Source organism: Ictidomys tridecemlineatus, chromosome 2 (assembly GCF_052094955.1).
Source record: "Ictidomys tridecemlineatus isolate mIctTri1 chromosome 2, mIctTri1.hap1, whole genome shotgun sequence".
NCBI classification, from domain to species: domain Eukaryota; kingdom Metazoa; phylum Chordata; class Mammalia; order Rodentia; family Sciuridae; genus Ictidomys; species Ictidomys tridecemlineatus.
Genome location: NC_135478.1, coordinates 7,149,959 through 7,294,137, shown reverse-complemented (window position 1 = coordinate 7,294,137; position 144,179 = coordinate 7,149,959). Strand labels below are relative to the sequence as shown.

At 38.4% G+C, this 144,179-nt stretch overlaps 4 protein-coding genes, 1 long non-coding RNA gene and 3 pseudogenes across 6 annotated transcripts; 5 read left to right on the top strand and 3 right to left on the bottom strand.

Annotated features, from left to right (window-relative positions):
* Positions 1-5,526: 5,526 nt before the first annotated feature.
* Positions 5,527-7,320, top strand: LOC101971990 (olfactory receptor 7D4). Its single transcript, XM_005342113.2, has one exon. It carries the CDS (start codon positions 5,714-5,716, stop codon positions 6,668-6,670), a length of 957 nt encoding a protein of 318 aa, XP_005342170.2. The 5' UTR covers positions 5,527-5,713; the 3' UTR covers positions 6,671-7,320.
* Positions 7,321-16,869: 9,549 nt separating this feature from the next.
* LOC101972282 (olfactory receptor 7D4) lies at positions 16,870-19,561 on the top strand. Its single transcript, XM_005342114.3, has one exon. The coding sequence runs from the start codon at positions 17,056-17,058 to the stop codon at positions 17,989-17,991; it is 936 nt and encodes a 311-aa protein (XP_005342171.2). The 5' UTR covers positions 16,870-17,055; the 3' UTR covers positions 17,992-19,561.
* Positions 19,562-29,170: 9,609 nt separating this feature from the next.
* LOC144370773 (olfactory receptor 7E24-like) lies at positions 29,171-36,574 on the top strand (annotated as a pseudogene).
* Positions 36,575-45,081: 8,507 nt separating this feature from the next.
* Positions 45,082-46,034, bottom strand: LOC101971695 (putative gustatory receptor clone PTE01 pseudogene; annotated as a pseudogene).
* Positions 46,035-52,482: 6,448 nt separating this feature from the next.
* LOC120891622 (uncharacterized) lies at positions 52,483-71,221 on the bottom strand. 2 transcript variants are annotated; one of them, XR_013428957.1, is made up of 4 exons: positions 70,255-71,221; positions 58,383-58,508; positions 54,981-55,294; positions 52,483-53,444 (listed from the first exon to the last, which is right to left on the bottom strand). It is a non-coding gene; the product is annotated as an uncharacterized LOC120891622 (long non-coding RNA). The 2 variants fall into 2 exon arrangements; XR_013428961.1 differs by lacking the exon at positions 58,383-58,508 and having other exon boundaries at positions 70,255-71,219.
* On the top strand, positions 70,456-89,331 carry LOC110597264 (uncharacterized). Its single transcript, XM_078028959.1, has 6 exons — positions 70,456-70,591; positions 72,925-72,977; positions 74,570-74,696; positions 83,383-83,493; positions 84,301-84,484; positions 85,395-89,331. The coding sequence occupies exons 2-6, from the start codon at positions 72,930-72,932 to the stop codon at positions 86,713-86,715; spliced, it is 1,791 nt and encodes a 596-aa protein (XP_077885085.1). The 5' UTR covers positions 70,456-70,591; positions 72,925-72,929; the 3' UTR covers positions 86,716-89,331.
* An 11,517-nt stretch (positions 89,332-100,848) lies between these two features.
* On the top strand, positions 100,849-107,898 carry LOC144369347 (olfactory receptor 7D4-like; annotated as a pseudogene).
* Positions 107,899-137,133: 29,235 nt separating this feature from the next.
* LOC101974825 (olfactory receptor 7D4) lies at positions 137,134-138,186 on the bottom strand. The gene has a single exon (XM_005342118.5). It carries the CDS (start codon positions 138,175-138,177, stop codon positions 137,239-137,241), a length of 939 nt encoding a protein of 312 aa, XP_005342175.3. The 5' UTR covers positions 138,178-138,186; the 3' UTR covers positions 137,134-137,238.
* Between the last annotated feature and the right edge of the window lie 5,993 nt (positions 138,187-144,179).

The following is a 144,179-nucleotide window of genomic DNA, read 5'->3' as shown; positions in this document are numbered from 1 at the left end:
TATAATATTCGTCTACTGGGTTATCTTAATTTTGACATTTCAAAACCATTCCAAGAAGAGGTGGTGTTAAAAGCTCAGGAAAATATTTTTGAGAGGTTATCACTACAAAATAATTACACACGGTTATTGAATCAAAATGGTGCTCACTGTTGTGTTGGGTGGTCTCAGAATCCATGGAGAGCTTTGGGCTTTCCTCAAGATCCACAAAGTCAGGGAGCTTTATGGGTCCTATAGATGAGAAGAACAAGTTTATGGATAGCTTTCAACTTCTTGTCCTTCTAACTCCCGTCTTGCTAAGCAGGAACTTTATTATTCTATGTACAATTAATCAATTATTTTCTTCCATCAATGGAGACCAATAAAGACCCAATCAATATATTTGACCTCCAAGGTCATAGCACCTTTGGGGGGTTCTTCAAGGTCCTCGATTTCATTGTTACAAAATTAAACATGATTATTTTGTCTTCCCTAAGATATTGCTTTTTAAATTATGGCCATATCTTGGAAAGTAATGCCGTCAATCTGTCGCCCTTGGAATTGTTCTGCCTTGCTGGTTCTCAACTGAGCTTAGTTTACCCAAAATGTTGGTGCCCTACTGTCTTCAATTTCTGTCTCCACCACAGACTTCTCTCCCAAGCTCCAGACTCCAGTGGAATCTCAAACTTACCTCTCCATTTGTCTTATTTTGGTAAAATATGTGTAGCTAATTTATAGCTTTTAAACCATGTTATGGTTTAAAAAGAGATTTTGGGGTATGACGCCCAAAGCATTGGTATCAAGAGCAGAAGTGGATTACATGGAGCTAAAATATTTGTAATCTATGAAGGAAACACTCCAAACAGTGAAGAGAAAACTACAGAATAGAATAAAATATTTGCAAATTATACATCCAATGAAGGTTAATACACCAAATACTCGAGGAAGTGTAACAACTCAACAGTAAGAAAACAGATCATCTGATTAAAAACTGGGAAAAACTCTGCATAGACATTTCTCATGAGAAGATCTACAGATGCACATGGTCCAAATAGGGTGGCTCAGCGTCAGTAAATATTAGGGAAATGAGCATCAAGACCACCTTGAGCCCTCACATCCCTCCGGTCACAATGGCTGTTATAAAAAAGGATAAAGGGGAGTGTTGGCAAGGACATGGAGGAAAGGGAGCCCCCCAAAACTGTTCCTGGGGGTGTGTGTTAGTGCAGCCCTGAGAATGTCAGTGAGGCTGGTATGGAAACCCATATGGAGGCACATTCAAAAAGTAGAAATAGAACTCCACAAGATCCTGCAATCCCAGGACTAGGTGTGTATCCAAAGAAAACGACATCTGCATGTGGAAGACCCCTGCACCCCCTTGTTTACTGACACACTATTCACAGGAGCCAATATTTGTTGACAATCTGAGCACATATCAATGGATCAATAACAAAAATGTGATGCACACACACACACACACACACACACACACACGGAATACTATCCAGGAATGAAAAAGGAAATCCTGTCATTTTGCACAACCCAGATGAACCTGGAGGATATAAGATCAAGTGAAATGAGCCAGGCACAGAAAATCAATAACAGGATTTCACATGTATGTGGAATCTAAAAATGTTGATCTCACAAAAACAAAGATCAGATTAGTGGTTAAACATCTGGGGTGGTTGAGGGTGGTGTTGGGAAATGTTCATTAAAGGAGAGAAGATTGCAATTAATTAGGTGGAAGTGATAGGAGAAACATAATTACAGTCTGGTGACTGTAGTTAGTGATGATATTGCTGTATTTGTGAAAGACTGGATGTAAGCGTTCTCACAACAAAAATGATAATTGGTTAGATCTAGGCATTCTGCTTTGTATATGTGCTTCTGAAACATGTTGAAATACACACAATTTTATTTGACAATTTTTACAAATGAACTTGAAAAATAAGCAGAAAACTTTAAAATAAATGGCTCCTTTCCTCCATAACACTGTGGACCCCAAGAGATCATGAAATCTGCAAAGAGTCTTCACAGATACACATCACAGAGAGATGCTCCTAGGACATGATCCTTGCTGAAATCAATCTTTCCTTAGGGGACACATTATGACTTTTAAATCAAGTCCAAGGAAAAAGTATTTCTCCTTGAGGAACTAAATTCATCAAGGCCTACCAACAGACACAAAATGGACTGTGAATTTCCACAATGCTGTATGCTTTCTCTCTCAAGGAAGATGGATTACCTGTAGAATGGACAGAGTAGCAAACAATTTATTTAATGAGCTCCTCTGAGAATTTGACCCTTGAGATTCGAGGAACTGTAAACATGCCCCTGTGGACCTCACCTGTATTTCTCTGATCCAGCCTCCATGACACCCAAGCAGACTTCCTGGGAACAGATTCTGGAGAAGAGAAAGCTTCTGTAGGGGACATCAGAGAGAGTCAGCGTGTCCTCACGAGGCTGGTGGAGCCAGAAGAGGAAGAGGAAAGAACATGGGTACTGGCCTTTGCCTCTAGAATATGGATACTGGGAAGGTCCCACGTCTTCAGTCTGTGAAGGGGAATCCCTGTTCTTTGATGAAACTCAGAGCCCACTGAGACCTGCCTTTCCCAGCTCCTGTTCTGTCTCCTCCTCTCACCCTTTGAGTCTAGATCCTCTCTCCAATAAGAGTTACTTCCTGGAGAGTCTCCAGTTTTCCCCCACTGGTTCCTATAAGCGGTCTGCTCCTGTTACATTTCCTACATGCAATTGTTTACTCAATAACTACACTCCAAAGGTCGGTTACACCTGAAATAGTGTTGATTTTGTTCCAAAATACATTTTCTTTTTTAATTTTATACCCTGTTTACTTTTAATGAAAACTTGACTTACTGAAAGCTCTTATTAAGTCAACAGGTTTTTTTTTTCTTCTTAAAATTTTTTTTGGTGCAGAAAAATTCTACATAACAGGAGGACTTGTTGTGACATCTCCACACACACACACACACACACACACACACACGCACAGAACATAATTTGATCAGTTCCATTTCTGCCTTTTCCGCTCCTCTTCCTCCTTCCTTGTCTGCTTCATTTACCTGACTGTTCTCACTTCTGTTTTCATGAGATCCTTTCCCATTTTTCTCTCTGGCTCCCACACATGAGAGAAAACATATGACCCTTGGGTTTCTGAGTCAGGCTTAACTTGCTTAACAGGATGCTCTCCAATACATCCATTCTCCTGCAAAAGATATAATCATTTCTGATATTCAACACTCAGTCCAATTGCCTTTCTTATATGACCAGTCCCTTCAAATATTCAGGAAATTGTCAAATGATGTTAGAGCAGACTTCCTTGGCATCTGCAAGAATTTAACACAAACACTCTAGTGCTTTCAAGTAACATCTCTTTTTGGCTGGTTTGAAAATGATCCTTTATTTTATTGAAAATTGTCTTTGTTTTCTTGGTTTATCCACATTTTTTTTGGTTCTATTAGCAGCAGTAATTATTGTTAAATTTTCTCTAATAGCCTTCTGTGTGGTGATTATGATTATAATTTATATCCACTCACCTATTTTTGTGAACAGTTATATTTACAAATATCATTATGGAAAACTGACTTTGATTCCCAGAACTGCTACGAATTGTTCATCATGAGTTGTTTTGTTTTATTTTGTGGTAATGCTGGGGATTGAGCCTGGGGCTTGGAGCATGCTAGCAACCTGCTGCTCTCCCATTGAACCACATCCCCAATACTTAAAAAAATAGGAATGCACCCTATTTAATTGTTATACTCTTGTTTTTAAATTTATGCTCAGAAATGTGAAGTTTGGGAAAGTCCTTTGTGACAAGGTTGAGAGTTTGGACTTGTGTTTTTTGTGCATCCAACATTTGTATCTGTGCAACACCTGCAGTGTGACAGTCATGTAGTCCTTGGGAAGGCAAAGGGTGAGAAAAAGCTGTCACAAGGTCAGGGCCACAAATGAACATGAAATTACCAGGGTAAAGGGACATTAGACCTGGCGCCCCTCCCCACTGCCCCTCACTCCTGCTGTCCATCTCAATGGCCTCCAATCCCTCCCACCCAGCCCACCAGCTGATGGACAGCTGCACACTCTGCTTTCTTGGCCTAGACTGTCTTCTTCTCCTTACTTCCTCTCTGAGCCCCACATTCCTATTTGAAAGAAGGTTCTTATAGTCACTTCCCATAAAAAATTGGTTCTTCGTGATGTTTTTGTTTTTAATAAAATATTTAATAAAATATTCTGATGATCATTTTTTTAATCATAAAAATGTTATCATTTTCAAGACTTACATATGTCTTTAAGATTTTAGATGGTTTGTATAGAACAACCTTGAATCATTGAAATGTAGGTCATTGAATATGTTTTGACAGTTAACTGCAATTTTGACACAATGCATATCACTCACCAGGTGGGCACACGGGCACACACAATCACACACTCCTTGCATGCGATTTCAGTGGCAGGTGCCTATGTTCTCTCCACTCATCTGTGTAGTCCCTGGAGGCATTTTTGTATGAAGGAAGGAGCCATAGGATCTTCATAACTAAAAATTCTCTGTGGAGGCCAAACGAGGTAAGAGACCTACTTACTGTGTTGATAGTGATCACAAGTCTGGGCTTGAGGGCTGCCACAGGTTAAGAGGGATATTGATGACACATTTATCATGAAGTAAACTGTGAAATCTCACATTTATAAAATGCTTTCTGTATGCCCCAGAAACTGTAGCAGAAAAATGATAATCCTTATCTTACTGAATTTTCTTCTTCAGCCACACTACTTAGTGCACATTTTCAATCCCTCCTGGAGAGGTGAAGTAATTTCAGCTAAGAGAGTTTAAAACCCTTTCTCAAGATCACACATATTATAAGCAGGTGAACTCAAACTCTTTTCCAAAGTGTTTGATTCAAGAAGCCGATTTTTTTTAAAAAAATATTTTTTAGCTATAGATGAATGCAATATCTTTATTTTGTTTACTCATTTTTATGTGGTGCTGAGGATCGAACCCAGTGCCTCACATGTGCGAGGTAAGTACTCTGACCACTGAGCCACAACCCCATTCCTCAAGAAGCCAATTTGTAAATCACAACTCTTCTATACCTTGTGGGGGGTTATCCAAAGTGTTTATCCTAGAGGAGGATTTTAAAAATGATCAGTAATAATTATATAAGTCACAACTTTGATTTATTGGAATTATACCATGAAAGAAAGCATTTTTGCATTCCATAATCAAAGAAGTGATGATAGTATTATATTTAAAAAGAATATAAATAAGGTACTGAGAACCAACTCATATTCCTAGAAAGTCTCAAGCCATATAAAAAGAGTGGATCTGAAAATTAATGTTCAATCCATATTATGGAGATAATAGAATGAACAGCATGGGATAATTAAGGCAATGGTCTAAAATGTCCTCATTTATTTTGGATGAGACTTATTGCAGAAGAAAATTACTTATGTTGATTAATTCAAAGAGTAGAGCTAAAATGATTGAGTGGATGATATAAGAGAGTTCTCTGCTAAATTGAATAAAGGCAGAACAATTATACACGTTTAACTTGGAAATGGGGTACCACTTGTTCCATCAATCACAAACATGGGCAGAACTCTGTAGGGTAAAGAACGTCCATCCAAGAATAATATTGTAAAGTGGTACCTACCAGAGATCCCAGGTGAGTGGTCTTTGAACGTTGCTTTTCCCCCTCCTCTATTACTCAGAAGATACAATAGCTACATGGAAGCAGAGAACCACACAGCCGTATCCCACTTCCTCCTCCTGGGCCTCTCAGAGGACCCAGACCTGCAGTCCACCCTGTTTGGACCGTTTCTGTCCATGTACCTGGTCACAGTGCTTGGGAACCTGCTCATCATCCTGGCTGTCAGCTCTGACCCCCACCTCCACACCCCCATGTACTTCTTCCTCTCCAACCTGTCCTTGGCTGACATCAGCTTCATCTCCACCACGGTCCCCAAGATGCTGGTGAACATCCAGGCACACAGCAAAGACATCTTCTACCGAGAATGCCTCTCTCAAATGTACTTTTATAATATTTTTCTTGGAGTGGATAAGTTTTTAGTGACTCTGATGGCCTTCGACCGCTTTGTGGCCATCTGTCACCCCCTAAACTACACTGTCATCATGAACCCCCGGCTCTGTGTCCTCCTGGTGCTGCTGTCTTGGCTCATCATGTTCTGGATCGCCCTGATTCAGAATCTATTGATGAAACGACTGACCTTCTCCATGGGCACTGAAATCCCACATTTCTTCTGTGAACTGGCTCAGCTTCTCAAGGTGGCCGGCTCTGATGCCCTCATCAATAACATCTTTACTTATGTGGCATGTGCCCTGCTGGGTGTGTTTCCTATGACTGGGATCCTCTTCTCCTACTCTCAGATTGTCTCTTCCTTATTGAGGATGTCCTCCATTGCTAGCAAGTACAAAGCCTTCTCCACCTGTGGGTCCCACCTCTGTGTGGTCTCCTTGTTCTATGGAACAGGAGTTGGGGTTTACCTCAGTTCTTCTGTGACCCACTCTTCCCAGGCAAGCTCCGTTGCCTCCGTGATGTACACTGTGGTCACCCCCATGCTGAACCCCTTCATCTACAGCCTGAGGAACAGGGATGTGAAGGGGGCCCTGGGGAGACTCCTCAGCAGAGCAGCCTCTTGTCTCTGTGGGATCACTGAGTTCTGAACGTAGATCCTCAGAACCAAGGGGAAGTTTCGAGCCCATGTCAGATGATGTGATTTTCAGTGTCCTCCCTAAAACACACACTCTAGTCCTTCCAGAGTGGGAAAGGCTTTTGTGTATATAGTATTTTATTTGTTTATCTTCAATAACTCCTTTAGAAATTCCTTTAAAATATTTCTTTTGTGTACATGATCCTTGAGGGTAAATTTTTTGGTAAGTTTGCTTATAAGTATCCCACATATTTCTAATTTCTACCACTGAGCTACATCCTTAGCCCTTCTTAATTTTCATTTTGAGGTAGGGTCTTGCTAAGGTGTAGCAGTCCTCAAACTTGCAATCCTCCTGCATCAGCCACTAGTGTAGCTGGGATTACAGGATTGTACCTCTTCTCACAGACCTAACTGGATGTTTAAAGCACTTAATGTGTCAAGGCTGACATGATTTCCTCAAAAATTATCCTCTTCATGATTTTCAATGTTCTAGCCACAAAAATAATGGATATTTGCTGTGGTGTATATGTTAATTACCCTGATTTGATGATTCTGCAATGTGTACTTGTATCAAAATATCCATCACATTTGGCCCCTAAATATGCACAACTAAGGGTCTATTAAAATAAAGTACTGTTTTAAAATTATCTTCTTGAATGTTAATATTGTTCACCTTAACTTGATTGTGTTCTTGTTTTCCTTGGTGGAAATGGAATGATAATTATACCAGCATCATGGCCAATTGGTTACCATATGAAAACCGTGCTTGTTGCTTTTAGACATGTAACTTCATTTATTCTTCCAAACATTTCTTTGAAATATTTCAATTGCCTCATTTCTGAGCAGGAGAGACTGTGCAATTAAGATTGATTATAACCTTTCAGTGTCCTTAGTTTTCATAAAAACATTGATTGGATTTTTGACATAACAGAATATACCTTGAACGTGGTTTGGCCATTTGGTTCATGGTGATAGCCAAAAGGAAGTCTCAGATATGAATACATCCATTTTGACTCCTGATGTTTTCTTTCTTTCCTTGTTCCTTCTTTCCTTTCTTGGTTTCTGTCTTTTCTCCCTCATTGCCTCCTTCCTCCTTTTGGACTGTTTCACTGGTTAAAGTTAATTTGAACCTTTTCTTCTTGTGGCTGAGTTATATTCTACTATATGTATATACAGAAGTTGCTCATTTATTCACCCATTGGTGTACACTTGGGTAATGTCCATCTGTTACATGTTTTAAATAATACTGCTATCAGCCCGCATGTACATTTATTTGTTTAACCATTTGTTTTTTTTTTCAATCCTTTGGAGAATATTCCTAGGAGTGAGATGACAGGATCCTGGGATATTTACAGTCGTATTTTTGAGAACTCACCAAAATGTTTTTAAGAGTGGCTGACATATTTTACATTCACTACAATATCTCAGGTTATAACATCAGGTTGCCAATATTTTTTTCCTAAAAATAAAGGGAGAGAAAGTTTCATCAAATCAGAGTAAATATCAGTAGAGGAGATGATGTCAATTGAGGAGGATGAAGAAAGGATGGGGAAAGGGAAGAACAGTGGAATGATTCTGACCCAACTTTTGTATGTGCAAGCATGGGTGTGGCATGGCGAGTCCTAGACCTGGGAACATCCACAGGTCACTAATTAAAAAGAAAAAAAAACAACAAGTATAAATGGATTGAAGAGGTGGAGTAGAGGCAGGGGAGTTGGGGGGCACTGAATTGGAGTGGGTTGTATTCATGCTTTTGTGATTCGATTAGGGTGTATCATTGTGTTTATATAACTAATAAGAATAGGATCACAATGATAATACTGCTTTATATTATCATTCTAATATTAAAATTAAACATAGGTAATGCTCATTTGTGTGTGTGTGGTGCTTTGAATTGAACCCAGGGCCTTACGCATGCGAGGCAAGCATGCTACCAACTGAGCTGTATTGCCCAATGCTCACATTTAAAAAAAAATGATGATTTCCAAAACATGATTACTCTTTATACGTAGTTATTACAATTTCTTCTGTAAAGCAAACACTGTCTGATGAAAACTAATAAAGGTTCTGTTTTGACAATAATGAAAAAATTATGATCATAGCCTCCTAGTGGCTGAGAAGTGGAGTATCGCTGTGCCTCTGATGTGAATTTCTCTGTGACCGATGGAGCACCTTTGCTTGTTGGAGACTGGTGGTCTTCCAAGGAGAAATAGCTTTTCAATCTTTTGCTATTCTGTAATTATGTAACTCATATTTTTGTTTTTGACTTGAATATATTTTGGATACTTGCCCCTTTTCGGTGTGTGTTTTGACAGCACTTGCCCCATTCTGTATGTTTTCTTTCCACTTTTTTTTTCATCAGGATTTGCAATATATTTTGTGAAGTTATTTCTCCTTTCTCCCAGAGATTTCATGTTCTTTACCAAGCCACCTAAGTCACCTCCTTGCAGCTTCTGCTACTCACCATTTCATTCTGTGCCTGCAAGTCCGCCTTATTAAGAGTCCACCTATGTGTGAGTTCATGCAGTGTTTGCCTTTCTATGTTTGACTCTTTTTCTAAACATGAAGTCCTCCAAGTTCCATGTTGTAGTAAAGCATGGAACTTCTGTTTTACTTTTTTGTGGATTCCACTGTGTATATAGACCACGTATTCTTTTTCTGATCATCTGATGATGAGCATTTGGGTTGATTTCATGTCTTGGATATTGTGAGTAATGGTGGGGCTGGGCATGTGTCTTGACATACTGATTCCATATCATTTGTATATAAATGCATTGGTGATGTTGTTGGATCATATGGTAATTCTATTTTTAATTTCTTGATGAATCTTCATACTGTTTCCCCTAATGGCTGTACTAATTTACTTTTCTGCCAATGGTGCTCAGTGAGTCCTCACCAACACCAGCTATTTTTGGTCTTCATAATGAGTAGCAATTCTAACTGGTGCAAGATGACTTCTCATTGTGGTTTTGTTGCATTACTTGGATGTTATCAATACTGAACATTTTTAAACAGCAGTTTTCCAATTTGTGTCTTCTTTATTATTGCATTGTAGTTATATATAATAGTGGAGTTCATTATAACACATTGACAAATACATAAAGCTCAGTTTGCTCCATTTTAACCTCCAGTGTGTTTTCTTTCTCTCACTTGCTCCTGTGTGTCTTGGTTTATTATTGCATTATAATTATATGTAATAATGGGTTCATTTGATGTGTTCATAAATGGAGGCTGTCTTTTTATATTTCATTTGCTTAACATATTACTGTTCCTAGTATGTTAATAGTTTAGTCTTTTAAATATCATACTAAAAATCTCTGTGATTTATATACCACTGTGGACAGTATTAGAATATTCTGAATTTGACTGTTTTACTCGTGAGTTTTATACACTTTCATATGTTTTTGTTTTACTCATTGTGGGCTCTTGTTCAGCTTGAATAACTCTCTTGAGCATTTCTTAAGGGACATCTGGTGATGATGAACTCCTTGACTCCTGTTTTGGGGTAAAGTCTCCTCCACTTCTGAAAGCCTGCTTTGTTGGCTAGAAGACCCCTAACTGGAAGGCACAACATATACAAAAATTAACTAAAAAATGTTCAATAGTTTTAGTGTAATGGTTAAAATCCTAAAAATTCTTAGAAGAAAGCAGAGTAATGTCTTCATTATCTTAGATTCTGCAATGGATTTTTACATCCTACACCAAAAAAATGAGAAATAAAGCAAAAAATAGTTATGTTGGAACTTATCAAAATCAGACTCTCTATGCCTCAAAAGTCATCAAAAAGAAAAGCATATTAGGAGCATAAAATGAAGAAACAGAGAAGAATGGAAATGTACAAAGATGCAAAACATAAGTCTATAAACATAACCACAGTTCAATTTGTGGTTAATTGATTTTGACAATTTGACATTAACACGCAGTGGGAAGAGATCATCTCTCCAGTCAGTTGTGCTAGGAATATTGGATTTCCATATGAGAAGAAGTACATCAGACTGTATGTCACACTATACATGCACACAAATCAAAATGAATGAAAGACATATGAAACTCTTAAAGTACTAAAAGGATTTATAGGATAAAGCTACATGATGCATTTGGGTAATGATTGTTTTATATAAGCAAACATTTTGACAGCAGAAGCAAAAATAATAAAATGAGGTTGCATCCCATCGAGCAATTTCCACAGAGCAAAAGAATCGACCCAGAGAGTGAAAACACAGTCTGCAGAATGGGAGAATATACTTGGAGATCATAACTAGATAAGAGATAAACAGAGAAAATAGGCAGAAATCAAACAACTCAATAGTGAGAAAACAAACAGCTTCTTTAAAAATGGGCTAAGGACCTGAATGGACATTTCTCAGAAGAAGACGTACATGCACACAGGAAGGTTTGGTCAATTCCGTCCCCGGTTCTTCCCTTTTCCAGCCCCGCCTGCCACTCCCTCACTGAATTTTACCTTTATGTATATCTATACTGCATTAATTTTAGGTGAAACTATTAAATAAATTAAAAATAAAACAGAAACCAATAGGTAGAGGAAAGGGAACAAAGGAAGGAATGAGAGGGGGGAAAAGAGAAGTACTGAGGACTGAATTGGGGGAAATCAGAGCTCATGCTTGTATGACGGTGTCCAAAAAAGTGCTAAAATTCATAAGAATGAAAGACCCAGAATTCCCCAAGCAATTCTGAGCAAAATGAGCAATGTTGGAGGTATCCCAATACCTGATTTCAAATTACATCGCAAGACTATCATGACAAAAGCAGCCAGGTCCTGGCCTACGAATATACACGCAGACCAAGGGAAGAGAAGACAGAAACAAACCCAGACAGACAAAGTCATCTGACCTTGACAAAGGCAAACAAAAGAGCCCTTGTAACAAAAGATGCTGGGAAAACTGGAAATCCGTACATAGAAGAATGAAACCGGATCCCTATCTCTCACCTGCATAAAAGTCAACTCAGAATGAATGGGAGATCTAGGAGTTAGACTAGAGACTTTGCAACTCCTAGAAGAAAACACAGGCTCAGTGCTCCAACATATGGGTTCATTAGAACCCTAAAAGAAATAATACCAACAATTAATAAACAGGATGTCATCAAATGAAAAAGCTTTTACACAGCAAGGGAAATAATTAAGAATGTGAAGAGAGAATCTTCAGAATGAGAGAAAATCTTTGCTACTCTACTACGTAATCTCACTCCTGTTAAAATGGCAATCACTAAGAATGCAAATAGCAATAGTCACTGGTTTGGAGGTAAGGAGAAAGGAACACTTGCACACTGTTGGTAGGAATATAAATTTTGCACAGCCACTGTAGAAATGACTACAGAGATTCAAAAAAAAAAAACTATGAATGGAACCACCATAGGACACAGCTATACCACATCTTGGAATTTATTTAAAAGAATTAAAATAAACCAATAAAAAATTCAAAAGAACTAAAATCAGCATATACAGTGATATGTACAGTGCAATAATTCATGGTAACCAAGTTATGAAATCATGTAGGTGTCTGTCCGTGGATAAATGGATAAAGAAAATGTAATGTAGGTGCATGATGGAGTTTTATTCAGTCATAAAGAGGAATGAGATAGAGCCATTTTAAGGGACTTGAATGGAACTGAAGAGCATCATGTTAAGTGAAATATGCCAGATTTGGAAAGTCAAGGATTATATGTTTTTCAATCATATATAGAAGCTAGGGAGGGAAAAAAAGTGGAAGGGAGCTCTTTTGGAAATGGGAGGGGTTGAGAAAAGGGATTAGTGGGAAGAGGAAGTTAAGGCAAGAGGAGGTACTGCGGAATGAAGTCTATGAAATCTACATTGTAAATGATAATGATAGCCTAAAAGACCAAAAACCGCACGACCATTTTTAATAGAGGTAAATGCATTTGACGAAATTCACATGCATAAGGATGTAAACCCCCCAAAATGAGATACAGAAGGAATGCACCTCAAAGCAAGAAATGCAATATAGAGGAACCGTAGTAAGTAATACATATTTGAACAGGAGGAGGTGAAAGCTTTTTCTGTCATTTCTAGACCAATACATGGATACCCACACTTGCCACCACCACTGAACACACCTCCAAAAGGAAGTAAAGACAAAGAAAGAAAATCCATTAAAATTCGGGGGGAGGGATGATAAATTATCCTGTGTGCAGATGACAAGATTTTATGTGCAGAAAGCTCAAGAGATCCACTGAAAGAATGAATATATGAATCCAGTCAAGTTACAGAATACAAGGCTAATATCCACCAATTGGTAGCATTTCTATACAGTAGCAGTAAAGTGCCTGGAAAGAAACCAAGAAAAAAATAACTATAAAATAATAAGTACAAATGGTCTCTAGGAAAGGGGAAAGATCTCTGTCTTGAAAAGCATAAAACATGGATGAAAAACACGGAAGTGAAAAACTAAATAGAGAAATGCTATGTTCTTGGATTAGAAGAATTAATATTGTTAAAGTGTCCCTAATATCTAAAGTGATTTGCAAGTTTAATGCAATCCCCATCAAAATCCAGATTATATTTTTCAATTCCATAGAAAAATATTTAAATGCTCTTAAAAATCACAATCACTAAAGCAACCTGGGGCCAAAGGAATGAAATTGGAAGTCTAATCACATCACTTGATTTCAACACATAATACAAAGCCTTGGTAACTTTTAAAATGTAGTATGCTACTGAATAAAAATAGATGCACGGACCAATGGAACAGAGCAGAGGACCCAGAAACAAATCCAGCCATTTAAGGCCAACTGATTATTGATAAAGGTGCTTAGAGTACACAATGAAAACAGAACAGTATTCAAAAGCTGGTGCTGGGAAAACTGGATCTCACAGGAAGAAGAACAAATCTAGACTTGTATACTATAGAGAAAACATCAAACCAAGTGGAGTGAAAACCTGAATTTAAGAACTGAAAGCACAAAGCTCCTACAATAAAACAGGGGGAAGGCTTTGTGGTATCCGTTTGTCCTGAGTTTTAAAACATGACCTGAAAAGCAGAGGCCACAAAAGTGAAAGGAGACCAGTGGGACTATAACAAAATGAAAACTGCAACACCCCCAAAGGAAATCAACAGATCAAGGAGATGACTTAGAGAATGTGAGGGGTCCTTTGCAAATCATGAATCTGATAAAGGGTTAATATCCCAAATCTATAAGAAATGAAAGCAACTCAATGGCTAGAAAACAAACAACCCAATTTAAAAATAGAAAAAGACCTCAGTGGACTTTGCTTAAAAGAAGACACGAAAATGCCAATATCACCAGGCATCCAGGCAATGCAAATCAAAACCAGTATGAGACAGCTGTGCCTCACACCTGTGACAATGGCTTCAGCAAAGGGTGGAAGATAACTGTTGATGGAGATGTGGAGAAAAGGAAAGCCCTGCAGGATGTTGGTGGGGTTATAAATCAGTACAACCAACAACCAAAGTAGCTAGGAACGCAGAGGTCCCTCAGAAAGTTAAACACAGAATTGCTGAATGATGCAGCAACCTCACCATGGGATATTTGTCCACTGGACATAAATTTAAACATGTCAAAAACACATGTGCTTTCCCATGTTTACTGAGGCACAATTCATGATATCCAAGATTGGGAATCAACCTAAGAGTCCATCTATGTATACATACAGGATGAAGAATATGTGCTGTGTGTGTGCAGACAGACAGACAGACACACACACACACACAGACACATATAGGAGGGTATCTCTCTCTCTCTCTCTCTCTCTCTCACACACACACACACACACACACACACGATGGTGTTTAGGCATAAAAAAGAAAATCCTGTCATTTATGAGAACGTGGATGAATCTGGAGGATATTATATTAAGAAAGATAAACCAGGGACAGGTAGGTCACTACTCATGGAATTTTAAAAACTTGACCTCAGTACAAAACTAGAGCAGTTGAGGGTGGTGTTGGGGGAGAAATACTGGTCACAGGAGACAAAAGTCCAGTTAGACAGGAAGACTAAGCTCAAGAGAAGTGCTCTTGTGTGGTGACTCTTGCGAATGATTTGTGTTCTTGAAAAATTCGGAGTGGATATTAAATGACTCACCACAAAATGACACCAATATGAGGTAATGTATATGTTAATTTCTTAGATTTAACTGTTTTTCAGTGTGTGATGCTTCTAAACAGAAGGTCATACACAATAAACACCATCCTGTCCATTAAAAATTATGAAATTTAAAACAACAAAAATAATTAAGAAAAAGGAAAGGATGGAATTCTTTCCACTCATAACATTGTGGACCCCAACGATCCACTCAATCTCCAAAGACAAGTTAAGGGAGATGTCATAGGAAGTTCCTAGGATTGTGTCCTTGTAGAAATTCCTCCTTCCTTAGGGGATACCTTGTGACTTTCAAACCTGACCAAAATCAGTGAGTTTGTCCTTGGAGGAAATCATTTCTTAACTGATTGGGCATAGTTAACACAAAATTGACTAAAATTTTCCATTCTGCTATCTCCTTCATACTCCAAGGGAGCAGAATTATTTGGATCTGGAGAGACAATAGAACAATCTAGTTAATTAGGAGCTCTGAGAATTGCACACTTGAGAGGACAGAAACCTCAAACATGGCCCTGTTGGCCTTCACCTGTGATTCTCAGATGCAGCCTCCTTGAAAACCCAAGTGGGCTTCCCTGGGAGAGAGAGGGTGGAGAAGAGAAAGCATCAGTCTTAGCCCTCAGAGCTGGTGGGTCACAGTGAGGCTGGGGGGCAAGGAGGTGGCATGGGGAGGACCTGGATCCTGGGCTCTGCTCCAGAATCAGGATACTGGGATGTCCCAGACTTACCTACTCCTTGAAGCTGTAGTCTCTGCACCTTGAAAAAATTGCAGCCATTACCTGAGCTATTTTATCACAAAACATACCTACCCAAGAGCAGAAAGAGCAAGAACACTCTCACACATGCATTGTGTTTGAGTTTAATTGCGCTACAGTATTATTTTCTCCTCCTATCTATGTGGTCCACATTCTTATTCCTCACGTTGGAAGAGTTCACCAGGCAGGCACTCTCTGAAAGTAGGAGCCATGAGGATCTCCATTAATTGGGAATGCTGTACAGTGATCCTAAGGTAATAACTATTATATTTTGGGGGGGTGTGTATTTATATTTTTAAATTTTGTTGCATTTTAATTAATTAATTAATTAATTTTTGTTTTCGGGGACACTTAACCACTGAGCCACACCTCCAGCCCTTGTATTTTTTTATTTTGAGAAAGGGTCTCACTAAGCTGCTCAGGGCCTTGCTAAGCTGCTGGGGCTGGCTTCGAACCTGTGATCCTCCTGCCTCAGCTGCCTGAACTACTGGCATGACAGGTGTGTGCCACTGTGCCCAGCAGATTTGTTATATTTATGATGATCATAATTTTATCCTGATTGCTGCCTGACTTAAGGGGATGTTGCTAAATGATATCCATGCAGGAAAAATGTATTGTGATGTTAAGAACAGAAGTTCACACTTAAGTGTTCATCAAATGTCTCAGGAACCACAATAGAACAATTATATCATCATGTCATTACATTTCTTTATTGGTCCTATCATATAGGAAATATTTATTACAACTACTGGAGAGATAAAGCATTCATAACTAATAGAATTTAGATGACTTTCTCAAGGTCATACATAATAAGATGGGTAGGCAAAAATCTACTCCAGGAAGTCCAAATCAAGAACTCAAGAATTTTGCAGATCAAGCTCTATTCTGCTTGTTGGGAGAGCTACTTATCCAAAACAATTATCATAAAGTAGAATAATAAAAATAATAACGACAGGTATCACTTATTCTGAATTCCACTGTATAGGAATTTTTAAATTTAAAAACAAGTAATAATAATAATAATAATAATATCTCTAGTTTAAAATAGGTAGTGACTTAGCAATCACACTATTAGGAATTACTAAGTCATAGAATAAATGTTGTTATTACTTCTAAGTCCATGCTTTATTATTGTTATAGAGCTATTTCAATTAAGGAAATGTGGGGATTATCAAGGAAAATATGAAATTTGTTCAAATATTCTGGATGGGTCATAACAAAACAAAATTATCTCATTTTAAGTTATTTCATTTTAAATTTTAAAAAGGGAATTAAAATAGGTGAGTAGACATAAAATGAGAGATTTCTGCTGAATTAAAGAAAGTATGGGTTGTTATAGACATGCAAAAGTGAAGTGAGTTACCATTTAGCCACATGAATCACTATGGGAAGGAATCCGGCATGCCAAAGGACACCCGCCTGAGGGTGACATTGTGAAGGGAGGATTACTTGATATCCAGTTGTATTGTTTTTATTTGATTGACTTTTTAACTTTGCTTGTTTGTTTTTAACTTTTGTTGATTTCTCAAGGGGAATAGACAGCTTCATGGAAGTGGAGAACCACACAGTTCTATCACAGTTCCTCCTCCTGGGACTGTCAGAGGATCCAGACCTGCAGCCCATCCTGTTTGGCCTCTTCCTGTGCATGTACCTGGTCACGGTGCTTGGGAACCTGCTCATCATCCTGGCCATCTTCTGTGACTCCCACCTCCACACCCCCATGTACTTCTTCCTCTCCAACCTGTCCTTTGTGGACATCTGTTTCACCTCCACCACGGTCCCCAAGATGCTGGTGAACATCCAGGCACAGAGGAAAGACATCTCTTACACAGAGTGCCTCACTCAGGTGTATTTTTTTATGTTTTTTGCTGGAATGGATAATTTCCTACTGACTGTGATGGCCTATGACCGCTTTGTGGCCATCTGCCACCCCCTGAACTACACGGTCATCATGAACCCTCACTTCTGTGTCTTCCTGGTGCTGCTGTGTTGGCTCACCATCTTCTGCAGTTCCCTGCTTCACATTCTACTGATGAAGAGGCTGAGCTTCTCTGTAGGCACTGAAATCCCACATTTCTTCTGTGAATTGGCACAGGTTCTCAAGGTGGCCAGCTCTGACACCCTCATCAATAACATCGTCTTGCTTGTAGCAACAGCACTCCTCTGCGTGGTTCCCGTCACTGGGATCCTCTTCTCCTACTCTCAGATCGTCTCCTCCTTACTGAAGATGTCCTCCTCTGTGGGCAAGTCTAAGGCATTCTCCACCTGTGGGTCCCACCTCTGTGTGGTCACCTTGTTCTATGGAACGGCACTTGGGGTTTACCTCAGTTCTGCTGTGACCCATTCTTCCAAGAGCACAGTCATTTCAGTGATGTACACTGTGGTCACCCCCATGCTGAACCCCTTCATCTACAGCCTGAGGAACAAGGATGTGAAGGGGGCCTTGGGGAGACTCCTCAGCAGAGCAGCCTCTGGTCCTTGAGGGACATTGATCTCAGAACTAGGTGGATGCTTGGGTCTCTGAGGCAAAGACTGTGAGTTTACATAGCATGACTCCTTTCTCCCCTGAAAAACACGCTTCTTCCTATTTCCATTCCAGAAACACCTTTGACTTTGCTTGTATAAAAGTTTGAATGGGTTTCTCCTCAACCACTTCATCAGTGCATCCTTTGTAAGTTTTCTCCCCCCAGATGTCTTTAATCTATGGGGTCCTTAATCTAAGGATGCCTTCTACTTGGGTCAGTTTTTGTCCTGAGCATTCTAATCTGATATTTAAAGCCCTTATCATGGCACATGCTGACACTCATTGCCCCCACATTTTCCTTTTGAATGTGAAGCTTCTTCACCTTAAAGTGCTTAACCTCTTCTTCCTGAAGGAACTGGTATGAAGTCATACACGTCAAAGGAAAACGATTATCATTTCACGACCGTGGTTGTCACTTGACCTGTGTGACTTTATTCATTCTGAAAAGATTTCTTTGAGACATTTTCTGTCTTTCACATAGTTTCTGAATGAAAGAGACTTGGATTAGAATGGGGTATGATGGGACCCTGAAACTGAGTACAGACTACTGACTTTGTTGTGCTACCTTTTGTAACAACAGTGATTAGATTTTGGACAAGGAACCTGGAATCTGGGAATCTTTGAAAGCTGCCTGGGTCCTGAATCATGATGATAAAATGCCTAGGAGAACGCTGAGACATTGCTTCATTCTTTGTGATACCCCATTGTTTCCCTTCTTCCATATTTCCTTCCTTCCCACATTGCTTCCTTTCTTCATTCCTTTTGGCCGTTTTACCGATTAATATTAATTATCTCTTCTTCCTTTTCACGACTAATATTTCAGTGTAAATATGCACCACAATGTTTATCCATGTATCCAATGATGACCATTGGGATAAATTCCTTGGTTCATTTCTTAAGAATAGGGATCCCATGGATAGCATGCATACTTATTTGTTTGAATACACGTAAGTGCTGCATAATGACATTTCAGATAATGACAGACCCCATATATGTATGATGGTGGTCCCATTGCATGATATCACCCCAAAGTTTTGTATCCATCTGAGTTTTTTTGAGAACACCTGATGTTTGTACAAAAGATAAATGTCCTTATAATGTCTTTCTCAGATCTATCCTCATTGTTAAGTTAAGCCATACGTGATTCTATTGTTTTTAAATAATTTGGTCACTATATATACAAGTAGGACCATGGGGTCACATGATAATTGAGTATTTAACTTTTTGAGGAATTCTCAAACTATTTTTAATATTACCTGGTACATTTTATATTCTAATGTTTAAAGATCCAGATTTCATTATATCCTTGCCCACACCTGTTATTTTCATCCTATAAACCAAATAGCTCCCAATGTGTTCTCAACTGCTGTCTCATTCTACCTTCAATTTCCATTTCCCTGTCATGTATTAGCATCTCTCTAGAAGTTTGTTGGAAGTTTAAATATTGTCAGTGGAAAAACTTCTTTTCAAGTCTTCTCATTTGGTAATTATATAGTTTGTGCTTGTGTTTCTGACCTATAATTTTTTTCTGGACACTTGATCTGGATAAGTGTTTTATGATTTTTCCCCATTGTTTTTTGGGGGAATTTCAATATCCATCTTTTGATATATGATAAATAAAACCAGACAAAAATAATGGGTTTTTGAGTACAAATATCAATAGTCATGATCTATATAATATTTATACAATATGTTGCACAGAAAATTGTACCATGTTTTCTACTGCAATTTAAAAAAATATAAAACACTGTTGAGAGGAACTAAACAACCCTTAAACAGGAGATTTGATGAGAAATAAGGGCATATATATATTATAGGTATAGAATATTGCCTAGCCTTTGGTAATAACAAATGGTAACTTATTTTAGTATTTACAAATAAAATTCTTTTGTATGTTTAATGTTTTTTATTAGAATACTATAGTTACACATCATAGTGAATTTTATTCCAACATACAGGCATGGAATATAAATAGCTCCCATTCAGTTCCCAGTACTTCCTTTTCGATCCACTCCCCCCTCTCCCTCTTCCACTTCCTCTACTCCTGGTCTTTCTTCTCTTTATTCATTGTTTTCTGAATTGGTGCTTCATAGATAAACATAAAGGTTGAATTCAATGTGATGTATTCATCTGTATATATATATATATATATATATATATATATATATATATATATATATATATATACATACATACACATATGTATGCACACACGCACACACACACACACACACACACACACACAGCATAACATGGTCAATTTTATTCCACTTCCTCCCTTTTCCCATCCTTCCTCTCTCCCTCTCAAAGCCCTTCCTCTACTCCACTGATCTTTCTATTTTTATGGGATTCCCCTTTTTTCTTTATCGTATTCTAACTTCCACATATGAAAGAAAGCATTCAACATTGATTGTCTGAGCCTGGCTTACTTTACTTACCATGATGTTCTCCATTTCCATCCACTTACCAACAAATGTCATAATTTCATTATTCTTCAGGGCTGATTAGAACGCCATTGTGTATGTATACTGCAATTTCTTTATCCACCCATCTGTGGGTAGCTACCTGGACTGGCTCCATAACTTGGTTACTGGGAATTGTGATGCTCTAAACACTGATGTGGCTGTGTCCCTATAGTTTGCTGATTTTAGGATCTTTGGGATATATGCCAAAGTTTGAAACAGCTGGGTATGTTGTTTCATTCCCAGTTGTGTGAGGAATCTCCATACTGCTTTCCAGAGTGGCTGTACTAATTTCCAGCCCCACCAACAATGTGTGAGTGTACTTTTTCTACAAATCTTTGCCAGCCTTTGTTATTATTTATGTTTTGGGTGACTGCCAGTCTAACTGGAATGGCATGCAATCTGTGTAGTTTTCATTTGTATTTTCCTGACTGCTAGGGATATTGAACATCTTTGCACACATTTTTTTTTGGTCTTTTGTCTTTCTTATTTTGTGATGTGTCTGTTCTTTTGCCAATTTTAATTAGTTTATGGTGTATTTTTTGGTGTTAAGTTGTTTGAATTCTTTATATATTCAAGTTATTAATCCCTAGTCAGAGAAATCCTGGCAAAGAGTTTATCCTCTATGTAGGCTATTTCTTCACACTCCTAATTGTTTCCTTAGCTGAGCAAAAAACTTTTTAACTTGATGCCATTCCACTTAATCATTCCTAGTTTTATTTCTTGGGTTCTAGGGGTCTTGCCCGGGATGGTCAATGCCTGTGGCATTATGTTGGAATGTTGACCCTATGTTTTCTTCCAGTAGTTGCAGAGTTTCTTGTCTAATACCTAGGTCTTTTGTTACTTTGATGTTACTTTTGTGCAAGGTGAAAGATAGGGATCTGGTTCCATTCTTCTACATATGCATATCCAAGTTCCTAGCACCATATTTTAAAAAGGCTATCTTTTTAAAAAATTTATATATGATAGCAGAATGCATTACAATTCTTATTACACATATAGAGCACAATTTTTCATATCTCTGGTTGTATACAAAGTATATTCACACTAATTCATGTCTTTAAACATGTCCTTTGGATAATAATGATCATCACTTTCCACCATCATTTCTAACCCGATGCCCCCTCCCTTCCCCTCCAACCCCTCTGCCTAGAGTTCATCTATTCCTCCTATGCTCCCTCTTCCTATCCCATTATAAATCCACCTCCTTATATCAGAGAAAACATTCGGCATTTGGTTATTTTAGATTGGCTAACTTCACTTAGCATTATCTTCTCTAACTACACCCATCTACCTGAAAATGTCATGATTTTATTCTCTTTTATTGCTGAGTAATATTCCATTGTGTATATATGCCACATTGTTTTTATCCATTCATCTACTGAAGGGCATCTAAGTTGGTTCCACAGTTTAGCTATTGTGAACTGTGCTACTATAAACATTGATGTGGCTGTATCCCTGTAGTATGCTGTTTTTAAGTCCTTTGTGTATAGATCTATGAGAGGGATAACTGGGTTAAATGGTGATTCTATTCCTAATTTTCCAAGAAATCTCCATACTACTTTCCATATTGGCTGTACCAGCTTGCAGTCCATGAGTTGTGTATGAGTGTGCCTTTTCTCCACATCTTTGCCAACACTTACTGTTGTTTGTATGCATAATAGTTACTGTTCTGACTGGAGTGAGATGAAATCTTAGAGTGGTTTTGATTTATATTTCTCTAACTGCTTACAATAATGAACATTAAAAAGGCAATCTTTTAAACATGTGTTTTGACACCTTTCTCAAGTATCAGATAACCTGTATATATGTATCTTCTATTCTATTCCGTGGGTCTTTATGTCTGTTTTTTGCTACTTTTATGCTATTTTTCTTACTAAAACTCTGTAGTATAATTTGAGATCAGGTATTGTGATGCCTTCAGCATCATCTTCTTGGTCAATATTGCTTTGTCTATTCTGTATGATGGTTTCCATTTTTTTGAAGTATATAACTTATTGATATTAACTATACTCATCATGACGTACAATATAACTTTTGTGGGTATTTTGGGGTTTGTTAGTTTGTTTTAGTATTGGAGATTTAACCTAGTATGTGTTCCTCTATGCCTGGCTCATTTCTCTTATCATAAGACCACACATGTTCACCCAAGTGGAAGGTAATGACAGGTTTTCCGTCTTCTTATTCCTGGTTCATGTACGTTTGTGATGATGAATGCTTAGGTTGAGTGTACACCTTGCTTATTGTGAATAATACTGTCATGATAATGGGATTGGACACGTATTTTGAACATTGAATTTGGCTCATTTGGATATGTACACAGTAGGGAAATTGCTAGATCATATGGCAGTACTGTAATATTTTGGGGAAACCTCCGTACATTTTTCTATTTTCTCCAACAGTGTTCAGCAGTATCCCTCTTCTCTATACACTCATCATCACTTCTTCTGTGTTTATAATAAGACAAATTCTAACAGGTGAGAAGTGATAGCTCATTGTGATTTTAAATTAATTACCCTGGTGATGAAAGAAAATGAACATTTTTTTTTCACATACTTGTTGGCTATTGCCTTCTTTTGAGAAATGTCTATTCAAGTCCTTTGTCCATTTTTAATAAAGTTATTTATTCTCTTATTAGTATGTTCCACATAACTTGAATATTCACCTATTGTCCAATAAATAGCCTCCAAATAAATTCTCCTATTCCATAGGTTGTTTCCTCACTTGTTGGATTATTTCTTTGCTGTATAAAACCACTGTATTGGTTTCTCACACATTAGAATGGTTGTGATTAAATTGTTAAAGATAAGAGATAATTATTGAGGAGGACATGGGGGATGGAAATGCTTGTATATCATGGGTTGGGATATTAATTAGTAAAATTATAAATTAGTACAACTATAAATTACTACAACTACTACAGAAAACAATAAAAATTTCCTTCAAAAAAGTAAAAATAGAACTGTCATATGATCTACTGATCCCAGGACAAAGTATATGTCTGAAGAAATAAAATCAGCATCTTTTGGTATTTTCACACCATGTTTTGATCCAATAACAACAGCCAAGCTGTAAAATCCACATGAATATCCATCAACAGATGAGGGGATGAAGAAAATGTGGCATGCATATGTAATGAAATACTATCCCAGTATGAATTAAAAGAAATTTTATGGGGCTGGGGCTATACCTCAGTGGTAGTGCACTTGCCTCACATGTGTGAGGCACTGGTTCAATCCTCAGCACCACATAAAAATAAATAAATTAATTAATTAAGGCATTGTGTCTAACTTCAATTGAAAAATAAATATTTTAAAAATATATGCACACTTTAAACATATACAATTTAATCTATCATTTTAGAAATAAATAAATCTGAAAATAATTAGGAAAAGTAATCACCAAGAAAGGACTTCTTTGCCTCCACAACATGGTGCACACAAAATGGTCCATGAAACCTCCAGTACATGTTTCACGAGAGGCAAGTCACAGAGAGATGGTTCCTGGTGCTACCAGCTCAAGGAATCCCTAGAGGATCCTAGTTCCAGGTTCTTGATGTGAGCAAAGAATTGAGTGAAGTGTGAGAGGTTGGCAGGGAGACAGGGGTTACTGAGAGCAAAGAACACTGTGGGAGAGCTGGGGCTGAGCTGCCAGGGAACTCCAGGCCCAGGCCACACAGTGGAGCTGCTTTTGTTGGGCTGTAGTAGTAGTAGTAGTAGTAGTACCAGGGGTGGAACCCAGAGTTGCTTAACCACTGATACATGTCTCCAGCCTGTTTTATGTTTTATTTAGAGACAGGGTCTCACTAAGTTGCCTAGGGCCTTCCTAAGTTGCCTTCCTGAGGCTGACTTTGAACTTTGTGATCCTCCTGCCCCAACCTTCCAAGTCTCTGGAATTATAGGTGCCCACCACCACACTGACTGGCACCTTATTCGAACTGTTTAGTTAAGTTACATTTTCCTGAAACTGTGTTAGGTTTTACCAGCCCAGTACAAGTACTAAGGCAAAGCTTTGTGCTTACTACCCTGTTCTACCCCCAGAGGATGGGGGTCTTACACCACATTATGCTTCCTAAAATTGAGGTTATGTTGGTGGAGTCAGTGTCTTGGCCAACTAGGCTGATGCTAAACTGGGTCACACTTCAGTCTCATGGCTACAGAGACCTGTACAGCATTGGTAGGAGGGCAGGTATGCCCCAGACCAATCCAAGGGTGAAAATGATTTTGCTGAGACTTGAGTCTGTCCACTGGTTCACTTATGTCTGCCTGATACTGGGTCCAGTTCAGAGGCTCCGGGAGGTCTAGCCTGTGTACAGGGTCTTCTGTTTTTACTGGATGCCAGGTATCACCATAGCTGACCTCCAAGAAAGAGCCCTGTGCCAACTTCTGTGCCTGGCTCCCCAGTGTATGGACCCCTGCTCCCTTCTGTCACCTGAGCTGGGTGGAACAGTGTTGATGGAAGTCTCTTTGCCAACTGGTCCATGAATTTCAGCAGCTCACTCCATGTTTGTTGGCATGATGGTAAGTGAAGCAGGGATCTTCCTAGCCCTGGATGTCCCATGGCAAGGCTGGAACTGAATTTCAAGTCTAAGTCATCTACTCTCCCTCCCTCCCCGATGGGATACATTTCTGTATGCACTGGGCTGCTTGGGATAGAGAGAGGGATGACATAGGCAGCTAGTTCCCTCCTCACTTCTTCCATATGTCTTTTCATTTTTTTATACTAAAAGTAGGCACTAAGCATTCTCACTTGATTTCCCCAGCTCTTAGGAATGTAATATGCTGTGTGAATATCTATGCAACTGGTTGTGTCTATAGGGAGATGAAAGCTGGTGAATCTCATTCAACCAATGAACGTCTTGCTCTGCCTCCTATGCCTACTTCTGAGATTAGGTAAGATCATACTGTATGTGGAAAGGTGTAAGAATTCCCTAGAGTGAGGGCAAGAGAATTCTACACTGACCTAGTATCTATTCATTCTGTGATTTTTTTGCCTGTAATCCCAGATGTCCTTAATACAGTTGATGCAATCGGTGCCAAACACAGAGCATCTCTGTGGTTAACCCAGAGATTCCCAAAGGGAAGATCACATGATTATCAGATCACAATCATTAGCAGGTCTCTTCCTAGAGTGATGGGGGAGGAAGTGGTTATCAAGGAGACAAACCACTAAGATTCTCTTGGAAAGATGTGCCATGTCTCTAATCAGACAGGCTGAAAAAAAAAACATGTCTTCCCTGCTCACTGCATAATGACCTGGTACAAATTACATAAAAACATCATGCTCCTTATTTTGCTGTAAAATAGCAATGACATAGGTGCTCATGATATGGGAAAGAATGTACATATGAAATGATGCAGACTACTTAGAAAATAGCTCAGGCCCAGGCACCAGGAAGGTCTTAATTATGTTTTGTGATGCTACAGTTACTATCATTCTCATCATCTTCAGCATGACCTTCAGTATTATTTTGGAAGTTAAGAGATCAATTTAGAGGGACTGAGTTTATATTATGTTAACATAAATGAGATGTCTTTGGGAGGAAGAATCCATGGAGGGGAATCAAAACTTTGAATGAGATTTTTGATACTTCCTCCAAGATTATAGGTTTCACTGTCCTCATACCTGAAATTATGCAAATCAGTAACATACCATCTTGCTACCCAAACTGCAATGTTTGCCCTGATGAAGAGTACCCAAAATTAACACCCATAAATCAAATGCATTCCCATGTATCAGTGATGAATCCGCTGAAAGAGAAATCAGGAAAACCACCTCATTCACAGTAGCCTCAAAAAAATAAAATACTTGGGAGTCAATCTAACAAAAGTGGTGAAAGACCTCTGCAATGGAAACTATAGATCACTAGAGAAAGAAACTGAGGAAGATGTTAGAAGATGGAAAGATCACCCATGCTCTTGGATAGGCAGAATTAACATTGTAAAAATGGTCATGCTACCAGAAGAGTTACACAGATATAATGAAATTCCTATTAAAATCCCATTGACATTCTTCATAGAAGTAGAAAAAGCAATCATGAAACTCATTTGAAAAAATACAAGACTCAGAATAGCCAAAACAATCCTTAGCAAGAAAGGTGAAGCAGGAGGCCTTTAACCAGAACTTAAATTTTACTACAGAGCCACAGTAACAAAAATGTCATAGTATTGACACCAAAACTGATATGTAGACCAATGGTACAGAATAGAAGACAGAGACAAACCCACATAAATACAGTTTTCTCATACTAGAAAAAGGCACCAAAACACACATTGGAGAAAAGATGGCTTCTTTAACAAATGGTTCTGGAAAACCTGGAAATCCACATGTAGCAAAATGAAATTAAATCCTTATCTCTCACCCTGTACAAAACTCAACTCAAAGTGGATCAAGACTTAGGCAATAGAACAAAGACCCTATGCCTAATAGAAGAAAAATAGGCCCAAATCTTCACCATGTGGGCTTAGAAACTGACTTTCTTAACAACACTCCTAAAAGTGTAAGAAGTAAAATCAAGAATCAAGCCCGATGCAGTGGCCCATGCCTGTAATCCATCCCAGTGGCTTAGGAGGCCAAGGCAGGAATGTCTCTAGTTCAAAGCCAGCCTCAGTAAAAGTGGGGTGTTAAGCAATTCAGTGAGACCCTGTCTCTAAATAAAATACAAAATAGGGCTGGGGATGTGGCTCAGTGGCTGAGTGCCCCTGAAATCAATCCCCAGTATCACAAAAAACAAAAACAAACAAAAAAGCAAACAAACAAAAAACCCAATCAACAAATGGGATCAAACTAAAAAGTTTCTTCACAGAAAAGGAAGCAATAACACGAACAGGGAGCCTATTGAATGGGAGAAAATCTTTACTACATGCACCTCAGATACAACAGTAATCTCTTAAGACCAAAAAAAAAATGACCCAATAAAAAAATGGGCTAAGGAACTAAACATACATTTCACTGAAATATATGAAAAAAATGCTCCACATCTCTAGCAATTAGAGAAATGCATGTCAAAACTACACTAAGATTCCATCTCACTCCAGTCAGAATGACAATCATCAAGAATACAAGCAACAATAAGTATTGGTGAGGATGTGGGGCAAAAGGCACTCATACATTGCTGCTGGAACTGCCAGTTGGTGAAACCACTCTGGAAAGCAGTATGGAGATTCTTTAAAAAACTTGAAATGGAATAACCATTTGACCCAGTTATCCCTCTCCTCAGTTTATACCCAAAGTACTTAAAATCAGCCTACTACAATGACACAGCCACATCAATGTTCATGGAGGCTCAAGTTATGATAGCTAAATCATGGAATCAACCTAGGTGCTCTTCAACAGATGAATGGATAAAGAATATTTGGTATATACACAACGTAATATTACTCAGCCTTAAAGAAGAATAAAATGATGGCATGTGCTGGTAAATGGATGGAGCTGGAGAATATCAAGCAAAATGAAATAAGCGAATCCCAAAGAACCAAAGGCCAAATGTTTTCTCCTATATGCAGATGCTAATTCCCAATAAGGGAGACACTAGGGAAGAACAGAGGTACTTTGGATTAGACAGAGAGGAGGAGTGAAGGGAGAGGAGGGAGTATATGGGTAGAAATGATAGTAGAATGAACCAGACATTATTACCCTATGTGCCTATATGATTACACAACTGGTATAACTCTACATCATATACAACTGGAAGAATGAGAACTTATACTCCATACATGTATAATTTGTCAAAATTCATTATACTGTCATGTATAACTAATTAGAACAAAATTTTAGAGTTAAAAAAAAGCACTAAGCAAGTTTGATTGTCCTTCCTCCATTGAGCATCTCCCACCACACTTACTGAGTTTCATTGCATAACTTCTGAGTCATTATTAAGGAGTGTAGACCCAACACCACCTCCTTCCTAGTTGTCCAATGAAGGCACAGGCACCATGTTCAGGATTGATATGAATACAGTGTTAGATAAGAGTTTCTGAATGTGGACAACCTTGGAATGAGGATGTGCAAGTATGGAGCCCAGTACTCTTGGAACCACCAGTGAACAGCTGGAGGCATAGGCAGACTAATGACTACCCCTCACCTGAAGACTCTGTGCACAGAGCTTATAACTCACCAAATTGTTCCAAGTTATCCCGTCCTCTCAGGACTGCCTAGTGGAGGAATAAGAAGAGAGAATAAAATGTCCACAAAAGGTTTTGGGCTCTTCCTCTTCTCATGAGGAAGTTCATGTGGACTGCGTGCTATTTTAATTTCTTTCATCTTTTTTTAAAAAGGGACCACGTGTATTCCATTTCCATTGTTTACAATGGAACAACCATTGTTTTAATTATTAATAAAACAGTTCAGTTTTATTAATTGCATTCACATTATTGTACAACAACCACCATCATCCACTTCCAGACACTTTTTTCCAATTCCTAAATTGAAAATTTTCACACATTTGTAAAACTTCCCAATATTCCTTCCCCCAATTCTGGCTACCACTCTTCTATGATAAAACGTAATGACGGATTAAGACCACCGAACTACAAGAGTAATGGTGATTTTAAACCTTTTATATTCTGTCTTCCAAGTGAATGCTGTGATTTTGAGATTAAATAGTCTTCCTGGGCAGCCTCCACAGGGCACTTTTAATGTCCCTGTTCCTCAGGCTCTAGATGAAGTGGTTCAGCATGGGGGTGACCACAGTGTACATCACAGAGGCCACTGCACTCTTCCTAGGAGAATGTGGTGCAGCTGATCCAAGGTACCCTGCAAGGCCTGTCCCATAAAATAGACAAACAACTGACAGGTGAGACCCGCAGGTGGAGAAGGCTTTGTCCTTCCCCCCTAAGGATGGGATCCTCAGAATGGAGGAAACACTTTTATAGTAAGAGAAAAGGATCCCTGAGATGGGACAAAATCTAGAAATGGCAAAACACATGATTTTATTACTGGTGAAAGTATCAGAAATGGCCATATTGAGGAGCTGAGAAGGGTCACAGAAGAAATTAGGAATTTCCCATACTTGAAGTAGGGAAAATTTAAGATGGTCATACTGTGCAGGTGGCAGTCCAAAAGGCTAATCAGAAAAGACATTAATATTAAGAAGCCACAGAGGTAAGGGTGCATGATTACTGGGTTATGCAGTGGGACACAGAGGACCACAAATGGGTCATAAGCCATCACAGTCAGAAGCATACCATCCATACCTCCAAAAAGAATAAACAGGGACTTCTGAGTCAGGTAGAGGACATCTGAGTCAGGCATCCCACATAGGAGATGTGAATTTGTATGTTCACAATCATCTTTGGGACCGTGGTGGAGATGAAACTGATGTCAGCCAAGGACAGGTTGGAGAGGAAGAAGTACATGGGGGTGTGGAGGTGGGGGTCATCCAACCAAGATGATGAGCAGGTTCCCAAGCACTGTGACCAGGTACATGGTCAGCAACAGTTTGGAGAAGATAGGCTGCATTTTGTCATCTTTTTGAGACCTAGGAGATGGAAGTATTACATCCATGTTTCTATCTTGTGATTCTGTATTTCTCAGATACCTTTTGTTATTTGTTCTTTTTAGATATTCATGACAGTAGAGTGTATTTTGACATATTACACACACATGGAGTAGAACTTATTCTAATTAGGATTATATTCTAGTGCTTGTACATGATGTGGACTTTCACTGATGGTATATTCATATGTGAACATAGGAAAGTTACGTCTGATTCACTCCACTGTCTTTTCTACTCCCGTTTCCCTCCCTTCCCTTCATTCCCCTTTGTCTAATCCACTGAACTTCGATTCTTCCCTCCCCCTTGTCGTATGTTAGCATCTCTTCAACAGATCAATGGATAAAGAAAATTTGGTATATATATACCATGAGGAATTACTTGGATATTGTTTTAAGAAGAAAAGTGTTGAAAAAGAAACAAACGGGTTCTCAGCACTGTGTGTTAGTCAGCCTTCTACCACTGTGACAAAACTCCTGAGGAAAACTACGTAAAATGAAGAAAGATTTATTGTGTCTCATGTTTCAGAGGTTACAATTCATGGTCTCTTTGTGCTGCTATTTGGGGCCTATGGTGAGGCAGAATGTGGCAGAGAGGGTTGTGTGGGGGGAGTTGCTGGCCTTTTATTAGCTGGAGAGAGAGAGAGAGAGAGAGAGAGAGAGAGAGAGAGAGAGAGAGAGAGAGAGAGAGAGAGAGAGAGAGAGGAGAGAGAAAGTGACCAAGAATATCTTATGCCCTTCAAATACAACTCACTCCCAGTGACCTACTTCCTTCAGCTAGGTTCCACCTCCTAAATTCTTCACCACCTTCCAGAGCGTCACCTTTGGGGACAAAGCCTTTGGGGGACATTTCAGATCTAACCTATAGCTATAACTGTAATTACAACTAAAGTTAGAAATATGTGTGTGTATGTATACATACACACATATTAATGTCTACTTCTACACACACATACATGTATATGTGTGTATATAAATATACACACACATGCTTTTTGATGAACTTGTGTTGATTGCACATATTGATGGGTTTCCCTGTGACTTTTCCACACATCCATATGTGGTGTGTGGATCCACCTTCCCATCTAACCTTTCCCATTCTCCCTTCCCTCTCTTGCCTCCTGTTCATTAGTCCAGTCCCTGATAGTCGTTCTCCTCTTAGGTCATTTTTAAGTTTCCACAGATGACAGAAAACAGACAATGCTTGTCTTTCTGTATATGACTTCTTTCTGTTAATGTGATAACTTCCCATTCCACCCGGTTTCCTACAAATTTCAGAATTTCATTTTTGGGGGGTGGGTGCGGCTGAGTACTACTACTACTACTACTACTACTACTACTACTACAGACCATGTTTTCTCCATCAATTCATCTGTTGTTGTGGGTGTGTAAGCTGTCCAGAATTAGCTACTATGAACAGTGCCAGAATGAACACAGGTGTGCAGGTGCCTCTTTTGTACACTGACACACACTGTGGACACACACCCACTAGTAATATAGGTGTATCATATGATAGTTCCATTTTTAGTCTTATGAGAAACTTCTTACTGTTTTCTGTGATGGCTATACTAGTTTACAGTTCCACCAATGATGCATAAGGGCTTCGTACCCACATCCTTGCCAGCATTGGTTACTTTTTTGCTTGCTTCATTGCTTTTGATAATAGCCATTCCAAGGTGTAATCATGTTTCAATTTCAATTTGCATTTTCTTGATGGCCAAAGATATTGGGCATTCCCCATATATTCACTGGCTGTTTGTATTCCTTTTGAGAAATGTCTCTTTAGGTTATTTGCCCATTTTTTATTAGTTTACATATTTTTATTGTTAATATTTTCAGTTTTTTATATATTCTGGATATTAATCCTATTTCAGATGAGTAATAATTTATTATTTTAACTAACAGGATTACAAATTACAAAAATTACAAAATTACAAAAGATAAGAGAACAGAATTTTTATTAAACTTATGCTAGGCTTTTAGCTTGTAAACTCTGAGTTTATGTTGGAATTGAGCTGTCTGGTTATGGAACAGGGACTCGGGGAAGGAGAATCCTCTCAGGTTGTGCCCTTGAGTTAACCATCATTTAACTTGCCTGTTACTCCAGCATGAGACCTGCCCCTCAGGGTGCACTTACATTTGGGGGTATCTGGTAAGTCACAGAACAGATCAGCAGGTGTCACCAGAAACTTTATGGGAACAATGACCGAGGTCATAGGAAAAGATCATAGAAAGAAAAGACACATCATCATTCAGCACAGACTGCTCTCTTTCCCACTCCAGGATGAACTTGCAGCTGTCCACAGCTTCCTGCATTCTTAAAGTCAGACCACTTAACCTATAAAGGAGTCTTTGAGTCAGGTGTTGGCTTCATTATTACTCAGAAAAATGGAAAGAGTTGAAATAGGTACCAGATGTGGGCCTCTGATGAAGACCTCTGTACCTCTGCTAAAAACTCCCAGATGGTCCTGAAACAATGAAAAAGATTAGTTCATGTTACCCAGAGCTTGGAACTTAATTTTACATCCTTTTGCATGAAAAAGAAGGTTGTAAGACTCTCAGTTTATTTATAGTTGAGACAACTGTGTTGAGTAAGGATCAAGCAGATAATTGATGCTCCTTGTGTGTTTAATATGTACTAAATGCATAAAATTGGGAAAAATAAAACTTGCATGCTATTATTGGTAGTAATGATAAGGTTAAGTCATCACACCACTTAAGTAAATGATTCTGTGACCTGATGGTACAGATTTCCTATTTTTGTAACAAGACTTTTTTTCTTGTGTAACTATATGCAGACATCTATAGAGGAATGATTGATCTGATTTCCATTTCCCCAGAACCTATACCTTGTTTAGCACAAAAGGGGACATAAAAAGGGAAAAGTCTCTGTTAAAGAGGCCCTTTTCTGGTCCACAGTACTTGGCCTACTCCGTGTGGATCCAGTGTTCTTGTATTTCCCTTCCTGCCCTTTCATCTCTTTTAAGAATGTGCCACAGAACTAGAGACAGGTCACAATAGCTATTGTCTGTGTCTGTGCCATGGTCACCTGTGCCCTGGGATTCCATTTAGGTGCATTGACATTTATTGGGCAAATTTATTCTGTGAGCATGTACAAATATGCAACAACAAATCCCATAAATATGTACAACTGTAATGCACCAATAAAAAAATCTTTGGCAGAGATTTTTCATGCAATAAAATAAGAAAAATATGCATAAATATTAGTGGCCAGGTGAGCCTTCGGTCTTGGGGTGAGACCTATGTTGGAGTTTTGCATCATTCCAAAGATTCAGTAACTTTGACAGTTGTATTTACCCACAAATTCACTGTTTAATTGTTGAATTCTTCATTTTATAACAGAACCCATGATGATTAAATACGTATTAGTTTCCAAACTTAGATATGTAGCATGAGTGTTTTGGAGATGAGTGTTATTCTTCATACCGAGCAAAGAGGTGTGGAGAAAGTTACCCTCTTTCTTCACATAGTAGCAGGTCAGTGATGAGGGACTGAGTGTTGACTCTCTACCTCCCACCCCATGGCAATGTCCCTCGTATTGGAGCCAAATGGGAATATTATCACCCATGCAGGATGAAATTTCTCTTTGATTTATCTTGGAAGAATTGTTACTAGATGGAAGTCAGGAATTAAAAAAATAGACCCAGACAGGTATGATCAATTCATTTTCAGGGATGGTACCAAGTAAATTCAATAAAGAAAAGACTTTTTTTTCCTTTGCATTTAATGCTTCTGGAACAAATGAATAAATGTGTAGGAAAATGAACTTCAAACCTTACTTTAAAACATATATAAATTTAAACTGACATGGATTAAAAAATACAATAATAAATTTTAAAGAGGAAAAGATAAGAATATTTTTGTGGACTACACTAAGATTTTATTCACAGTTGTATAAAGTGGAGGTTCATTTTGATGTAGTTACACAAGCACAGGATATAGCTTGTTCCAATATTTCCCCTTATCTCCCCTCTTCCCTTTCTATACTTCTCCTTCAACTATTGGTTCTTCTTCCAACTGCGTATAGTTTTTTTTTTGAAATTTCATGCAATATGGATATACATCAAGGTGAACTTCACAGTGGTATATTCATATATGGGCATAAGAAAGTTTGCTCAGGTTCATTCCACTGTTCTTCCCTTTCCTATCCTTCCTCCCTCCCCGTCAACCCCCTTCTCCTATTCCACCTACCTCTCTTCCCTTTTCATGGGGAATTCAGGAGTATTTTTGATGGTGCATATTAAGAATAAGGGTATGCATTGTATAATGACTGATAATTTGGAGGGGTAACAACTGTAGGTGATTAATAGTAAAAGTGAGTATATATCTCTGCTTGGAATTCAATTATCCTCCATTCACATTGTTTGGGGGAATTCTAACTTGTGTAATAAGGAAAAAGGCACAGAATTTTGAAAGAATTATCCTAAGAATAAAAGGACAAGTTAAATGACGTCCTTCCCTTGGGTCATGCTGTGTGTCTTCTAACCCATCTGAAGTAGAGGTATGCACTTCACAGAGAGATTGGAATCCAGGTGTTGATATAAGCTAGTGAATTTTAAAAGTATAAATAGCCTTGAGTGGTCTTAATAGCAGATGAACTACTGAGTTTATAGGAAGTTAACAAAAGTAAACTAAAATTAAAAATAAAATTAAGAAGAAATAAAATAATTAAAAAGCATTTCTTCAAATTTCATTATTTTTTGATCCTTGACTGGTATAGTGCCACACTAAGATCATATTTGGTCAGCAACATCATAAGATTATATGAATTTAACCAAACACTATTTATGTATAGTTGAAGTTCATTACCATCAGAGATAAGACTTTTACATTAAATATTTCTCAAAAGTCTATCAAAATTTGAGTGAGCACTTGAATAAAGGAAGTAAATCAGAAACTAACAAAGAAGAAAACCTTCTGGGAGTTATTGGCACATAACTATGTATTCTGATTTCCAACTGTCAACTCTAATAGCATTATAATAATGCAGTCTAACTCTTGTGGATTTTTTAATATTGTGCATTTCAAGTACATAGATACTGCACTTTGGTTTAAGGTAAGATTAAGGTAAATTTGAATGCTTCTTAAATTCCTTTACAGTGATGTTGGTTTCTGTTTGTTTTTCTGGAAGTGGGAACTCTTACTTTTTCTCCATTATTTTCTCAAAAGAATGGGTCATATTGCAAAGTGAGCTTGGAGTTGTTATCACTGATGTTCTTGGTTTTCAGGGTTCAACTTAAGTCTCTCCAAAGTAGGTGTGCAAAAAAGAAAGTGAATAACACAGAAACCATGAATAGGGATAGTTGGAAGTTTGGGTTTGTCCCAACTGAGAAACATTACTGAGGGTTTACAGAACTGAAGTGTGAACACTTAAATTGTGAATATGTGAGTTCAAAATATATGTGGAGTACTGAGTGCCTGTTAACTTACTTCCCTTTTCACCAACAATTTTACATTTTTTTCTTTTTGCAAAAGATGCCCAAGAAATACGGAACCACAAAATTTAACACAGATATCAGAATTCCATCTCATAGGACTCTCAGAGGATCCAGACCTTCAGCCTGTCCTCCTTGGCCTGTTTCTGTCCATGTACCTACTCACAGTGCTTGGGAACCTGCTCATCATCCTGGCTGTCAGCTCTGACCCCCACCTCCACACCCCCATGTACTTCTTCCTCTCCAACCTGTCCTTGGCTGACATTGGCTTCATCTCCACCACGGTCCCAAAGATGCTGGTGAACATTCAAACTCACAGCAGAGCCATCTCCTATGTGAGCTGCCTGACACAGATGTCTTGCGTTATCATTTTTGGATGTATGGATGATCTGCTTCTGACTGTAATGGCCTATGACTGTTTTGTGGCTATGTGTCACCCCCTGCAATACCCCATTATCATGAACCCTCGCCTCTGTGGCTTCTTGGTTTTTGTGTCTTTTTTTATTTAGCCTTTTGGACTCCCAGTTGCACAATTTAATTGTCTTACAATTTGCTTACTTCAAGCATGTGGAAATTTATAATTTCTGCTGTGAACCTGCTCAAATCCTTAATCTTGACTGTTCTGAACCCTTTGTCTAAAACCTAGTCACATGTTTTGTTGGTGCCATATTTGGTTTTTTCCCATCTCAGTAATACTCTTCTCTTACTACAAAATTGTTTCCTCCGTTCTGCGAATCCCATCCTCAGGGGGGAAGTACAAAGCCTTCTCCACCTGTGGGTCTCACCTCTCAGATGTTGTCTTATTTTATGGAACAAGTGTTGGGGTGTACCTTGGATCAGCTGTTTCACATTCTCCCAGAAAGGGTGTGGCCTCCTCAGTGATGTACACCATTGTCACCCCCATGTTGAATCCCTTCATCTACAGCCTGAGGAACAGGGACATTAAAAATGCCCTAAGGAGGTTCCACAGTGGAAAAGTCTATGTCAGGACCTGAGCTGCTCCGTTGGAATGTATGTGGGAGAATCCATGAGTAGTAACACCTAGACCTAGGAATTCTACCTCGTGGGCACATCATTTTTCAGATTGTTGGCTCTGACACCTCATCACGTTTCAGAGGGTTATGAGGCTGGAGTTACAGGGTGTGCTCACTCCCTTCCCACTCCTGAGCCCTCAGTGATTGACAGGCTCCTTCAGTTACTGTCTCTGTGACTCAGTGTCCCCTTTTGGCCTTTGTCCTGTAGTAACTATCCAGCTTATTGCCCATATGCAATTTACTCCATTATAATAACTATATTTATTTCTATTTTCAAGTGAACACTGAGTGATTGTAACAGGGGGAAAAATGTATGTTGAGATTTGTCAACAGTTGTAACATTTCAAAATGTGCTGAAGAAATAAAGCTTGTTTTAAATATATGTCGTTGTTCAGGACATCCCTGTGAGATGTGGTAAGTGGCATCATATTTCAGGTTTCCTATAAAAGAATACGATTGGCCCCTCTTCATTTTCTGGCGTCCTGCCTTGCCATGGGTTCTCTGCCTCACAGGTGTTTGCACAATTGTAATCTCATTTGTCCTTAGGCTCTCAGTACAGCCAGTGCCAGACTGTTTAGAGGTTCAGTCTTCAAAACTGTGAGCTAAATAAACCTTCTTTTCTGTATAGGTTACTCTGCCTAAGATATTTTGTTATAGAAACAGAAAACAGGCCAATATGGGGAAGGGGCAATGTGCTTTACTTGGTCTATGGACTAAAAGGATAAACTCAACTAAAATAATTAGACACTTACAGACACATATACCCAGGATGATGTTTGATCAAAAATCTAGACATCAATAGCCCACCAATTTTATACATAAAATTAGCCATCACTATATCCTATTAAAATAATAAATATTTATATTTTATAGACATGCATCCAGTATTTCAATTCCTCCCTAGATTGATTGACTTTCTATAGTATGCTCCATAAACTTTTGAGAGAAGAAATGTGAGCTTATTTGTTTTTAATACGATGAAGAATGGAATGATTTCCTCCCAAGATTAAGAGTTATAGAATAAAATATAGGTTTTAAACAGTTCTACAAAAGTAAATGTATACAATAATGAAGACATGCTTTTTTTAAAAAAATTGGAGATGTCTAATAAAGAATGCAAGAAGTTCTGGTTTTCATTTTTCTTCAGGTACTCATCATAGGAGGAGAATTGGGATAAGAGCAAATTACATGCTACCCTCAGTTTTAACATGTCACGTATTGTAAATTTTTCCTTGACTGTGGTGTGAGTGTCCTGTCCATGTCACCCTCTATGAAATGACTTCAAGTGAAAAACAGCATTCTTTTGTCCTATAGCACAGTCATTCTAAATGCCTTAGGCTGTAGATGAAGGGGTTCAGCATGGGGATCACCACAGTGCACATCATGGACAACACAGCAATCTTTCTAGGAGAGTCTGATACAGTTGAAGCAAGGTACACTCCAATGGCAGTTCCATAAAATAAGCCAACAACTGCCAGGTGAGACCCACAGGTGGAGAAGGCTTTGTACTTCCCACCTGAGGATGGAATTCACAGAATGGAGGAAACAATTTTATAATAAGAGAAAAAAGATCCCTAAGACAGGAAGAAAGTCATAGATGGCACCAACAGTATACATGATGATATTTTTGGTAAATGTATCAAAACAGATAAGACTAAGGGTCTGAGAAGGTTGACAGAAGAAATTAGCAATTTCCACATCTTTGAAGAAGGTAAAGTATAAGGCAATCAAATTGTGGAGCTGGGATTCCAAAAGGCTAAGCAAAAGAGACACCAGAACTAAAAAGCCACAGAGGCGAGGGTTCATGATGACTTGGTAATGCAGGGAGTGACAGATGGCCACAAAGGGGTCATAGGCCATCACAGTCAGAAGCATGTCATCCATGCACGTGAAAATGAGAAAAAAAGACATCTGTGTCAGGCAGCCTTCATAGGAGATGGCTCTGCTCTGAGTCTGGATGCCCACAATCATGTTTGGGACCGTGGTGGAGATGAAGCCAATGTCAGCCAAGGACAGGTTGGAGAGGAAGAAGTACATGGGGGTGTGGAGGTGGGGGTCAGAGCTGACAGCCAGCATGATGAGCAGGTTCCCAAGCATGGGACCAGGTACATGGACAGGAACAGTCCAAAGAGGACGTGCTGCAGTTCTGGGTCCTCTGAGAGTGCCATGAGATGGAATTCTGAGGCAAGTGTTAGATTTTTCATATCAGTTTTGCTTGGGCACCTTTTGAAAAAGAAAAATGTGTTGGAAAAAGGAAACCAATAAATACATGCAAGCATCAACACAATGTTACCCATTACATTAGCCTAGAATATTTAAACACCACGCATATGTTTGTCCTGTGGATATAAGTAAAAGTGAGATTCAGGGTGGTATATTCCCATATGCAGGAAGGAGAGTTCCGTCTGGCTCAGTCCCTGGCTCCTCCTTTTCCCACTCCTTCCTTTCTCTCCCTCAATCCCTTCCTCTACTCTCTGATACCTCTTCTATTTTCATGGAATTCCTTCCCTCCACCTTTTCTTTCTTTTTTCACTTATTTTGGTACACTAAATTTGATCATTTACATCAGAAAGCATTATGCACTACTTATTTCCCCTGAATTTTTCTGCTTCTCATGCATTCTATTTCCCCTCCTCTGTGAATGAAGTCCTCACTCAAATTTTGTATGTATTTCAACACTAATGTAATAGATAGCTTGAATAATTATTGGTGTTGGACTCTAATTTTGATTAATATGTTTAAGATGAATGTACATACCCAATATTATCAGCCTTAAGGCACATTGCCCCATCAATGATTCACTGCTAATGAAATATTAGTGCTTTTGAATTTTCTTGTTGTGTATATGTTTATTTTGTCAACTCTATATGTCTTCCCTCAATATCTACTAAAGAAATCTACTCCTTGCTTTCTAAAAACTTTATAATGGCTTAGGTACACTGCTTCTTTGTTCTTCTGATCATACCCTTTTACATATGTTTGAGGACTTTAGCATTAGGGAACACACAGAACCGAAGTTTGGGATATGATACTTCTAATACCATTTAGTAGATTTTCATATCAATATTTCCTGGTAAATGGATTATAATTCTCCTACATCAGCTACTTGAAGGCAGCTCAGGTTCATTCCTTTGTCAAGTTACACTGTCATTTAATTGGGAAAAATGCAACAGAAAACTGTAGGAAATTATTTAAACACATCTAGACCATTTAGTTACATCTAAACTGGGTAAAATAATTTACTAGCTTATGTGTTATTTTTGAAATGCTTTAAAATATTTTTTTAAATCACATGAAGTAGCAGTTTTTGGTCTCATTTATAATATTTACTAGTGAACATTTTGAAATACCAAGATGCCCTGGTACTGGATTAAAATCAGTTTGATTATAATATAAGCTAGTGAAGATCTTGGTCATCCTGTCTTATACCAGGGTTGAGAATCACAGCCTTAGAATATTTGCTGGCATTCTGAAAATGCTCTATTGAGTGTGATTTTCTGTGACTATTAACAATAACTACTGCCCATATTAAAAATAAACATTTAGTAATATGTGCTTCACAATCAATATTTTAAAAGGATTTAAATTATTACATATGAAATGTGGTTCTTAATATCTCTGCATGATTCCATTTTCTGTATACCTATTCCACCAAAGAAACTGTTCCCATAAATTCAGTGTGCATATCTTTGTCAATATTTTCATGTTAGTTTTGATTTCAATATCCATTTGCATTTTTCTTTAAGACTTACTTGGAAAAAACCCAATGTTCATTCAAGCCATCTACAACACATCACTTATTGCCCCTGAAATTTAGTAGTTTAGATCAACATGTGAAGCACCTTCCTTAACCTCAAAAGTCTTAGCTGATGCACACCATTACCTGAGGGATAACAATTCATTTGTCAACTTATTTTTATGACCAGCTTTCCAAAATCTGGTGCCTGAGTCCATATTATACAAATGAAGATTTCCACATAATGTGTGGGTGGCAGACAGTTTTTTTGAATTCTAGTAGTTGATGTGCATTCCAGGTGTTCTATTAATCAGGAACATTTTTTGGTTAAATAAAAACTTGTCCTCAACAAACAACTTATTGTTGTTAAGATGTATTGTCAAAAATATTTCCAAGGTATGTCTAGTATGAGCCTCTGCATAATTACTATGATATTTCCTCTTGTATAGGAGAGATATTTCCAGTGGGCTCCAGTAGAGAATACAGCGGTTTTGGGATAAGAGTTAGAAAATCCACACTTTAGTTCCATATCATTAACCTTTGCCTGTGAACTCAGCCATCCTGTCTATAATGGAGGCAGCTGGGGCCAACCACTGCTGACCTGGGTAATCCACCAGGAACCTTAATTCAATGAGCACAGTGAGTATCAGGGATTTTTCTTGGTATTTGAAATAGCTGTGTGGGTTGTTATAAGGAAAACCTTTCAAGAGTATTCTGGGTAAATGCTTGTTGTCTGTGATACTTAGCTCAGTTCAATCATGGCTTCATTATTTTATATCTAAACACAAATTATGAAGTTAAATAAAAATGCTGTCTTTTCATTTTGGTAAAATAATAATGTTGGTGGAGCTTCTGAGTTGCAGAAGACTGTGTACATGAAATGAAACATGCTACACCAAACATAGAGAGTAGAGACTCCATTTTGGGAAACTGTCAGTATCAGTTCATGATATGATTATTGCCAATCTCTTCCCCTCATCACCTTCATAAACCATTGGAAATGCTTAGGAAAAAGTTCACAGGACCCAATTTCTACTTCCACACATAGAACCGGTGTGCAAGGAAATCAAAACTTGGAATGAGATTTTTTGGTGCCTCCCCCACTGTCAGGTACATAAACTTCAAAGTTAAAGTAGCTGATATTCTGCATATTTTTTATTTTCATATCTGTCTACCTCACACTGTCATGTTGTCTTAATGATGGGGAAAGATCACTCCAGAGAGTCCTTCCTCCATCCATCCTCTCCCCCAGCACTTACTGGGTAGTGCTGAGTCTATGCTGAGTCATGACAAAGAGAATCCAATGCCCCTCCTCTGCCTGGTACCCAGTGGAGGCCTCAGGCTCCGTGCTCAGGATTGATATGAATACGGTGATAAATACGAGCTTCCTGGTGCAGAAAACCCTGGAGGATCAGACCCAGGTATGAAGCCAACTGGACTGGAGCCATTGAACTGAAGAACTGAAGACATAGGGTGACTATTACTATTTATTATATGATCTTAGGGCTCCATGCACAGGGCTCATAATTAGTCAAATTATTCCATGTTTTCCAAATCTCCAAGGACTTCTTAATACAAGTAAGAAACAGAAGATAAAATGAACGTCCACAAATATTTTGGGCATCTTCCTAGGAGAAGGATGTTTCCTATTTACATGCTTTATTTCTTTTACTATGATTCATCTACTTTTATTTAAATTATATTGTGGTAAATATGCATAACAAAAACTTACCATTTTAATCATTGCTAAATGCACAGTTAAATGGCATTAATTACATTCATAACATTAAAAGACCATAGCAATCATTCATTTCCAGAATTTTGCATTTTTCTAAACTGAAACTTTATACCCATTTAAAAACTCTTCACTCCTCATACCTCATGTCTCTGGTAACCACCATTTTACTATGAAATATGATAAGGAAGAAAAGCCATAAAATATTTAAAAAATAATGGTCCAAGTAGACAGAATTTACATGTTTAAATTCATCCCTGCTGTGTTTTCTAGCTTACATTCCAAATTAATGCACCAGTCCTGAGATTAGACCATCCTGCTGTGCATCCAGGCACTTTAAATGTCCCTATTTCTCAGGCTGTAGATGAAGGGTTTCAGCATGGGTGTGACCACTGTGTATATCATTAAGGTCACCTCAGCCTTTCTGGGAAGAACATAATACAGCTAAATCAAAGTATACTCCAAGGCCTGTTCCATAAAATAAAAAAAGAGAACAATGGAGAATTGAGACCTTCAGGGTTTTTTTCCCCTCTGTTCTGATGATGGTATCATATGAATGGAGGAAAAGTTTTAGAGAAGGGAAAAGTATTCTGGACGTGGGAAGATATTCAGAGACGGCATCAAAATAAACACACGACAGAGTTATCACTAAAGATGTCAAAACTGGAAAGATTGAAAGTTGAGAAGGGTTGTGGAAGAAATTAGAAATTTCCACATGTTAAAAGCAGGGAGATTACAATGCAATTCATTCATGCTGCTTAAAATAAGTGAACCTAAAATTAAGAAAACACAGAGGCATGAATTCATAGTAGGCTGGAAATGCAGTTGGCCACACTGAGCAAAGGCCATTACAGTCAGAATGCATCCAAAATGATAAAAAGAGACATCTGGAGATGGCTCTTCTGTAAGTTTGTATGCCCACAATTATATTGGAACTATGGTGGAGATGAAGCAGATGTGAGCCAAGGACAGGTTGGAGAGGAAGAAGTACATAGGGGTGTGGAGGTGGGAGTCAGAGCTGACAGCCAGGGTGATGAGCAGGTTCCCAAGCACTGTGACCAGGTACATGGACAGGAACAGTCCAAAGAGGAGCGGCTGCAGGTCTGGGACCTCTGAGAGGCCCAGGAGGAGGAATTCTGAGCCACCTGTTAGATTTTGTGTTTCTTCATAGTTCTGACAACTAATTCTCAAACTCTGCACTTGATGCACTAAACTTTTTCATTGCTTTCAACCATCAACATTTTAAAGCTAAGATCCAAAATTCTAAATCACAGGTAAGTACAGTGAGAAGTTCTGAATTCTAAATTCCAGTTTTGAGTAGGAATGTTGTAAATATCCTGCCTATAATGTCTTTGTTTGATATTGATTGGGCTGCTGTAAGAATGGAGGGGTATGTGGGCCACAGTGAGGTTGTCCTGGAGTAGCAGAAAGAGCAATGAGTGCTGCTCACTGCTTATCTTCTCTGTCTGTGGTCGTAGCCTGGAATCTATTTCTGTCATTGCTATAGTTGACTCAGAAGGTACCAACCACTTCTGTCCCTTTTGGTGTACCAGTAATCCCAAAAAGGAAGGACACAATGAGAAAGGGACTATTTATTTATTTATTTATTCATTTATTTATTTATTATGGAGAAAGAGGCAAGTGAAATTGCTGGTTGGGCTGTCCAGTGGGCAACATTCCAGTATTCTCCTGTCAAGATGCCCTGTATCTATAATCAGACACACCAAATGGCTTTTCTATTTTCTAGCAGACTACTACTTCTTTCTTTCATGGATGCTGCTGCTGCTGCTGCTGCTGATGATGATGATGATGATGATGATGGTGTTGATGGTTATAATATAACATAGGAGCTGAAATGTTAGATTATGCAGATGAAATGACGCAAGATACAAAGAACACATTTCTGATACTGACATTTAGGTATCCCTCAATATTTATCCATAGTATTGTGGGCACTCTTCTCTTTCTCCTTGGCCTCATTTTCATAATCTTTTACAGTAATTGGGAAACAGTTTACAGAAACCCATACTCTGCCATCATGGATGATGTTCCAAGTGTGGAAGGAAATGGAAACATTGAATGAGATTCTTAGGATCCCCAACACAACCAAATACTCATATTCACACAACTCATAACAGCTGAGTATTGCATATTGATGTCTTCCCATTTCAATGCCTAAACTTCATGTTAATCTTCATGACTAAAACAATGGTTCTGATCGCCTTTCTCCATTCATCATCAACTGGGCACTGAATGAGTTGTGATTCTTCTTTGCTGGGCCATGAATATGAACTCTGGTTCTGACATCCACCCCATGACAGGTGCCTAATGAAGGCTCAGCCTCCATCCTAACAATTGACTTGAATATAGGGACAGACAGGAGCTTTCTGATACAAAAAACTATGGTTGAAGAGACACAGGTATGGAGTGCAATCGACTGAAATCTTCAAACCACAAGGAAGCAGGCAAAGCTACCTTTTTACTATCATATGAGCTTGGGGGCTCAGGAACTCACAGTCTGTTAAATTGAACCACAATATTGAAATGTATAAAGGACTTTCTCATCATAGTGGAGGGGAGAAATAAACATGTACAATAGATTTGGGGCTCTTCCTATACTCAAGAGTATACTTGTGTGTACTTTCCACTGTTTATTGCGTTGATTTTAAAAATGATTAGAGCATAATAATTACACAGAGTAGTTGAATTCATTTTGACAAAATCTTTCATGCATGGAATCTGTTTGCTCCATTTCAGTTCCTGTCCTAGACTTTTCCCTCCCCTCTTCTCCCTTATTATCCTTCCTGTATTTTACTGATTTTCCTTTCACTCATGTTGAATTGCAGAGTTGGGGGGCATTAATTGCATCCACTCTTTCATGCAAACATCACCATCAACAATCTGCAGACATTTTTCATCTTCCCAAACTGAAACTTTGTACCCATTTATAAAAAACTTCCTCCTTCTCCTAGCCCAGGAAAACACCATTCTACTAAGAAACATGATGAAGAAATAAAATCATCAAACTACAAAAATAATGTTATCACAACGAGGCATAAGTTACATGGAAATCTAGATGTTTAGCATTGCTGCTTTTTCCAACACGTTCCAAATGAAATCTGAATGCCTGAAATTACACTGTCCTGCTGTGCACCCTCCACAGAGCATTATTAATGTCCCTGTTCCTCAGGCTGTAGATAAAAGGATTCAGCATAGGAACGACCACAGCATACATCAGTGAGAACACAGAAATCTTTCTGGGTGATTGTGATACAGTAGAAGCAAGGTACACTCCAACTGCTGTTCCATAAAATAAACAAACAACTGCCAGGTGAGACCCACAGGTGGAGAAGGCTTTGTACTTCCCACTTGATGATGGGATTCTAAGAACAGAGGAAACAATTTTGTAGTATGAGTAAAAGATGCCTGAGAGAGGAAGGAATCCTGAGATGGCACCAACAAAATACATGATTGCATTTTTGGTAAAGGTATCAGAACAAGAAAGATTCAGTACTTGAGAAGCCTCACAAAAGAAATTAGAAATTTCCACATCTTTAAAGTAGGCAAAGTGTAAGACAATAAAATTGTGGAGCTGGGCTTCCAAAAGGCTAAACAAAACAGACACCATAACTAAAAAGCCACAGAGACGAGGGTTCACAATGATGAGTATTGCAGGGGGTGACAGATGGCCACAAACCAGTCATAGGCCATCATGTCCAGAAGCATGTCATCCATACATCCAAAAATGATAAAAATGGACATCTGTGTCAAGCAGCCCACATAGGAGATGGCTCTGCTGTGAGTTTGGATGTTCATGAGCATCTTTGGGACCGTGGTGGAGATGAAGCAGATGTCAGCCAAGGACAGGTTGGAGAGGAAGAAGTACATGGGGGTGCAGAGGCGATAGTCAGAGCTGACAGCCAGGATGATGAGCAGGTTCCTGAGCCCCCCAACCAGGTACATGCACAGGAACAAGGCAAAGAGGATGGGCTGCAGGTTTGGGTCCTCTGAGAGTGTCATGAGATGAAATTCTGATACAGATGTTAGGTTTTTCAGTTTAATTTTGCTTGGGCACTTTTTTAAAAAAATTTTTTATTTTTTTTATTGTTGGTTGTTCAAAACATTACATAGTTCTTGATATATCATATTTCACATTTTGATTCAAGTGGGTTATGAACTCCCATTTTACCCCGTATACAGCTTGCAGAATCACATCAGTTACACTTCCATTGATTTACATATTGACATACTCATGTCTGTTATATTCTGCTGCCTTTCCTATCCTCTACTATCCCCCCTCCCCTCCCCTCCCCTCTTCCCTCTCTACCCCCTCTACTGTAATTCATTCCTCCCCCTTATATTATTTTTCCCTTTCCCCTCACTTCCTCTTGTATGTAATTTTGTATAACCCTGAGGGTCTCCTTCCATTTCCATGCAATTTCCCTTCTCTCTCCCTTTCCCTCCCACCTCTCATCCTTGTTTAATGTTGGTCTTCTTCTCGTGCTCTTCTTCCCTAGTCTGTTCTTAGTTACTCTCCTTATATCAAAGAAGACATTTGGCATTTGTTTTTTAGGGCTTGGCTAGCTTCGCTTAGCATAATCTGCTCTAATGCCATCCATTTCCCTCCAAATTATATGATTTTTTCATTTTTTAATGCAGAGTAATACTCCATTGTGTATAAATGTCACATTTTTTTTACCCATTCATCTAATGAAGGGCATCTAGGTTGGTTCCACAGTCTTGCTATTGTGAATCGTGCTGCTATGAACATCGATGTAGCAGTGTCCCTGTAGCATGCTCTTTTTAGGTCTTTAGGGAATAGACCAAGAAGGGGAATAGCTGGGTCAAACGGTAGTTCCATTCCCAGCTTTTCAAGAAATCTCCATACTGCTTTCCAAATTGGCCTCACCATTTTGCAGTCCCACCAACAATGTACAAGTGTACCCTTTTCCCCACATCCTTGCCAGCACTTGTTGTTGTTTGACTTCATGATGGCTGCCAATCTTACTGGAGTGAGATGGTATCTTAGGGTGGTTTTGATTTGCATTTCTCTGACTGCTAGAGATGGTGAGCATTTTTCCATGTACTTGTTGATTGATTGTATATCCTCCTCTGAGAAGTGTCTGTTCAGGTCCTTGGCCCATTTGTTGATTGGGTTATTTGTTATCTTATTGTCTAATTTTTTGAGTTTTTTATATACTCTGGATATTAGGGCTCTATCTGAAGTGTGAGGAGTAAAGATTTGTTCCCAGGATGTAGGCTCCCTATTTACCTCTCTTATTGTTTCTTTTGCTGAGAAAAAACTTTTTAGTTTGAGTAAGTCCCATTTGTTGATTCTAGATGTTAACTCTTGTGTTATGGGTGTCCTATTGAGGAATTTGGAGCCCGACCCCACAGTATGTAGGTCGTAGCCAACTTTTTCTTCTATCAGATGCCGTGTCTCTGATTTAATATCAAGCTCCTTGATCCATTTTGATATCAAGCTCCTTGATCCATTTTGAGTTAACTTTTGTGCATGGTGAAAGAAAGGGATTCAGTTTAATTTTGTTGCATATGGATTTCCAGTTTTCCCAGCACCATTTGTTGAAGATGCTATCCTTCCTCCATTGCATGCTTTTAGCCCCTTTATCAAATATAAGAAAGTTGTAGTTTTGTGGGTTGGTTTTTGTGTCCTCTATTCTGTACTAGTGGTCCACCCGCCTGTTTTGGTACCAGTACCATGCTGTTTTTGTTACTATTGCTCTGTAGTATAGTTTGAAATCTGGTATCACTATACCACCTGATTCACACTTCCTGCTTATTATTGTTTTTGCTATTCTGGGTCTTTTATTTTTCCATATGAATTTCATGATTGCTTTCTCTATTTCTACAAGAAATGCCGTTGGGATTTTGCTTGTCACTGAATTAAAACTATAGAGAACTTTTGGTAATATCGCCATTTTGATGATGTTAGTTCTGCCTATCCATGAACAGGGTATATTTTTCCATCTTCTAAGATCTTCTTCAATTTCTCTCTCTAGGGTTCTATAGTTTTCATTGTATAAGTCTTTCACCTCTTTTGTTAGGTTGATTCCCAAGTATTTTATTATTTTTGAGGATATTGTGAACGGAGTGGTTGTCCTCATTTCTATTTCAGAGGATTTGTCTCTGATATACAGGAATGCCTTTGATTTATGCGTGTTGATTTTATATCCTGCCACTTTGCTGAATTCATTTATTAGCTCTAATAGTTTCTTTGTAGACCCTTTTGGGTCTGCTAGGTATAGCATCATGTCAGCTGCAAATAGTGGTAATTTAAGTTTTTCTTTTCCTATTTTTATGCCTTTAATTTCTTTCGTCTGTCTAATTGCTCTGGCCAGTGTTTTGAGAACTATGTTGAACAGAAGTGGTGAGAGAGGGCATCCCTGTCTTGTTCCAGATTTTAGAGGGAATGCCTTCAATTTTTCTCTATTCAGAATGATTCTAGCCTGAGGCTTAGCATAGATAGCTTTTACAATGTTGAGGTATGTTCCTGTTATCCCTAGTTTTTCGAGAGTTTTGAACATAAAGGGATACTGTACTTTGTCGAATGCTTTTTCTGCATCTATCGAGATGATCATATGGTTCTTATTTTTAAGTCTATTGATGTGGTGAATAACATTTATTGATTTCCGTATATTGAACCAGCCTTGCATACCAGGGATGAATCCTACTTGATCATGGTGCACAATTTTTTTGATATGTTTTTGTATCTGATTCGCCAGAATTTTGTTGAGGATTTTTGCATCTAGGTTTATTAGAGATATTGGTCTGTAGTTTTCTTTCTTTGAAGTGTCTTTGTCTGGTTTAGGAATCAGGGTGATGTTGGCCTCGTAGAATGAATTTGGAAGTTCTCCCTCTTTTTCTATTTCCTGAAATAGCTTGAAAAGTATTGGTATTAGTTCCTCTTTAAAGGTTTTGTAAAACTCTGCTGTATACCCGTCCGGTCCTGGGCTTTTCTTAGATGGTAATCTTTTGATGGTTTCTTCTATTTCCTCAATTGATATTGGTCTGTTTAGGTTGTCTATATCCTCCTGACTCAATCTGGGCAGATTATATGACTTAAGAAATTTATCGATGCCTTCACTATCTTCTATTTTATTGGAGTATAAGAATTCAAAATAATTTCTGATTATCTTCTGTATTTCTGAAGTGTCTGTTGTGATATTGCCTTTTTCATCCCGTATGCTAGTAATCTGAGTTCTCCCTCTTCTCTTCGTTAGCATGGCTAAGGGTCTGTCAATTTTATTTATTTTTTCAAAGAACCAACTTTTAGTTTTGTCAATTTTTTCAATTGTTTCTTTTGTTTCGATTTTATTAATTTCAGCTCTGATTTTAATTATTTCTTGCCTTCTACTTCTTTTGCTGTTGTTTTGCTCTTCTTTTTTCTAGGATTTTGAGATGAAGTATGAGATCATTTATTTGTTGGTTTTTTCTTTTTTTAAGGAATGAACTCCAAACAATGAATTTTCCTCTTAGAACTGCTTTCAATGTGTCCCATAGATTCCAATATGTTGTGTCTGTGTTTTCATTTAACTCTAAGAATTTTTTAATTTCCTCCTTGATGTCTTCTAAAACCCATTGATCATTCAGTAACCTATTGTTCATTCTCCAAGTGATGCATGATTTTTCCTTCCTTCTTTTATCGTTGATTTTCAGTTTCATTCCATTATGATCAGGTAAGATGCATGGTATTATCTCTACTCCTTTATATTGTCTAAGAGTTGCCCTGTGACATAATATATGATCTATTTTTGAGAAGGATCCATGTGCTGCTGAGAAAAAAGTGTAACTGCTTGATGTTGGGTGGTATATTCTATATATGTCAATTAAGTCTAGGTTGTTAATTGTGTTATTGAGTTCTATAGTTTCCTTATTCAACTTTTGTTTGGAAGATCTGTCCAGTGGTGAGAGAGGTGTGTTGAAGTCTCCCATGATTATTGTATGGTGGTCTATTAGACTCTTGAACTTGAGAAGAGTTTGCTTGATGAACATAGCAGCACCGTTGTTTGGGGCATATATATTTATGATTGTTATGTCTTGTTGGTGTATGGTTCCCTTGAGCAGTATGTAGTGTCCCTCTTTATCCCTTTTGATTAACTTTGGTTTGAAATCTATTTTATTTGATATGAGTATGGACACTCCTGCTTGTTTCCGCAGTCCATAGAAGTGATATGATTTTTCCCAATCTTTCACCTTCAGCCTATGTATATCTTTTCCTATCAAATGTGTCTCCTGTAGGCAGCATATTGTTGGGTCTTGTTTTGTGATCCATTCAACTAGCCTGTGTCTCTTAATTGGTGAGTTTAAGCCATTAACATTTAGGGTTATTATTGAGATATGGTTTGTTCTTCCAGCCATATTTGTTTATTAATGTTACTAAACCTGATTTGTTTTCCTCTTTGATTATTTTCCCCCCTTTACTGTCCTACCTCCCACTGTTGGTTTTCATTGTTGTTTTCCATTTCCTCTTCCTGTAATGTTTTGCCAAGGATTTTTTGAAGAGATGGTTTTCTAGCTGCAAATTCTTTTAACTTTTGTTTATCGTGGAAGGTTTTAATTTCATCTTCCATCCTGAAGCTTAATTTTGCCGGATACACGATTCTTGGTTGGAACCCATTTTCTTTCAGTGTTTGAAATATGTTATTCCAGGATCTTCTGGCTTTCAGAGTCTGTGTTGAAAGATCAGCTGTTATCCTGATTGGTTTACCCCTAAATGTAATCTGCTTCCTTTCTCTTATAGCTTTTAAAATTCTCTCCTTATTCTGTATGTTGGGCATCTTCATTATAATGTGTCTAGGTGTGGATCTCTTATGGTTTTGCACATTCGGCGTCCTGTAGCCTTCTAGGATTTGGGATTCTGTGTCATTCTTCAAGTCTGGGAAGTTTTCTCGTATTATTTCATTGAATAGATTGTTTAAAAATATGGAATGCTTCACGAATTTGCGTGTCATCCTTGCGCATTGGCCTTTTGAAAAAGGTGCTTGGGCACCTTTTGAAAAAGAAAAGAGTATTGGACAAAGAAACTAGATAAGCAGAGACACCAAGTAATCAAACAATAATACAAATTCCTTTAGCTTATAATATTTAAAACATTAGATAAGGGATAGGATGGCATTATCTCACCACTCAGCTAAAGCTGATAGTTCATATCAGAAAGCAGTCATGTAGCCAACGACCATGAAGACAGCATTTGTGAGCACTGCATCTATCAATGACGACACTGTACCAATATGCTAAGAAGCACTTTCAAAATTTTTATTTTATGCAGGTTGATTTGTATCAACCCCACACAATTACAGTAACGTGTCTAGCATAGAGTGTCAGTTCCTTTATTTCCCCTCCCCTGCTGTGGCCTGGGAATATGAATTCATTTCCTTTCCTGAATCTCTCATAGATACAGTTGAAGACTATAAAATCAGGGAAGAACCTGAAATCCAAGTTTGATTCCAGCCCTTTTAAAAATGTCATTTAATAGATTTTTACATCAATATTTTCTGGTACCTGGAATTTAATACCTGGATTCCAATTCTCTTAACTGAGCTACTTGAATATAATTTAGTGTTCTTATGTTTTCAGATCATACTGATTTAACTTGGAAAATAAATGAAAAAGAAAAAAAATTCTTGAAATAACATAAGCATACCTGGGCCATCAATTCCTCATCTGTAGAATGATAAAATAATTACTTTTCTAATAAGTGCTATTGTAAAAATACTTAAGGTGTTTTTAAATACCAAATACTAGTGGTCCTCAGTCTGATTTGTGATACAACTGGCCTGTGAATATTTAAAAATATTAGGATCCCTGACATTGGATTAAAATAAAATTTAGTTAAAATACCTGCATTTGAAATTAGTGTGATCCTTTTTTACATCAATTTGGGAACCACTGCCTATAACATTTTCTGACACTTAGAAATCGCCATCAATATTCTTCATTTTTATCATCAATAATAAGCACTACCCATGTTAGAATATTAAACATTTAGCAACATGTGCTTTAGAACTAATATTTTATAGGGGATTGAATTACTACTTATGAAATTTGTACTTGATTATCTCTGCATAATTCCATTTTCCTGCATATCTGCCACCCAAAGGAAAGTGCTATCAGGATTAAGTGGTCTTATTTTTATGTCAATATACAATGTCCATATATATTTGTGTTTCCATAGGCAGTTCTCTTCAGCGTTCACCTCAACAGTACCTGAATCTTATCTAGGTAGTGTACAATACAACATCCATGGTCCCTCAAATGTACAGTGTACCTCTATATGTACACTTAAGTCTCTCTGTGAAGTATGTTTTCACTAATGCTACTGCATTACCTAAAGGAGAATCATAATTTAATACACAAATTGGGGCAATCTTTTCAAAATCCTGTGTCTCATGCAAATAAGAAATTCTACATAGTATGTGTGCATGAATTGGTAACTTGAATTTCAGTAATTGATACATGTTGTACTTTACTTTAATAACATATGTTGGTTGTCTCAATAAAAAATGAGTCCTAATTGAGCCACTTGTCAAAAGAAACTTTATTTTTAGAACACACACACCGCACCACACAGTTCCTCAGGAAAACCCTCAGAGCCCAACTGCCACCACTGGCTTCCCACAAGCCTCTCAACCTCCCCCACTCCTCCTGCTCTTGAGGCCCATTGGATGGGTCGTGTGGGCGGAGCCAAAAATGTCCCCCAATGAGCAGCTCCATGGTCTGAAAGGGCAGGGAAACAGCCTAATGAGCACCACCGCAGAGGAGCCAATCAGTTGGCAGCTAGAACTTTGCTGGGGCCGCTGTGAGCCAATCATCAGCTGGCAGCTGGAAGTTTGCTGGGGCCTCTTGGGCTGTGGCTCTCAACATATTACAACAACCTATTACAGTTAAATGTGTACTGTCAGAAATGTTGCTATCTAGTGATAGCCCTTGCATGATTATTGGCTAAGAAATTTCCTCTTGCGTAGGTAGTAATATTTCCATTTGACTCCAGCAGAGGGGACAGTGACCTGGGATAGGAGTAAGGAATTGGGACAATCTTTTCAAAATCCTATTATATGCAGAATGTGTACAAACCTCCCCATCTCTCAGAGCACAGACTGATTATTGAAAACAAGTACAAAACACCCATGTATAAATCCTGTAAGGGAAATTTGGAACCTAATTAATATTTGGTCATTGTATTTTTCTTTCCTAATAAAATTTTTTCATTTTAATGGAAACAGCGGGTTTATTGATGAAGACAATTGTCAAAAGTCAGTGACTCCAAAATGTGAATCAGTTCAGACATAAAGATTGTTTGTCCATTTCTCTTTCTTCTTTTTTTTAATACCCACAAATATCCCCCAAATTACATTTGAAACATTGAATAATGTAGACGCTGGTAAATAACAATTTAAATTTCATGTGTTCAAGATACAGGCACAAAGAAGAGCTGTAGTTCTTGGTTTTCTCTCAGAGTTATTCTGTTGGACATTCCTGAAAGGAAAGAAAGTGCAGACAGGAAATCACCAGGAGTGTTGATGACATATTGTGACCAATTTTTGTGAACCAAGGAAGAGTCTAGTAAATGTTTAACATAGTTTCACCTTGATTGATGATTTCTTTGTGGAAAACAAGGTGTTTTATACTGTAGAATGAAAGGGAATTGGCATACCTCTCCAAACAACATGGCTTATATTTGTACAAGGACAAAACGACATGTCTTGTTTCAGAAACAGGGAAATAGTCACTACAAATAACAGGATATTATACTTGAATGATATGCAGATTAACCCTATCATTAAAAAGTAACAATATCTAAATTGTACATTCTTATTTGTACATTTATCAAATAACAATCATCCAAGGCACACCCACATCTGTTTAATCATTCTTCAGTGTGTCAATGGTGAGTTTCAGAGATGATAAGTACCTGTCCTGTTCTGCACTGGAGGATCCAATACAAGGGGGACTGACAGATTCAAACATGAATTGCTGGGCTCTGGGTCTGATACACGGAACTTTTCATTGTTTACCAGACATTGTAAAGTTTCAAGCAGATATCCAGAGATCTAAACCATAGGAGTCCCTGTGGTATATTTTTAAACTCTGGTCAATTTCCTGAGTAGGAAGAAAATCAACAGTAAACTCTATGAAAGCTTTTGAGATGGAGTGGATAGATTACAAGATGGCAGAAAGATTTGGACAGCTGCAAGGATATCCCAGAGAGGAGCGAGAGGAAAATCTGTGCTGCTTGGTCATGTGCTGTTCTTTCTGTGATCTTTGTCTGTGATCCTGACCTGTCCTTCCCATACTTGATGGACCTGGGTGGATGTCCCCTACTGCTGTCCTCTGTGACTGATCAGGAACCCCCAAAGGGAAAGGCACAGAGAACAAGGGGTGTCTTCCTGAAGTGAGAGGAAAGAGGAAGGTCCTCTTAGGTTGTTAAGGGGGAAATCCTCCCAGAAGATCCTAGCATTAATGCCCTGGTCTGTGTTCAGGCAGACCAATCCAACCCTCTCCCTTCTTTTCTAACAATCTGAGAGTTGTTACCTCACAATGCTGTATCCTGGTGCTGTATGTAACTAAAAAAATAAATTTTAAAATGCTGTCATTCCTCTTTCTGTGGAAATAGTGTGTGTACTTATGGCTTGGGGCCAACTATGCAGCTGACATGAAATGGAAAGAGCTGCCCAAAGTTAGCTCAGAGCCTAACACTCAGCAAGCCCTCCAGCATGGTGTGTGGCATGTTTCACAGCCATTCTTCTTGCCACCTTCCCCTTTGTAATCATGCTGTGTACATAGATCACAGTACAGAGGGAACCACTGATGGTGGGAAGTTCACAGCCAGAGTTACAAATGTGAGAGGAGAGCTGGACTGTGGATGAGGTGTCTGGGCTCCAACACACGTCAGAACATCAGCCTCACACTCCTCCTCCCATCTGTCTGCACAAACTCACTCTTAGACCTAAAGAAGGGGAAACAGCATTTCCAACAGGCCCTCCTCCATCCACCATCACCCTCAGCACTTACTGGTTTAAGCTGCTTCTCTGCTCGTTCATGACTAAGGAAGGAAGATCCAATGCTGCTGGCCTCTCTTGTGCCCAGTGAAGAAGGCTCTGTCTGTGTCTTCAGGCTTGATATGAGCACAGTGTCACATATGAGCTTCCTGATCCCAAACAACCACGGGAGGAGGAGACACAGGTATGGAGCACATTCAGCTGGAGCCACCAAGTGGAAGGGCTGGAGGTGCAGGCAATTATTTATCGTAGCAAAACAATGGAGCTTCAATGCACAGAGGTCATAATTAGCAAAATTTGCCCATGTTGCCCAATATCTAAAGACTTCTTTATATTAGTGGAGAAAACGATAAAAGAAGAAGAAGAGAAGGAGGAGGAGGAGAAGGAAGGGGAGGGGGATGAAGAAGAAGAGAAAATGAATGCCCACCAAAATTGTTATCTTATACTTTCTATTCAAAAGGAAGTTATATGGGCTGTTTGTTGGATTTTACTTTTTATTCATTTTTTACTTTTATTTTATTTATTTATTTTTGTGGCCCTGGGGATTGAACCCAGGGCCTTGTGCATGTGAGGCAGGCACTCTGCCCAATCAGCTATATCCCTAGCCTTATTTGTTTTTAAAAGAGCTATCTGTATTTTTTATGTTGTTGTTCATTGTGGAAAGAGATATCTATCAAAACTGTAACATTTCATGTGAACTATGTATTCAACCCATTAACCTTGTTGTGCAGCTATAATCAACACCCATTTTTCGAAATATTTTAACTTCCAAAACCAAAACTTTGTACATTGAAAAAATTTCACTCTTCTGTATTCCAACACTGGCAATGACCATTTTACTATTAAATACAATGAAAAATTAAGTCAAAAATCAACAAAAATTGATATAAGGAATGAGGAATGGCTAATAGGTCTACTTGTTTAGTTTTGCTGCCAACTCCAACCTACATTCAAAATGGATGTCAAAGGTTGTGAGATTAGACCATCCTGCTGTGGATCCTTCTCAAGGCACCATAATGTCTTTTTTTCTCAGGCTGTAGATGAAGGGATTCAACAGGGGGTGACCACAGTATATAACACTGAGGCCCACCATACCCTTTCTGGGAGAATGTGAGGTAGCAGAATCAAGACACACTTTAATGGCTGTTCCATAAAATAAGCCACCAACTGCCAGGTGAGAACCACAGGTGGAGGAGGCTTTGTACTCTCCACCTGCAGAGGGATTTCTAAGAATGGATGAAACAATTTTATAGTAAGAAAAATGATCCCTGAGATGGGGAAAAATTTAAACATGACTCCAATAAAATACATGACTCTGTTGTTGGTAAATTTATCAGAACAAGCAAGACTAAGGAGTTGAGAAGGGTCACAAAAGAAATTTGAAATGTCCACATCTTTTATTTTTACCGTTTAAAGTGTAACTTTTATTCACTGAACAATAGGTTTGGGGGCTATTCCCAAGTTGATGGACATCTGAATCATGTTAATCACTCTACAGTATTTTTTTTATTAGTTGCTCAAAACATTACAATGATCTTGAAGTAGGAAAATTGTAAGATGATCAAGTGGTGGAGCTGGGATTCCAAAAGGCTAAACAAAACAGACACGAAAACTAAAAAGCCACAGAGGTGAGGGTTCATGATGATTAAATGATGCAAGGGGTGACAGATGGCCACAATCTAGTCATAAGCCATCATACTCAGAAGCATATTATCCATGTTTATGAAAAAGATAAAAAAGGACATCTTTGTCAGGCAGTCTACATAAGATGACTGTGATCTGAGTTTGATGTCCACAATCATTTCTGGGACTGTGGTGCAGATAAAGCAAATATCAGCCAAAGAGAAATGGGGAAGGAAGAAGTACTTGGGGGGATGGGGGTGGGAGTCAGAGCTGATGGCCAGGATGGTGAGCAGGTTTCCAAGCACTGTGACCAGGTACATAAACAGGAACAGTCCAAACAGGATGGGCTGCTAGTTTGGGTCCTCTGAAAGTGCCATGAGAAGGAATTCTGAGACATGTTAGATTCAATGCTTCCATATTGCTCGGACATCTTTTGAAATAGGAAAAACTGTTTGGAAAAGTGATTCAAATAAACAGACATACAATACTCTGTACATAGTTTTAATTCAAATATTGACATGTATTCACATTTGGTTTCCATAAACTTCAACAATATTTATCATTTGTAATCAACACAAATTTGTTATCACTCTTTCCTTGTTTATTTTTGGTTTTCATATCTTTCTATGCATTCTTACTTTATTACTATTTAGATATTATTTCAGTGATATTAGAAAACCAAGAATATCAGAGGTAAATATTTCATAAACAGTAAAAAAACAAAGTATTCCTTAGATAAATAGCTACTAAATATTCTTACTTGCTTAAGGAAAAAATTCCAATTAAAGGCAATTCAAACAATTGAATACACCTTATTTTTCTAAGGTAGTAGTACTTCCCTTAAATCAGCATATTTAATGTTTATAAACATTTTTCTATGATCTAGGATAACATTATCTAAACAATTTATCTATGTTGATAGTTCATAATCAGGAAACATTATTAGATACCAGTTTTCTCCTAGAAGTTTTTCTTCATTATTGTTTTCTGATTACCTTCCTTTGTGGGTGTAATTTGTCACTTATTCATATTTTGTTTTTGTTTCTTAAAAATCATTTAATATGGTGCTGGGGTGGTGACTCCGTGGTAGAGCACTTGCCTAGCTTTTGTGAGACCCTGGGCTTGATCGCTACCACATAAAACGAAATAAACAAAACAAAGCATTGTGTCCATCTGCAACTAAATATATTTTTAAAAAAATTTAACATATGTCCCTTTTTTTACATTGGTGGACATCAACATTTCAAAAAAATGGCTTGGTTAAATGCATATCTGACATCTATTAAGACAAAGGTGACTTTAGTGTACAGTGCACCTACCAGTGAATACAAAATACTAAAGTATGAAGAAACATAGCAAGGATATATGCTTGCTTTTCTCCTTTATTCTGTGTTCAATAATGGCCTGTTCACACAGGGAAGTGGTTTCTGAAAGCTTCACCCAACTTTTAAAAGTGGAGGTCTTTAGTGGCAGTGAAGATCACAAAGTGCATTTTGAGTCCCAACCTTATGATGAGTCTATGCATTTCTGGCCAGTTCTTCCTGATACATGGTTTGCAATTCTTTCACTTCAACTACCCTTAGGTTTATTATTTTATCCAATCAGACTATGACTTAAAAGGAAAAAGTTGAAAAAAATTCAGGAACTATGAAAATATGCTGACAGCTTCTTCATCTGTATAACAGGGAAAATAATTACCTCCTTAGAGATTTGTTGTAAAAAATATATTTTATTTAATTCTTTTAATTTGCATAGAGTCTTGGTCCTCAGCCCCATTTATCATCATATCTACCTGTGGGTATCTATAAATGCCCAGACATCTGGCCACAAGTGAACATATTCAGTCAGAGTGTCTGTGTGGTGAAGTTCTTTATGGTCATTTCTTCTTCTCCTTCTTCTCCTCCTCCTCTTCCTCCTCCTGGGGGTGGGAGGAATTAGGGAATGAACTCAGGTGCACTCAACCACTGAACCACATCCCGAGCCCTATTTTGTATTTTATTTAAAGACAGGATATCACTGTTTGCTTAGGGCCTCACTTTTTGCTGAGTCTGGCTTTGAATTTTTGATCCTCCTGTCTCAACCTCCTAAGCCATTGTGATTACAGGTGTGCGCCACTGTACCCAGCTCCCGATGGTCATTTCTTACACCACAATTAACAACAGCTGCCTTTGAGTATTCCCTGGCATTAAAACAATGGTCCATTAATATTAGTCACCATTGATAATACCACTACTTCCAAGAACATACAAAACTTTAATATTTTTATAAAACTCCTACTTTGTGGAGATTCGAATTATCCTCTAGACATTTGAGTTCTTGGTATTTCTTCATGGTTCCATTCTCTTGTATATCTGTCCCCCAGAAGCAACTGCCATCATAAATTTGGTTCATTTATTTTCCTCTCAATGTTATACCATAGAAGTATTGGTTTAGGTATCTATGGACATTTTTCTTTCAAACTTACCTTAAAGTTTCTAAAGTTAATCTAAGTAGTAACACCTATTGTCCCTCAAATACACTAGCGTCCCTTGACATGTGGTTATATTTCTTCTTGTGTAATACATACATTGACCTCAAAAGCTTTGTATTTTACAAAGCATTACCCAGGAAAAGGACATTATTTAGTATGTCAGTTTATTGTGGCAACAATCCTTTAAACTTCCTGTGACTCTGTCTGTATAACACAAGTTAGAATTTCTATGTGCCATATTTATGGGAGAGATAGTTGTTTGACCTCCAATAATTGATGCATGTTCAATTTTAATATTAATTATCTACATGTGATACTCTGATCAAATTGGTTATTATCAATTACATTATTGTATTCTTCAGTTATACTATCAAAAATATCCCTGCATTCTGTTTTGTGATAATCCTTCCACAAGAACTCATGAAGACATTTCATAATGCATTGGGAATAATATTTCCATTTTTCACCAGTAGTGGAGATAGGAGACTGGAGCACAAGTTAGAAAATGAAAATTTTAGTTCTGTATCTTGGAGTTGCCATTATATACAGAACATGTGTAAAATATCTGTAAAATTGCACACGCTAGGCAACTGAGCTACAACCCCAGCCACTCTGATAATTTTTTATACTTCCTCTATGGCATGCAAGGTAGAATAGAGAATCAGAGGTGAAGAGAGCTAGTCATTCTTGTCCAAATATCTAGCATATGATTATCAAATATAACTATTGCCTCAAAACAGAAATTGGAGAATGGTAACTTCAGGCAACAGCATATTTTGGTTGAATGGTAGGAGATTACCTTATAATTAATAATTAGTATAAATAATAATATCTCAATTTTATTTTGCATTATTTAATACATTCATCACATGATAATCACATGGGAGCATCCATTATCTCTTTATTACTAATTCAATGCAGTTGTATCACCAGTAGATCAACTCAGATGACAACGTTGTCTTAGAAATACTAACAACCTTCCCCTCTGAGAAGAAATAACAAATTCAATAGATAGTGATCAAAATTAAATAGTCAAGGGGAAGACAGAGCCCCCATAGAATGGGAGAAAAATCTTTGTCATCTTCTCTTCTGACAGAATATTAATATCCAGAATACATAAATAACTCAAAAATTTAACATCCAAATTCCTCAAATATCCCAATAAATAAATGGACAAATAAACTAAATACACATTTCTAAAAACAAAAAAACCAAATACAGATGGCCAACAAATATGTGAAAAAAAAATGCTCCACTTCCTTAGCAATCAGGGAAATGCCAATAAAAACTACATTGAGATTTCACCTCCCTCCAGTTAGAATAGTAATTATTAAGAGCACAAATAATAACCAAGGCTGGAGAGAAGGCAGGAATTGCAAGTTAGAACATCGACCATGGAAACAGCGTGGAGATTTTCCAAAAGAGTAGGATTGGAAACACCATGTAACCCAGCAATCCCATTCCTTGGTATTTTACACAAAAGAACTAAAATCAGCATATGATAGGGACACAGGCACATCAGTGTTGGTACCAGTGAGATTTGCAATGGCCACGTTATGGAACCAGACAGGGTGTCCATCGATAGATGAATGGATAAAGAAAATGTGGTAAATACACACAATGGAGGTTTATTCAGTCATACAAAGAAAGAAATTATGTAATTTTCTGGTAAATGGGTGAAACAAGAACTTCATGCTACATGAAATAAGAGACTTGAAAAGCCAAGGATCAAATGTCTTTTCTCATATATGGAAGCTGGAGAAAAAAATAAATAAATAAAAATGGGCCTCAGGAAAACACAGGTGAGGACAGTGGAATAGAGGAAAGGGCTCAAAGGTGGCAGAGGAAGGAGGGAAAGCAGAATCCTGGGGAATGAAACTGACCAACTGATGCTAAGTGCATGTACAAATGCACCCCAGTGAATCCCACTTTGGGGTAGAATTAAAATGCACCAATTAAAAAAATAGTAATAAGACCACTAAAGTAAAAAATAGAATCAGGGGGAAGGAGAAAGAAAGAAAGAGGAGAGGTCCCGGGGAAAGAAATGGACCAAATTTTGTTTTGCACATGCATGAATAGTCACAGAGTATTCCACTATTATGTATAACTATAATACTAGCTATAGTATAACCATAATAATGCAAAAAAATTCAGAAGTCATTGTCTGGGTGTGATGCAGTAATCTTGTCTCTTATTTCCCAATTATCAGAAAGTTTCAAGCAGAGGTCCAAGACCCTGACCACCAGTACATCTGGAGAACCCTTTAAAACTCTCCAGTTTCTTGTGTAGGAATGAAACCAAGAGGTGGCATTGACTCCTTTGAGACCGAGTGGGCCAGCAGCAAGGAGGATAGAGAGGGCTTCAGAGTGTCCTGCAGTGGGGAGAGGTCTGTGCCCCTGTTTCCTGTGATCTCTGCCCTTGATCTATTCTTCCCATGTTGGATGTTGCTTTTATGCCAACTGCTCTCTCTTTGATCTTCTGGGAACATCCACAATGAAAAGCAGAGTGAGCAAAGGGTCACTTCTGGAGTGACAGGAGTGGAAATGGCAGATTAGGTTGTCAAGGGATCAGCCTGCTGGGGTTCCTCGGCCCAGAAGCCTGGTGTCCATATTTAGACCACCTCAGTCAAACAGATTTACTCATCTCTGCCTAACAACCTGGCAAAATTTTCATAAATATAATATTTTTTTATTTTCTATATAATAATGTGAACACATGTACTAAAGAAAGGCTCTGCAGAGACTCTGAGATGAGCCAAGCTGCATGAAACACAGCTCTGAACCTGGCATTTAGGAAGCCCTTGGCGATGCATCACAAAGCTATGTGTGCTGCTATTTTCCTCTTAAACATCATGATCACCTTCATACTCCTCTTGGATTGCTGAGGAAAGAGTTTGGGAGGCCCGCTTTCTGCTAGACTGGATGAGGTGCCTTTGGGAAGTACAGATAGTGGAGGTGAGCTGGAGTTGGAAGTCTCACCCTCAAAACAACCAAGAATATAAAAACCAGATCTCACAACTCTTTGTTTTGCACACTGATATCCTTTCATTTGTCCACCCAGACTATCATATTTGTCCTGATGACGTAGAAACAATATTTCTGACAGCCCTTTTCCTATTCAATGTCTCCCTCAGACATACTGGTTAAGTTTCTTCCCTGCTGGCTCATGAACAAACATTGAGGATCCAAAGTTACACCCTAATCAGGTGCCTGTGAAGGCTCAGAGTCACTCCTCAGGACTGATAGGCACACAGGGTCAGGTAGGAGCTTCCTGCTATAGACAACCCTGGGAGGAGGAGACCATGTATGGAGCCCCCTGAGCTACCAAAATCAAGTGCTAGAGACACAGGCTGATTCATTTTAATAAACTTGAAGGATCCATGCACAGAGATTGTAATTAGCCAAGTTGCTCTGTTATCCTAATCTCCAAGGACTTCCTCACATGGGTAGAGGTAGAAAAAGAAGAAGAGAAAATAAATATCCACATGGTTATGGTCTCTTCCTCTACTCAAGGAAGCTCTGGGGTATTGTTCACTCAATTTGTTTCTTTTCCTTGTTTTGAATGACCCATTTGTGCCTAATTCTATTTCTTGTGATAAAATATACAGGAAACAGCAACTTCCATTTTTATCTATTTTATGTGCATAGTTCAGTAGTATCAATTATATTCCCTTTGTTGTTTAACCATTACCATTGTCCATTTCCAGAAAATTTTCATCTTGCTAAACTGAAAATTTGTACCCATTGGCACAACTACATACTTATTCTGATTCTGACCCTGGCTAATGCAACACTATTACCAAACATCAGAGCATATATGTGGTCTACAAAAATAATGTAAAGAGGGAGAAGGAATACATTTGTAAAGGCTAGCTTTTGCTGCAGTTTTTCTAGCCTACCTTCTAACTATATGCTGCAGGTCCTGAGATTGGACTGTTCTGCTCTGTGTCCTCAGGACCCAGCATGGAGATGAATGCAGAGCATGTCACTGAGGTCTGGAGTTTTGGCGGAATGGGATACCAACGTGTACTCCAAATCTAGTTCCATAAAATATACAACACCTTACAGGTGAGGCAACAGATGGAGAAGGCTTGATAGCCCAACTCTTGATTTGACCCTCACAATGAAGAAACAATTTTATAGTAACAGAATAAGCTCCCTGAGATAGGAAGAAATTCAGAGGTAACACCAACACCATGCATGACTGCGGGCGTGGTGACACACATCTGTGATCCCAACAGCTCTGGAGGCTGAGGCAGGACGATGGGAAGTTCAAAGCCAGCCTTGGGAATTTAGTGAAGCCCTGAGCAACCTAGTGAGACCCTGTCTCAATATAAAAAAAATAAAAAGGGCTGGGGGTGTGGATCCATGAATTAGCACCCCTGGGTTCAATCCCTGGTATCCAGAAAATTAGTGAAATGATAACAAATATATTTACATTTTATGTTGTAGATAATGAATAAGTGCTATGTGGATCCCTCCTCCCATCCTGTCTCCATCAGCACATTCTTGGTTGCGCTGACTACCTGCTTGGTCATGACTAAGGACTGCAGATGTGAGAAGCTTCCCCTGCTGGGGGCACAATCAAGGCTCTGACTTGCTACTGAGGACTGATATGAACACAATAACCAGGAGTGTCCTGGTTTAGAATCCACACTCCAAGAAAAGATGAAACAAAGAAAAATTAGACCATCCTGCTGTGCAGCCTCCTCAGGGCACTCTTAATGTCCCTGTTCCTCAGGCTGTAGATGAAGGGGTTCAGCATGGTGCTGACCACAGTGTACATCACTGAGGCCACTGCACCCTTCCTGGAAGAATGTGAGACAGCTGTGCCAAGGTACCCTAAATTACCTGTTCCATAAAATAGACAAACAACTGCCAGGTGACACCCACAGGTGGAGAAGGCTTTGTACTTCCCTGCTTAGGATGGGATCCTCAGAATGGAGGAAACAATTGTATAATACGAGAAAAGGATCCCTGAGATGGGAAGAAAGCCAAATATGCCAATTATAATATAAATGACTATGTTATTGGTAAAAGTATCAGAACAGGCAAGATTGAGGAGTTGAGAAGGGCCACAGAAGAAGTTAGAAATTTCCACATCTTTGAAGTAGGCAAACTGTAGTATAATCAAACTGTGCAACAGGGAGTTGAAAAGGCTAATTATTAAAGACACCATGACTAAGAAACCACAGAGATGAGGGTTCATAATGACTGGATATCACAGGGGGTGACAGATGGCCACAAACCGGTCATAGGCCATCACAGTCAGAAGCATGTGTTACATACAGACAAAATTGGCAAAAAGAGACATCTGTGTCAGGCAGCCTATTTAGGAGATGGCTCTGCTGTGAGTTTGGATGTTTACAATCATCTTGGGGACAGTAGTGGAGATGAAACAGATGTCTGTCAAGGACAGGTTGGAGAGGAAGAAGTACATGGGGGTGTGGAGGTGGGGGTCAGAGCTGACCACCAGGATGATGAGCAGGTTCCCAAGGACAGTGACCAGGTACATGGACAGGAACAGTCCAAAGAGGATGGGCTGCATGTCTGGATCCTCTGAGAGCCTAGGAGGAGGAATTCTGAGACACGTGTTAGATTAGGTTCTTCTATATTACTCGGACACCTTTGGGAATAAAAGTGTTAGAATAAGGAAACAACAGGTGTTCAGCACAAGCAAGTACTCACACTTGAATTCCATGCACCTTCAGAAATATTTTCTGGACAAACTGAGTCTTCTCTGAACTCTTGCTTTACTGGTATCTGTGTTTCATACCCTTCTCTGCTCATATGTAATGAGCAGTGCCAGAGACCAAGATCATTACACATAACAAGTCTATGATCACAGTGAAATATAGTCCATTTTGACAATTTTTATGGGTGTATATTACTTATATAGAAGAGTAGGTTTTATCGTGGTCTATTTGTACATGCATTTAACATTTGATCAGTTTTATTTCCTAGCACCTACCGCTTCCTTCCTCACCTTCCCCAAGCTCCTACCACTTCCTTAATGTCCTCCCTCTTATTTTGATGAGTACCATTTCCCCCCTCTTTTCTCTCTAACTTCCACATTGGAGAGAAAACCTGTGCTCCTGAGTCTGGCTTGTTTTGTACAGTCTACTTTTCTAATAAAATAGCAGAACCAGCATTCCTTTTGGGCTCCATCCCCAGCACTATAAAAAAATAATAATAAAAGAGAAGAAGAAGAACTATTGTTCCCATTTGAAAATTATTGTCATTAAAAGAAATCAAGAAGCTGTCAAATATAACTTACCTTAAGGCAATGAAAAAAAATCCTGGCATTAAAATGACTATAAACACTATGTCAGAGAAATTCCTGTCTCTGGCTTTGGTGATCTTCATATTTTGATGTATAGTTTAAATGCACATAAATCGCATAACATCAGTTAGCACAAAGGTGATATTAGTGTACAGTGTACCTGTCAGTCACTGTTTGAAGAATAATGTAGTAACAAGACACCCTTATGAAATTTTTAAATTTTTTGGCATTATATTTTTGTTCAACCCCATGCCATCATAGAAAGGTATCTGTTAGGAAGACAGATTTTTTGTTTTTTATTTTCTCTTGATAATTCATTTAATGATGGCCTGCCAATGCTGCTTGACTGTTGTTCTAATCATAAACTTTTATTTTCATTTGATGATTTTAGCACCTAGCATATGACCGAGGGTAACAAATCCTTCTCTATTTTTTTCTTTGGGTATTACGGATTAAACCCAGGGGCACTTAAACATTGGCCACAACCCCAACCCATTAAAATATTTTATTTAGAGACAGTGACTTGCTGAATTGCTTAGGATCTCACTAAATTGCTGAGGATTGAACTTCAATCCTCCTGCCTCAGTCTCCTGAGCTGCTGGGATTACAGGCATGCACCCCATGAGCCAGCTTTTTCTATTCATTACCTTCTGGTTGTGCTCACTGGGTCCACATTGATCAAGAAAAGAACCTATTACATTAGGTTATAATTCAGAGTGCCCCAACCAAGTCTGCCCACTATATTTATTTGTTTATTTATATTTAGCTGAAGAAAGGAAGTGAAATGCAGAAACATCCTGATTGGCTGCAGTTAGCATTTGCCTTATATGCACTTGGTTGTTGAAGCATCTGCTTCACATGAGCATGGGCTGATCAGGTGGCAGCCTGTGGCTGGCTGAAACTTGATTACTGTGATTTGCTGACACTCCGTTGCTAAGGTTAGATCCAAATTGCTTACACATCAAGCTACAGTCCACTTCACAGGGGCTCTTTGAGGCCAAACTTAATTTAACAATATCTAATCAGCTTCTTAGCTTTTAACATCCTGGTGATGTATGATCACTTTGGCCTTTGTTTAGCAAGAAATCTGTTAGGTTAGTTGAACCAAAATTCCCCTTTTATCTGTGATAGTTTCCTCTTAGTATATTCCATTTCTAACTTCCCCTCCACACAACCAAGGGATAAGGAGATAAGATGATACCTGAGATAAGATCTTTCTGGAAATTGATGTATTCTTTGGCTTTCCTGTCTTTGCAGGAGAAGATTTCAAGCAAGATGTGTAACTTAGTAAAAGAATAGCAGGATTTATTAGAAGAGAAAGAAGGGGAAAATACCCTCACAGGAGAGAGTGCTTTCTCTCAGGAGAGTGACAACTCACTTCTTCCTGAACTCAGTTTTTATTAGGACAGAAGGGAAGGTTTCTAGAGAATCCCACCTAAGTGTTCAACCACAATGCAAAGAAAAGACCATCAACTCCAATTTAAATCAAATTAAAGCAAGCTTGTAATTCTGACAGGCCAAAACCTGTGGGAATAGTAGACAGCCTTCCAGCTCTCTAGGAGTGTAGCTTTACAGCACAGAAAGTTGCAAAAAGGGGAGGTGTCTTGAGAACTTACAGATAACAGGTTTTTTACAAGCATAACACAAAGGCAGGTAGTAAATTTAATGGTCCAGCACTTAGGGAGTAAATTTAGATCCTAACACCAGAATTTATGATGTGCCATTAAAGCTTCGAAGAGGGTCATTATCTGGCCAGGGAAAGCCAGAATTTATGAAGCACCACTAAATTTTCAGAGAGGGTTGCTCTGGTCAGGGAAATCCAGGCATGGGTGAGTTCAAGACATGGGCAGGCATTCCAAGCAAGTTTAGAAATCACAGTAATTTATAGTAAAGCCAAAATGGGCTCACAAAATAAAATGTGACGAGATGGTTCCCAGTCTTAAGAGGAAATTAGGCTGGGTTTATCACTAAGCACAACCTCTTTTGACTGATGGTAGGATTGTATCATATTTTTTGGTCCCTACTGTTCATGTTTCTACTGAACAGAAACTTTAGGTCATTTTGGTTTGTGTAAAGTCAAAGATCCTCTTTCATCCAGATCCATCCCAGATCAGTGTAACTTGTGCTTTTTTCTTTGATTTCCTTTTCTTTTTCTAATTAGTAAAGGAGTTTTGGGGCCTGTGCTCTTCAGCCCTAGATAAAAGAATGTGACAGTGGTCCATGTCATGTTTTGAATATATCCCTTGTTGCTTTTCCAATGAGGCTTATTTTAAAGCTGACTTTCTTTTTTTCTCTTCTCCCTTTTCCCTTTCCTAACTTCTGGGGAAACAGGTTTACCCTTTTTCTATCCTAGGCCCAGTTATCTGTCCTTGAGCACACATCAATCACAGGAATGAAGTAAATGGATCTCTGGGGATGGAACCAGAAGATTTAAGAAATGTTTATCTCTCAAATTAACAAATGAATTACATCAGGGTAAATGTGGACAGTAGCCTTTGAATCACCTCTTTAAAAACCCTCTGTTCCCTGGATAGGCAGAATCATAGCCTATCAGGACAAGCACCAGAACATCCTGAAAACAATAAGCTCCTTAGTCAAGGATTGTAAATACTGCTATCTTTTTATTAACAGATTGTATTTTTCATGTTTATTTTTATGCGGGGCTAAGAATTGAACCCAGTGCCTCACACATGCTAGGCAAGAGCTTTACCACTGAGCCACAACCCCAGCCCAAATACTCTTATTATTTTTAAAACACAGCTGAGTTAGAATGGCCTCCTGTGAATTGTTTCAAAGAAAGACATGCTGAGAGTTAGCATGTAGGCTCATGTAAGCAAAAATAACTGAAAACAGGAGTGGACCTCAGCTCAGCAAGCTGTCTTTATTAAGCAGTAGTGGAATGGCACATTTTCAGGGGAGAAAATGGTGACTGGTTAAAAGAGAGGTCTGTTTTTTATAGATCTTAATGAGAGTTAATCATAGCAGAAGATTTTGTGTGACTTAATCATGAGAGACTTGGGACATGTTGGCTGGACAGTCAGGAAACTAGTTGTGCAGGTTAAACATCTAACTCAGGAAAACATTTGTAAAAGGTTGAAACTCATTGTTACTGTGATAATAATCCAGAGCCCAGAGCCCATTTGTTTGCCTTCCCCTCCAGAATACTGGGAAAGGAGGAAAGACCAGAGAGAGCACAAGGCACTTTGTTTGCCTTTTCTCTCCCAGGACCCATTGTCCTCCCTCAGCCCTGGGGGTTGTCATTTCCCTTTTCTAGGGACATGTTGTTTTCCATATTCTTCACTTATACATAGAATTAATCCTTTAGAGACCCTGTTCCCACTGCTCATGTCTACCTAGAAACACCACCATGTTCCTTGGCTTATAAATTTCCACTTATCTGTGCTGTATTCAGAATTGAGTCCAGTTCTATACTGAGGTCTCTACTTCCCTACTGCAATTGCCCTAAATAAAATTTGTTCTGGGGCTAGGGGTATAGCTTAGAGGTAGAACACTTGCCTAGCATGTGCAACACATTGGTCTGATCCCTAGCATTGAAAAAAAAAATCTTTACTGCTTTGTAAGGGTGAAGCAGACCAGTTACCCCCATCCAAAAGACCCTTGCCATAATTAAGCTTCTTTTCTTGTCAGAAAGAATTTTACAAAGGGCGTCAATAGGATATCAGGAAAAATTTCTGAGGTTTGTAACTTTCTCTTTCTTATAAATGCCAGGTTTGCAGACAAAATTTGTGAAACCTCTGTCTAGCCTAAAAATGTGGGACAAAGAGTAAGTATTATGTACCCACCCAGTGACATATAACCACCCCACTGAGTATAAATCTAAAAGAATTTTCAGATTCAGGGTCCAAAGCTTTTTAGGCGTTAGCATCCTCTGGACTGCTGAAGCTAAAATCAATCTGATTTCTGGTGTCCAGCCATATCTGTCCTATATCAAGGGGACAGACAGACTTAGATGTAAGGTGTAAGGGGACAAATAGATGAAGATGGTGGGAACACAAGATGAAGAGAATAATTCTATAAAATGAGTTCACTGTATTGATTCTCCACATGCTTTCTTTGCTAAAAAGCAATCTGCCTTCAGCTCTACCTGGCCTCGGGGGAAAGGAAAATCACATTCCTTTCTTTTTTTTGGCTATATCTTTTATTTCTTAATCTATTCTTTAGGTTTGGACAGGAGAGTCTGTTTCTTACAGACATGACATCATAAGTCAAGTTGGAGTAAACTATTATGAACTTAATAGTTTCATACACATTGTATAATATTTATCAAAACTACTGATAAAAATGTCTTAACAAAGCAGATTCCAAACAGGACTTGATAAAAGCCACAAAAAACAGCTAACATGGGAACCTTGGTGATTATTATTAACCAAGACATGAATACCTTATTTCTTATCTGACTTATAGTTAGGAGTCCCTGCACAAAGAAGAAAAATAAACGACTTATGAATATTATAATAACAAAAATGCACAGGAAATATTATTTATATTTAAGTCCAAAATAACGAACTTACAGATATTAAAGTTCAGCAAGGTTTCCAGATAGAAGGACCTAATTAAATACTTTTCAATAGCTTTCCTCTAGCAGAGCAATAGTCAATAAAACAATGAAAGGGAAAAGTAAAGACCTAAAGGACTGAATCAATGGAAAAGAGTTTATCGCACAGGTTGGTAGACTCAGAGTTTTAAGTATGATTTCCTGTGGACAGCGCTCTAGCTAGGGTATTAATGCATTTGATGAGCATCCTACTCCTGGGCCTCAGGGAACCTGTGTGACAGGCTCTAACCTTAGCCCCGCCTCTAGGCATTTCCAGGGGTCTCCATTGGCAACCAGGTCCCATCTTAGACCCAACCTCTGGAATATTAAAAGCCACGACCCTTGATCTGGTCTCACCTGAGTCCACTCGGCGGGCTAGCCTGGTCCCTCCCCAGCTTCGTCCATGGTTCTGGTTCTTTTCTTACCTACAACCCCAGGGAAAATTAGCACGTTCCGTGTGGCGACGGACTGAGCGGGCCGCTCCACGCCACGCCCAGCTCCCGAAGCTCCGCCCCTTACGCAGTTTGTTTCTCAGAATGGGGAGGGGGGTAGCGGCGGCAGAAGAGCTACCGCGCATGCGCAACGTAGCTCATTGTGTGCCTGTGGCCGCCATGACACTTTACGCTGCAGCCTGTATCTGAGATATATTCTTGCCTCAGTCCGCATCCTATCCTTCCGGGCTGGAACCATCCAGGTATGGGCCGCGGGAGGCGGAAGGCTGGCTTCTGATCTCCTGCAGTCCCGGTGCCCCCTTCAGCCGCGCAGCCCAAAGCCCAGTCGGCTCCGCGGGCGCCGCGCTCGTCCCCGTGACCGCAGCGGGGACTCCGGGCTGCGCCAGCGGCGGGCCCGTCTCGTGCAGGCGGGAGCTGGGGAGCCCTGCGGCCTCTCCCTGCCGAGAGCAGAGGCCTCGCCTGCGTCGGGGTCCGGGTCCGGAGCCTGTGCGGGTCCGCTGGTCTGCACACACCCGGCGTGGGGTGAGCTCGGCCCGCTGCCCCTGGGCCTCGCGCACTGCCCAGCGCGGGTCTGAGAGTCCCCCGGGACCTGGGGCCTGTTTGACACATTGCATTCAGATACACAAGAGGAAGCTGATTTTAAACTACTGTTAACCCGCCTCCTGGGCAAGTGCATTTCATCCTTAATAAAGTGATGCATTTTAGCCTGGCGCGGTGGTGTACGCCTGTAATCCCAGCTACTCGGGGCTGAGGTAGAACTTGATCCCAAGTTCAAGGGCAGCCTGAGCAATATAGGCAGGCCCTATCTCTACACAAAAAATTAGAAGGACCAGGGGTGTACTTCAGTGGTAGAGTGCCCCTGGCTTAAATCCCTAGAACTGCAAAATGCAGGGAGAGAAAAAAAAAAAAAAAAAGCTTGGTCATTTATTTATAGATTCTTTAAATTTTGCACAGAAAATCTGCCAGTTTGAATTTTTTTTCTCCTCAATCTTTGTGTTTTCCATTTTTTTTGTTTCGAATTACTGCACTTGCCAGGACTCCCAGCTGAATGGAGATTAGCATATAATTTTCATTCTTGCCTTGTTCCTGATTTCAGAGAAAATTAATCAGTATTTCACTATTAAATAGAATGTTTGCATTTTTTAACGTATAAAATCTAATCCTTTCTAATGGCCTAAGTTATTATTAGCAATGTACACGGAATAGATGAGTCATTGCTTTGTGTCTAAGGGAATATGTCAAATAACCTTTTTATGAATACTGTGAATTTCATTAATCAGTGATTCAATTTTTGTTTATTTTATTCTTGTGGTGTTGGGATTGAATCCAAGACTCAACGCAAGTAAGGCACGGGTACCACTGAGTCTCAGTGATTCAGTTTTATTCTTTTTTTGTTTTCTTTTTTTAGTGATTCAGTTTTTAAGCATCCGTCATTCCTAGGATGAAATGAACTTTAATTGTGATTTATACTTATTGTTCATTTCTCAACTGTTACCAATGCTTTTGTATTATTTGTACTTTGTCTGTGATCTGGCATACTTTTTAGTTGTACCCTTCTGGTGTTGAAAGTAGGAAATTACCTTCCCTCTACACTGGAATTATGAATTTCCTACTAATTTTGTGAAACTTTCTGTAAAACAATTTGCAACTTCTGTTTCCTTGTGCATGTTTTAAATATGATTCTTTTAATGACTGGATTCAATGAAATTTTCTTCTTCCTCCTCCTCCTCTTCTACCACTACCATCACCACCCACCACCACCACCACCTCCATTACTTCTTCCTTTTCCTCTTTCTCATCTCTTCTAGATTCTACCTCTTGTAGTTCCTGTTACCTCCCAGCAGTCCATTCAAACTCTTAATCCATAAAATGGATTAATCCACTGATGAAGTCAGACCTCTTATAATCCAATCGCTTCCCCCAAGCCCAAACTCTGAACACTGCAGCACTGGAGACCAAGCCTTCAATACAGGACGCTTTGAAAGACATCCCAGATTCAAACCATAACAAATAGGTTGATTCTCTTTCTCAGAAATTAGGTTTTGTGGATCCCATTGGGTGGGTTTGGGATGACAGCAGTGTTCAGGGCTTTGTAGTAATGCCTATTATCCTGTAAAATGGTAAACAAGTAAAAATGTTGGTCAAGGAGTCCCTAGAAGCCTAGTGTTTAAATAAATTAGTGCTTTCTTAGATATGAGTCAGGGTGTATATATTCTTAGGGTTGAAGGCACCACTTGATACATTTTATGCTTTTTGTTATGGGGAAATGGACAGCCAGATGTTCTTAACACTTGAGTTAATTTACTAATAAAATGTTACTATTAACCTCTTTTGTATTATTGACAAGGAGAAGAGTGTTGTTTTGTATCTCTAGGGAAGAAAGGATTGTTCCAGTTTCACACAAGTTCAGTTTGTATTTACTTGGGAGTCATGATATGTGTTTTGAGTTGTCACTGGTAATTGATGTGCTACAATATCCAGGCTCATGAGTATGGGAATTCTCTGGAGGATTGGATTCCCATGTCAGCTTCTGTCTTACCTATAACTTCTCAATGTCTTACTTTTCTTTATGAAGGTGACATGGAGGAAGAAAGAATAAGTGTTGGGTTACAGAAAAGTATGATGCAGGTAAGTAAAAGGTATAATGCTCTAAAAGAATATTTCTATTTTATTTGATATCCTGCTGCTATTTTAGAGCACAGGTTAGCAATCTGCTGCTTCTTTTTTTTTTTGGATCACATGGTAAGTAGTTTAGGTTTTGAAGTTCATAGAATTTCTATTATAAGGAAATTGTCATTTAATACAAAAAATATTCATAGAGGAACATAAGCAAATGTTTTATTGTATTGCAATAAAACTTTACTTACATAAGTATGTGATAGGCTAGAGTAAGTGCATGTGCTATAGTTTGGTGAGCCCAGGCCACAATAGTATAAAACAGAGCCAGTTTTGGGGCTAACTTGAAAGATGTGCAGGCTCTTGGGCCTCTCAGGATTGTGAGGGGGGAAAAAAGGAAAAGTTCCCATTCACTTTCTGTGTTTTCTTTCATTAAATCCTCATCCAGATTTAAACCTGAGTTTGATGTTTTGCTCAATGCCTTAATAGGAATGAAGTAGCAGGTGAAGTTATTCTTGAATAAGGAAGGATTTCTGAATAAGGAATAATATGATACTGTACAATATGTGGTCTTGGTCCCATATCCTGGCGTAGAGTCCCTAAAACCCTTCAAATGTTTCTGGAGTGATAAGAGTAGCTTTGTATGATGACTGGTGACCAGGACAGATAGCCTCAGGATGACTGCTAGTCCAGAAGAACTAAAGTATGCTTGACTCCTCAGCCCTATCCACTAACCTTGAAGTTGAGAGGTACTGAAGGTTAAATTGATTATTTAAATTGCTAATTTAAATCAGTCATGCTTTCTAATAAAGCCTCTGTGAGAACCCAAAAAGAATAAATTTAGGGAGCTTCTGTATAGCTGAATTTGTAAAGGTTCCTGGTACAAGACACCCCAGTTGGCATGGAATTTCTGCAGCTTTTCCTACCCTGCTATGCCATATATATTTCTTTATCTGGATACTTCTCTGTATTTATAACAAACCATAAGCACAATGAAGTGTTTGCTTAGATTCTGTAAGCCATCTCAGCATATTACCCAACTCAAGGAGGGTTCAGTGGGGTCCCTGAGATGTAGCCATTTGGTCAGAAGTATAAATGACAATGTACTAGTTGTTATGCTGCATGAAGTATGGGGAAGTTTTGTGGGACTGAGCCCTCAACCTGTGGGATGAAGCTGTCCATGTAGATAGTGTAAGAATGTTATTGAATAATAGGAAACCTAGCTAGTGTCTGTTGGAGAATTGCTTGATGTGTATGGAAAATTACCCACATACCTAATATCCAGTGTTCTGTGCAGGTTCGAAGGAAAATAACTTTGATTTTTTTTTTTTCTTATTTCATTACCATCAACTGCAAAGAGACTAATGTAGTAGTTTAGAAGTATTTTGGCTTTTAGACAAGATTTGTTCACTCATTAAGTATGTGTGGGTATAAAGGGAAAGAGATCTGCTGACGGAGTTCTGCCATAGACTTGGGAAGACCACAGAATCTTCTGAACCTCCCCTGAATTGATTCTCAGGTCCCCAGTGCTATCAGCCTCACCCATCATCTCGCACACAGTGGAGGAATTGTCCTTTCTGAACAGAATTTGTGGCATCTTTTAGGACTCGGTGACCTTTGAGGATGTGGCTGTGGATTTTACCCAGCAGGAGTGGGCTTTGCTGGATCTTGCTCAGAGGAGACTCTACAGAGATGTGATGCTGGAAACCTTCCAGAACCTGGTCTCACTAGGTAAGATTGGCAGTGTTGGTTCATGTAGTGGTTTAGAGAACAATTTTATCTACTAGTTGACCTTGTTCCAGGATCTGTGCTGAGGAGTGGGAGTACTTGGTAAATAAGACAAACGTGGTCACTAACCACAGGGTGCTTATGATCTGGAGGCTTCTTCATGAAAATGGATATGGGCATATTAAACTTGTTTTTTCTTTTTCCTTTTGTGGTTGAAAGCCTTGAGGCTTATTAAGTGTTGAATGTGTGAGGATTGAGGGGCTTCTCTGGGGCACAGGGAGAGTTTGTGATTTGAGTGAAGAGTCTACTGCTGTGAATGCCCTTTACCCATTGACCACCAGGAGCACACCTGTAAGTTAAACAAGCAGGGTTATTTTGCAGTCATGGGAGAACATACCCATGGGGAGTTGAGGGGCGTCTTAGTAAGAGGGTGTTAGAAAGTATCTATTAGAGAATTTGTGCTTTTTGGATGATTTAAAGATGAGTCTATGGGGTAGATTATATTGGTTTCTTAGGCTCTCTATGAACAAGTACCATAAACTCTTGGGTAAAAAGTATAGAAATTTTTATTCTTTCATGTTTCTGGCATCTGGGAGTTGAAACAAGGTGTCACCAGAGCTATATTCTTTCTAAAGGCTCTAAGGAAAAAGTCCCTCCCTGTCTCTTTCTAGCTTCTGGTGGTTGCTGGCAGTCCATTTTGTTTATAGATGTATCATTCCAGTCTCTGCCTCCACCATTACCTTCCCTGTGTACCTGTTTCTAATCTCTGTCCATATATGGACATCAGTCATTGGATTTAGGGTCCATCTTAATCCAGAATAACCCCATCTTAACTTTAGTATATTGACAAAGACCTTTTTTCCATATAAGGCAACATTCTGAGTATGGGTGAACATTTTCAAAATAGGCTTTAAAAAAATATATGTGTGTATGTACATTTGTACATATTCACGTATGTATGTATGTATGTGTGTGTATTTTTATATGGTACTGAGAATTTAACCTAGGGGCTCTCTTCCACTGAGCTAAATCCCCAGCTCTTTTTTATTTTGAGAAAAGGTCTTGCTAAGTTGCCCAAATTGGCTTCAAATTTGGGATCTTCCTTCCTCAGCCTCCTGAATAGCTGGAGGTATAGGTGTGCACCACCATGCCCCAGAGTAACAGGCTTTAATTTTTAGAGCATTTTCAGTATCAAAGCAAAATTAAGTGCAAGGTAGAGAGATTTCTAACAACTACTATCCTCACAACACAGACAGCCTTTTTCACTATGAACATCTTCCACCAGAATGGTCCATGTTTAATTTACAAATGATGAATGTACATTGACACATCTTCATCATTAACTAGAATCCATAGCCTATATTAAGGTTCATTTGTGGTGTTGTACATTGTATGGCTTTGGGCAAATGTACAATGACATGTACCATCATAGTAATATATAGAGTAGTATTATTCCCCTAAAAATTTTCTGTGCTCTCACTTTTTAATCCCTTACTCTCTCTTAACTCTTTGGCAGCCATTGTTCATTATATCATCTGTATATTTTTTATCTTTTTTTGGAATGTCATAAAATTGGAATTTATATAGTATGTAGCTTGTTGAGATTGGCCTATTTCACTCGGTAATGTGCATTTAAGTTTCGTTCATATCTTTTTATGATTTTCCTTTTACTGTTGAATAACATTATGTAGTATAGATGTGCCACAGTTTATTTATCATCCCGTTTACTAAAAGGCATCTAGGATGCTTTCAGGTTTTGACAAGTATGAAGTATGCTCTTGTAAACATGTGTAGCCTTTTGTGTGCAGTTTTGACTCCTTGGATGAATGCCAAGGGACACAATTTAATTGCTGGATCATATGGTAAGAGTTTTTTTTTTTTAATATTTAGTTTTTAGATTGAGACAATATCTTTATTTATTTATTTTTATTTGGTTCTGAGGATTGAACTCAGCGCCTCACCTGTGCTAGGCGAGCACTAGCTCCAGCCCTATGGTAAGGTATTTTTAATTTTATAGGAAACCACATATTGTCTTCCTAAGTAGCTATACCATTTTGCATTCCTGTCAAGAATTAATGAGAGTTCCAGTTTCTCTACATTTTTGCCAATATTCAGCATTGTCAATTTTCTGGAATTTGGCTTGTCAAAAAGGCCTGTAGAGGTGTGTCACTGTTTTGTTTTTCCTGGGTGATTTTAGGATGTGGAGCGTACTTTTACTTTTTTTACTTGCCATTTGTCTGTATTTGTTTAAGTGTTTGTTTAGGTCTTTGGCTATATTTTTATGGAATTTTTTTTTGTTCTCTTATTACTGATCTTTAAGAATTCTTTGTATAACGCAGCAAAAGAAATGTATAAGAGACAGCCTTCAGGATGAGAGAAAATCTTTTCCACCTACTTATCTGACAGGGGATTAACATCCAGAATATATAAGGAACAAAAAAATTCAACAACAGAACAAAACAAACAAACAAAAAAATCCAAAGCAAACAAAAACCAAATAATCCAGTCAAGAAATGGGCAAAGGGACTAAACAGATTTTTCAAAAGAAGAAATGTGGGCTGGGATTGTGGTTCAGCAGTAGAGAGCTCACCTAGCAAGTGCAAGGCCCTGGTTTCGATCCTCAGCACCACATAAAAATAAATAAATAAAATAAATATATTAAAAAAAAGATTATTTGTTAAAAAAAAAGAAGAAATGCAAATTGTTGATTGATTGTATTTCTTCTTCTGTGAAGTGTCTATTCAGTTCCTTAGCCCATTTATTGATTGGGTTATTTGTTATTTGGTGTCAAGTTTTTTAGTTCTTTATATATTATAGAGATTAATGCTTTGTTGGAGTTGCATGTGGTAAAGATTTTCTCCCAATCTGTAGGCTCTCTACGTTATTAATTGTTTCCTTTGAGAGAAGAAGCTTTTTAATTTGAATCCATCCCATTCATTGATTATTTTGACTTTGCTTCTTGCATTTTAGGAGTCTTGTTAAGGAAGTTTGATCCTAATCCATTGTGATGAATATTTGGGCCTATTTTTTTCTTCTATTAGCCATAGGGTCTCTGTTCTAGTGCCTAAGTTTTTTATCTACTTTGAGTTGATTTTTGCGCAGGGTGAGAGATAGAGGTTTAATTTCATTTTCTACATATGGATTTCTAGTGTTGCTGTACCCTTTGTTGAATAGGCTATCTTTTCTCCAGTGATTGTTTTTGGCATTCTTGTCTAGTAGGAGATAACTGTATTTATGTGGGTTTGTCTCTGTGTCCTCTATTCTGTATCATTGGTCTACAAGTCCATTTTGGTGCCAATACCCTGCTGTTTTTTGTTACTATAGCTGTGTAGTATAGTTTAAGATCTGCTATTGTGATGCCTCCTGCTTCACTTTTCTTGCTAATGATTGCTTTAGCTATTCTGGATCTCTTATTTTTCGAAATAAATTTCATGAATGCTTTTTCTATTTCTATGAAGAATGTCATTGGGATTTTAATAGGAATTTCACTGAATCTGAATAATTCTTTTGGTAGTAAAGCCATTTTGACAATATTAATTCTGCCTGTCTAGGAGCATGGGAGATCTTTTCATCTGCTGAACTTTTCTTCAGTTTCTTTCTTTAGTGTTCTATGGTTTTCATGGTAGAGGTCTTTTTGTTAGATTGATTCCCAGTTTTTTTTTTTTTTGGGGGGGGGGTGCTATTGTGAATAGGTTAATTTTCCTAATTTCTCTTTCAGTGGATTTATTGATGATGTATAGGAATGTGTTTGACTTATGGGTGTTGATTTTATATCCTGCTGCTTTGCTGAATTCACTTATTCTAGAATTTTTCTAGTAAATTTCTTTGAACTTCTAGATATAGAATCATGTCATCAACAAATAGTGACAGTTCTTCTATATCTATTTGTATTTCTTTAATTTCTTTCTTTTATCTAATTGCTCTGGGTAGAGTTTCAAGGATGATGTTGAATAGAAGTGGTGAAAGAGGACATCCTTGTCTTGTTCCAGTTTTTAGTGGGAATGCTTTTAATTTTTCTCCATTTTGAATGATGCTGGTCTTGGGTTTAGCATATATAGCTTTTTGAGCATGAAAATGTGCTGTATTTTGTCAAATGCTTTTTCTGCATCTATTGAGATGACCATATGATTCTTGTTTTTAAGTATATTAATATAATGAATTACATTTATTGATTTCTCTATATGGAACAAACCTTGCATCTCTCGGATGAATCCCATTTGATCGTGGTGCACTATCTTTTAAATATGTTTTTGTATGTGATTTGCCAGAATTTTATTGAGAACTTTTGCATCTATGTTCATCAGGGATATTGGTCTCAAGTTTTCTTTCTGTGATGTGGCTTTGTCTGGTTTTGGTATCAGGGTGATATTGGCCTCATAGAATGAGTTTGGAAAGGTTCCCTCCTTATTTATTTCATGGAATACTTTGAAGAGTATTAGTATTCATTCTTCTTTGAAAGTCTTGTAGAACTCAGTTGAGAGTCCATCTGGTCTGGGCTTTTCTTGGTTAGTAGGCTTTTGATGGTGTTTTCTATTTTATTACTTGAAATTGATCTATTTAAAGCATGTATGACCTCATCATTCAGTTTGGGTAGGTCACATATCTTTAGAAATTTGTTGATATCTTTAATATCTTCTATTTTATTAGAGTATAAATTTTCAAAATAGTTTCTAATTATCTTCTTATTTCAGATGTGTCCATTGTGATATTTCCTTCTTCATCTTGTACTTTAGTAATTTGGAGTTTTCTCTTTGGTAACATGGCCAGGGGTTTATCTATTGTATTTATTTTTTCAAAGAACCAACTTTATGTTTTGTCAGTTTTTCCAATTGTTTCAATTTCATTAATTGCAGCTCTGATTTTAATTATTTCCTGTCTTCTACTGCTTTTGGTGTTCTTTTGTTTTTTCTTTTCTTAGGGCTTTGAGATGTAGTGTTAGGTAATTTATTTATTGACTTTTTATTTTTTAATGAATGCACTCGATGCAATAAACTTTCCTCTGAGTACTGTCTTCATAGTGTTACAGAGATTTTGATATGATTATCAGTGTTCTCATTTACCTCTAAGAATTTTTTATTTCATTCTTGATTTCTTCTACTATACATCATCATTCAATTGTGTATTATTTAGTCTCCATTTGTTACTTCTATTTTTATTTTATTGTTGATTTCTAATTTCATTCCATGTGGTCTCATAGAATGCAAGATATTATCTCTGTTTTTTTTTTTTGTATTTACTAAGATTTGCTTTGTAGCATAAGCTATAGTCTGTTTTAGAGAAGGAGCCATATGCTGCTGAGAAGAAAGTATATTTGCTCGTTGATGGATGAAATATTCTATATATGTCTGTTAAGTCTAAATTATTGATTGTGTTATTTATTTCTATAGTTTCCTTATTTAGTTTTTGTTTTGGAAGATCTGTCCCATAGTGAGAGAGGTATGTTAAGGTCACCCAGTATTACTGTATTGTGGTCTATTTGACTCTTGAAATTGAGAAGCATTTGTTTGATGTACATAGATGCTCCATTGTTTGGGGCATGAATATTTGTAATTGTTGTATCCTTCTTATATATACTTTCCTTAAGAGGTATGAAATGTCCTCTTAAGGGAAGTATATATAATCTCTTCTGATTAACTTTGGTTTGAAGTCTACTTATCTGAGATGAGAATGGAAACCTCTGCTTGTTTATACAATCCATTTGAGTGATAAGTGATACATCCTTTCACCTTCCGCCTGTGGATGTCTTTGCTCATGAGGTGAGTCTCTTGAAGACAGCATATTGTTGGATCTTGCTATTTAATAAAATCTGCCACTCTATGATAGACGAGTTTAGGCCATTAACATTGAAGGTTATTATTGTTACATGATTTTTGTATTCCCTATCATTTTGATTTTTTTCTCGTTTTTCATTTGTCTTAGTTTAGTTTCTCACTTGGTTGAGGGTTGTTTTAGTGTAGATCCTCCCTTTGCTGGTTTGCACTTTTTTTTTTTTTCCCACTTCATCCTCATGGAATATTTTGTTGAGAATGTGCTGTAATATAGACTTTCTAAGTGTGAATTCTTTTAATTTTTGTTTATTATGGAAGTTTTAATTTCATCTTCAAATCTGAAACTTAATTTTGCTGGATATAAAACTATTGGTTGGCATCCATTTTCTTTAATGGCTTGAAATATATTATTCCAGGACCTCCTAGCTTTGAGGTTCTGGGCTGAAAAATCAGTTGAGATCTGAATTGGTTTCCCTCTATTTGTAATTTGAGTTTTTTCTCTCATACCTTTAAGGTTTTATCTTTATTCTCTGTGTTAGTCATTCTAGTATAATGTGTCTTGGTGTGGGTCTGCTGTAATTTTGTACATTTGGGGGTCCTACAAGCCTCTTGTATTTGATTTTTCTGTTCCATTCTTTAGATTGAGGAAATTTTTTACTATTATATCATTTAAAAATTATGCATTCCTTTGGTTTGTATCTCTGATCCGTTATCTATTCCAATAACTCTTAAATCTGATCTTTTCATGTTATCCATAATTCTTGGATGTTCTGTTCATAGTTTCTTACCATCTTCTCTTCATGGGCAACTCTACTTTTAAGATTATGTATTTTTTCTTTATTGTCTGAGGTTCTGTCTTCCAAGTAATCTACTCTGTTGGTGATGCTTTTTATTGAATTTATAATTTGGTTTACTGATTCCTTCATTTTAAGGATTTCTGCTTGTTTTTTTTTGTTTTGTTTTGTTTTTCATGATCTCTAACTCTTTATTGAAGTAGTCTTTCATTTCCTATATGTTCTTTGATTTCACTCCTCATACTGCCCTTTATTTCACATATCAATTTAACTATATGCAATCTGAACTCCTTCTTGGAAATTTTTTTTACTGTGTTATCAGCGGCTTCTGTTGTTGAAGCATCTTGGTTTGTTTGGGGCTTTTTATTTCCTTGTTTTTTCATGTTGTTAGTGTGTTTTCCCATCTAGAAGTATGGATCTAAGGCAGCATAAAATCTACCCTGTAGACTTATAGTGTCTAGGTGTGTGAAGGTTTCCAGAGCCTCACATTTAATGGTGAGACCAATATCAATATTACTCAGTATATAATATGTAGCCTTAAACCTAATAGCTCCCACTAAGGCAACTACTGCTTTCTCGCATTGAACCAAAATCTTATTCACAGATTTGAAGACAAATCCACAGACAACAGAAGGCAAGAATGAAGGTTTACTAGTTATATAAGTGAAAAGAAAAGAAGCAGAACTCTCAGGGGCTGAGAGCAGAACCTGAGAGTAGGTTTCCACTTAAGTGTACTAGTCTAGGGACTTAAATAGCTACTGGATGAGGCATTCATCAATATCTGTGCTAATCAGGTCTTGGGAAGATACTAAAGGTGTTGGTCAGTATCTATGCTAATCATGTCTCATAAAAGTGCAAATACTATTGGTCAACACCTATGCTAAACAAGTATTGGAAAAGTGCCAAGGCTCATGCTTTGGTCTGTGACATTCTGATTAGTTAGGCCTCGAGTCTGTAGTCTTCACTCAGGTTGGCTCTATCTCCTTTTTCCTGCCACTATAAAGTTGGCTATAATGTTTGGAATGTTTTCTATAGGTTAGTTTTGTGAAATAGCCTCTTTATTTAAAGTCTCTCTCTCTCTCTCTCTCTCTCTCTCTCTCTCTCTCTCTTTTAATTTTTGGTGTGGGGGAGTGCATTTTCTTAACTGTCTGCCTGTTTTTCTATCTATCCTATCTTATTCATAATTACTTTTGTACTGGATTGATTTGGACATAAGCACAAAAAAATACATGTTTAATACAGATGTAATTTTTTCCTATTTTATTTTCTATCGATGGTTGCTTGAATTCACAGATAAAGAGGGCCAACTTTACTTATGTAGATCTGTGTCTGTGCTCTCTACTCTGTTTCATTGATATATTTGGACATGACTTTGGTGAAACTCTGTTCAATCTGATAAAATAAAGGTATTGTGTCCAACTACAACTAAAAAAATATTTAAAAAAAATAAAAAATATTCTGGCTGTGTCAAATTAGCTTATAATAATATTGAGGTTCCACTGTGAATGTAGGTCAATCTTTCTTTTTTTTTTTATAATTTTTTACACCTTTATTTTATTTATTTATTTTTATGTGGTGCTGAGGATCAATCTCAGCACCTTGCACATGCTAGGCAAGTGCTCTACCACTGAACTACAATCCCAGCCCAGATCAATCTTTTTTTCTTTGTCTTTTTTTGTGCTGGGAATTGAACACCTAGGGGCACTTTACCACTAGCTACATACCCAATTCTTTAAAATTTTGTTTTTCTTTGCTTTGAAACAGGATCTTGCTGAGTTGCTGAGGTTGGCCTTCATGATCCTCCAGCCTCCCAGTCCCACCCTGGGATTATAGGCTTGTGTCACCATGTCTGATTCAGATCAGTTCTTCACATTAGAGGCTGCCTTTCCCCCACATCTCAGCTTTTTCTTTTACCTTCTCTATTTTTCTTTTCTTTCTTTCTTCCTTCCTCTCCCTCCCTCCTTTGCCTTTTTTTTTTTCTTCAATGGATTTGACATTTTGTTTCAGTTAAACTCATCCTTCTCTGTCTTTAGAGTATTAGAAGACCAAAGTTTGACCCAATCTTATGGAAAGACATTTGTGATTCTTCATTGCTTTTCCTCATGATATTCCTTTCCTCCTGTGCAGGGTACCCACTACTCACACCCAATCTGATCTCCCAGTGGGAACAAGAGGAGGAACTGCAGACAGTGAAGACAGAACTTTTCCAGGGCATCTGTATGGAGCAGCACCAGGAAGGCAAGAATCCCTGGGAGAAACTGGCCTGGGAGTAGACATAAATAAAATAGAAATAAAGCAAAAGTTTTTTTTTGTCTGAGGAGGCTCATTACCCACAGATGCCTCAGAGGACTGTTTTGACTGTTTATCTGTCTCTCATACTTTCCTTGATCTTGGCAAAGATCTCCATATTTGCTTTTTTAAAGTTTATTTTGGTATGTGTATTTTATCCTTTCTGTTTTCCTCTCCTAATAATTTTTTAAAAATTATTAATGAAAAATTTTAATATATTTTCTATACTAATATGAAATATCAAGTTAACAGAAAAATTTTAACATAACCTTTCTTTTTAAAAAAATTATTTATGTATTTGTTCTAATTTGTTATACATGATAGCAGAATTCATTTTGATTCATATGGAGCACAATTTTTCATGTCTCTGGTCCCAGTCATTTCTACTGGTCGTGTTACCATCACTGTCATTCTTCATAGAACTATTTTTTATTTTTCAGCACTGAGGAACCCAGGAGTGCTTTACCACTGAGCTATATCCCATACCCTTTTTAATTCTGAGACTGGGTCTAAGTTGTTGAGGCTGTCCTTGAACTTGTGAACCTCCTATCTCAGCCACCCAGATAGCTCAGATTACAAGCATGTGTTACCATACTATGGTAATGTTACCATACTATGGTTTCATGGAAATATTTTTTAGTGAACTGTTTTACTTTTGACCCTTGTGCCTATTAATAATGAAGTCCTGAAACAGCTGCACTGCTCAAAGTCCTTTGCTCATAGGTAACTTTATTTTGTTTTATTTTTTCATTTCAGGTTTTGAGTCTCTACTTAATACTAAGGAATTAGTTGCTCTTCAAGATAACAATGGAGAAAAAATATCCAATGAACAGAAAATAGTGAGAATCAAAAGAAATGGTTCCTGCTCCTCTATTTTACATGAAAACCAGGACACCCATCATGTGGATGATTGGAACAAAAGCCATGAGAAAGGACTAAGGTGAGTGCCCTTCATATAAGAGAAGGTAGTGCATCAGGAAACAATTTTGAGATTTAAGAAACATATTTTGGGGTTGGGGTTTTGGCTCAGTGGCAGGCAGAGTGCTTGCTTCCCATATGTGAGGACTGGGTTCAATCCTCAGCATCACATAAAAATGAATAAATGAAATAAAGTTATTGCATCCATCTATAACTGAAAAATATTTTTTAAAAAGAAACATATTTTCAACATAAACCTAGGTCAAAAATTTTGCTTTCATAAGAATGAAATCATGGCATTTGCCCGTAAATGGATGAAGCTGGTGTAAAGAACCAAAGGCCAAGTGTTTTCTCTGATAGGTGGATGCTAATTCACAATGTGTGTGTGTGGGGGGATTGGGAAGAATAGAGGTACTTTGAATTAGAGGGGAGTTAGGGGAAGGGAGGGGGGTGTGGGCATAATAGTAGAATGAATTGGACATTATTATCCTGTGTGCATATATGGTTATATGACTAGTGTAACTCTACATCCTGTATAACCAGAACAATAAGAAATTATACTCCATTTATGTATGATGTATCAAAATGCATTCTGCTATCATGTATAACTAATGGAATACATGCAAATAAAAAATAAATTTAAAAAAAGAAAATTATTCAAATTCAAAATTAAAAAAAATTGTACTTTCACAAAGAATTTTGTCTAGATAGTTTTTTCTACAAATGATACTGAGATATTGAAAGTTTGACACATAGATTGGTTTGATAGATTTATCAGAAAAATCATTTAAGTCCAAAGCTGAGTGACAATGTTGGCTGTGGAAGAGCCTTCTTGAGAAATTTTAGCTTATAAGTTGATGGGGCAGAAAGCATACATATTTACTGAAGATGGTAAATTTTATTACTAATAATCTGTCTTTTATTTTTAAAAGTCATGTGGTAGAGAACATCTGTGAATACAATGAAGAAAATGAATGTGGACAAATTTCAAATCTTATGCTCCAGAGAACTACTGAAGTCAAATCCTTTGAATGCTATGAGTCCTTCCTGTTTCATTCATCACTTAAGAATCACACCAGATCTCATGCTGGAAACAAACCCTATCAGTGTAAGGAATGTGGGAAAGCCTTCCATTTTCTTTCTTGTTTTAAGAAGCATATGAAAACTCCTACTGAAGAAAAACCATATGAATGTAAGGAATGTATAAAGGCCTTCAGTTGTTCCTCCATGTTCAGAGCACATATGAAAATTCATAGTGAAAAGGCAAAGTATGAATGTAAGGAATGTGGGAAAACTTTCAGTAGTTCTTTCCACCTCACAGAACACAAAAGAATTCACAGTGGAGATAAGCCCTATGAATGTAAGGAATGTGGGAAGGCCTTTAGTTGTTCCTCATCACTCTCCAAACACAAAAGAATTCATAGTGGAGATAAGCCATATGAATGTAAGGAATGTGGGAAGGCCTTTAGCTATTCCTCTCATCTTATAAGACATATAAGAATTCACACAGGAGAGAAGCCTTATGAATGTAAAGAGTGTGGGAAGGCCTTCAGTGAATCCTCAAATCTTAATGTACATGTGAGGAAACACACCAGAGAGGAACCCTATAAATGTAAGGAATGTGGGAAGGCCTTCAGTTGTCCCTCATCCTTGAAAGCACATGTGAGAGATCACAATGGTAAGATGCAATATGAATGTAAGGAGTGTGGGAAGGCCTTTAGTCGTTCCTCATCCCTCACTGAACACCTAAGAACTCACAGTGGAGAAAAGCCTTATATGTGTGAGGAATGTGGGAAAGCCTTCATTAGTTCTTCCTATCTTACAGTACATAGAAGAACTCACACTGGAGAGAAACCTTATGAATGTAAGGAATGTGGGAAAGCCTTCATAAGTTCTTCATATCTTACAGTACATACAAGAACTCACACTGGAGAGAAACCTTATAAATGTAAAAAATGTGGGAAAGCCTTTATTTGTTTCTCAGCTCTTAGTCTTCACATGAGAACCCACACTGAGAGAAAACCCTATGAATGTAAGGAATGTGGGAAGGCATTTCGACAATCTTCATACCTTACTATACATGCAAGAATGCACACTGGAGAAAAACCCTTTGAATGTCTGCAGTGTGGAAGAGCTTTCAGTTCTCCCTCATCCTTTGGGAGACATGTGAGAAGCCATACTGGAGAGAAACATATGAATGTAAGGAATGTGGGAAAGCCTTTATTTGTCCATCCTACTTTCAAAGCCATGTGAAAATTCACACAAGGGACAATATATAAATGTAAGGAGTAAGGGAATCTCTGAAGACTTTTTCTGAACTAATGCAATATGTGAAGTCTCATTTTGTGAAGTTTCATACTGTAGAGACACTATAAATGTGAGAAAGTAGGAGATTATCACTCATTCTTTTGAAGAATTGAGGACAACTGAGTGAAACCCTGTGTTTGTAAGCTGTATGGTAAATCCTTTTGATTTTGAACATAACTTGTGCCGCAGTCTGGCTGGGCTGTGCAAAGTAGCTGGGGGGCGACAAGCAACTTGTGAAAGTTGAAACAGCGGGAGCCTCTTTATTCAGAACAGCAGAGTTATATATACCCAACTAAATACAGACAGCTTATCTCAATTAACATCTTCCAATTACAGCAATCAGTCATTAAGAAATCCTCATCATCTTAATAATTAGACACAGCTTAACTCAATTAACATCATCTAGCTACAGCAGTCAGTCATTCAGGAATCCTCATCATCTTAATAGGTTGCTGGTGTTACATGTCAAACCACTCCTGCTGGCAAAGTGCCAGGCGCCATCTTGACTTGGCTGTGGCTCTCAACACTTGTATAAGAAAATTCAAAATTTGAGCTAGAAGAGATCAGTGCCTCATTAAAGTGGACTTCTAGAGGGTTATTGATTTCCAGTGTTTTCTAATAGGAAGATTTAAGGTTATATGTTTCTTTTATCAGCTTTTATGACATACTTTTGAGTATGAGGTGTTTCTTTAGCTGAGATGTAAATGTTATTTCCATTACAAAGTCTTTTGGACTCTTGGGAGGTTGTGTGTGTACATGTGTGTCTGCTTCTCCTCTGAGACAGGGTCTGGCTATGTTGTCCAGGCCTGTAACTCCTGGACTTCTGCCTTAGCCTCCTAAGTTTGGGAGGGTAGGCATATATCATTGAGTCTGGCTCAAGTGTATTTTTTTTTTTTTTTGCAGTCAGGAAAATGGTGTTTTTTTTTTTTTTTTTAATTGTTGTTTCAGTTTGAACTCACAGCATGTGCACCTTCTTCTTCTTCGTCTTCGTCTTTGCCTTTGTCTTCTTCTTCCTCTGGATACTGAAAGTTGCCTACCCAATAATTCCTCCCTTCCCTTTAAACTAAGGGTACCAACTGTTTTTGAGAATATCAGTGTTTATTATCAAAAGCTTTTCATGTGTAATAAAAAGTTTTAGTAGAAATTAATTAGTACAAAGGCCTTGAAAGATTATAGTCTCATCTGATTGCTGTTTTGTGTTTTATTCTTTATGTTTGTTCATGATTGGAATCTTTGTTAATTTAATTTTTTTAAGTTGTTGATGGATCTTTATTTTATTTATTTATATGTGGTGCTGAGAATCGAACCCAGTGTCTCATACACGCTAGGTAAGCACTTGACTACTGAGCTACAACCCCAGCCCTCATGGCTGGAATTTTGATCTAATGTTTTAAGTTAATAAAGTGTGTTATATTAATTTGGATATAGCTGAGGACTACATTTTCCTTAATCACTTCTAATCCTAGGTAATAGTTTTCTAAAATAACTTTGCAAGAAGTTTGAAAGGCTTTAGGGAAGGAGCTACAATTGCCTGCTTATTAGGACCATGATATAGGTAGACAGATGAGTGGGGACCTGGTGGGCCCCAGTTTTCACCTCATTTTTCTGAGTATTGAAGGCCCTGATCCATACTTGCTCAAAACTGAAGGTTAAGTGCTTGACCTCAGTCTCCTCAGGGGCTGCACCTCCACAAACGTCTCCATTAACTCCTGTATCCTGGCCAAACACAACTTAGATTTCTCTGGCAAGCTCTGGTGTTGCCATTTTGGCATTTTTGCTTCTCATTGCACTTCCTCTGGCACTTTCACTGCCCTGTTAGAGTTGACCAGTTTGCAGAAGGATTGTCATCATGCTCACAGTCCAGTCCCATCCTTCACTCTGCTTATGGGATTGATGTCTATACAAGCCTACCGTGGTCCCCAAAGTGAGTAGAGCTGTGGTTAATGAAGTTACCTTACTGTAATTGAGGCAAGCCTCAGATAGGCGTCATCCTATTTTGGTAGAGGAATATTTATATTTGATACCTTCAGACAGGGAAGATTTTACTGCCTTCATGTGAGAAGAGGAATGCTATGAGCTGTTTCTGATACATTTTGCTACCCCTCCCCTTTTTTAAAACATTTTATTTTAAAGGGTGGTGTTGTGGCTCAGTGGTAGAGCATTTGCCTAGCATGTATGAGGCACTGTGTTTGAATAAAACAAAGGTCTATTAACAACTAAAAATATTTTAGAAAATTATATTTTATCTCTTAAAAGCATAACTATACCATTTCCCTTAATCACTTTTTACTGTTTATCAAGGTATACATACACTAATGTGCAAGCTGTGTACAGCTTGATGTAATTTCACAAAGATGTATACATCCTGGTGGACACATTTCCAGGATTCCAGGAAGTTTTCTCAATAATCACTCCACAGAGGAAATTGGATTTTGACTCTTATTATGCTTGATTTGGTGTGCTTTTTCTCACTTTTCAAGTATATGTTAAAACTACAACATGTACTGTGACATGTTAGACTTTGCCTCACCCCAGAAAACCAATAAAGGTTTCCACATCTTGCCTTGGTGAAACAGCCTAATTCCTCAATCAGTGCTATCCTCCTTTGGTAAAGCCCTAATTAAAGGCTTGCCTCTGTGTGCCCACAATATTGGACTTGGTCTCATTCCTGTTTCCAAGCCAGAAGATCCTGTCTCCAATAACAAAGGCAGCCCTTTGTCCACCACAGGCTGGTATTTAACTGGATCATGCCCAGTTCTCACACTTCCAAAATTGAAGCTGGTGGTAATGAAGGTGGAAAAATTAGTTCATCTTATAGGTCTCTGGTGCTGAAGAAGTTCTAAAGCCTCATCTGTAAGTATTGGCCTCACAATAGCTGTGTTGCCTGAGACTGGGTGACTGGTGATAGAAATGGACTCCAAGACTGACACTAAGCTGGGTCACATCTGAGTCTCACATCCAGAGGACAGATACAATTTTGGGGAGGCTGGTGATGATATGGGCTGAATGATGTAGTCTATCCCAGGTGGCATGCAGGTATCTGCCTGATGTTGGTTCATGTCTACAGGATCCATCTGTGAGCTTGGGCCTACACAGGGGCCTTGGTCTCTAATCTGCTCAGTGTCACAGTTGCAGGCCTGGCACTGAGCTCCAAGACGAAGACCCCTGGTAGCTTTCATGACCTGCTCTCCTGTGGAGGTAGTGCTGCTCCTCAGCTGCCCGCTCTTGGGGGAAGGGTGATGGAGAAGTTCTGTGCCCTGGCAAACACAGTTCCAGCAGCAAGCTCACTCAGCTAGTATTGGAGGTTGTGGGACTGTGCATGCCCATAGGTGGTGTTTTTTTTTTTTTTTTTGTATTGGGATTAAACTCAGGAAACTTAACCACTGAGCCAATCTCCAGACTTTTAAAAATTCTTTTTTTTTTTTTTTTTAGTTGTAGATGGACACAATATCTCTATTTTTATGTGGTGCTGAGATTCAAACCCAGTGCCTCATGCATGCAAGGCAACTGAACTACCTCTGAGCTACAACCCCAGTCCCCATCCGTTTTATTTTATTTTATTTAGAGTCTTGGCTGAGTTGCTGAGGATGCTTTGAACTCTCAAGCCTCTTGCCTCAGCCTTCCGAATTGCTGGGATTACAGGGTTTACAGGCTGTGCCACCTGCCAGCATGGCAGCTGGTTTCACCCAGGCTTGGTAAAGGGTTTGAAATCTAAGGCCTAGACTTGTTTCTTTCTCCCTTGCCTAGGTGGAAAGTGTCTCTCCATGCTGAGCTGCTTAGAGATGGAGGAGGGTGGCAACTCTTTTTTGTATCCTCTTCAAACATCTTTTGTTTTTGTTCTACTAACAGCAGACACTATGGTCTCTCAACTGGTTTCCTTAACACCCCCTGCCTTCCTACTAGGGAAGGAACCCAGGCTAGGCAAATGCTCCACTACTGAGCTAAATCCCCAGCCCTTTTTGGAAATTATTTATTTAGGTACTGAGGTCTTAACTCAGGGGCACTCGACCAATGAGCATCATCCCCAGGCCTATTTTTGAATTTTACTTAGAGACAGGGTCTCACTGAGTTGCTTAGGGCCTTACCCTTGCTGAGGCTGGCTTTGAATTCCTGATCCTCCTGCCTAAGCCTCCTGAGCTGCTGGGATTACAGGTGTGCGCCAGGTTGGACGTTTTTATCTTAAGACAGGGTGTTACTAAGTTGCCCAGACTGGTTTTGACCTTCTGGCCTCAGCCTACCAGGGGTGCATTGGTTTCCTCAGCTCTTGGAAGGTAGCTGAGAGCGCCCATAGCTCTTCAACTTGGTATCACCGCCAGAAGATAGTCGCCATCATGCTCTGCTTTTCCAAAGGTCCTGATTATTCTTTCTTTATCCTCCGCCCCTGCAAAAACCATCATTTTCCAACAGCACCCACGCAGTCCTCAACCCTGCTGGGACCAACCCAAATCCCAGCCCCCAGGCCCCGCCCCTTGCTTGGTGTGCCCCGCCTCCCCATGCAGAAACCGGAAGCGGAAGTAGGCCTCTACACGTGTGCCTTGGGGCCTCCCGGTCAGGTGGTTCCTCAAGGCCGCTTCTCCTTTAAAAGGGGTTTCCTGAGTCGGTTTCCCAGCCGTCCTGGGGTGCATCTCCCGCTGGAAGCCCGGGCTTCCCTCAGCCGGGTGGCCCTAGACCCAGGTGGGCTCCTCCCGCCCCTGGCTCCCTGGTGACGGCAGCGGGGACTGCGCCGGTGGCTGGCGCGTTTCCTGTAGGCTGGAGCAGGAGAGCCCTGAGGCGTTTCCGGTCTCCACCTGCGGCCTCTCTGCAGAGAGCTGAAAACGGGCTGGCGTCGGGGTTCGGGAGTTGTAGATGAACACACAGTGTCTTTATGTATTTTTTTGTGGTGCTGAGGATTGAACCCTGTGCCTCACACATGGCGAGGCAAGCACTTGACCTCTCAGCGCCATCCCGGCTCTCATCAGCTTTTTATCAGGAATGGTATTATACCTCCAGTGGACTCACTGTCCTGGTGGAAATTAGCCATGGCCAAAAGAGCTGGGCTTAAATAGGTTACACTGAGAGGTGATTTAGTGGGCATGTCAGTTTGGGCACTCAGGAATTTTGAGTTTTGGGTTGAGGGGTCTGTGGCCAGCACCTGGAGAAGATTCATCTTGAAAGAGATTAAAAGCTTCCCAGAGATTATCATTTTAGGTTTGATGAAACACTTTCTCCTCACTTGTGGCCAGTATCTGAAAAGGATTTATCTTTCAAGAGATGAAGGCTATCAGTGTATGGCTTTCTTTTTCACTCCCTTTTCCCAGGCTGCACTATCTTGGGGTTTTTCATTTTCCATAACTAACACCCATGACTGCATGTGGTAGGGTGAGCACAAATGTTACCTAAGTAAAATGATACTAAGGAGTAGTTGGTGTGGGTTTTAAGAAAAATGTCCTTGCCCAAGGCCAATGGCTTGGAAGAGGAGCTTAGAGATAGCACATTTGAATAAAGTCTTTCCTCTGAAACTATAGTGCCCAACAGTGTTCTAGGTGAAATTCTGATAATAGGGAAAAAGAACTCTAATAATAACTAAATTGTAAGGCATGTGTCCAGAAATGTACTCAGGCATTTAGGCTTTGAAGACAAGTAAACTTGTCATACTCTGGCTTAGCAGTTTTGTAATAGTAATCCTCCTGCCTCAGCCTCCTAAGTAACTGGGGTTATAGGTGTGTACCACTGTGTCTGGCTTTCTAGCTTTTTTATGTATTTATTTAAAAGGAATATATGTCATTTAATTGAATGTGAACATGATTACAAAGGTCTCAGAGAAAAGAGGTTCTAGATTTACATACTTGACTTCACAGATTAGAATTCATTCATCCATCCATTAACAGTTTTCATTCATCAGATATTCAAAGGTTCATATGTTCTAGGCAGTGAGGAACAATGAATTCTGGGTCTTGCTATCACAATGTGTCTTGTGATGGGTATTGCCTAGCTGTTTTAGAACACAGGGTGGCCATCTTTTCTTTATTGGATCATATAGGAAATATTTTAGGTTTTGAAGGCCAGAGAATTTCTATTGCAAGGAAATTCTCATTTTAGTACAAAAGCATCAAGGGAAAGCTTATAGAGAAATGTTTTGTTGTGTTCCAGTCAAAGTGATGTACACAAATAGAGGACTGATTAGCTCATGCCTATTTTGCCAAATCCTGGCCTAGAATAAAGAAAATTTGCTGCTTGTGGGCCTGCCATAAAGATGTGCTGTGCAGGCTCATAGGCCTCTCAGGTTTGTGAGGGAAAAAAAGGGAAAAATTCCTTTCCCTCAGTGTGTTTTTATTCATTAAAACCTCATCATGTGCCTGTAATGCCAACTGCTTGGAAGACTAAGGCAGGAGGTTCTGAGTTTAAGGGCATAGGCAATTTAGGAAGACCCTGTCTCAAATTAAAATATGAAAAGGGCTGGGGATGTAGCTCAGGAGTAGAGTGCTTCTGTATTGAATCCCCAGCAAGGTGGAGAGGGAACAAACAAACAAAAGCTCATTTAATCTTGGGTTTCATGTTGTGCAGATTTGCTATGATGTAACTAAGGTAGCAGGTAAAATTGTTTCTGTTACAAGGAACTGATTGGATCATTGTGGAAATTATTTCATTTAGAATATTTCTCTCATTTCTGCCACATGTTCTAGAGCAATATGGAACTGGAGTTGGTCACTAAGTGTGATATTGTGCGGTCTGTATTTGGTCTTAGTCCAGTGTCCTGGTACAGAGTTTCTAAGACCTGTGGAATGTCTGGAGTGATAAAAATAGCTTTGTATGCTCATAAGATGAATAGAGACTGGTAGGCTGTAGATAACCTAAGGATCATGGCTGGTCCATAAAGATGGAGGCATGATTAAAGGATTGGAACTTTCACACTGGCACATGTCAAAATATAGGAAGGGAGACAGACTGAGGGTTAAGTTGATAACCAGTGGCTACAAGTAAAGGCTCTATGAGAACCCCAGAAGAATGGGTTTGGGGAGCTTCAGGATAGCTGAACATGTTGAGGTTCTTGGGCATGGTAGCTCTGCACCTTTCCCACCATACTGTGTCCTATCCATCTCTTTATCTGGCCATCCATCTATGTACTTTGTAATATTCTTTATAAGAATCTAGTAAACACAGGGAAGTATTTCCTCCCTCAAGGAGGAGGTAGCCAGTTGGTCAGAGGTGTATGTGACAACCTACTACCTGTGACTGGCTTCAGGACTTGGGAAAGTATTGTGGGACTGAGCCCTCAACCTGTGGAATGACAGTATCTCCAGCTAGATGGTAAAACAGTTTTATTGAATTATCAGATACCCAGTGGGTGTCTGCTGGACTGCTTGATGTGTGCAGATCCCCCTGACATCTTGTAACAGAAGTATTCTGTGCTAAATTAGGTGATTGTATAATAATAATTGTGTGTGACCTCATTATCATTATACTGTGAAGAGATAAATTTATTCTTTTAGAATTGATAAGTCTATCAGAAAGAATTTGATCAACCAGAAAGTATATGTGGGTAGAAAGGGAAAGAGATCTGCTGACTGAGTCCTGACATAGACTTGGTGAGAACACAGAATCTTCTGAGTCTCCCCTGAATTGATTCTCAGGTCCCCAGTGCTGTCAGCCTCACCCATCATCTCACACACACTGGAGGAATTGTACCTTTCTGAACAGAGTTTGTGGCATCTTTTAGGACTCGGTGACCTTTGAGGATGTGGCTGTGGACTTTACCCAGCAGAAGTGGGCTTTGCTGGATCTTGAACAGAGGAGCCTCTACAGAGATGTGATGCTGGAAACCTTCCAGAACCTGGTCTCACTAGGTAAGATTGGCAGTGTTGTTCATGTAGGGTTTAGAAAACAGTTTTATCTACTAGTTGACCTTGTTCCAGGATCTGTGCTGAGGAGTGGGAGTACTTGGTAAATAAGACAAACGTGGTCACTAACCACAGGGTGCTTATGATCTGGAGGCTTCTTCATGAAAATGAACACAGGCATATTAAACTTGTTTTTTTTCTTTTTTTTTTGTGGTTGAAAGCCTTGAGGCTTATTAAGTATTGAATGTGTGGGGATTGAGGGGCTTCTCTGGGGCACAGGGAGAGTTTGTGATTTGAGACCTTTGAAGAGTCCACTGCTGTGAATGCGCTTTACCCAGAGACCACCAGGAGCACACCTGTAAGTTAAACAAGCAGGGTTTATTTTGCAGTCATGGGAGACCATACCCATGGGGAGTCAAGGGGCATCTTAGTAAGAGGGTGTTAGAAAGTACCTATTAGAGAATTTGTGCTGCTTTTTGGATGATTTAGAGATGAGTCTATGGGGTAGATAATGTTAGTTTCTTAAGCCCTCTGTGAACAAGTACCACAAACTGGTGGGTAAAAAGTATAGAAATTTCCTCCTTCATATTTTTGGCATCTGGGAGTGTGAAACAAAATATCAGTGGAGCTATATTCTTTCTAAAGGCTCTAAGGAAAAAGTCCCTCCCTGACACTTTCTAGCTTCAGGTGGTTGCTGGCAGACCTTTTTGTTTATAGATGTATCAGTCTAGTCTCTGCCTCCACGATTACCTTCCCTGTGTAACTGTTTCTAATCTTTGTCCATATAGGGACATCAGTCATTGGATTTAGGGTCCATCTTAATCCAGAATAACCCCATCTTAACTTTACTATATTGACAAAGACCTTGTTTCCATATAAGGCAATATTCTAAGATTCTGGGTGGATATTTTTTTTTGAGAATATAGTCAAACTATTTTTAGATGAAGTTTCAGTTAATAGCAAAATTGAGTGGAAGGTAGAGAGATTTTTCTACTCCCAAACATGGATAGCCTCATCAGAATGGTAATTTTTTAAAATAATTAATGAACTATGTTGATATATTCATCATCACTTAGAATTTATTCTTTGTATTTAGATTTTTTTCTTGGTACCAGGAATTGAGCCCATGGGCACTTATCCACTGAGCCAAATCCCAGTCCTTTTTGTTTTTATTTTGAGACAGAGTCTTGCTAAGTTGCTTAGGGCCTCATTATGTTGAGGCTGGCTTTGAATTTGGTGATCCTTTTGCCTTAGTTTCCCGAATGGCTGGGATTTCAGGTCTTTGCCGTCATATCTGGTCATTTCTTTTTAGTGGGTACTTTTTTTAAAAAAATTTATACTTTATTTCTAAAAGTATAACTACACCATTTCCCTTTATTACTTTTTTACTCTTTTGTCAAGGTATACATACACTAATGTGCATGAAGTGCCAATCTGTGTACAGCTTGATGAAATTTCATGTGGATGTATACATCCTGGTGGACACATTTCCAGGATTCCAGGAAGTTCATTTATCCCTTTGTCAATAATCACACCACAGAGGAAACCCAATTTTGACTCTTGTTATACTTGATTTGGTTTGATTGTTCTTGCTTTTAGATAAATGTTAAACTATAATACGTATAGTTATTTGTTTGGCTTCTTTAACTCAGCATAATCCCTGGTTTGTCCTTTAGATGGTCTTTTTTTTTTTTTTTTTTTTTTTTTACTTCTCTTGGTATATGCTGCATGTGGGGTAATGCAATTACAGAATGAAAGGGAAGACTTCATGTATACTTTTGGTAGATAATTTAGTTTTTAAAAAATGTTGGTTTTAGCAGAAGTCCCCCAACAGCATGTAAGTTTTAGCAGTTCCACACACCTGGCCCACTCTTAGAAATTTTAGCCATTCAATAGAGTATGTAGTGATATTATGCATTTTTCTGATATATAATGGTTTAGAGTACTTTTTGTGTGCTTATTGGTTATTTGGTCATCTTTATGAAGGCACTTTTTGAAGCTATTCACTCATTTATTGTCCTCTCTTTTTTTAAAAAATTTGAATGCTTTCCTTCTGGTTACTTGTGTAATTGTATGTATGTAACTTTGTATCTTGATACATACACACACATTCACCTATGTATTTATCTATATTCACACACACATACACACACACACACATATATATATATGTATATATATATATTCATAAAAATGCATATATGTTATATCAGATAACATTTTCCAGTCTTTGGCTAGTTTCTTCACTCATTTTTTTTCTATAAAGTATATTTATTTATTTGACTTCAGTTATGTACACCACAGTCATTCCCATGCGCAACCCCTTCATATATAGCCTGAGGAACAGAGACATCAAGAGGACCATGAGGAGGTTCCTCAAAAGTATAGTGTACATATTGGATAAGCCAGTGAAACCAAACTTATGGAACCCCCAACTCTGCCCATCTGGTTCTGTAGTTTTTGTAGCTCTCATGTCTTTCAGTTTTCTCAATATCTCCTAAATGAACATTGCTTCTTTTGTACATCTGTAATGGGATTGATGGAGTATTATGGGATGTTGTCTGCATTAGAGTGACTGTATAACTGAATTTTACAAAATCTATATAACCTTCTTTATTTTTCATCAATGGACTGAGCATCTTCGAGAATTGCATCAATGTTTTTGAAAAGTAATTTTAATCTTCATCCCTTTCAAGAATTCATGTCTCTTTTCTATACTACTTTCATGTCTTTTAGATATATTTAGGTATGTTATGTGTAAGGATTAATGTAACTTAACTGGTCCTCAGTTTGGGTGCTCTGGTTTGGTTACAGTGACTCAAAGCTCCATGTGTTGGTATCTTGGTCCTCAGAGTGGTGATATAGGAGGTGGTGGAACCTTTGAGTGGTGGGGTACCAGAAATTAAATATGTTATTGGGGAATGTCCTTGAAAGTGATTAATCCTGGTCTCAAGGAATGAGTTAGTTCTCATGAGAGAGGTATGTTATAAAGGAGCAAGGCTGGCCCCTCCCTGCTCTCTGGAGTCCTGCTTACCATGTGATCTTTCCCTTTCTGTGTGCTTTCCTCATGATGCCACCTGCTATGATGTGACATAGTCAAGGGAAACTCTCAACAGAGGTGATGTCATGCTATTTGGACTTTCTGCCTTAATAACTGAACTACATAAACCTCTTCTTTATTCAGTACCTAGCGTCAGGTATTAATTTTTATGCTGGGTATTAAACCCAGCAGTGCTTTACTACTGAGATACATCCCTAGTTATTTTTCATTTTTTGTTTTGAGTCAAGGTCTCACTAAGTTGCTGAGGTTGGCCTTAAATTTGTGATTCTCTTGCCTCAGGCTCTGGAGTCACTGGGATTACAGGTGGGTGGCACTGTGCCTGTATCAGGTGTTTTGTTATAGCTACAGAAAATCCCTGAATACATTTGTCTTCATGTTGGAGTCACTTGGGGAGATTTAAAAATATTGATCATTGTATCTCACTGCAAATTCTGATTAATTGGACTGAAGTGTGGAATTAGCATGAAGATTTTTATGTGATCCAGGTTTTTTTAAATGTGCCACCAAGATTGAGAACTATTGATTTAACCCCATGACTAGTTCAAAGATGATAAGTGTGTTTGAGTCTTTTACTAGTGAGCATATACTGAAGATCTTTTTTTTCTTTTTTTTTGGTACTGGGAATTATTTTTCTTTTAGCACTCAGGGGTGTGTAGCCACAAGGCACATCCCCAGGACTTTTTATTTTTATTTTATTATTAATTTTCTTTTTAAAATTAATTTCTAAATTTATATATGACAGCAGAATGTATTACAATTCATATTACACATATAGAGCAAAAATTTTTCATATCTCTGGTTGTATACAAAGTATATTCATAGCAATTCATGTCTTCATACATGTGCTTTGGTTAGTGATGTCCATCACATTCCGCCATCAGTTCTAACCCATACCCCCTCTAATTTTCCTTTTTTTTTTGTACTGGGGATTGAACTTGGGGCCCTCAACCACTGAGCCACATCTCCAGCCCTATTTTCTATTTTATTTAGAGACAGGGTCTCACTGAGTTGTTTAGTGCTTCACCATTGCTGATGCTGGATTTAAACTTGTGATCCTCCTGCCTCAGGCTCTTGAGCTGCTGGGACTACAGTGTATGGTACTGCACCTGGCTCCCAGCCCTTTTTTTATATTTTATTTAGAGACAGACTCTCATTAAGTTACTGAGGCTGGCTTTGAACTTGTAATCCTCCTACCTCAGCCTCCTAAACTGCTAGTATTACAGAAATACTGAAGATCTTAAAGTGATGTGAGCCCACAAGAGAAGAGGTTGTTAAAAAAGCTCATCTTAGTGGGCAGGGGTTGTGGCTCAGTGGTAGAGTGCTTTTCTAGCATGCACGAGGCACTGGGTTAGATCCTCAGAACCACATAAATGTAAAATAAAGATATTGTGTCCACCTAAAACTAAAAAATAAATATCAAAAAAGCTCACCTTAGCAACATAAAATGTGATTTTACCCAATATTTCTAATGTAGGCAAATAATGTTTATTTACCTATAACTATTTATATTATTTAATTACCTATACAGTCCTCCAACAAAATAGCTGATCATCTCTGCTGATTAATAAAATATTATTTTGCCCCCATCCACCATTTTATACTTACCTCAGCAAAGGGAAGCTTTTTCCTGTCATTAATAACAGTATCTTTAGAACTTCCCTTTTAAACACTGCTTTTTTATCTCTTCTGTTGGCAAGAACTGTCTTTGATGTTTGGTCTGTGTCCACTATAGGGGAATTCATCTTGCTTTTAAGATGTTGTGTATAGTTTCTGAGGTAGTTATTTGATATCTTTTTTTAAAAAAATATATTTTTTTAGTTGTAGATGGACACAATGTCTTTATTTTTATTTATTTATTTTTATGTTGTGCTGAGGATTAAACCCAGGGCCTCATTCATGAAAGGCAAGTGCCCTATCAATTGAGCTACAACCCCAGCCAAGTTATTTGATCTTGACCAATGAATACTTTATTTTTATTTGTCTTTTTCCTATTAAGCTAATTTGTCTACCAACTTCACTCCTCAGTACTGATATCAGAGATGGAAATGCTGTTTACAGAGGAAGAAGTCATACCAGCCAGTGATAAGAGATACTCTCATAAAAAATGGCTAAATTAGAGTTCTGATTTACTGGCTGTAACAAACTGCAATAAGACACTATGGTGTCTGATCTACCCTGAAACAAAAGTAAGTGATTGCCAAAAGTCTTGGAATTTGCAAAGGTAATGTTGCCTTATTATTTTATAATTATGGTCTACAACATAAGAAATAACTATTTTAGCCATTTTAAGTACATAATTTAGTGGAATTAAATTCCTTCACAATGTTTTGCAGCCATCTCCACTATCTCCAGAACTTTTTTCATCTTCCCCGTATGAAATTCTGTATGTATTCAACAATAACTACCCATTTCCACTTACCACAGTCCCCTGACAATGACCACTCATTTCTTGTCTCTGTGAATTTGACTGCTCTAGGGATATCACATGAGTGGAGTCATACAGTATTTGTCCTTTTGTGACTGGATAATTTCACTCATCATAATGTCTTCAAGTTTCATCCATGTTGTAGTATATGTCAGAATTTCCAGAATTTCAAGGGTAAATAATATTCCCTTGTATGTATACATTATCTTTTGTTTATTGATACATCTTTTAATGAAAACTTGGATTGTTTCCAAACCTTGGGTACTGTGTGTGTGTATCTCATTTTGTTTATCCATTCATGTGTCAACAGACACTTTGCTTTATATTTTGGCTATTGTGAATAATGCTGAAGTTAGTGTAAAAGTGCAAATATTTTATTCCTTGGGATATACACTCAAAAGGAATTGCTGAATCACATAATTGTGTGTGTGTGTGTGTGTGTGTGTGTGTGTGTGTGTGTTTATTTTTAGGAACTTCCATATGGCATTTCATAATGGATATACCACAAACAAAGTACATAGGTTTCCTATTCTCCATACCCATACCAACATTTGTTATATTTTGACTCTTTGTTAATAACCATTATAAAAGATGTGACTTACATGGTTTTGATTTGCATTTAGTTGACAATTAGAGCTGTTGAATACTTTTCATATACCTGTTTGCCATTTCATGTCTTCTTTGAGAAATGTCTTTTTAGGCCCTTTGTCTATTTTTAATTGAATTATTTATTTAGTTTTGCTATTGAGTTGTTTGTGTTCCATATGTATTTTGAATCTCAACTTCTTGTCAGATAAATGGTTTGCAAATTATTTTCCTATTCTGTAGGTTGTATCTTCATTGATTGTTTTCTTTGCTGTAAAAAATTGTTTTTATTTATATGTAATCTCATTTGCCTGTATACCCTAAGAACATTTTCTACAGGGCACAGTGCACACAGCTGTAATCCCAGCAATTTGGGAGATTGAGGCAGGTGAATTGTGATTTCAAAGCCAGACTCAGCAAATTAGCAAGACCCTATCTTGAAATAAAAAACAAAAAGGGCTGGAATGTAGCTTAGGAGTTAAATGCCCCTAGTTCAGTCCCTAATAAAAAAATCAAGCAAAACCATTTTCCTAGACTAGTGTCAAAGGTTTTTTCTTCTAGTTGCTTTACAGTTTCAAGTCTTAGGATTAAATGTTTAATTCATTTTGAGGAGGGTTTTGTATATGGTGTGAGATAAGGGTCCAGTTTCATTTTTCTGCATGCAGTCAGAAGAATCTATTTAGTTTGTCTTCCACTACCTCTAGAGTCCCCCATCATTCAGTTTCAGTCATAGCTATTCTGTGTCTGAAATCAACAAATGTCCCAGTGAATTCTCACTTCTGCTTAGTTACAAAGACTCATGTAACTCTAGAATATACTTGCATTATATTTGTTCATATTTGCAGTTCCCGAAGTCTTCAATAAATGTGCTCTTGACCTGTAAGTATTTTATATACTTGATCAAGTGGAATATATGAGAATTATGGTGTATTGCTTTTGATTTGCATTTCTCTGATAATTAGAGGTGATATACAGCGCTCTTGACTGGGAGATTTCTGTACTGAGGACAGAGAGATTAGTTTGTCATTAACTGCCATGAGGAAAACTCAAATCCATACCCAATTACAATGGATATACAAGAAAGGATGGTGTGTGTATGTGTGGGTAAATGGCAGAGAGTAATTTTTGAAGAACAAGTGACCAAGTGGCATGTATTTAGAGGTTGGCTGGAAAGGGAGAGATTGAATAATGAGAAAATTTAGAATGCTGGATCAGTAGCAAAAATTATAATATCAAATTGAAATCATGATAGGTAGATCCAAGGAGCCAAATTGATCAAGGAAGCTACATACTATTGATTTGATATTGCTTCCAATACTGAGGTTAGATAATATTGTATATGAAAACTAAAATATTACACTCAATGGTAAAATAAAGATTCAATTCTTCCTTTTAAAATTTGTTCTTTTCCTGATTACGTGCCGCATGATGAACATCATTAGGCAATAAAAAGACTACCTCCAAGTATTCATCTTTTAGATGGAGAAACCTAGAAGAGGGAATTCATAGACATAGAAAGAGCCATAGTGGTTTCCAGGGGTTACAGGTGGAGGAGTATGGTGAGTTACTGTTTAATGGAAATAAAAGTTATGTTTGGGATGATCAAAAGCCTGAGAAATGGACAGCACTGCTCCTGCACAGCATTGTGAATACACATGGTGCTACTGAACCATGCACTGAGAAATCGTGACAATGGCATGTTTTGCTATTTATATTTTACCACGATAAAAATTAATAAAAAGTTTAAAAACCACATGAAATATTTAAAAAGTAGATTCTGAGATCTTTCCCTAAAGGTATTGATAAGGTAAGTCTTGAATAGAGTAGGAGGCTGTATATTAGCAAAGCCCAAGGTGATGCTTTTGAGAAACCTAAATCCTAGGACAGTGTTTCTCAAAAGACTGTCCTGGGGACTGGGGATGTGGCTCTAGTGGTAGCGTGCTCACCTGGCATGCATAGGGCGCTGGGTTCCATCCTCAGCACCACATAAAAGTAAAATAAAGATGTTGTGTCTACTAAAAGCTAAAAAATAAATATTAAAAAATTCTCTCTCTCTCTCTCTTTTAAAAAAATTTGAAATTTGAGCAAAATGCAAATTATCAGACTTAAATTCAGACCTACTGAGACAGAAACTGTGGGTGAGTGGGTCTCCTTTCTCTGAATTTAAACAAGTCCTCATGATCATCCTGGTGTAGGCCAAATTTTAAGAATCCCTACCCTAGAGAATACTGAGACCCTTTGCTACTCAGCCATCTGCCTGATTAGGAAACTGTAAGTGGAAAATGATGACATTTGTCACCAAGAGGGAATCTAACAAGACTAGTGACTCTTCCCAGAGGAGAGGAACACAGGAGAGAGGAATTCTGATGGACCTACAGAAAGTCTCCCTGGAATAAGGAATTGAGGAGTTAGAGACTTCTTCCTGTGTATTCCTTCCCTTATGGAGCCAAACTGATCAAGGAAGGAACATACCATTGATCAATTTGTTTAATAAACTTCAGTGGGGATACAGCCTCTGGGGTGCAACTTGAAAATCATGAGTTTATAGTCACCAAGTCCTTCAAGTGCCAGGCTAAGACACTCATGCCTTCTCCAGAAGAAGTCAACCAGACCCATACCATATGTCTGGCTCTGTCTCCCTGCTCTTTCAGTGGACAGATCTTCTGTCTTCATTAGAAAACACAATTCAAGGAAGTTGTCCCTGCAGTGGGTCCATGCTGCAAAGCCTACATAGCCCAGTAAGTGTTTAGGGAAATGAGATGTTATTCATGGAGAGGGAGCTCTCAAGAATATTTCCTTGGAAAGTAGAATGCCTAGATCAGTTGCTTAACATTGCCTTTGTATAGTGAAGTTTTACTTTGATTGTATAATATTTGTGTGGATAGCTGAGGAGGTTATGGGGAGGGTTACTGTGTGTTGGTCATCAGGGCACCCTGACAGCACAGAATTGCTGTGGATAACACCGTCCAGTGTTAGAGTTACCAGTCTGGGTTTTACAAATGGATGCTTTGTAGTAAAGTCTTGGTCTTTTCTAGTCATTTTTTTTTGTCTGACCAAGAACTCCAAAGTCTTCATTCTTCCTTAGCCTAGAACAAGCCTTTCTGAATTCTGCTGTCACTGTCACATGCTTAGTAACACCTCTGTTTCTCCCAACAGACCTGGCCTTCATCCCCACTTCACCTGTATCCATGGTTCTCAGCAGAAACATTTAAAGGAGAAGTGCTTTCATAAAAGCACTTCCCTTCTGAAATCTGAATGTTTGTGTAGACTATATATCTTTTTCTCAGAGGACCTGATATAGAGCTGAGAAAAGATTCCAGCTTCAGAGGCCAATTCTTTCATTAACCATTCCCCAAATCAGCAAAGGTCATAAGAATACTTTGTAGTACTCTCTTCTCTTGTGCTCATTAATTACTTGTGGAAGACTGATATTCCACTGTTCTCATAGGCATCTGAATGGATGGGGGGATGCTTGGCATAGCACTGGGAAGGAGAGGAGGGCATTTTCCCAGCATGGCTCTTTTCTTATTTATGTTCTGAGGCTCCTGCAACCAGACACAGCAGAGGGAATGTTCTCATCCATTTGCCTTCTATTGTTCTCTTTGGGAAAGTGGTGTTTGGGGAGAGAACACAGAGAGAGGACTTCCTCACTCAGAGATGGAAAGTATTCAGCTGTTCTACATGCAAGGGGAAGGACAAATATAAACACTGAGGATCTTCCAAGACAGGAATGGAAATGATGACTCTCTTTATTTATAATCCCACCAGAACTACTGTTATAACAGTTCTTTGTGAATTTCATGTAAATGTGTGATTCCTCTATTTATTCTTCCTTTTGTTTTCATTGTAAAAGAGAACAGAAACCCAGGGACATGTATTTAAGTGACTCAGACAAAGCTTGTGGAGAGGAAGTTGCTGATGTTTCCGTGGGAAAGGATTCCTGGTGAGAGAGTGTCGTGACCCCTCGCCAGCAAGGAAGACACGACTCAGGAATCTTCTCTCAGCAGTTTATTCAGGCCTTTAATCAGACATATCTTCAAGCATTCTCTCTCCGCTTGCACCTCCCACACTTAATAAAGCACACCAAGCCCCAATGCAAAGCCGCCATGTGGACCTTTCTCATAGGGTGTTAAACAATGACGCACCAACTCTCCCTAATAAGGAGTTGTTTGTCTCAGACCACGGCGGAAGCCGGCGCCATCTTGTAATGGCTGCCATGGTCCGCTGAAACGGCTCACCACAAGAGAGTAAGTAGAAGGGCAAGAGAAGATGGGCTGGCTACACTGTTGCATCTTGGGATGTGCTAACTTGGGGATATATCCTGCCCAGGCTTGAGAGGAGGTCCTGGTTATTTAATGAGTAAAAACATATTCCCTCTTCTCTCTTCCTTTCCTCTTTCAAAAATTTTGATTCCTTTTATCACATCTCTGTATATTAACTCCCTTGGGGGCAAGGGTTGCTGAAGATTTTGGAGTAACAGACACCCAGGGTATACTAGATGAGTCACAGCAATGGAATAAATTGTGGGCTCATCCATTCATTAATTTAGCCCCAAACAATATGAGTTATCCTCTATGCCAAGAAACCAATTGAAATTGAGGATGGATAGGGTTGGAAATAGCCTAAACAGGGGAGAGCTGTGTCAAGTATAGAAATACAGGAAGAAATTAGAGGGAAGAGTGCTTGAAAATCATGGTTATATAAGAGGCTCTGTCCCATTTTGATACAAGGAAGGTTTTCAATATGTTCAGAATTTAGAGTAACAGTTGAGAAGTGCTGAGAAATGAGGCTATAGGATCAGAGTGGACCCATGATATATCAAGAATTCCAGATATTTTCAGAATGATTGGCCTGAAAAAAAAATCACATGTTGAAATCCTAACCCCCAAGGCCAGGTATTAGGAGATGGGACTTCTTGGCAGGTAATTATATCTTGAGAGTGAAGCTTCATGAATGGGATCAGTGTCCTTATAGAATAGGCTCGAAGGAGCTTTTTCACCTTCTCTCACCATGTGAGGACACATCAAGATAGTGCATCCGTGAACAAAGAAAATGGGCTCCCATAAGACACTGGGTCCCTCAGTGCTTGGATGGTGGACTTTCCAGTCATCAGAACACAGAGAAATAAATTTCTGTTGTTTGTTAACCATAGAGTTGTGATATGTTGTTGTATCATCCTGAACAGCATCAGAAAGATATGTAAAAATTTCAGTCAGGGAAATAAAATAACCAGTTTTTAATTTTAGAAATATTAGCAGCCTGGGCAACTTCTTGAGAACTTGTATCAAAATAAAAAATAAAGAGAGCTGGGGTTGTAGCTCAATGTTAGCATGTGTGAGTCCCTGTGTTTGATCCTTAATACAAGCAAGGAAAACAAAACAAGAACAGTAAAAAACCCCAAACAATAACAACAACTACTCACCCCAAACTCCCAAAACCAAAATGAAAACCAAACCAAAATAAAAAATCGAAACCCGGGCCAAATGGAAATCCCACATCTCTTTGTGACCTTTTCCATGTCTTTTATTCTAGCATTCCAATGGTTTAAATCTTGATAATTATATTTTCCTTGACTGTTTGACCAATCAATTGATTTATTATAGGTTAAGAGCACCTGTATAATAGCATGTAGCAAATGTGCAGAAAGCACTTGTTTCTGTAGAATGTTGAGGGTCACAGGTACACTACCTACTAGTCATTTGTTAACATGGTTTATTATTTGTTGAAAATATTTTCATTTCCTCCCTCCTTCCATTCCTCTCTCCCTCTCTCCCTTCCTTCCTTCTGACCTCTTCTTCTATTATTTCTTCCTTTCCTTTGGAAACTGAAATCCTACTCATCCTGCTCATCCTGAAGTATTTTTTCAGATATTTCCCCTTCTCTCAAATTTTCTTATAGCTCAGAGTCATCTGACCCTCCCCTGCCACACACAAGGAAGATAACTCAGATCTTTCTTTAGGTCTCTGGGCCCCATGTGTATTGGAGCTGGTGTAGATTGTTTTATCCCTAAGATCTAAAATTCCTTCTAACTTTCTATAGTTATTAATTCTAAGGCAGAGACAAAGAGAATGGGTGAGTCTCCCATAGGCCAATAGACATGAATTTGTCAATATCATGAAATGTTGCCTATAATGAATGACAGAATGTAGTTTTTCTAGATTCTATAATATTATTTCTATAATATTAAAATATTAATATTCTTAATATTTTAAGTCTCTCATGCCCATTTTTTTACCTGAAGAAATAAAGAAGCCGAGATAGTCTGTCTGGTGTCTATTTCATATTCTTTCTCTTTAATTGTCTAGCTGATGTGTCAACAACATGGGACTAGGAAATCAAACAAATGTTTTAGTATTTATACTCCTGGGATTTTTCCAAGACTCAGAGCATCAACTGATGTTATTTGGATTGTTCCTATCCATGTTTATAGTCATCTTCCTTGGGAACTTGTTCATCATCATAGCCATTGTCTCGGATTCCCATCTTCATATGCCCATGTACTTCTTTCTCTTCAATCTGTCCTTTGCTGACATTGGTTTTATCTCTACAACTGTCCCAAAGATGCTGGTGAACATACAGCAACAGAGCAAATCCATCACCCAGATGTATTTTTTAATGGTTTTGGAGGCATGGATACCTTCCTTCTCACTGTGATGGCTTATGACCGGTTTGTAGCCATCTGTCATCCCCTACACTATCCAGTCATCATGAACTCCCATCTGTGTGGCCTCTGGGTTCTTACATCCTGGTTAATCACCTTGTCATATTCTCTGATCCATAGTCTGTTGATGCTGCGTCTATCATTCTTTACCAATTGGGAAATTCGACACGTTTACTGTGAAATTTCTCAGGCCCCCATAGTAGCTTGTTCAGACACAGTGATCAATCACATAATACTCTTCATGGTGACTGGCCTTCTTGAATTTGTTCCCTTTTCAGGGATCCTATTTTCTTATACCCAGATTGTCTCTTCCATCCTGACAATTCCATCAACATATGAAAAATATAAAGCTTTTTCTACCTGTGGGTCTCATCTATCTGTGGATTCTTTATTCTATGTGACAGGTCTTGGTGTATACCTCATTTCTGAAGCATCATCATCTTCCTGGAAGGACATAATGGCCTCTGTGATGTATACTGTGATCACCCCCATGCTGAACCCTTTCATCTACAGCTTGAGGAATACATACATTAAGAGGGCCCTGAAGAAACTTCTTGGCAGAACATTTTATGTTCAGTGACAAGAATATTGTTCCTGGGCTCTTGAGCTGGCAAAAGTACCAGCAAAAGATATTCTGCATCAAGAAATTCTGCCTCTAAATTATATAGGCTTTCACCCCTCATCCACTCTGTTTCTCTGTCTTTAATCAAAATATCCCTGTGAGTACTTTGTCTGAAACTTTTATGGTGATCACTCTGTTACCCTCAGTTGTATTCCCCACCTCTCCTCCTGTTACATTTTACGTCACTACATCTCAACTTGATGTTTGCATTCCTATAGGTCTATACAACCATTTAAGTATCAACTCAGAGACTCTTGGATAAAACATTAAATAGTTCATTTTTTACCAACAATCATTGTTAGTTCTTGTTAAATTCATTCATTTGGCAATATTTATTGGATATCTATAGATACAAGGGTGTTCTAGGTGCTAAGAATATAGCAGTGAAAAAAATCCTTGCCCTCATAAAGCTAAAATCCTTGTTCAGGCATATAATATCTGGGTAGAGAAAAAGAGATCACTACTTTGGGCATGATAATGCATATATGTAATCCCAGCTACCCAGGAGGGTAAGGCAGGAGGGTTACAAGCTTAAGGTCTGCCTGGAAAACTTAGTGAGACCCTGTCTCAATAAAAAATGAAAAGGGGATGGGGATGTAGCTTAGTGGTATGACATGCCCAGGTTCAATACCCAGTACTGCAAAAGAAAAAAAAAAAGTGTCATGCAAGAAATCGGGACACTGGTATGCACAAATCTGTATGAAAGTGCTGTGTGGAGCACAGACTACAAATTAAATAAAAAACTTGTGATCACCACCCTGTAGTGACCACAGGAATTTTAGACCTGAAAACTTCCATTTGAGAGATAATTACTCTCTTGATTGTAGTTATTAATTGAAATAATCTACTATGATCTGAAGGTTTATCCTCCTACAAATTCATATGATGAAAGCTTATCACCAATGTGATGGGATTAGAAAAGGTACCATTGGGAAGTGATTAGAGTATGAGGGTGTTGCCCTCATGATGCTCCTATAAACTGCATGGGAGTTGCTTTGCCTTTTCTCCCATGTAAGGGCACAGTAAGAAGGCACTATCTGTGAAAGGGACCTTCATCAGATTTTTTGATATTAGACCTCCTGGTCTCCAGAACTGTGAAAAATAAATTTCTGTTGGTTATAAGCTACCTGGTTTATGGTATTCTTTATAACACCCTGAAAAGATTAACACACTACCCCTAAGGCTAAAGTGCTTACAATAATATTGAAACCTGAAATATCTATAATGTCTTAGGTAATGTCATAGAAATTAAAAAATGAGGAGGTGGGTACCTAGATAGGTTCCATAATGAAATGGAAATGATTTATACAGGAATGTATTACTGGATAAATGCAAGCAAGTACTTATGAGCAGGTAGCCTTTGCAACCATACAAGGAAATGTCCACTTCCATTGTCATTTGGGCAGTGCTCTATGTATAGCTCTAAACTGATTAACTACTTGGTTTATGGATGGCAGTTAGAAGCTGAACAGATGGTAGGCTGCCACTCTGAGAGGAAGATAGAGACAAATCATCTCAGTGAGCTGAATTGCATGGTGTTTGCCTATCTACTTTTATTTTTACTACCTCATGGGTATTGGCCAATGGCCTAGCTATGTGGGCCAAACTGACCAATTACAGGTATGTTTATGTTGGGCATGACCCTGGGAAATAAATCACTATGGAGATTTAAGGGAGGTAGTAATAGAGGACATGTTGATGCTGATCAGAAGTCCTTTTCTAGGAGTGTAAGATGATTGGAATGAATGAGTGGATATTCTGGTGTGCTCCCTTGAGGTGTCCAGCTGAGTCATGAGATGAGTGGCATTGGCTCATGTGAGAAAATGCAAGAAGGTTTAGAGGAGAAATGATTGAGTCAAAGACTTAACCTTATCAGTGAATCCATATTGATGGGGTTAAATGAGTGGTAACTGGAGGCAGGTGGGGTGTGGCTGGAGGAAGTGGTTCACTAGGCATGTGGATATGAGGTATATATTTTGCATCTGGAGAGTGAAGTCTTTCTCTCTGTTTTCTGATCACCATGTGAGCTACTTCCCTCTGCCACTCTTTTCCTCTATGATGTCCTGCCTCACCTTGAGTCCTGAGAAATGGTGTCTACTGTCTATGAATTGAGACCTCTGAAACTGTGGGCCATCAAATAAACTTTTCCTCCTTTACAATTGTTCTGGTGGGGTCTTTTAGTCACAGCAGTGTGGGGTCTTTGCAGTGACTAATCTGACCTTGTGGTTGATAAGTTTTTTGAACATTTTGAATAGGTGGGAGGAATTTTGAAATGTTTAGCAGTTTAAGCTAGAAATGCTTTAGGTTGTTGTAAGCAAAGCTTAATGGCTGATTCTGGTGGGAGCTCAGAAGACCAGAATGCCAATAGGACAGTGAAGACAGGGCTCAAGAGGGCTTAGAGGAAAAGGAGGATTCTATTGATAGTTAGACTAGATGTCATTCTTGTTATGTTCTGGCTAAGAAGTTATCTGCATATTCTGTGTCCTGAGACTCTCTGTGATGCTGATTTTAAAAGTGATGGATTTATTAATCTGCCAGAAGAAATGTCTAGGCAACGTAGCTTACAGGAATTGGCATGGGTATTGCTGGTGGCTTTTAGCCAAGTTTATTGTGATATTCAGGAATATCAGAATATTCAATAGAACAGAAATATTTAAAAAACTTGGACTTGAAAGGAGGAGTAAAACTGGGGCTAAGGAAGTTGTAGTTGTTAAAGACATCACTGACACTAAAGAAATGCTAAAGATTTTGCCCAGAGACAATAAGAAAGATGGCTTGAGGGCATCTCAGGACCTGGCAAAACCACACCCATCTCAGGCTCAAGGGAGTAAAAGTGAAAATTCTCTTGAGAAGGGACCAGTGGGGAATCTTTGCATAAGAGGGCCTAGAAAATTTTTTCAATGTGTTCAGCCACCCAGACATTCAGAGGCTATTGGAATAATAAGCCAGGTCCCTAGAGGCTTGGCTACTGCTCAAGATGGTGGCAGACCTTGGTGTCAACCCCATGATGCTAGTTTCTCAGGAATACAGGATGCTAGATTTAGGGGGTCATGGAGGCTTCTGCCAAGATTTCAGAGGAAGGCCTTGGAAGCCAGGCAAAGTGTAGCAGGGTCAGATTCCCTGAAGGTGCTCCCTGAGAAGGCAAGGTGTGGAGATTTGAGGAGAAAGCTGAAGCTGCAGTGGAGATCCCTGAGATTAAGAAATGTCAAAAATGTAGGAAAGCTGTAGGAATTGAGCAGAGGCAAGAAAACAGAAAGGCTACTTGTACTGCAGCCATCAAGGCCACAGAGGTGGAGCTAGACAAGCCCTTTGGAGAGGATATCATGACATGTTCTCCAGAGGATGAACACAGAACCACAGGACTTGTTTGTCCAGGTGGATTTTTGTCTTGCTTTGTTCCCCTTCCTTCTTTCTATACCCCTATTTTTTATGTTTACTGTATACCTTTATATATTGGATACTTGTAAATTACTTTTAATTTTACAGGAGCATAGAATGCAAGATTGCCTTGAGTTTCAGAATACTTTGGACTTGAACTTTGAGCAATCTCGGAACAGTTGAGACTATGGGTACTCTTGGGAGTGGACTAAATCTGTTTTGCATTGTCAGATGAGAGTGAGCTTTTGCGGACCAGGAGCAGAAAGTTATGATTTAGATGTGGCGTCCCCCAAAACTCATGTGTGGGACAATGCAAGAAGATTTGGAGGAGAAATGTTTAGGTCAAAGCTTTAACCTAATCAGTGAATTGATTCCTGATGGGTTAAAGTGAGTAGTAACTAGAGGTAGTTTTGGTGTGGCTGGAGGAAATGGTTCAGTGGGGGCATGGCTATGGCATATATAATTTGGATATGAAGAGTGGACTGTCTCTCTTTCCTGATCAGCATGTGAGCTTTTTCCCTCTGCCACAAACTTCTTCCATGATGTCCTGCCACACCCTGAGCCTTGTGAAAGTGAACCTTCTGTTTATAAAGTGAGACCTCTAAAATTGTGGGCCCTCAATATTTTCCTGTTTTATAATTGTTCTGATTGGGTCTTTTAGTCACAGTAGTGCAAAAGCTGACCAAAACGGGGAAACAGCTGTGTATACATGACTTGAAGGTAGACATATTTTTCTTGCACCTCTGAGATACAGAGTGCCCATATGAACATTCTGTGTGCCAACAAGAGAGAAAGAGGCTGCATATGGCGAGGGGACAGAATCCTTAGGAGGACATGGCTGGTGGGTTGATTTATGTCCAACTGTAGAACATAAGTGATCCTGACAGGAATAGAAACTTAACTCTGGACTGGGCTTTGCTTACTAGATGGTAAAATTGAATGTTCAGAGTACCATAAAAGAACTAGAACAGAAGTCAAGGCACCAATTTGGACCCCTGTGTCTCATTCCTCATACCAAGAAACACACTTTTGTCCTCAGACTAACAGTTTTGTGTTAGTTTTCCATCACTATAACAAATGAAAAGCTACTTATAAAGAGCAAAAGTTGGTTTTGGCTCACAGTGTTGGAAGTTTCAGTCGATTATCAGTTGGTTCTGTTGCTTTTGGGACTGTAGAAAGTAGCATATTATGGCAGGGGTATGTGGTTAAGGAAAGCCATTCACCTCATGATTAGGAAACAGAAGAAGAAGGATCTGGGGTCAAACTATCCCCTGTGAGCATGTGCCCCACATTCTGAAGACCTCCCATTAGACCCCACTGCTTAAAGATTTCACCGCCTCCCAACGGTGCTGCTCTGGGGAGTTTATGGGCCTTTGGGGGACACTTACCTAAACTACAGTAGGTCTAATAGAAAAGTAGGATGGGCAATTGAAATAACTTGAGTTGTCTAAAATAGGCAGAGATAAAGGCATGAAGCCCTTTGCGAGTGTGAGCTCACATTCAACACTGAGGTTTGTTCCCAACTAGATAGATTCACCTGCTTTTCTTGTGGATCTGGGTAAGAGGAGAAGGAAAGGAGAGAATGCTGGCACAAATCTATAATTCTTCTCCATATTATTTCAACTTTCTTTTTCTTACTCAATGCAGTAGCCCAGGCAGGACCAGAGCTGAAACCTTTGGGCACCAGAAGAAGGGGTGATTCCTAGGCAAAAACTTTTAGGCAGAGCTTTAGGCCTCCGTGTCAAAATTCCTAGGGCTTGAGTAGGTGAACCCTGTGTTCACCCATCTGACAAAGTTAGGGTTCATGGTGACTGCCCCTTATTGCCTAGTAGTCATGATAGCTCTCAAATTTTGTACCTATGTAACTTTCCCCCATATGAATGGGAGTGGACTTAAGGGTAGGAACTTGCTATAGACTAGTATTATTGCTGGCAATCTGGACCAGAATATTAACCAAAACTAATGTTCCTTCCATTGCAGGTACAAATAGCATTAAATTAAGTGGGAGGTATAAGTACATTAGTGCTGCCGAAGTCTGGCTGGGCACAATTCAGGAGCCACTTGTCCAAAGAAACTAACTTTATTTTTAGAACTACAAACGCCAAACAAAACAGCTCCTCAGGAAAAAAACCCTCAGAGCCCAACTGCCACCACCGGCTTCCACAAGCCTCTCCCCCACACCAACCTCACCACTTCCCACAATCCTCCTGCTCTTGAGGCTGATTGGCTGGGTTGCGTGGGCGGAGCCAAAGAAGTCCCCCAATGAGCAGTTCCATAGTCTGAAGGGCAGGGAAACAGCCCAATAAACATCACCGCAGAGGAGCCAATCAGCTAGATATTGCTGGGGCTGCTGTGAGCCAGTCATCAGCTGGCATTCTGAAGGGCAGGGAAACAGCCCAATGAACATCACCGCAGAGGAGCCAATCAGCTAGATGTTGCTGGGGCCACTGTGAGCCAATCATCAGCTGGCAGCTGGAAGTTTGCTGGCATCTGGAAGTTTGCTGAGGCCCCTTTGGCTGTGGCTCTCAACATCTCCCCCTCTCTGTTTAAACAACAAGCATGTGGCTTAGGGACCGTGCCTGCCTTAGGTTGTTCAATACTACATATGGTCCTTACCCGTCTTTGGATGATCTGACCTCAGGGCGTCAGCTTCCTGTCTTAGGTTGGTACCATTGTAATTGGATCTTACCCGTCATTGACTACTGGTCCAGTATACAGCCACACCTGTGGAGAGGTACCAGCGGGGGGGGGGGGTAAGGTTCTTTGCCTCACCTCTGTAGCTGAACGATCATGACAAGCAGAAGGGAGGAAGATATACCAAGCCAATTGACGGCTCCTTTTGGGAAAATTGTACCACCGATGACATCATCAGCAAAAATACCCCAACATTACCACAAGTTGCTGCACCAACAGATAGTTTACAATGCATACAAGTGAGTTCACAATGCATACAAGTGACACATAGTTTAGGCAAGTTCTGTAAGCGGTTCAGTGATGGCTGTTGCAGAAACTGTAGATTAGTTTTATCTTTGTCTTCACTGGGACAGGGATGAAGATAGGAATTCTGGCAATAATGGCTAAAGAAAAAATTATGTAACATTTCAGAAGGCGCTAAAAGAAAACAATTTTCTTAAGAATTTACATTTGCCTTTACCAGCACTGGGATGAAGATAGAAATTCTGGCAATAATGGCTAAAGAAAAAATTATGTAACATTCCAGAAGGCACTAAAAGAAAACAATTTACATTATATTGAAGAGAATTATTAAATATAATGAAAAGGATAGGTGAAAGTAAACAAACAGATCTGTTAATCTCCTTTTTTGTTTATATATTAAAACAATTCTTAACAGCTATTTACCCAATTTAAATTAAATTAAACCATTTAAATCACGTGAATAAAAAAAAAGATATTTGGATCCATTTTTTTATGAGCGCTCATCATATATGATATATGGACATACATACATTCAAACATATAACACAAAACACAAGTGTGCACACATAATATAATACATACAACACATAACATAATAGTAAAGGCCTTATAACTTCTTACAGGTGAAATCTCCATTGCAATGTTTAAAAACTCTACAGTCAAAAAAAAAAAATAGAACTGATCAGCAAAACATTAACCTAGGTCTGTATGAGCTCAAAAAACCAAATAGAACTTCATGATATGGGAAAGGGCAATAATAAAACAGATATTGAAAAAAGCATCCTGGTTCTGTCGCAGATGTAAGGATAGCCAAATTGGAGTTTTAGATATCAGATGTTATGGATTTGAGCTAAATCATCTTCTTTTTGGTCTGTAGAAATTGCTTTAGTTAATCTCTCTGGAATCCAAATCGGCTGCTGTTCTTCCTGTGGAAACACACAAACAGGCCCCCGACTCCAGACAATCACTGGGTCAGGACCTTGGTTAATCTCTCTGGAATCAAAATCAGCTGCTGTTCTTCCTGTGGAAACACACAAACAGACCCCCGACTCCAGACAATTACTGGGTCAGGACCTTTCCATTGTCCTGTTAGAATATCTTTCCAAAGTACCTTGGGCTTATGTACATTTTTTGGACACATGCCTTTCTGCAGCACTAAGTCCTGATGAATCCAAATTTAAAAAGTTTAGAGTAAAAAGTGTTATTTTAAGTTTATCTTTGGGGAATATATACCCCTTCCCAATTCCGTCTTTTTGCTTTAATAAGTACATTTTAATAGTTTGATGAGCTCTTTCAACTATGCCTTGTCCCTGTGGATTGTATGGGATTCCTGTTATATGAGTAATGCCAAATGATGAGCAAAATTGTTTAAAAGAAGTAGACGTATAACCAGGGGCATTATCTGTTTTTAACTGTTTTGGAATGCCCACAGTGGCAAAATTTTGTAAGCAATGAGCTATAACATCTTTAGTTTTTTTCTCCGGCATGAAGTGAGCCCATCAAAAATTTAGAAGAAGTATCAACTGTAACATGGAAATATTTTAACTTTCCAAATTCTGGCAAGTGTGTGACGTCCATCTGCCAAATATGCTTAGGTACCAGTCCTCTAGGATTGACTCCAAGATTAACTTGTGGTAAAAAGGTCACGCAATTTTGACATTGTTTTATTATTTGTCTAGCTTGTTCCTTAGTTATTTTAAAATGCTTTTGTAAAGTATTAGCATTGACATGGAACCTTTTATGAAAATTTATAGCTTCTTCTAGTGTAGAGAAAATATGTATGTCATGTGTAGTTTTATCTGCTAAATCATTGCCCAAACTAAGGGCTCCAGGTAATCCTGTATGTGCCCTGATATGTCCTATAAAGAATGGATCTTTTCTGTCCCAGATTAAACTTTGTATAGTGGAAAACAAAGAGAAAACAGTAGAAGAAGGGGAAATCCTACCAGAATCTTCAAGGGATATTATAGCATTAACTATATACTGACTATCAGAAAATAAATTAAATACATAATCTTTAAACATCACAAAAGTTTGTAATACTGCATTAAGCTCTAACTTTTGAGCTGATTGTTTGGGTACTAAAAATGTAAAAGTTTGATCAGGTGTAACTATTGCTGCTGTACCATTATTTGACCCATCAGTGAATATATTTGGAGCATTCATGATAGGTGTTTTTCTTGTCATTTTTGGAAAAATTACAGGATGCAATGACCAAAAAGACAATAAAGGATTAGATGGTAAGTGGTTATCAAATGAAACATTAGATTTGCACATGATTATTGCCCAAGTATTTAACTCATTAGCTAATTCATCAATTTGATTCATAGTATATGGAGTAATAATTTTATTGGGAGAAATTCCAAACACTCCCTTTGCTGCTTTTATTCCTTTGAGTTTCAATTGTCCTACAGCCTCAGGATACCTAGTAAGAATAGTGTTAGGAGAATAAGATAAATGTATCCATAATAATGGACCTTCTTGCCAAAATACTCCTGTAGGAATATTTTTTGTTGGTAGTACAATAAGTAATAAAGGCAAACTTATATCAATTCTATCCAAATGCATATTTTCCATATATGTTTCAATGATTTTTAATGCCTTTCTTGCTTCAGGCGTTAACATTCGGGGTGAATTTGGATCTGATGGACCTTTTAGGATATCAAATAAAGGTCCCAATTCTCCTGTTGGAATACCTAGATAAGGCCTTATCCAATTTATGTCTCCTAATAACTTTTGAAAGTCGTTAAGTGATTTGAGTTGATCTACTCGTATTTAAATTTTTGGTGGGCGGACCATGGTTGAGGATAATAGAACTCCTAAATAATTAATTGGAAAATTTAATTGTACTTTATCTATTTCTATCTCTAGATTATAATTTTTTAATAAGTTTGTAAGTGTGGCATAACATTCTAGCAATGTGTTTTTAGCTTTGTGTGCTAATAATATATCATCCATATAGTGAAATATTTGTAGCTCAGGATTTTGATTTCTAAGTGGCTGGATTACTTTGTTAACATAAATTTGACACATAGTTGGGCTGTTAGTCATCCCTTGAGGGAGTACTTTCCATTCATATCTCTGTCAGGACCTTCATGATTTAGTGCAGGGATAGTAAATGCAAAACGTGGACTATCCTCAGGATGAATTGGAATTGAAAAAAAAATCTTTAATATCTATAACTAAAACATACCAAGTTTTTGGCAAAGCAGACAATTGAGGAATCCCTGATTGAGCAGGTCCCATAATGACCATTTCATTATTAATGGCTCTTAAATCTTGCAATAATCTCCATTTACCAGATTTCTTTTTGATGACAAAAATGGGAGTATTATGGGGAGATACAGAAGGTTGTATATGTCCTTCCGCTAATTGTTGTTTGACCAGATCATGGGATACTTGTATCTTTTCTTTAGTTAAGGGCCACTGAGGAACCCATACTGGTCTTTCTGATTTTCATGTAATTTTTATTTTCTCAGTGGCCCTTTGTGAAAATGCAACCCATGTCTGTCTGTTCCTTGATTTATTTGTATTGGTGCTGCTATACCTTGTTCTTGTTTTTCTAATCTTTTTCCTTTCCTAAAACCTTGTCTAGCCATAATAGTGGGTGCATTTTGATTGATATTATTTGTTAATGTCAAACCTAATTGATCTAAGACATCTCGACCCCATAAATTTAGAGGAAGATGATCTAATACATATGGCTGTATAGTTCCTTCACATCCTTCAGGATCCTTCCAATCTAATACCATTGCACTTCTATCGGGATTAGTCGCCACTCCTAGGCCTCGAAGCGTTTGAGTGGCTTGTTGTAATGGCTAATGTTTTGGCCATTCTTGACGAGAGATGATGCTAAGGTCTGCACCTGTATCCAGTAGCCCATTAAATTCATGTCCTTGAATATTTAGTTTTAGCATGGGGCGAGAATCTAAATTTAAAGAAAACATAGCCCAATCTACACCTGTGGAGCCTAATCCCTTGGAACCTATTTCTACAGCATGACTGGAAAATTTATCATGTAGCCTTGTTATTATTAGTAACTGTGCTATTCTATCTCCTGGTGAAATTATTGATATACCCTTTGGAGAACTGGCTATAATTTTTATTTCACCTTCATAATCGGGATCAATTACCCCAGGACTTATCAAAAGTCCTTTTAGAGTAGAAGAGCTGCGTCCCAATAATAAGCCTACTGTTCCTTTGGGAAGAGGTCCTTTCACCCCTGTGGGAATGATTTGAACTCCCATCTCTGGAGTTAGTACTGATCTGGTGGAGGCGCAGATGTCCAACTCCGCGCTCCCTCTGGTTTGTCTGATGAGGGATCTGATGTCCTAGGCACTACCCTGATGGGGTTGCTGGGGTTGCTGGTTTCCTCCAGTGCTCCGTATATTTGTGGTTTGGGGCCCCGGAGCATTGGGGCCCCTGTCCATTTTTTGGCAACGGAGCCCGATGCCTTTGTCCACGATATTGTGGATAAACACCTTGTCCTTGTTCATTTTTTGATAATGGAGTACCCTCTATGGTGGTTTGAGAACGGCATTCATTAGCCCAATATAATGGAGTACCCTCTATGGTGGTTTGAGAACAGCATTCATTAGCCCAATGTCTCCCTCTACGGCATCGTGGGCAAATACCCGGTATTCTACTCCTTTGATACCTAGTTTTGTTAAACCCTCCTCCTATGGGGCAATTCCTTTTAAAATGTCCTGTTTGTTCACAATTGTAGCATATTCTTGGCCTGGAATCTAAAGCCTGTTTTACTGCAGCTGCCACAATTTGCCCTTGTTCATTTATGTCTCTGGCATCTAAAGCCTGTTTTACTGCAGCTGCCATGACTTGCTCTTGTTCATTAATGTCTCTACATAATTTAATATATGTGTTTAAATCTTCCTGTTTCCATGGTCTAATGATATCTCTGCACCAATGATTCGCTTGGTCATAAGCCAGTTGTTTTATTAATGGCATTGCTTGTTCTGTATTCCCAAAAACTCTGGTAGCTGTTTGAATAAGCCTATCTACAAATTCAGCATAAGGTTCATTAGCTCCTTGTATTATCTTAGATAATTGACCTTGTAAATCTCCATGTCCTTGTAAAGTCTTCCATGCCTTAACTGCATCTACAGCAATTTGTAAATATTCACCAGGATCATATGCAATTTGTTGCTGCCGATCCTCATAAGGTCCCTTTCCTAACAACATATCTAGATTTCTCTGAGGATAACCAGCTGTTGCATTTCGCCTAGCCGTCTCCTTGCAAAATTTCTCATTGGCAACCTTCCATAACAGGTATTGTCCTCCAGTTAGCACAGCTTTACAAACATTAGCCCAATCTGCTGATGTCATGTTTAAGTTGGTAATGGATTCGACCAAGCTTACAGTGAAGGTAAGGGGGGTCTCCTAGCATATGGAGGTGGTGCTGTTGATTGGACACTTATGCCCTCTGGTGATAGAATGCTGTTAGTAGCAGTCTCCTTTAGAGGTGGTGCTGTTGGTTGGACAGTTTTGCTCTCTGATAGAAAGGTGTTATTAGCAGTCTCCTGTTGTAACTTTTCCCCTGATGGCTTTTTCTGCTCTAAACTTCCTTCCTCTGTCTCACTAGCTCGAAAGACCTTCTCTTGTACTTGAATCTTTTCCTCTTTCTGACTAACTTGAGAGACCTTCTCTTTTACTTGAATCAACATGTCTTCTCCTTCCTCTACCTTTGTCTGAACTGAAGGCTTTGGACTAAGCTAACCAGATACGTACATCCACAATGGCAATGTGCCACCAACTGGCAGAGTCCCTGGGTTGTTCTTTTTTATTCTTTTTAAATCTTCACCATGATGGTTCCATTGTGATATATCTAACAACTCCTCCTTATAAAGCCATGGGCTATCTTTTTGTATTATATCAATGTATGCCCTGACTGCTCTTGATTTTACTGGGAAGCCTCCTTGCTCTAATAATTTACTTAACACTCTTTCAGTTTGTTTTTTACTAATTGCTGATCCCGTATTTCTACTATAATGCAACCCAGCAAGATAACACCAAACCAAACCGAGACAGAATCCAATAAAAATGGAACAACAAAAATTCATTATAGCCTTTCTATCTTCCTGACATGTGCATCTGTCCTTTCTCCCTATCTTTTCCTCAGACTCAAATAGTTTTTCCCCAGCTGTGAATGGTTTTTCTTCCCTCTCACTCATCTCCAGGGACAGGCAAGTTAAAACAAAAATGAAGCAAAACAAAAGAGTAAACTTAGAATGGCTACCCATCCTCTCGCCCTGCCCTCAGGGGCGAGCGGTTTACTTACCCTCAGTCGCTCCCCGTACGGGCCACCAAATGTTGAAGTCTGGCTGGAAACAATTCAGGAGCTACTTGTCAAAAGAAACTAATTTTATTTTTAGAACTACAAACGCTAAACAAAACAGCTCCTCAGGAAAAAAAACCCTCAGAGCCCAACTGCCACCACTGGCTTCCACAAGCCTCTCCCCCACACCAACCTCACCACCTCCCACAATCCTCCTGCTCTTGAGGCTGATTGGCTGGGTCGTGTGGGCAGAGCCAAAGAAGTCCCCCAATGAGCAGTTCCATAGTCTGAAGGGCAGGGAACATCACCGCAGAGGAGCCAATCAGCTAGATGTTGCTGGGGCCACTGTGAGCCAATCATCAGCCGGCAGGTGGAAGTTTGCTGGCAGCTGGAAGTTTGCTGGGGCCCCTTTGGCTGTGGCTCTCAACAAGTGCAAATAAATGAAATGTATATAAAGTATTTACTAGACAAATTAGTTTTTTTTTTGTTGTTGATACTAGGGCTTGAACTCAGGGTACTTTACCATTAAGTATCACTAGCCATTTTTAATTTTAGTTTGAGTCCCGGTCTCATTAAATTTCTGAAGGCCCTCACAAACTTGCAGAGTTTGCTTTAGTCTCGTGAGTCACTGGGGTTATAGGTGTATGCCACCACACCCAGCCCAGATTGGTTATTTTTTAAAACAATCTATCTCAACCCAATACTGGCTTCTCCAAATGATAGGCACACTCAGACTGATAGGGTTTATTTGTTACATAAAATGTATGCTGAAGGTAGATGTTCCAACAACTATGCTCATTTTGCTCCAAGAGAGTCTTGTTTGAAGCCCAAGTTGTGATGTGTGTAGTGAAAATTTAGCCTTATCCAAGAGAGTCCGGTCTTTGTCCTCAGCTACTAGGAATAGTCCCATGGAATTTCCTGCTTTATGGGGTGTGTTTGCAAGGGGGATTTGGACACTTGAAGTCTAATAATGTGATTATTGTTGGAGATTTGAGACACCTCTGTTATTTCATTCTAGAAGCAAAAGTATTAACTTGAGGTAATTATGCTATCTGATTCTCAATACAGATCTAATTTTCTCAAAATTTCTTGGTAATTTGCATGTTTTTAATGAGATTAAACTCTGGATTTTTGTTTAAACTTAAAAAGTGAGTTTGAGATTTATGAAGCTTCAGAGTTATTAGAGAGGAGTAGCCAACTTTCCCTATGCTTCTGTTCCATTAATATTAACGAATATTCAGAGATTAGCATTACATGAACCAATTTGGCTAATTATGAGCTCTGCCTATAGAGCTCTCAGACCCACCCATACAACTATAAACAATTGGCCTATGTCCTGCAGCTTCTTATCCCAGTCCAGTTGGTTCTGTGTATCTCCTCTTTCCAGAGTCATTGTCTACATTGTAGGTCCATGCATGAGTCTGTCCTCCTGCCAATTCTGAGGATGGAGCCTGATTCCTCACCACTCACCAGGCAGGGGAGAGGCAATGGATCATCACTCCTTGGTCATGCCCCAGCATGACAGCTCTGACTGGTGAGTGTAGTGGAAGAAACTGGATGCAGAAGGGACTCAGAGAGCATCAGTTCCTCATTACCTAGACAAGAAGTTGGAGTATCCAGATAGGAGGCCCCCCAAATACAAAGTGTTGACTCAGAGGCCTATGAAATAAAAAATTGAATTAAAAATTAATTGACATAATAATTTTATATATGTTTATGGAGCACAGTGTGATAATTTGATACATGTATATAATATTTAATGATCAAACCAAGATAATTAGCATTTATATCTCCTTAAGCATTTCTTATTTCTTTGTGTTGGGAACATTCAAATGCCTTTCTTCTAGTTCTTTATAAAATATATAATGAATTGTTGTAAACTTTGCCTACCCTTCTGTGCTATAGAACACTAAAATTTATTCCTCCTAGCTAACTGTATTTTAGTACCTGTTATCCAGTCTCTCTCTTTACCACCTCTCCCTACCCTTCCCACCCTCTGTGACCACTATTCTAGTTTATAGTCTAGGTTCTGGTCAGGATCCAAGACTGAATGGAGTTCTGTTCTCTTTCCACACTAGTTCTAGCTCTAGTGGGTATCTCTCTCATTATCACAAGAAATGGATCTCTCTAAACTGTCTCTTATGTGCTCTAAAATGATCATGAAGATCAGGATGAAGATAAGAGCAAAGATGACCATAATGATGATGTCATGAATCTTTATTAAACTTTCCCAAGTGCCTGACTTTATATAGTTTATTTAATTTCATCTACGATGATCACTCCCAGGTATAAAATATTATTGTTCTTTTACTTGAAGGGAATAGAACTTTCTATTTCAATTCTCTTGGGCTCCAGTGCCTGAGACCTGAGAGTCTTGTCTTCTGTACCATATAACAACAATAGGGCATGAAAACTGTATAGGATTGTACTTTATGAATAAGCCTGGAATAAATTCCAATGATGATTCAAATTCTGTTTACAAAATAATGAACAAATATTTATTAAGTTTAGGCACTGTACATGTCTAGAGTTTAGTATTATTCTCCCCATTTCCAGATAAGGAAAGCTAGTACACAGAAGGGGAGTGTTCTTTATGCATACTACAGTGTGAGTGTTAGAAAAAGAAATTGGACTCAGACCGTGGTCTATTGACTGTACTTTCAGGACTTTGTTTTCTCATGAGAGCCAAATTAGAGTTTTTCTTGTAAAACCTCCTCGAGCACAGATGAACAAACCAAGGCAGAAGCATTGATTCTTTCTCTTGCAATTCAGTGAGTTCATCTGAGAAGGGGCAGCATGAACTGTGGTTTATAGAGGAATTTCTGACATAAGTATGTAATTTTAAAATGAATAATAATGCATTTTTACAACCAAGTTTGGACATCTGAGACATGGAAATATTATTTCCTATATAAGATGAGAATTTTCACATGGAACTCTCATGGAGTGATTATATTAGACAGACTTCAAGAATATTTCTTATTTGATATCTTTCTTGTTGTTGTTGTATTGTTTTGTACTGGGGATTGAACCCAGAGATGCTTTTATTTTTTATTTAGAGACAGGGTCTCACTATGTTCCTTAGGGCCTCATTTGTTGAGGCTGGCTTTGAATTTGTGATCCTTCTACCTCAGCCTTCTGAGTTACTGGGATTACAGGTGTGTGCCACTGAGCTTCGCTTCATTTTGATATCTTAATAAAAGAAATTATTTGCTAACACCTGAGTTTTTTCTATTGGAAAAACAAATGTAGGCATTAAATAGTAAAAATTGAATATACATCTTTTTTACAACTCAAAAAGCTATCCTGCAGGCACATATCATATACAAATTCTTACTTGTGTGATAAGAGAAGTGGGAGAATTTTCATAGGATTGTTGTCATGAGAAATTAAAAAATAAAATGAAATCCAATCTTCAGGCAATGTTATGCATTGAAATGTTATATCTGAATATATGTACTTCACAGAAAGACTTTAATTCAGTATTTTATTAAAATGTTAGATGTAATATAGAGTAGTATATTGGTTTCCTATATTTTCAAGAGAATTACACATAAGCAAATCAATACTAATGTTAGAAAATCATGGACAAAATATACTTACCAAATTCCTGACAGTGTTTGCATTTGGGAGACAGATGTATAGAAGAATGAGATTATGCATGGATATAAGAAAACTCAGATTTTATTGATAATATTTCAGATCTCTATAAATAGAAGTTCTGAAGCAAATATTGAGTTGTTTATATTTTTAATATAGGTAGTAAATGTTAATCATGATAATAACATATATACTATTAATAGAACATTTTCTAGTGTGTGGCAGTATTCTGAGACATTGATTCTTGGTCCTGGACCACTAAGAACCATATATACAAAGATAATTATTTAATTCATTCTAAGCTATGGCAGAGCATCAGTATATTTTAAATACCCATAGGTAAATATAATGATCAATTAGTATTGATGACCACTTGTCTAAGCACTTTGTTTCATTTCACCCAATTTCTTAACTACATCACTGTAAGGTAAGTTCAGCTATGATTTTTATTTTACAGTGTGGAAACTCTCCAGGTATTACATTCACTTGTCTGACTTTTTTTTCCTTTTGTATTTTCTCTGAAATTAAATCATACTGTGATATGCCTTTGTGGCTCATTGGTTTTGTTGTCAGTTCTCATTAGCCTTTTGGTCTCCCAGCTGCATAATTCAACGGTGTTACAACTTACCTACTTCAGAGAAATGAGGACTACAGTTGCCCGCAGGGATCTGGTGAAAGAGAACTGAAATTTCTGTATCAGGAAAGATTGAAGTGAACATCTGTTAATTAGGCATAAGAAGGCTATGTGTCAGGCCTGGGTTTGGGTCACCCATGGCCCTAAATTCCTCAACCATCAGCAAGGAGGTTGGATTTCATGAGGACACAACATTTCCAAATGCTTAAGATTAGAAATTCATTTAAACTTGATCCAATTACTTTGTACCTATATCTTAATATCAGTCTATACCCTCCAAACACATGATTATATTTTGTCAATGAAATAAGAGAAATCCCTTTAAGTATTTTAACCAAGCTATCTCAAAATTAAAAGAGAGAGAGTGAGAGAACACAAAGAAGTATGAAATACCAGATGTTTCCTTGAGATTGCATAGGATTGATAAGTTAATACTGAATAAAATGAGAATTATTAGAAAATATTTCTTAAATGCTAATTATTATGTATTTAATGATTTGGGTATTATTATACATTGATAACATCTATGAGATTGGTGATGCTGTATGATTTAGTATATTTAACCAAAACATGTTTGTCAAAATTTGAAGTATATCAGGCCAAATATTAGAGAAGAATTAAAAACATACATCCTACAGTTTTGAATGAGCACTTAATTCCATAAAGAAGCAAAGTCAAAAGGCCAAAAAAGGATGAAAATCTATGACTATAACTGGCACATAATAATGCTTTATGATTATGAATATTTGGTTTTGAGTTAGAATCCAGATACTTTGGTTTTAGCACTTATAGAGCTTATAAATATTATATAACAAGAGAATTTCTTACATTATATTTGAATAAAATAGTTTTTTACTTTCTTTTAATTAGAATGGTCTTTTTCTTAAAGGTGAAAGGATTATTTCTGAAGAGAGTTTATAGCAGTACAGTCTAATGTCAGAAACTGTTGCATCTGGTTGTGACCTATTCAAGCATAGCAAGACCTGACAAAATAATGAAGCAGGTTATCTTCATGTAACTAAAGTAAGAAGATTTTAATCCATGATAAATTATAGTTATCATTAGACCTATGATTAAAATACAGCAAAGCTAAAAATCTAGTCTGCACCAATTTAGGAAGAATGGCTGAGGTCAGAAGAAAAGATAAAACAAAGAGTGGGTGCAAAATAATTCAGCACAGATCTCCCTCTTTCTCCTTTTCTAGGATATCCTTGAGGCTGTCCACATCTCCTTCATTCTTATAATTGTCCCACTTGATTTGATCAGTTCTTGATTTTATTGCTAATTAGGAAACTGAAAAAAGTTTAAAAATGTACCTGAGATGTACCTTCCATTAAGATCTATGAACCTCTGTTTAAAATATTCTGGTGTCTGGGAAGCAATGAAAAAGATTAGTGCATCTTAACTCTGAGATCAACAACTTACTTTTGAAACTAGGTGCGTTGATTCTATTGCTTGGTGCTTTAGATATTAAATTTCAATTCAGCAACTTACTTTTGACTGCTGTTGGCTCAATTTATTATTTTGTGGACATAGAGCAGGTTGTTAGTGTCCCTGAGATTCAGCTTTATCATCTGAGTTGAATTCTAGTTGACACAACTGCATTGAGTATGGATTAAAAAGATAATGGGTGATGTGTAATAAATATGTGATCAAAGCATAAAATAGAGACAAATGTAAGCGAGATAGCTATTATTAATAATAAGTGTTATCATATCATTTAACTAAAATGTCTTGTAACCTGAAGTTATTGCATTCCAATTTCTATAATGTTGCTCTTTAATTTGGTCCTCAAATAAGTATATGCTGTGTATTTGCAGAGAAATGATTAATTCTCTTGAATTTCTGATTTCCCAGAGGCTATACCATTTGTATATTTGGCACCATGGACAACAAAAATTAAAATGTGTGTTGAACATCAAATAGGCCATTGCATTGTACACAAATCCTGTGGTGCATTCCTGAGTGTACTTTCCTCCTATTCAGGAATGTGCCATAGAATAAGGGGCAAGATTGAACGTGACTGTGCCTGTGTCATAGATACAAATCTCCTTTTCTTTCACTTAACAACACCTAAAGATTTCAATTATTCCAACAGTGCCAGAGATTTTTCATAAGCAGTAAAAAAAAATCAAAGGAGATACAAAGAGAAGGGATAGGAAAACCTTGTTGCTTGGGATGAGACACATTGTAGACTTTCAATATCATTCTTCTAAGTTTTCAGTGTCCCTTGACAATTGTATTTATCAGTAGACTTACTATTTCCTTAGTGATTAAATTCTACATTCTAAAAAAATAATGTCAAAATATTTATTTGAGTCTAAACATTGCTTATGTGCCACATATTGTGTGGTGATGAGGAAGACACTAAAGAACAGCTGACCAGAGAGGTGGATGACAGAGTACAGACTTCAGAACTCAATATTGGTCAGTTGGAGGCCACAGAGACTTGGAGTTTGATTATCAGAGTTGGAAACAAGGACATAATTCCTTGATCCTAAACCTTGACTAATGGTGGGGTCAGAGGGGAGGATTAACACAGACAGGAAAAGAGGGAGGAAAAGCACAAGGCTTACCTCCTTTACAGCAACTGGAAAGAAAAGCAGAACAAGTTAAAATAGGACAAGAACAACAAACACAGTGCAGGAGATCAAGCAGTTTAACCCACAAGGTGGACTGAAGCTTCACCAGGCATGGCAGCCACAACCAGCCAGCTTCCCTAAGAGAAATTAAATTAACACAGCTTCTCTCCATCTTCAGATAGCAACAGATGAGACCAAAGGTTATATCTCTGAATGGGTTGTCTCAGTCATCCACCTAGAGGGATCTTGTGGAGGATGGCTGTTAGCTGAAAGTTACTGAACCCCACTCCCTCTCTCTGTAGATAAGAGGGTTGGAATGGAGCTGATCCTCAGGGAGTGCCAGGCCTAACCCAGATGCTCCACACAGCCTCCACAGGAGCTCAGGTAAAGATGGGCCAAATGACATGCTATCCCCATTATGGTGACAGCTAAAACCCCAGTGAGTGGCACCATTTATAATGGAGGCCATGGATAGTTCACAAAACATCTCAACCTATGGGCAACTGCCAGGTGTTTCAACTGCATCACCCTGAGTCAGTGCCAGTGGAGGGAGCAGGTGTCAACGATTAACAACCATGGGTAGATAGAGCTCAGATGCAGGCTGGCTACCCACTGTCTATCCCAGTCACAGAGATAGTACTTTACTTACCCATATCAGCCTCATTGGAGGATTCTGTACTGCAGACAACCTTTACCCATAGGCCCCACAGGTGCAGGTGGCTACCAAGTGCTTTGATATGACTGCTCCAAAAAGTCCCAGCAGAGGGCAGTAGGCACCAGGAACTCAGATGCAGGTGGGTCAACTAACTCTGTACCTGAGTCAAAGAGATAGTACCCTAGGGATCCACATCAGCCAAGGGGAAGGCTTCTGCACCACAGACAAAGCACAGACAGCCCCAGATAACAGGTCTCACACTTTCAGACAGCCACCTGCCTCTCTGATTCTTTAAAGAAACCTCTTTGGAGGTGAGTAGGTGCACAGTGTCCCATAGCAATCAGTGTGACAGCCTTGAGCACTGCACTGGATCCAGTAGAAACAGCCTGTAGACACAGCACAGCCTCCTTCAAGCATGCAGGCTCATGCTTGCTTTTTTGAAGGGCTAATGAACAAGAACTGGCTGGTGATAAATATATAGCAACCAGGGAAGTAGCTCTTGTGCCACAGCACCTGAGGCAGGATTCAAAGCTGAAGAGTGGTGGACGTTTTCTAAAGGTCCCAAATCCTGATGATATCCAAACGAGGAAAACTCAAAAAGAAATTTCTCCACTTTGGCCTGGATTATTATAATTAGCTCTAAAGTCAAATTTGACTTTACGTATGTTATTCTTCATTATGGGTTGATAAATGTACTAGTATTTGACATTGTGTCCATAACCCATTTGATTATATTTCTTCTAATGTTTTATCTGTATTTAAAGTATTAACTGTATTTAAAATATTAACTGGAATCACTCTATGTTTATTTTCTTGGAGTAGTTTATTTACACTTGTTCTTCTTAGTTTCTCTTTTCCCTCCTAAATTACTTGTAGCTGCCTCAAATCCATTCTCCATCCATAATTTTACCTTTTTAACCTTGGTGTGTATTATTCTTCCCTATCTATCTTTTTTTGCCCATTTTCTCCTTCCCTTTTCAACCCCTATGAAATGTATATAGTAATTGTAATGTCTTTAATAGCTTATTTATCAATCTACTCCAGAGCATTACAAAAATTGTATACCTGGATTAGAGGAAGTATGGAGACTATTTTCAGCAAGTTTTTGTTTTCCCTAAGGTTGATCAGCACATGACTTTGACCTTAAGTATTTAGTAAATAGGGTTGATGCCTTCTCTCAAAGTGGTGCTGATACTAGGAAGAGCAGAGGAAACCTGTTGAATAAAGTACCAATACCTGGATATTCACCAAGTCCAGGGCACATAAGACAAAGAAGCTCATGACGTGTTAATGGAAGTCATATGTGGATTTTTCCAGGCATGCCTCTACCCCTAAAACACATTTTAAAAATTAATGAATTATATATAATATTGGGGTTCAGTTTAATGCACATACATGGAATATTTGCTCCATTTCTGTCCTCAGTACCTCTCTTTTGCCTTCCTGTCTCCCTCCCCCATTCCTCTCCTCACTACTGTATTGGTTTTCTGTTTATTTATTCATACTTTTTAAAAAATTAGTACTTTACAGATGTACATTTAGATGGAATTCACTGTGGTATATTCATATATGTACATAGCATAGTTTTGTTAATTTCATTTCCTCCTCTTTTTTTTTTAAATTTTGGTCTAGCTTCTGCATATGAGAAAACATTTGACCCTTAATTTTCTGGGTCTGGTTTATTTCACTTAGCATGTTCTCCAGTTCATTCATTTACCAGCAAATGCCATAATTTCATTCTTCTTTATGGCTGTATGAAACTCAATATGTAAATCAATTGCTTTCCTATGTGCCAATAATGACTCTGCTGAGAAAAAAAAAAAAACAGGAAAATTTTTCCACCTATAATAATCTCAAGGAAAAACCATTTGGAAATAAGTCCAGGGAGGTAAGAGATCTCCACAATGAAAACTTTTAGAATACCAAAGAAAGAAATTGAAGATGTTAGAAGCTGGAAGGAACTCTCATGTTCTTGGAGAGACAGAATTAATATTGTCAAAATGGCCATACTAATAAAAGTGCTATACAGCTTCTGTGCAATGCAATCCTCAATATCAATAACATTTTTCACAAAACTAAAAAAAAATACTTCTAAAATTCATTTGGAAGAATAGGAGACCCATAAAAACTAAAGCAATCTGGAGAAAAAGCTTGATGTTGGGAGCATCACGATACTGGACTTCAAATTATACTACAGAGCTATAGTAACAAAACCACCATGGCATCAGCACTAATGCATACATGAAGACCAACAGAATAGAATAGAAGACACAGAGACAAACTCACATAGATAAGTTCCTGATATTCGACAAAGGTGCCCCTGATAATTCTGTAACAAATGGTGCAGGGAAAGTTGATATACATTTGCAGAAGAATGGAACTAGATCCCTGTCTTTCACTCTGCACAAAAGTAAACTCACAAAAGTTGGCGAATGACCTAGGAATTAGACCAAAAACTCTGCAATGGCTAGAAGAAAACACAGGCTTAACATTTCAACATATTGATACAGGCACTGACTTCATTTACAAGACTTCTAAAGTGCAAGAAATAAAACCAAAAATCATTACGTGGATATAATTAAATTAAAAATTTATTTACAGGGACTGGGGATGATTAATATGTGACCATATATAAAATAAGGCAAGTACAATTAATACTTATTATTGGTTATGGTAATTATTTTCTTTATATCATTCAACTAAAATATCTTGTATTTAAAATACTGTCCCCTAACTACATATTATATAACAGTTCCCACTTGGGTAAGTTGAGAAGTACAAGAATTTTGAAAGGATTGTCATTAACAATAAGCTTACAAGTTAAATGATGTCTCTCAGGTCTTGCTAGGTATCAGCTAAAGTGCCAGAAATGTGTGTACTACAGGGAAGACTTAAAAGCACATATTGATGTCAAGTAGGCCATTCAGGGGCAGTAGATGTTGCATTATTTACTACTTAGATGAATCTTAGGGATTTCTTTGGCAAGTTTTTAAGAAAAATATATGGATTTTTAAAGCAATATTGTCATGGAAACATTAACAATAACATCTACCTATCAAATGACTGTGACTGCCTTTGGGGGAGAGCTGTGAAGGAGAATGAAATCATGCAAAGATAACAAAGACTCAGATTTCATCAGTAGTAATTCTAATCTCAATATGCTTTTAGTTATAAAGCAAAGATTGCTCAATGTTTATATTTTCAAATTGGTATTTTATTTATGATAATTATAGGTAATGTTATTGCACCATTTTTAAGTGCCAGGAAATATTCTTAGGCAGTGATTCTCTATCCTGGTTTAACCCATTTTTTTCTCATCATTCCCAGTTGTGGAACATGTAGAAAAGTTAAATATGGTATATGAAATAAAAGTGTAAGTGTATCATATTAATAATATAATTTAGTATAATATAATATTACATTAATAATAATTTATACTATAATAAATAAGCCCTGGATTATTATTTTTAATCTATTTTAATTCACCTGTGTCAATTTCTTTGGAACATTTGCATAACTGAAACTTCGATTTTCCAAAAACTGTATATACACTTATTCTGATAAAGTGGATTTCGGCCTATCCAAGGGTATCTAAATAGTTTAAAATTTACACGGGTAAATACACAGATATATGAGATTCAAGAAACACTATTTAAGCAATTTCAAGAATTTAAAAATTTCTCATAACATTATAAATTATGTATTTATTTTCCCCATTTATTTCATATGGGAAATCTGTCCCCAAGTGTTTATAAATCTGTCCCCAGACTTTTCTTGTTTGACTTTTATCCCAATTAAATCCCAGTGATGTCTGACAAAGTAATGAGTCTGAGTTTCCCTCACATAGCTAAAGTAAAAGAATTGATGTGAAAATGTATATGTAAAAAGGTTAGCATTACTATAGTGACACGGCCACATCAATGTTTATAACAGCTCAATTCATAATAGCTAGTCTAAGTCTATGGAACCAATCTAGGTGTCCCTCAATAGATGAATGAAAAAAGAAAATGTGATATATATATATATCACATACACACACATATATACATACACACACACATACATACATACACTCAATGGAGTATTACTCAGCTTTAAATAAGAGTGAAATTATGGCATTTTACAGTAAATAGTTGGAGTTGGAAAATAACATGCTAAGTGAAATAAGCCAATCCCACAAAACCAAAGACCAAATGTTTTCTCTAATATGCAGATGCTAATTCGAAATAAGGTGGGGGGCACTAGGGAAGAATAGCGTTACCTTAGATTATGTAAAGGGAAGTGAAGGGAGGGGAGGAGATGTGAGGATAGGAAAGACAGTAGAATTAACATGAATTATTACTGTATGTATATATGTGAGTGCATGACCAATGTGATTCTGCAACATGTAAACTCAGAAAAATGAAATTATGTCCCATCTATGTATGATATATCAAAGTGCATAAATGCTTTCTACTGTCATGTATAACTAATTACAATAAATAAAAAGAATTTTTTTAAAAAGGTTGGGACTGAAACTTGGCTTTGGGGTATCCCCGGTGCTTAAGTTCTCAACTGTGAGAGGATTTATGATTAGAGAGACAGTGAAGCACAGCAGCAGATCACTGTAGATTATAATATGAGCAGTGCAAAGAGCTGTTTTTTCTCACTAGATGTTTATGGGGTTGATTCCAGTGTTATGGTATAAAATTAAAAAAAATCCAAAGTATTATAAATTCTTTATTATTTAATCAGTGTCAGGTGAAGGGTACACTAGTGCCACATATCTGGTCTATGATGGCATTGACTGTGTGCAGTGCTTAAACCATATTTTTAAAAAATTTAAGTTTATCTAAACCAAGGATAATAATAATATAATAATTGATTCTTTTTTCCTTTTACTGAATAATTTCATTTTTTGAAAAACAAAATATGAGGAATTATTCCTCCTCTCTAACTGACTCTGTTACCACTGACCAACCTCTACCTCTCCACTACTACTCCCAGTCTCTGGGAACCATTTGTTCTGTACTCTATTTCTGTGAGCATAACTGTTTTAGATTCATCATATGAATCAGACCATGCAGCCTTTGTCTTTGTGTGTCTGGCTTATTTCACAAAATATAATCTTGCAGTTTCATTAATAATGTTATAAATTATACAATTTCATCATTTCATAGTTTGAGTATCTAATTGGAAACAGTTTGAGAAAATTTGATACTTGTTCTTCTTTATGTATTTAGTGGAATTGATTAGTGAAGCCAGCAAATCATTTCCTGGTCTTTTCTTAAAAAAATACCAAATCTATCTTTTTAGTGATTATTGGTCTATTCAAATTATCTTTTTCTCCATAATTCGATCTTGGTAAGTTATGTTTATCTAGGAATTTATCCACTTCTTCTAGGCTAAAAAATATGTTGGCATATAATTATTCATGACAGCCTCTTATGATTTTTGGTCATTCTGTGGTTTGGGATTTAATGATTCCTTTTTCCTTTCTGATTTTATTCACTTGAGCCTTCTCACTTTGGTTTTTGTTATTCTAGCTAAAGATTTTTTAAGCAATTCAAAGGAGAAAAATTATTTTCATTTATTCCTGATGCGTTGGTTGTTTAAGAATACATTTGTTGGTTCTACATATTTGTGAGTTTTCCCAAGATTCTTCTAATTTTTATAACATGGTATAAAAAATGGGTATAAACAATTCTACTAATTTTATACCATTGTTCTCAGAAAAGATACTTAATATAATTTCAACCTTTAAAATCTTGTTAAGGCTCATATGATCTTTCCTGGAGACTCCTCAAAGTGTCATTGAGAATATGTGTATGTGGTAGCTATTGGATGCAATGATGTGATTCACAGACTTATCTAATGACCTCTTTGAAGAACAGGTTCAATGCAAAGGGAAGAATTTTTACTCCTAGCCCACACAGCACACAAAAATTGACTCAAAAATGATTAAACAGTGAAAATCATAAATCTCTCAGAAAAAAACACCTTCATTACATTAGATTCTACAACAGATTCTCAGACATGACATTGAACCCACAAGTAACAAAATAAAAAATAGTCATGCTGAACTTCATCAAAGTGAAAAAAATCCATGCCTCAAAACACATCATCAAGATAATGGAGCACAATAGTGGCATAAAATAAGACACAAATAACAGTGGGAAAGTACAAAGAGCCAAAAACAAGTCCACAGATGTATGGCTCAATCAATGGCCAACTGATTTTGATGATTTGACATGGACACACATTGCACAAAAGAGTCTCTTCAGTTAATTATGCTAGAAAAATTGGATATCAGATAAATGAAATCAACCATACACATAAATCAACTAAAAATTATATCAACTCAAAATCACATCACACACACACACACACACACACACACACACACACATGCACACTTTAACTCAAAATGAATTAACAATTTAAATGTAAGACCTGAAGCTTGTAAGTACTAGAAAAGAACATAGGAGAAAGCTCCATTATATTTGCTTGGGCAATGATTGTCTTGATATAAACCTCAAAGCACAGGCAGCAGAAGCAAACATAAAACAATGAGATTGTATCACATTAAATAACTTCTCCGAAGCAAAAGAAATAATCTCCAGAGTGAGGACACAACGTAAAATTAAGATATTTGGAAACCATACAATAGATGAGAGGGAAATATCCAAAATAGGATCCTCATATAATTCAATAGTAATAAAACAAATAACTTGATTAAAAGTGGGCAAAGAAAACTGGGAGTGATGGTACAGGCCTGTAATCCCAGTAGCTGTGGAGGCTGAGGCAGGAGGATTCCAAGTTCAAGGCCAGCCTCAGCAAATTAGCAAGGCCTTAAGCAATTTGGTGAGATCCTGTCTCAAAATTTAAAAAAAATAATTAAAAAGGGCTAGGGATGTGGATTAGTTGTGAAGCCCCACACCAAGTTTCAATTTCTAGTTCAAAAACAAAAAACCAAGCAAACAAAAAAAGAGCAAAGAACCTGAATAGACTTTTCTCAAAAAAGGGCATAAAAATACTTAATAAGAATACAAAAATGCTCATCATCTTAACCATCAGGATAATGCAAATTCAAACCAGGAGGAGGAGATGACCCTCACACATGTTAAAATGGCTATTAACATAAAAGATAACTAGTGCCCTGAGGATGTGGAGAAAGGGACACCCTGGCACACTATTCATGAAAATGTAAATTATTTATCCATTATGGAAAGTGGTATTGAGATCCCCCCAAAACAAACAAAAAATATATAGAACTACCATATGATCCAGCAATCCTAAATCCAAATCATCTAAAATCATTTTGCCAAGCACAGCAGCATTATTCACAATGCTCAAGATACAGAATCAACCTCAGTGTCTAGCATTGAATGAATAGATAAGGAAATGTGGTGTGTGTTCAATTTGGAATGCTACTCATGCTTAAAAAGGAGGGACTCCTATCATTTGCTACAACATTGGATGAACCTGTATGATATTATATTAAGAGAAAGAAGTCAGACCTAGAAAGACAAACACCATGTGAGCTAACACACATGTGGATTTTTAAAACTAGAGCTCTTCCAAACAATAAAATGTAGCTCTGTTAACTGTGTGGTGGGGGATGGGGTAGGCGTTGACAAAGCATACAAAATTTCATTTAGACAGGAGGACTAACAACAGAGAGATCTACTGTATATCATGATGCCTGTAGGTAATATCGATAATCTGAACACTGAAAAAACATTAAGTCATCATAAAGAATGTGGAAACATTTACAAAACACTTAGTTGATCAGGGTCAGTACCAATATTATACATAGAACTTTTCAAATTTGAAAAAAGTCTAAAATTACAATGTGAACAAAAACTTTTTTGCACAGAAGATTCTACACTACCGATGACCACATGGCCAGTTAGTCAGAAGGAAATGAAAACAACACACAATGAGAGAGAGAGATACTTCACACCCACCTGAGGCTCTGCTTGTGACAGACATACAAGAACAAGTATGGGCAGGGTGTGAATATGTTAGTATTTCCATTAACATTTACTTTAGCATGTAAAATGTGGCAGGGATTATGAGACAGTCTGCCTGTGGCTCAAAATGTCTAACACACAATTACCACAATATGTAGTAGTTCCACTCCTAAATACATTAACCAAAGTATGGAAAGTAACACAGCCCCACCCTGCTGGACAACCTTGCAATGTATCTTGTGCAAACATCACAGAGCACGCCTACACAAACAAGCATGGCTGTGACACCACAAGGTGCTATCATGCTGTTGGAGCCTCATCTGCCCTTGACTAGAGAGTTGTTAGGTGGCACATGACTTTGCCCAGACAAATAATCATGCCATGGATATCCACACAGCACTATGCCAAAGAGCTACCGGGTGAGATCACCCAAAAGCCATGTGTGGATGAATGCTAGCTGGAGTGCACACATACCAGGACCACACTCAGTCACAGGCAGGGATGGAGCAAGTTGCAGTTGTAGAAATTAAACAACAATAACAAAGAATCAGAAGTGGGGAGACAAGGAAAGAAGGTGGGAGTGGGGAGAGAGAGACAGAAAGGAAAAGAGCAGGGATCACAAGCAATGCAGCAGTTGCTGGGGTTCCCGGGACACTGGACCACTGGGAGACACATGAAGGATCCCTGTCAAAGGTGCGTTCTGGCTCTGGTGGTGACAGTCTAATCATTCTTCTTAGAAGAAGTGGGACACCAAGAGGAGTGCAGGAATTTCTCTGCCTTTTACTTCAACTCTCAAGGAGACTTGAGAGTAAAGGCAGAGAAAGCTCTGGGAAATACTCTCATGATTGAAGTCACCCATGTGGAGTGACAAGCAGTCCTCACATGCTAAATGTTTCATTTTGATGATTTTATTTACAAACAAAGGATGAAAATCTGAGAAATAAAATTTTGGTAAATAGGATACTTTCAGGAAACCCTGTCAATACATGATACAAGTTCTTTACTTCAAGTGGGAAATCGGGAATATCTGTAAGAAAACATTCTGAATTTTTAATTACATTGATCTTGTAAAAGAAAAAGAAGGTTAAAAAGGAATTCCTAAGGCTGTTTATAAAGGAAAAGTAGAAAACAATAAAATGCAAAGTGAGTTCCTTTGTGAACACCAGCAATTAGGCACACCTTTTAGAGAGGAAAAGCCAGGATATTAAAATTCACATTTGCCCCTGGGGACACGACATGCTCTTATTTCTGAGGTCCCTGATCCATCAAGGACAAGAGGCTACCCTGCTGAGGAGCCTCCTCAGGGCCCCCTTCACATCCCTGTTCCTCAGGCTGTAGATGAAGGGGTTCAGCATGGGGGTGACCACAGTGTACATCACGGAGGCGATCATGTTTCCCTGAGAAGATTGGGTCATGGCAGAACTGAGGTGAACCCCAAGACCTGTTCCATAGAATAAGGAGACCACACAGAGGTGGGACCCACAGGTGGAGAAGGCTTTGGACTTGCCCACAGAGGAGGACATCCTCAGTAAGGAGGAGAGGATCTGAGAGTAGGAGTAGAGGATCCCAGTGGCAGGGAAGACACCCAGCAGGGCAGTCACCACATACAGTAAGATGATATTGACGAGGGTGTCAGAGCTGGTTGCTTTGAGAAGCTGAGCCAGTTCGCAGAAGAAATGAGGGACTGCAGTGCCACTGGAGAAGGTCAGTCGCTTCAGGAGTAGAATGTGAAGCAAGGACACCCAGAACATGATGAGCCAAGACAGCAACACCAGGAGGACACAGAGCTGGGGGTTCATGATGACCGTGTAGTTCAGGGGGTGGCAGATGGCCACAAAACGGTCAAAGGCCATCACAGTCAGAAGGAAATTATCCATACCTGCAAAAATCATTAAAAAATACACCTGAGTAAGGCAGCCTCTGTAGGAGATGTCTTTGCTGTGTGTCTGCGTGTTCACCAGCATCTTGGGGACCGTGGTGGAGGTTAAACAGACTTCCACAAAGGACAGGTTGGAGAGGAAGAAGTACATGGGGGTGTGGAGATGGGGGTCAGAACTGATGGCCAGGATGATGAGCAGGTTCCCCAGGACAGTGACCAGGTACATGGACAGGAACAGGCCAAAGAAAAGGGGCTGCAATTGTGGATCATCCGAGAGGCCCAGGAGGACAAATTCCCATACTCCTGTGTGGTTTTCTGCTTCCATATCCGTGGATTTTCTGCTTAAGAAAGAGATGCATGCTGAGTTCAGAACACAACAGGCCACTCCAGAGGTGACTGCTCTACAGCATTACCCTTGGATGGACGTCCTTCACTCTCCAGCAGAGTTTCTCATGACACTGATTCACTGAGACAAGAGGGAGTTTGTGTCCATTTTAAATGTGTATCACTGACCAGCATTTAAAAAAATAATAATAAGTTCTCATTTATCATCTTCTCGTGGTTTTAGTCCCCCATCTACATGAATTTATCTAAGCAACCCAATTTTTTCTTGATATTCTTTTTTACATAGTAGGATCTCAATAAAGAAGAGAATTCACTACTGTTAATGCTATTATTGTATTCCTCTTGTATGATAATGATGTTAGACATATGCAGCTCCAAATTATAGTAAGAGAGTATGACTCAGAATTTGAGTCCTTGAACAAATTTTTGGTTCACTCATTTTTCATTTGTGTGACTGTTAGAAATTTATTTAAATTTTCTTTGACACAAATACTCAACTCTACAGTAGGAATATTAAATATTCTCTAAGAGGAGGATTTAAGAGCAAAATCTGAGGAAAAGTTGCTGGTACATTTTCTAATAAAGTTCCTGTGACATAATCACACATGTGAGGTTTACTCATAGCATCTCCACAAATCTGTACTCAAGGCTCTATATTTATCAATTTCCCTTTTAGGCTCTGGCAGCCACCAAGACCAGCATTCTGGGGATTCGGATGATCATAAATATAGCAGGTGGGTTACCTCTGCTGACTGCATGCAGCACTTCTAATTAATGGTGATCCGTGAGGCTGCTTCTTTTAGAGAATTCCTGCTCCGTGAGTTCTTCCTAGAAGAGGAAAAATCATGTAGACCGATTGCACAGATAAAAGGAAGAAACAGAAGGTCACTACCATTAAAATCAAATTCAAGGCCAGGTGAGCATGTTCACGCAACCATATTCTCCAGTGGGGATGGAGTGTGCAGAGCAGCAGAGCTCCTGGGCAACACCCAACAGATGTATTGGGATAAAATATTCAGGTTACTGAAACAGAGTCACCCTAGAAAAATAAAAAATAATTAAAATAAAAAAAAGTTAATTCTCACAGATCATTGTTTATATTCCACACAATAGACAAATGGTGGTTATTGAGAGTGCCTGAGAGTGCTAATTAGATTGAGGTAGGGTTCCTGGAGAAACAGTTTAGCCTGAAGGTGGGTAAGATATACCTCCCTGAAACAGAAATATTTGGACAGAGAGAGGAAGGATGGGTCACTGTCACCAGAGGGACTGAGGAGAGAAGAACTGTTCTAGGCTGAGAGGACAGAATGTGCAGCTGCCCTTTCCATGGGGCTGGTATAGCAGGGGAGGGTGGGGTGGGGGCAGGAGGGTGGAGTGTGTGAGGCCCAGAGTAGAGCTGCCTGTGTTCCCCCATGATGTCCTTCCTATACCAAGATTTTCTGTTCACTTGTGGGTCTGATGGTGTGAATGTATCGGCTCATCATGAGTCCTTCCAGGGCCTCACGTGGATCCTGTCATCTTGTGGGTGATAAAGAAATCAAATTAAAGGTTTCGTGTGTAACAACAGTTGAGACTAAGTAGTCAACTCTATTACCAAAAGAATCCTCAAGAATTTCACATGCCTATGTATGTAAACAACATTGGGTTTTAAGGATAATTTGCAGATCATACTAAAGATTTTAAAAAGCCAACAGATACCTAAGTTAATATCAGTAGTATGTAGGAAAGCCCAGTCACAGAAGGATGTTGGTCAATATAATTCATCAGAAAAAATAGGCAACTGAATATAAATTATAATCATAAAACAGAAAAATGCATTTGAGAGAATTTAACTGTCCTCATTCTTCTAGGAGCCAGGGATGATCCCATCCGTAATCAAAGAAACCAAGGACAATTTCCTAACCCAATAAATAGCACTTATTTTCAAATTACAGTCAATAGGAACAGTTTCATTAGAATACTAGAACACTTGTGTTAAATTCTTGGATGTGCCAATGCATTCTCCTCCAAGTTCAATCTTTTAATATTTTCCAGAGTATTTTAAGGGATTTTTAACATGAGAAAATGGAACTGGAGTGTATGTTGACTGTCAGAAATAATCACATTATTGGTAGGTGCTATTGAGGACAGGAAGATTAAAGGACAAACACCTCAGAAAGGAGGACTATCAGTAAATCAAATTTGACCATAAAAATAGGAAATAGACCAGAAAGATCCAATTAAACTAGAAACAAAGTAGACCATACCTTCTGCATAATGATCTCTGGTGCACTGCTAATAATTAATTAATTAGATGCAGGAGACCACGGTTTATGGGAAAGAGTGGACAAGAACAGGAGACTCTCCAGAGTCTAACTCTGATTGGAAACATGCTCTAGATTCTAAAGAGAAGGAGACAGAATTAAAACTGAGATGAGGTGTCAGTGAAAGCTCAAGATCCTTCAAGGAACAGGGACTACAGATTCAAAAACTCAGTAAAACTGGGTCATTTCTAGAGTCTTCCTCGCAGAGACAGTGCTCAGTGCCCACGTCTTCCTCTCCTTCTGACTCCAGTGTCCTCACTGGGACACACCATCTCCCTCAGATGTCTGTCATTGAAGTTTGTCTTCTCCACGTTCTATCCTGAGGAAGACCAGGAAGGAAGCTGGATCAGAGAATTGTAGCTGAGGAGCATCAGGGGCAGGTTTAAACCTTGGGCATCTCAAGTGCTGAATTCTCAGAGCTCCTGATTAGATAAATTGTGCTATTGTCTTTCTGGTCTCTAAACATTTAAACTCCCTTGGGGTAAAAAGAAGATTGCAGAATGGAAAATTTTCATTCAATTTCTTTACTATGTAGGAAGCACTGGGATGAGATAGCTTTATTTTCTCTAAGGAGAAACTGTTTCCCCTTCTGGTTTGAATTGAAGGTCATCAGAAATTCTCAAAAAGAAGTCTCATGTCCAGAAGGAGCACTTTCCAGTGTTAGGTGGGTGATAAGGGTGGGAAGAGACCACCCCCTTAGGGCTCTGGGTTCCTCCCAGCGCCCTCACAACACCCACCTCAAGCTGCTTCCTATGAGGGGACACTGGATCATCTTATGGTTCAAAGGAAGAAGGTAGATTACCACCAGGGGAATTTGGGACTATGAAGGGAAAGTCCCCTCTCTTGGAGATACACATTAGACCTATTTCTCAAATTAATTGAACTTGTTGCTAGTTAACATGTCATTAGCATTGCAGTTTGCTTCTCCCTGTGCATTTGCTGGGGGGAAAGAAACTTTTGCATGGGCAGCAGAAAATATATAGAATTCAGCTGTCAATCAAGATGCCAGTCAACCCCAGGGGAGAATGGGGAGAACCAGCACAGCCCAACAAAAGCAGCTCCACTGTGTGGCCTGGGCCTGGAGTTCCCTGGCAGCTCAGCCCCAGCTCTCCCACAGTGTTCTCCTTTGCTCTCAATAACCCCTGTCTCCCTGCCAACCTCTCACACTTCACTCAATTCTTTGCTCACATCAAGAACCTGGAACTAGGATCCTCTAGGGATTCCTTGTGCTGGTAGCACCAGGAACCATCTCTCTGTGACTTGCCTCTCTTGAAACATGCACTGGAGGTTTCATGGACCATTTTGTGTGCACCATGTTGTGGAGGCAAAGAAGTCCTTTCTTGGTGATTACTTTTCTTAATTTATTTTCAAATTTATTTGTTTTTAAAATGATAGATAAAATTGCATGTTTAAAGTGTACACATATTTTAAAGTATTATAAATTGTAAAATAACAACATCTGAAAAGTTAACGCCTGCATTACCTCCTATTGTTATTGTTCTTGTGGTAAAGTACACTGACATCCATTACTCATTAAAAAAATGATGCATAGTCATTCATTATAATCACACCTATATACAATTTATCTCTTTAATTTATTCCTCTCATCCACCTGGAATTTGGAATTCTTTGACAAATTTTCCATCCACACATTGGTCTCTCAACTTTCCTTATCTTGGGTAAAGTCTATTTTCCTATGTTTATCAGACCAAGTTTTTAAAATTCTACATACAAATGAAATCACTAGGTATTTATCCTTCTTGCCTGATTTACTTCACACGATATACTGTTCTGCAGGGTCGCCCATGTTTTGAATGACAACATTTCTTTTTGTTCATGCTGGAATTGTGTTTCATTACATATGCATGACACATATGCTTTATCCCCTCATCTGTTGATGGATATTCAAGCTTAGCTGTTGTTCATGGATTAAAACATGGAGTTTTAAAAGTACTGATTTTATTTTTTCAGGCATATACTTTCTCTTGGGATCAGTGGATCATACAGTAGTTATATTTTTAATTTTTTGAAGAAATTTTTTATTGTTTTCAGTAATGTTTGTATTAATTTATATCACCACCCCAATATCCCTACCCAAGCGTACCCTTCCCTCAATATTCTCATCAAAATAATCTCATTTTTTAATAACAACCATCCCAACATAAGACCACTAAAGTACAAGAAATACTATCAAGAATCAATAAATGGGATGGATTCAAACTGAAAGCTTCTTTTCAGCAAAGGAAACAATAAATAACACAAACAGAGAGCCTACAGAGTGGGAGAAAATCTTTACCACATGCACATCAGATAGAGCACTAATTTCCAGTATCTATAAATAACTCAAAAAACTTAATACCAAAAAAATACACCCCAATCTGTAAATGGGCTACAGAAATGAACAGAAGAAGATATGCATTGATCAACAAATATATGGAAAAATGTTCAACCTCTATAGTGATTAGAGAAATGCAACTTAAAACTACTCTGAGATTTCATCTCACTCCTGTCAGATGGCAGTGATAAAGGATGTATCCCAGGCTGAATCCTACCCGTGTCCCTGCTATTCTCATTCTCAGGAACCCCTCATGCTCTCAGACTCACATGAATCTCAAAGAAAGTCTCAAAGAGCACATTAGTCTCCAATCACATCAACACAGGGGTGAGCACCACTTAAATTATTATTATGTAATTATTCAGTTAGTGACGGCCTCTTTCAAATCCCCTCCTGGGCTTTCCATCCATCTCTTTGGTTAGTGCTTCATGTCTTGAGAGGTTTCTGTACTTGATAATCCCCTTTCCCTGTGCTCACTCTGTCCTCACCTAACTCACAGGAAGTCTTCATTTCTGACACAGTAGTTTGCCCTGAGGTCTACAGGGACCTTGTGTATCCATCCCCCACCATGAGGAAGGGCATTGCCAGTCTTCTGACTCTGCAATGTGCAGTGGCAAAGTCACGAGTGATGACTTCATGTCAGTCCAGCAGGACACTCAGAGGCAAGCCTAAGGGAGCCCCTGTGGCATTAACACAGCCCCCAGGGAGAAACTCCTGTCTGTGAAATTAAACTCTGTGAAGGGAAGAGCACAGTCAGAGCAGCAGCCTAATGGGCCCTGGGAGACGGTTTTGGAGACAGATAAAGAATCTCTTTAAGACTCCAGGAAAAGGAGCTTATTGACTGCAAGTGGTTGAGCAGACCCGAGAAAGGAGACAAACAATTGGAGAACCAAATGTGCCTCCAACAGCTGTCTTTAGGGAGAAGGAAGCCGCAGAAAGCTTCCCTTTCTACCCTGTGGGAGCAGTAAAGACCAGGAAGCTGTTAGAACAGTGAATTGAATGAGGTGCTCTGAGGATTTTGTAAGGTCCTGAAAAGTTTAAGTCAGCTTCCAGAGTCCCAGGGCACAGCGTCTTTGAACCTAACAAGAGAGGCTGGGAATCCCCTGAATGGAAGGTCTCCCTGTGCCTTCTGGGAAAACCCTTGTGGAAGAGCCAGGGCAGCAGGGGCTTCCATGGGGACATCTGAGAGAGCACTGCACCCAACAGGCCTGGGATTAGGGGACCAGCAGAAGTCAACAGTGCTGGACAACTTTAACTAGACTCAAGCTCTAGGGACACAGAGAACAATGGATCTCAACCTATTGTCACCAGATGAGCAGGCTCAGAATCACCTGGGAGCTTGTT

Coding starts and splice junctions, on each gene's coding strand:
- LOC101974825 (XM_005342118.5), bottom strand. CDS start 138,177: ATGGAAGCAGAAAACCACACAGGAGTATGGGAATTTGTCCTCCTGGGC.
- LOC101971990 (XM_005342113.2), top strand. CDS start 5,714: ATGGAAGCAGAGAACCACACAGCCGTATCCCACTTCCTCCTCCTGGGC.
- LOC110597264 (XM_078028959.1), top strand. CDS start 72,930: ATGGAGGAAGAAAGAATAAGTGTTGGGTTACAGAAAAGTATGATGCAG. Junction 72,978..74,569: donor TACAGAAAAGTATGATGCAG/GTAAGTAAAAGG, acceptor GGCATCTTTTAG/GACTCGGTGACCTTTGAGGA. Junction 74,697..83,382: donor CCAGAACCTGGTCTCACTAG/GTAAGATTGGCA, acceptor CCTCCTGTGCAG/GGTACCCACTACTCACACCC.
- LOC101972282 (XM_005342114.3), top strand. CDS start 17,056: ATGGAAGTGGAGAACCACACAGTTCTATCACAGTTCCTCCTCCTGGGA.